This window comes from Cyclospora cayetanensis, unplaced genomic scaffold, assembly GCF_002999335.1.
Source record: "Cyclospora cayetanensis isolate NF1_C8 unplaced genomic scaffold, CcayRef3 CcayRef3_contig_111, whole genome shotgun sequence".
Lineage (NCBI taxonomy): Eukaryota > Apicomplexa > Conoidasida > Eucoccidiorida > Eimeriidae > Cyclospora > Cyclospora cayetanensis.
This window is the reverse complement of record NW_020312050.1, coordinates 1-134,558: the sequence shown is the minus strand read 5'-3', so window position 1 is coordinate 134,558 and position 134,558 is coordinate 1. Positions and strand designations below refer to the sequence as shown.

Sequence of the window (134,558 nt, the reverse complement as noted above, 5' to 3'; positions counted from 1 at the left end):
GAGGACGATTTTGCGAAATCTGCAAGACAAGAACTCGTCTTGCCTTTTTTATATTATTCGTAGGCATCGGGCAATGAGGGGTAGGAGCAGCGGCGCGGTATACATGGAGTGAGGGGCCCATTCCGATGTCCGTTTCGACATCTACCCATCCCTGCATTTCTGATTTTCGCAACTTCCACAGGGTGAAAAAGGACAGTGAGATTTCTAATGCAATGGAAGCTTGCGCCTTTGGCGCGCATTGTCCATCATCGTGGCCAAGAAAGCTGACTCATCAGAAAAGTAGGAATACCATAGGGTCATAACTACAAGGAACCTTGTGCCAAGGCCTATATACTCCAACTACCCTCACTTTGGAAGAAGCTCGACGTGCTGTGCTTAATCGCGTTTGCTACACTACTTGTGTTTAGCGAAGAGTTGGTAAAGAGCTGACTAATTGACTTGTGTGCTGAGGTATGTAGCTTTTTGTGAAGTACTGTTAGCCCAATACAGGAATACGCAGGTCTGCCCGTTGCGCACCCTCTAAGAGTATCGCACTTACAGCTAATTGCCTAGAGTCTATAGCTTGTACAAGCAACATTGCGTCTTGCTGTAGTGAGATCACCGCACTTTGCAATGAGTAGCATATATACAAACAACCAATTAGGCAATTCTCTACAAATTCGAAGTCTAGTTAGTAGTACAGACTGTTCGAATGTGACATTGCCTGATACAACAGTTAAAGCCTTGATGCACTCCGCAGCGCACCAGATTATGCCAAGGTCAGCTCACCGGAGAGCTCGGGAGGAATCGACAAAGCTGAAGTAAGGGCCATCAACCAGGAGATTGGTACATGGATAACTATGAAATTTTGACTCCCAAGAGCCACAACACATATGAGCAGGTGCTTTGTCAGTAGGCGTATCTCAGTTGTACCCGAAGTTTCATATCAGGCCGTAAGATCGCTAACAACTCAGCTATGAAACAAGCAACCAGTAGGGCTTCCATGAATGATGGGCTACTTAAGGCATTAGGAGGGAATGACAACAGATGCGTCTTTTTCTGTACTGGAGAAACTACATTGAGCCTCACAGCTTATTCATGCACGACGGTGCCAGAGTATAAGTGAAGCGAGAAAAAAACAAGCCAGAGGGAATGCTTGCTTCCAACAGCTCTTAAGGGGCCCTAGATAGCCCCCTCACTGCCTCACCTTTTTTATTGTAGGAAATTAGGTCGTGTATTCCGTAATCGCAAGCACACACAAGAGTAGGCAGACTGGAATGGGGCCGTACCGGATCGCTGCTTGACGAGCAAGCAAAGCGCATCTAAAATGCGGCAAGGACCCCTGCATGTTACAGCGCAGTGACGGGGGCAACAGAGGATAGAGCTGTAGTTAGGATCCGCCAAGGAGCAACTCTGCGTTGATGCAAGTGCCAGCTAATGACCAGGAATCGTCAGTGCTACTTGACATTGGGTGTCAAGTGGATATGCTAACCGAAGGAACACCATAGAATTGCAATCTGCCTGTTGACCTGTCAGAGTAATCCTCAAGCGCCAGGTTTGCTGACAGGGGGCAGGATGTAAGGATTGGCAGTAGTCCGACTGTTAGGTGCCGCTTTGAATCGCATCTGGCTTCTATGAACACGGTCCAAAAGACTTTTATGTTGGACTCGTACACCATGACGTAATCGTATCCATGCTACAGGCGACCCAGCGAAAGACGCTCATCCGGCCACAGCTGCGCGCCGCGTAAGTCAAGGCTTAGTCAAGGCTATGGGAACAGTAGAAAGAAACATCTCCTGGTCTCCCCAGCAACAGTCACTGCCTCAACAAGGTGAGGCAAAGTCTTCATGCGGGCGGCTCAGCAGCACAAGAGAAGGGGTCCTTGGCTTGCATCCAGCCTTTAGGACTCCCTAACTGTCTCTTTATTAGGAATTTTGGCTAGCATCCCAGTCAGGAAGCAGCGGGACCGCGCTGAGGTCAAAGGAAACTTCGTGGATGTGCTATACAATAACGAATCGTCGGCAGTTGGCCACCTCCTGATTGTAACTCCCACCGCATTGTGCTTATTCATGGGTGTACCCTAGAGTGTTTTCGGGGGCATCACAATTGTTTGACAGGGCGAAAAAAGATGATCAGTAGGTGGATATTTAGCTGAAACACAAAGTATATGATTGTGAGAACGCCTGAGGGCATGACTTAGTACTGGTGCCGTAAAAGGACAAAAGTTGGTGCATTTGCAAGACTTCTACAAAAACTATGGTATGATGGCGCCTTTGCATAAACTCAAAGCCCCTATGATGGTGTATTGTGATGCACATGCCTTTTAAGTCTCAGACTAGTGAAGAAGGTTTGTGACGCACTCCATGAGGCAACAGTCTATTCGCTATTTGAGTTCACAAGCAGATGACAGGCACAGAAACGCGTTCTACCTTCACACTCGTAAACTCTAGTCTGCCTCGGTACGTTTTGAAGTGCTAATACTCCAGTTGGACTGCGACGCTACTGTACTCATGAGCTGGATGAGCTCATCAAGGAAATATGTACTGGTTTCAGCGGAAACATTAAAGAGCACCTTCACCACTCACGACGTGAGCTCCATGGCAGCCGCTACCGGACAAGGAGTGGTATGAGCAGGCAAGCAAGTGTTTACTTTTCGTGAAAACAATTGTGTATCCAAGAACCGCGCTTACATGATCAATTTAAGCCTTACCTCGCTAGAATTGAAGCAATCAAGGCGTGGCACTTACCTTAACGCACCGGCAAGGGATTGTAGCTTTAGGATCTTGCAGATTGTTACCGTAGTCTCACTTTCAGATATGCTCGAATTCCCCTTCTTTTGGCGGCGGGATTTAGGTAATCAATATATGTCCTGGACACAGAAGGCTTATGCCGTAACAACGACTCTCATGGGCCGCCTTCCAAATTTTCCGGTACTGGCGTTGCCCAATCATGAGAGTCATTTCATTACAGCCAACGATAGTGACATTGCCGTGGGAGTTGCTCTTTCCTTAGCGGCTACAGACTTCGGAGAGCGTCGATGTATTGCTTCTTACTCCTATTGCTTTTCCGAAACCGAGCAGCGATAGCCAACGCGAGAAAGGCACCTCTGTGTTACGACGAAATGCCTCCACTATTTTACGGGTGTCGTTTTAGTGTGTTAGACAACCACCAGCTTTCACAGTACCTTTAAAAAGGTTTCAACAGGACTTGGTGACTCTAGAGTAGCTCGCTGGCGTGAGGGCTCCCTGCAGCACTGTTTAATAGTAAAGTATATTGATGGCATCGCACAGGTGGTCGCCGACGCGCTCTTGCGACGTCCCCGTAGCTGACTGTTGCGCATTACAGCACCTGTTGTCTGTAGCAACTTCAGTTTCAGTCAAAGTTTCTTGGGTCTCGTGAGTCTGGCCCCCGTGCGACGGCTATTGAACTCAAGATTCAGAATGGCAAACGAGTGCAGAACTATCATGTTGAGAATTATTTGGTGTGTTCAAACAAAACAGGGACTGCGTCGCATCCACCTTTTGACTTCTCTCTGTAACGTCATTCTACGCAAAGAGCGCAGCCACGCTCTCCCGATAATGGTGGGACTTCCACCACAGTGGGGGACCTCGCAGGGCTGTTCTGGCGGCCTGGCGTGCATTCCGCTGAAGGCGAGTGTACGCTGTGATGCGAAGATTATCAGCAGTGGAATGCATGCTTTTTCTCCCAACTCCATCCGTTTGAAAATGGTTTTAGTTATTCAAAGGATTGTTACAAATCTTCTCATCTATTCTGCTGGCGAAATACAAGATACCGTGTGTATCGCTGTCGAAAGCCTCGGCTATTTCACACCTCACAAAGGCGCTGCATTTTTATCAGCCGGAAATACTAAAGCATTTCAGATTGTCCAAGAGTATTATCATGGATAAGAAAGCATTGTTATGGATATGGATTCGAGTTTCGTTGGTGCACTCTGTCGTGGCTTTATGACCCACTTTTGCATTGACTAGGAGAATAACCACTGCGAGCCGCCTTGCGGCAAAGGGGCAGACCGACAGCACCACCCGCACTGTTCTTTGGTAGTTGCAACTCTATGCTCACAGCAATCCAGTTGTTTGGTTTAGGAATCTTCCTTTTGTTGAGTGTTTTTATTTTACAACAGCCAGCCCTGGACCGATTGGTCCTGAGTCTGCAGACACGCTTTAAAAGGGAGGAATCTAGAAATTGGCTAGCCAGTGCACGCAAATGGCAGCTCAATGGTCAAGGGACGAGCACTGAAGAATGATAAGGGACTGCCAGCTGTGTGTTACAAACCCGAAGACTTGGCTCTGGTGGCATGGCAAGATTCTTGTAATGCAACGAAAGGGGGGCATAAGAAGGCGCTTGCGGCTGGGTGGCTAAGGCCAATTGTAACTCCATCACAAAATTAATGTTCTCTCTGCTTTTTTTTTGAATTTCTACCCGTGGAGGTGCCTCTGCGCCAGTATATTCCTCAGGCTGATGCCTCCGTAGGAATGCACTGTATTTCCAGACTCAATACACACAAAGGACCACCTCCTTGATCTCGTCTAAATCCTAAATATTTTAATGCCGCGGTCTAGCTGGAGCATTAGCAGGTCCAAACCTGCACAGGTAGATCTGAGCATGTGAGGGAGTGTGGAACGCCTTTTTGTGCCTGTCATGGGCGAAAGGGGATTTGCAATAAGGTGTCTGAAGCCAAACGCTGAGTAGACTGTTGCCTCATAAAGTGCATCACGGAACTCGCTAGTTGGAGACAAAAAATGCATCTGCGTCATATTATACCTTTCAGAGGTTTTGAGCTATTGCAAATGCACCAACTTTTGTCCTTTTACGGCATCAGTACTAAGTCATGCCCTCAGGCGTTCTCACAATCATGTACTTTGTCTTTTAGCTAAATATCCACCTACTGATCATCTTTTTTCGCCCTGTCAAACAATTGCGATGCCCCCGAAAACGCTCTAGGGTACACCCATGGATAAGCACAGTGCGGTGGGAGTTACAATCAGGAGGTGGCCAACTGCCGACGATTCGTTGTTGTATAGCATATTCGCGAGGTTTCCTTTGACCTTAGCGCGGTCCTGCTGCTTCCTGACTGGGATGCTAGCCAAAATTCCTAATAAAGAGACAGTTAGGGAGTCCTGAAGGCTGGATGCAAGCCAAGGACCCCTTCTCTTGTGCTGCTGAGCCGCCCGCATGAAGACTTTGCCTCACCTCGTTGAGCCGAAGACTCTAGCCTGCTTACTATCGATAAAATGAGTTGTGCTGAGAAGACTAGGAGATGGCTCTTTCTAGTGCTTCTCGGCACCTTGATCTGTACAGAGGGTAGCGGTGGCGGCATACTCGGCCTTCATGGGTCTGCTGCGAACCTCCCGCCAAAAAAGGCAGAATTTTGCAGAAAAAAATCAACTAAAGGCCGTATGAAGTCAACTATACCAAATACATGTATCAATTACGGGATAAGAAGCTCCTTTTTTTCCCTTACTGCCGCCTTGCAGAGACAGGGAACCATCCCGATGGTCTATTATTAGAACGAGGCCTACTGGCGAAATTCGGTACTAACTTAAGCCTCGTTAAAATGATGGAGTAGCTAGGACCTTCAATGCGGTCTGGGCACTCACATGTGGAGATGACAAACTCAACGAGTACGCCACATAGGTGTCCAAAAGCCCGTATCAGCTCTATATCAAGAACAATTTAAATTTTTACTGCTTAGGAAATCACCACGAACACCTCACAATCACTCTTTTTAGGTTAGTGTGTGACCCCACGCTTTTGCTCTCACCAAGCCAGTTCCTGCAGGGCTTCACGTCTGATCCTCACACCAATACGATGTTCCCTTGTTTCTACGAACAACCCGACTCTAGAAGAAAGCAGGAGGCTCCGTGCTGAATCAATACATCAACACATTAAGGCCACAGAAGGTTGTCTGTACGCGCACCGTTGAGCTTGTGGCATGTTGAGGCTTGGCTGCTAGAGCTCTTCCATTTGCTCGTTGGGCGTCAGCACCGCTCTAGCCAACACAAGATAGCTAAAAAGAAATTTTCTGTTATTTTTTCGTTTGCTTGGCCTGCCTGCAGCTAGGCTTAATATTCTTGCTATGGTGAGAAATACATAATTACGACGAAGTCTGGAAAGTATTTTCCGTGCAAGTTTTTAAACGCATCATAAAATCCAATTCGCCGAATGGTATTGACGAACACGCACTCGCACTACCCTTCTTTTGGAGCTACTCTCCTTAAGCTTAGGGCTTGTCTTTGATTGCAGAAGACAGCTTGATGTGTGACTAGGATGCGGAATTACCACACTGAAATTGCGACCACAGCGGCAATGCACCGATTCAAGTCGCAGCTAAGCACTTTCCACTGGACCAGTCAAAAATACCAAAGAAGTGAAAAAGGGTGGACTCATTGGTTTGTATGACGGTACGCCTTCTTTATGTAAGGATACTGTGAAATTGGCTATACGATGACGAAACGGTGCATACTCACGCGCTACATGCTATGCGAACCTAGCTGTGAATGCTCTGAGTGCAAATAGAGTGCAGCTACATGCAACCGGGCTGTTCCTCCGTCCATATGTGGGAAACCATTAACAGTTACAGCAGGGGATGGCGGGAGCTCTTTCGAAACACGCAACAAGCTTTTATCAAGTTAGCCTTGAGTCTGGAGCTAAATGTCTGATTGCGGAGACCTTATGGAGCGAAAAAGGTGGTGGCATCGCGTGGGTCGGTGTTGCTGTTTCCCGCTCATCCGTTGGGTAGGGTGTCGGGCGCCCCTAAACAAGATGGATACTTACGACACAGGTATTTGGTATACCAATACCCTGATTTTAGTTGGCACCACTCTGTGAAAATCTCTGTGGCAGAAGAACTTGACGGTGGCGCAACGGCCGCACTGGCAACCGAGGCCGGCCTGCAGCTGATGTGGAGAAAGCATCTCGACAACTGGCTAAAAGGGTTCAAGCCTTAGCTGAGTAATAGCTTTTGGGTGCGTGGGTGAGGACATGGCTATCAGAAAAGAATGATTGCCGTAGGCATGGACAAGTACATGAAGATATCGTAGCCAGTTGAAAGCACTCCCTGCTTTGTATCCGGCAGATGAAGAGAGGAGAGTGCTTTCGCGGGAGGCCTATTGAATGGAAAAGGACCTCAAAGGTGGCTTTATTCATGAAGAGGAATTTTCTGGCCTGAGGGAGCCAGTACAGCACTCTATTGTGCTTGGTTAAGACCGCAAGACGCCATGGACGATATTCCTCGCATTTCTTTGTAGATGTCATCCTCCAGGTGAAAGTATGCCGGACACATCCATCATTCTGTATAGATATTGCTTGTATTCCTGTCTATTATCGTTCGCGTCTCCACACTCAAATATATTCGCAGGCAATTTTAGGTATAGTGTACCTACATTCTTTCTTATGCCTTTTCTATGTCGTTAATATTGGCACCTCTGAATGCGCCAGATGGATGTATTTGTATGTAGAGAGTCCTATTTGAAACGCACAGGCTTTGCTAAACTGGTGTGTATTTTCATTCCATCTACACGTTATATTTCTGTTTTTCGCAACAAGATTCGCAGATTTTAGTGATCCCGAAACATGAAGTCACCGCACCGCTGTAGACGCGTACCTTGGCTAGTTTTTGACTAGGGCACGCGTCTCGCTTTCCTTTGATCTCTCTTGACAGGTTGGTAGCCTTTGCTCTTCTCATTTGTACTCTTTTATCTGCCCGCTTAGAAAGTGATGATACTGCGCGAACTCTTCTGCTGTCCTGCATGCAATCGGTCTATACGGACATATACCTAACACTAAGGTCGCGTGCTTTGAATGCGGGAAAGATGTACCGGGCTAACCTAACATATACTTTGGGCTACACTAGTACTGTTGAACAACAAATTAGTATATATTTGACCAACTGCTTTCTCTGCTGGCATATATTATTTATTAAAGAGTACTGGTAGTTTCCCAGAAGACAAAACGCTGTGTACTTGTGTAGCAGACGCCATCTGGACTTAGCACACACAGGGTGCAGCTAAGCACAAACTTGCTACCCCTGTCCCCAACTGTCAACAACCCTTAGAGGTGCGAGCTGGGAAAGGCAGGAGTTCTTCTGTTGAACGCGTAACATTCTGAAAGGGAAGTTTGTATTTACTCTGAAGTACGTGTTTGCTCGCGGAGGTCTTTGGTGGTGCGCTACCACACAACATCGAGTCATCTTGTCTCGAGCCAACAGTGCTCTGCAGCAGATAAGATACCATTTCCTCATATTTGTTGGCTCCTTCCAGACATATGCCGCTTGTGGTTCGAAGGGTTCGTGGCTTCTGGGAAGGAGTTCTGGGCCCCAAGCCTGTTGCTTGCTTGGGATGGCTCACCGTTCGACTCCACGCGTTTGCTGCATCCTGTCTTTAAGAGTATTGAGGGATTCAAGCAAATTATCAATAACAAAAAGGTGATTTAATTCGCTAGATGATTGAATCAATAGGCTACTCATGGTTTAATTGTGAACAAGCAGCACCAGGCCACCGGTGTGCGTAGAAACGGGTATGTAAGGAAATTCCGGATGGAAAATGGAGACATGCAAAATAAAAAGGGATAATTAATGGGAGCTATATTAGTATTGTGTTTTTCATACACAATAAAATCAACACTCGCCATTCGAAGTTCTCGCATGCGCAGACCTGAGAAGCGAAGGCGGCGGCGGGGGTCCTCTGCAAAACGCGCACAAGCCCTTTACCATCGGCCCCAAATCCTATGTGCTTAATAATAGCGCCTCCTAAAGTCTATGTGTCTAAACTCTGCTTCTATAGGAGCTAGGCCGTATCCTGCCTTCTTTGATTCTTGCATCTCCCTAAGTTATACTAGTTTCCACACACTCGTTTGGGTCACGTTGGGCAAAGAGGGACCCTGGCGCTCGTCAGTGCAGTTGGAGACCGCACGCGGTATGCAACATTACCAGTTCCCCCATTTTCCCCTCCACTCCAGAATGCTCGTGCAAGCAGGAGCTGTTCCTCCGCCATAAACCCTAGACTGCATTCACCGGGGACCCCTCTCCGCCTTCTTGTGCCCCGGCGCTGTCGGCAACAGCCCTAATGGACGTACTATTCCCGCGTGTATCGGCTCCCCCACCAATGTGCGGGACCCCGCGTGGGGCCCTATGGAGCCCTTCCCTTCCCCGCGTGCTATGGTGGCTCTCTGCAATTTTCACATTGATTACACCTTGCACCGCGCATATCCCTTGGAATCCTGGTCCGCTTGAACATCCTCCTGTTGCAGCGGCCTTCGCTGCTGTGGAGGACGGCCTTAAGGGGTCCCCCTTAGGCTCCTCTTTTGTAGCAGCGGCGGCAGAAGCGCCTAGCAGCAACAGGGGAGGGAAGGTGCCACCTGTTCTGGACCGATATGCTGCAGTTGCTGTTCCATTAGGGTTTAGGGAGCCCTTGTCTCAGATCCCAAATATGTCAACATCTCTCTTTTATAGACTGGCGGATTGCGCTGATACTGACCCCAGGTACAAACACTGAACCACAGACCACAAGCCTTCCACTAAGAACCACAATACTGGATATGAAAGGGCGGATTTCCTCAGCTCACTACTGATGACACAAACATAAGGATAGCAGCCATATCTGTATACCTCATGGGCATGCGCAGTCCAGCTCTCAGGGCGTGTTGAACCCTCAAAAGCATCTCAGGCAGCCATTGTTTGTGACAACGTACGGTTTGGGGCTTCAATTTCAGAATCGGCGATTTGTAGCATAGATATTATCGACCTAGGTGGATCCCGTGTTTCTCATGCATATATTTGATAGCGGCCGCGGGTTTATTCCCCTTGTCTTGTGGCAATTCGTGGTTTGTCGTTTTGGATTTAGGTGCCAATACGACCTCTCTATATTTTACTTCCTGGGGCGTCCTCCCCTCCCCTTTCGGTGTCTTCTCTCCACCCTGCAACTGCTATGGTTGGCTGCCCGCGGGGGATCCGCGGAGGCTCAGTTCTTCCTTGGAGTCCTTCATCAGAACCTCTACCTCCTACCTCCTGAACCCCCACTCCAAGGCAAATCTTTTGCCCAAACACAAACCCTGAAACTGGGCATCCCATCCAAGCTACTCACCAATATCAGCCGCTTAGCATGCTATCCTGATCCCTAAGTGTTGCCCTATAATTAAGGCGCTAGACCGTATCGCACTGCGGCGTTCAAGGGCCGATGCCCTGCTCTGTGCTTTTACGCAGCTTGGGCTTTGTGAATTGTGCATGCAGAACTCGATCAGCCCTTGCGTGTACAAGTCAACTCCAACTTTTCTCTTTCTTTCTTCTCCGGAAGCCGCCCGGTAGCTGCCCCTTGGGGGCCGCTTACGCCCCTGAAGGTCTTCATAGGAGGGTTGCACCGTAGGGACGATTCTGGGAGTTCAGGGCGCAGGATCTGGGAGCGGCTTCAAGAGTCTGTGGCGTGGATTTCAGGAGGAGGGCCTTGGTCTGGAGCAGATTCTGGGGCCTCCCTACGCAACGTTGAGAGCGAGAAGCGTACAGGAAGCTCCGTGGTTCTTCCAGGGTCGGTCACAGGAGCGATTGAGTTGCTGCTCTCTGCTCCTGACTTTTCTGAGAATCCCCCTTTGCCTCTTATGTACCTTCATGCTGCTGCTGTTGCCACACATCCTGCTGCCGCCGCCGCTGTGGCGTGGCGGCACCAGTTTGCTGCTCTTGAAGGCTCAGTGGGACAGCAGCAACAAGCCTGCGCTGCTGCTGCCAACCATTATCTTCCTGTCGCGAAAGCTACCGCAGGGGTAATTCACAAACTCATTTTGTAAAAGGCAAACTAAATGCACAACGTAAATTCCCGCATCTCATCGCCCTTCAGTCAGTTACATGTAATGGTCGAGTCTGTGGATGTTTGCCTCGATTAAACAGCCTACGTTTCTTCCCATCTAGTCTTGGTGCTTACTGTTTCGCCAGCTGTGCATTATTCAAGATGGTCTGTGTTATCTCATTAATTTTGTGGCTTTTGTCGTAGGTGTACGCCTCTGGAATTCCCCAGGCCATCGAGGTTTTGCGGGTGGGCGGTGGTGGGCTGAACCCGACCGAGGCCTCGGAGGTGTACCGTCTGAGCACTGATCCTGAGCAGCTCACAATGCTGGTCCATGAAGCAAATGAAGGCAACCTGGCTGTACATTTAAATGGCCTATGCCCTGACTCAAATCACGCAAGGCGCATACCTGAAATGCAGACGCAGCCGATTTATAGAAGATGCACGATAGCAAACTATTGAAGTGCCACAAAGCACTGCGAAAAACTGATTACGGACTTGTAACTTTGCCGGCGATTGAACATATGGGGAATTCGCAGGTTCATGCGTTGCTGGGGAGGAAATACCTTTTCGGGGTTGACGGATTCCCCCAGGATTACGCGAAGGCCCGCTATCACCTTCTGGCAGCCAGCCGCAGCTCCAAGTAGGGATATATGATCTAGGAAGTGGAGCAAGCGTGTTATTGAGGAGGGTCGAAAGCCAGGAATCAGCAATAGCCGTTTTCGCTGTTTGTGTGTGCCTTGCCATAGGGGAGACTCCAAGGGTTTGCTGGGTTACATCTATGCACTGGGTTTGGGAGTTGAGGCAGATCTTGATGAGGCAGCAGAGTGGTTTTTCAGAGGCGCAAAGGAGAATCAGGATCCGATTGGTAAGGATTTGGGCATCTGGGTATCGATTATAGATGTTGGACGTCGCAGGCTGGTAAATTGCAACCCACGGGTTGTTGGCTAACGGCTTGTGGTTTGTGTGCGTGCAGCATACAACGGATTAGGTTTGGTGTACTTTTTTGGTACTCCCCTGATAGATTCTTCTCCTTCTCTAGCCTTCGAGATGTTCAACAAGAGCGCCACCCTTAACTCCCCAGACGGGCAGCTTAACGTCGCCTCCCTTTACCTCACTGGCACAGGTCTAACCACCAGGCGACAAACTTAAAGCCCAAAGGACAACTCACACTGTATCGTAAAAAAAGGGTGTCTCGCCTTCCGTAAAGAGTGCCTTTTAACTGCTCAAACACTGGCCGGGTCGTCGTTTTATCTCTTGATGATTCTGCACTTGGTTGTGTGTGATGTGTAACTTAGGTGTCTCCAAATCCTTTGTAGAGGCGCTGAAGTGGTACACCAAGGCAGTGCGGGGGGGCAGCACAGGGGCCGCGTACGCACTTGGTGTAATGCATCTCTCTGGCCTAGGGGCTGTGAGAGACTGCCCGCTTGCTGTCGGTCTCTTGAAGCTTGCAACAGAGAGATCTACTTACTTCGCACACATGCTCCAACGGGTAAGGCAGGATTTTTGGAATTTAGGAATTTTTAGTTTACACAGGAAATATCTAGGATATCTCAGTGCAGACCGCGGCTTACTAGTCGAGGCTAGGGGCGAGTTTCATCCTTCAGGCGTACTGCTGTAGCGAACGGCTCACCGCTTGCGTTCTCTTCCGAGTTCATGGTCAAAAGTATAAAATTGAACTCAAAGTTAACAACAACTTTAGGTTCTTTGATGAGTATGCAGGCTCACGGGGCGTACGAGCAGAATGCTTTTGATGAAGCAGCTTTCAACTTCCTCCTTCTCGCGGAGGCCGGCCACGAGGTAGGCATTCGAGGACAAACCGGCACAAACGATTTGGATGGTACACACTACAAGCCCTATATCAGGGCTAGATGAAGGGCTAAGCAGGGCTGTGGTGGACTCCACTGACTGATACTACTGGTCCTTGGAGCTACGAAGTGCCCCAGTGTAATGGCGCCTGTCGGGTTTAGTTACCTAGATCAGGGTGCGACCTCTGTGCTCTTTTGACTTGGCGAAACGAAAAGCTGTTATCTATGGTTATGGGCTATCTTTTGTAGGCATCCCAGAGCAACTTGGCGTTCTTGTTGGATGCAGGCCTGACGGATATCTTTTTTGACGGTCAGGGAATTTTTGCTGCTTAGGGTTAAACTCTTGACGATTGTGCCAACATCTGCTATTTATGAGTAAATATTATCAACAGTATTTTCTACCTATGCAGCCCGAATGGCTGCAACGTGTTGCACAAGTGCAGTTCCTTTTGCTGCTGCAGGGACCCTCCGGCGGAAGCGCTTACACGCACAGAGGTTTTACGAGATGGCAGCGGCCCAGGGGTCCATTTCTGCTCAACTTAGACTTGGTAATGCAGCTGCTGCGTCGTATCGTGCTGGTGCTACCGCCCCTTGTGCCCCCAACGCTACCGACTGATCGTTCAGTGATACATGCAAGCAGCAGCACCGGACGTGCTGTTCATGTTTGGCGTTTGGGATTTTGGATATGCAGGGGACTTTGCATTTTACGGATATGGAGTCCGTCGCCGCAGTAGCACTATGAGGTACCCCAGTGCATTCTTCGATGAGAAAGGTATCGATAAGATTCAAGGTCTTAATACGCAGGGCTCGACGGGTGGCTTGCGCCATTTCTGGGGGTTAAGCTTTAGGCCTCCATATCTTTGCTACAGAGCTGTTTTTAATGGTGGGCTTTTGTGTCTTTAGGTGCTTCTTTTGAGGGTTGGCTTTCCCAGCAGAAGTCATGGCTCGACGAGGGAGAACGCGATTTCTCTGAAGCAGCAGGTAAACATGATTCTAGGCTAGAACTCTACTCGGTTTGCTTGAATTCTTGCTCATGATACGTAATAAGAGATCCCATAAGAATTTTCACATCGGCGGCAGGGTTCGCGGTGTCCGTTTTGTTGTTCTCTCAGCATTTTATCGCAAGGTAGCGAACTCCTCTACCTGGAGCCCATCCCTGGCAGCCAAAGTAAGCTTCTTGTGGATTTATGATATTAAATTTGTGTGCATTTTTGTTGGCTCTGAACTTCGGGTTGGAATTTCCCACGAATAAACACTACAGGAGCACCAGAAAGGGACACCGAACAGCACAAGGAAAGATACAGGCAGGAACAGCAGCATCATTTGCCGATTGTTTTGCGATTTAGGCGCGGTATAATATGGGCACGATGCATCTCTTTGGCTTAGGAGTGCCACAGGTAGATCCTCAACTTTTCAAAGCAAACAATAATCCAGAAACCCAGTTCTATATATTCGAACCTTGTGCGCTGAGACAAGACTTCCAGCAATTTTTGTGGCTGTGTAATGCTGTCTTTATGTGGAAAGCCGACAGTTAGTATAAAATTGTGGCTTGAGCGGCTGGCTTTTCTCTTGCAGGATCTATATCTGGCCAGCAGCCATTTTAGAAGGCAAGCCATCCATGTCTTAGGCTTAGTCGCACCAGTAAACAGTACTTTTGAGTCGGACACTCAGGGATAAGCAATTACTGGTTATGGTTCAGCGTATGGGGATTGCTGGTGCAGAAGTCTAGAAGCCGACGAACATGCTCCAGCGGCCCCAGTATATGCGGGCCTTGTGGCGGTTTACCTCCTTGATTTTATTAATAGAGTGGGGCCTACCGAGGTAAATCCTCAGATTCAAACTGCCTAGGTAAAGTGTGGATTGCTTCTGGGACAAACGTGAAGACTAACAAATATCTTCGTATCATGTCAGCAGCGGGGCAAGTTTTTAGGGTGTGCGTTGCAGATCCTGGAATCCTTATTGGAGGAAACCCGTATTCTGTTTCTACTTTTGAACCTTGTGGCCATCGCTTTGCTGCTCGTTGTCCGCGCGTTTGTCCAGGTGAGATTTTCAGTTTGGGCCTTGGCGCTTCAATTTATTTGGGGGGGAAGCATAAATTAAACAGTTTTAAGAGGTGGTCGACCCATCAACCAGCGCTTCGGTGTCTTCTCGAAGTTGGTATGTGCATGTTGGTTCGATCCAGGGGTATGGTATGTGCTTTCCAGGCTCTGAGACAAGATATCGGGCTCTCAGATGAGGCCTTCAGGGCCGCTGTTGAGGGAGAACCCGGACTTGCAGCGGAAGTGAGGCAGGAGCGGCTGCTGCCGCATCAGCACAATGAGCAGCAGCCACTTAATACGGGAAGCCATGAAGGGTCAGGTGTACAGGGGCCCGTCGGACCCCAGGATGCGGCCGGGGGGTCGCCTCCATCACCCGCAGACACCTTGCCTAGCAATAAGAGTGGCGGCGACTGCAGGATCAGCAATGACCATGAGAGCACCATTAATACTTTAGCATCCCCTGACACCTTTCATGGGGTGGCAAGCAGCTTGGCGTTGGATGAAAGTAGGCGCCAACGAAGCAGCAAAAACTACGGTTGTGACGCAATCAGCAGTTGCAACAATGCCATCTCCGGCAGTGGAATAAGCACCAACGGCGAGGGCACTGCCCAAGTGGGCAGCAATATGGTTCAGGGGTACTTGAGTGCCAGACACACTGAAGCGGGTGCCTCCGGCCCCTCTGGTGCAGAAGAACAAGACGGTTGTTGCCTGAAACAAGGCATCTCACCCGCAAGCTAACTGTCGACAGCCTGCCATTCTGTTTGGTCGTATAGCGAACTAATTTAGTGGCTGTGTTTTTCTGTGCTTTTGCTACCCAAGTACTTAGCTGCCCTGATTTATAGGTAGCAAGCTAGCTGCTGGTTCCACAAGTGTACCCTCATTTGGTTGGAATGTGCTGGAGTTCTTAAGAAGGTTGAAGAATACAGAGCTTCAGGAAAGCCTCACAGTCATCATCGTCGCTATGTTACATCAGATGGTAGTGGTGTTGAACCTGTCCGCGGATCGAGTTGAAACACTGGGAGCAGGGATGGCTTAGCTCTTCGCCAACAGTGCCTTTCGAGCCCGCTGAATAGGGGTTTCCTCGCTGACACTTGTTGGGACCGTGTAAGGTGCAAGGGTTCCCATCTCGCCTACTCTCCTTCCTTCGCTAACGGTTGATAACAGAACGTCCGCCTGCGCCACAAAGGGGCAGCTAGAGTACAGTCCACGCTGATGAAACCGAAAAGGGATTCTCGAACAAGCGAAACAGAGATCAGGCTGTGCAAGAAAGATGGGGTCAACATGCTTGTTGGGCTTTTCGTATCCAGCAGCGCCCCACGAAGCAAGAGATGTGCCATCTTAGATTCTAGGGGACTGCCTGTGACCTGTGACACCCCAACCTCCACATTTACTTAACAAAAAATAAGGCACGACGATGATTCACAAATATGGAAGACAATCATAGGCTATAGGGAATCCCCATCTGAGAACATAGTAGTTTGGATACACCAAGGGGGAGCGCGGCGTTTCGTTCTGGCTGGTCCACGCTTGTTTCTTTGAGTCACGTGCCATGGTACCTTTGGCTTCCTGGTTCGCTACTAGGGATAGACAGGTGCAGGCACAACTAGGAGGTGGCGACTTATACTAGCAGGGCATTGGCGTAAATCCACTGGAAGTTGACGGGGCTTTTGCTGCTATTTTTCTTTTTTCTTATTTGTACATTAGGGTGGTGTGTGTCGCAGAGGACTCACAATTATCCTGGTTTGATGACATCACAAGGCCGCCTGAGTGCGATTGGCTAAAATGTGAGCACTGCGTGGCTCAGTTTGAAGCATCTATGGCTTGTATAAATCATGATTTCTGTTCATAACACGTTATGGAAGCGCAGCTTGCTGTTGTCACTTCTAGTTTTTGTCAGCTCCGTGGTACAGTGGCATGGTCTCTGAACTTATGCAGCTTGGAAACACAGAACAGTACTTCGGACTGTGGGCTTCGAAGTTCCAAACCTGGGCAGTTGTGAACACTTCGACCTCCAAAGAATTGACGGCCTTTTATCCAGTTGGATGAAAAAACACCAGAGCACAGTGCTTACTAAGTGCTAGCATGCCAGAACATCGTAGATGTCATGATGCTTTACGCCTTCATCAAACGCCCGAAGCGGAGCAGACGAAAGATGGAGGGGGCTGAATGGGATATTGTTCAAGTAAAAGGTGCTGCGAAAATAATAAAGACATATTTTGTAGCAATGCGCACGCACCCACCTCTAGGCTCCCAAATAAGATAAATTTACAGTTAAGGTAACCTTATAGAAACCAACTGCATGCTTTCCGAACGGACTCCCAACAGCCCTTGATAGTGTTCCGTTCAGTTCCAGACATGAGAGACAAGGGGCAGCTCGGCTGCTTGTAACTGCACCCTCTAAGCATTTTATGCATTTAGCGCAAGCTACAGATAGCACCTAGCGCACGCGCACACAACACCGATTCTTCTCGTATCGAACTCAGAGTACCCTAGAATAAAGAAGTTTTACCAGCCAACAAACCAATTATTCACTTCCTTAATATTCCTTTGCTAAACATAACTAGTATTAGAAAAAGTGTATGAGCGCACATTAGCCAGCTACATCTCTGGCGCTTTTTAAAACATTCTCTCGGGTTCACGTGGAGACCACCTGTGTGCAAGATCTGCAGTTCAGCACCTCTACTATTGCCGATCTGCAGACAAGTACAAACGCAAAGAACGAACTATGCAAACGAGATAAGCAAAGTGTTTATCAACCGGTTACGTGAAGTCGACGGAGGGAAAGAGACATATACTAACCAACAACGAACGAGGGACCAGACCAGCACGCCCGCAACGGCGTGATAGCTCGCTACTATTGTGACGGTGAGATGTGTGAGCCTACGGCACCGCGAAAATAGGATACAAGTGAAATGTGAAAAGGAAGTAATATTTTACGCTACGTTAGCTGTGCCTCCGTGCCTCATGGAGGGTGTGTACACGGAAATGCACGTCCATGCAGTACAGTCTACCGGAATCCCTTGACAAGACATAAGGGAGGATATTAATAAAGCATGCTCATGGTACCTGAGCATACATCAGAATATAGGAAGCACCTTTAAAGGAAATAACCGGCAATATTCCAAGAATGCTGACAGATGACCGTAGCTAGTTCAGTCACGGCATGAGCTGAACAACGTTATTACCAAGGAACGCAAGTACTTGTATTCATGGCGACTAGCATTGGGAATCCACCAGACATGCGAATTCTCTGGTTGGAATCAGACGCTGAAACTGTTCACTCTTCAATCACTAAGGTTAGCGTTCCCCACCTCGTTTCAATAGAAGCTCCTCTCGCGTGTGTGCTCGGCGCTATATACTCCAAAATGTCCAGCAGTTTTACGGCGTCCTTTGGAGCCCCCGCTCACGGCTTACCCGCTCGCTCGCTCGGCGAAGGCCGTAAGCAGCTTGAGAAGTCGTGTAGCTCTCTCAGATAGTCGAAATCATTAATATTTTTGCACCGCCAAGTTTTGGGGAGGTCGGTCGAACAGAAGCCGGGTTTTGATAAGTTAGAGAACCGCAGGGCGTCCTAGCTACTTAACAGCAAGCACCTTGGCTGGTCATCTGGCGCACTTCCTGCAGCCCGCCCATCCACCAGACCCGGCGCTCCAGGTTCGAAATGCACATTCTACCGCAGTCCCTCCATCAATTTATGTGGTCTCTCTTTAGCTTCGGACTTGGATTTGCGTTCATTACCCAGCTGTTCTCCGAACCTTTGTGCTCCAAAAAATGGCTGCTGAGCCCCTCCCACCAGCTGCAGGCCAACGGAAAGATGCTCCTTGTTGTAGACCAGAGATGCGGGAGAGCAAAGGGGAAGCACGTGTGTTCATTTAGTGTGAAACAAATAGCAAAAGGAAAATCCATGCCAAGCATCTGAAATTCCGTTAGCTTAAATTCGCAAATATTGCCGAGGAATGCGGGTGGTGCGTTCTTTGTGTCTACTTGCCTCAGGGTAGCTCGCAGTGATGGTATAATAGTCAGTGCCTAACCGACTCATAAAAAACTTTAAGACCCACTAACGAACGTTGGATACATGAATCCATCAAGACTGCTGATGGTTTCGTAACGCCTCCAGATATAAGTAGAACACACAAGTACACTTGACCTATTAATTGGCCTGTGACAGAGCTCGAGGATAGGGTGAAATGAATATCATTTCTGCCTATGTCTTACCCTGACCTTAGTGTCCTGCAGGACAAGAACGATGTCTATGCTCTAATCCATGTCCTTAAAAATGTAGAGGGCTTTGTAAGATACCAAATCTACAAATACTGCCCAGCTTTAGCCGCTGACAATCTGAACGTGGCAGTTCGTACGCCCTTGTCGCTGGGCGCGTCCCAGGAACCAACGGTGAGACTTTTTTTATTGTTTGGATAAATATGTACTGGATGCGCTGGAGTACCGAGTGAACGCACACAACTGGTTCTATGATTGCACGTATCATGCTCCTAAAATCACCTGCTTGAAGATGATGATTGTAAACCTGCAGCCAAAGCTCCGAAGTAAATGGTGCACACAGATTGTCAACACCCATAGTCGCAGATCCTTAGAAGAGGCTGGGTGCACTAGACATGATTTCGTAGATACTCTGTTCCGGAAAAAGGCACACTGATGCTGCCCAATACAGTGAAGATCGCATCACGATGGCACACGGAGGCCGACACCTTTGATCTGGTGGCCAACCAACTAGAATGTTAGCTGTTCTTGCCATAGACACAGGTTTGGCTGCACCAGAGCATGAGCAGGACTCCACCTATTCCTCGGCAAACCTGCGCACAGCACGCCAGTTGAACTGTTTGGAAACAATGACGCATGCCTTCCTGATAATTATATTCCCTGCCGTAGTATGTTGACGTGCTTGATCCAGCACATATTCACGACAGTGCTAGACTCTTGATGTCGTAAGTGAGCTGTGAAAGAGCTTGAGCTTACGTTGTCCCTCAAGGTTTGTCTTTATCATCTGCAGTTCTATACATTGTTTGCAGGGCGTTCGCAAAATGCGTGCACTCTGGTACCACTGTTAACACCATTTCCCTGCAATGCTTGTTTTCCAAAGGCAGTTGCTTTAAAGTCTGTAACGGTGTGAGGATCGATGTGTAATGTGTGGCAGGTTCCGCTTCATCTACTGTCCGAACCAGCATGCATTATCTTCGTAGTGCCTGCCTTGGCTCAGAAGCCTTGCTACTGATCAGTCTGTCAAACATAAGGCCATCGACATCGTGCATTGGCGGACACGTTGTCGCCACCATGTTTGTTATCAATGCATGGGTTCTAGAGGCCTATGAGGGGGTCGAGTCATCTAATTGTGCACCACACATATGCCTTGTTCATCTTACTTGAGTCAGGGCTGCAGCATCCGGCAAGGCATGTGAGCAGTATACGTTGCTACTAGTAGTGTTAATACTCTTCCAGACTTCATGAGATGGCTACTAGTTGTACTTTGTAGATTACATCGCCCTTCTCAGCATCAGACACACCTTCCTATCTATGAAGCCCAGCGACTTCCCAACATGCTCCACCACTCCGCTAAGTAAACGCTTTGCTATGCAAGTGTGCATAACATATGGCTTGGAGCACTAAGGAGTCTGGAAGATAGTGAAAAGGCTGATTCTGTGCTGTGAGAGTTTCATCCCTGCTGTAGGCTTCTCAGTTGACTACGCGACTCGCGTATGCTCATGTGGCCACTGTTCGCCTACATTGCAAAATACATTAAGAGCCTCACAGACAAACACAAAGCAAAGGAACTTCGCTTCTTGGATGTCGGTGTGCAGCTCCACTGGCCATGATGCGATTGCCTTGATCTTTGACGGACTGCGGGTAAGTTCGACTGCAGGCATGCTTTGACCGAGGGACACCATCGAAATGTTGCCTCAATAGCCTTTTAAGCTTGGGATACAGACTACTATCCTATAGAATTTCCAATAGTTTTCCGAACAACATGGAGTAAGAAATGTTATCCACCTTGATGGCCAGGGCGTCATCTACGGAATCGATATCTCCTCTGCCGAAGTGCAGTAGAACATTTGATTTCGTTTTATAAATTACTATTAAAATGTGCCTAGCATACCTCGTATGCCCAAGCACATGGTCGTGACGTCATATTGTTAAGTACAGCTGCGACGTGCAGTCCTTGACTGATTCTCCAGGTCCACGCGTATTGGTGAAATCCCCGCACCATGTCCATCGTCGTAGATATGGTGGCTTCAATGCTCGTGCTTTGCACCCCGTATCTTGTGCGTAGCTGGTATTCGGGTACATCACGACGCTAGGCTCTTTACAATTGAGTCAGCATTCGTTATCCATGCTTGCCAGGATTCTCATAATTTCTATTCACAGTCCTGGAAGGGGTGGCAAAAGGGAGCGACAGCAAAGTTCGTGCATTGTTTTCCCTTAAATTTTTGCAGGACTGCTCGTTACGCTTCAACATATTCCCGAATCAGACCACAGATGACCCCTTCTCTTTGCACTGGCCCGAAAACCAAGCAGGTTGAAAGGTAGTCACCCACATAAAGACAACAGTAAACTCATGACGGTAGTGTTACTGGTTGCAGACGGCCTCTCCCTCACGGAGTAGGCATTTTTCGAAAAGAAGATGGCTCGGCCCATGAACTGGCGGTACTGCGCAGAGATCTCTACTTCATGCTTTCTGAGTTTACTCGTCTACGTTGTCTTCGGGCGCAGGTTTTTTGTTGCATCTGTGCTTTTGTCGGCTGACTAGAAAAGCGCGTTTATTACTATCAGCCTGTGCAGTACATCCGTTCCCGACGGTGGTGACGAAGCAGACCCCTACTTGGGATTGTCGCCCTTGCCCATGCTACTAGAGCTGCAGCTCCACAGACATTTGTTCTCATGGCACGAGCTTTCCACGGTTCTCGAGGACCTTGTACCTCTTGGGTACCGGCCGTTCGAATACGGCTGCCATTTATGCACCTATGCGTTTTAGCTTCCTCCACTCTTTGGAGTTGTTCAGCAACTGCGGCGCTGTCGTCTCTTTCTGCTTTGTGTTGTGGAGGTGCTGCTGCGTTCTGGTCTCGCTGCAACCAAGCAATCTGCAGGCTAGCCAGTGGAGTGCCAGACTACCCTTGAGCTGGTGCGTCGGTTCCTTGAGGTTTCGGACACCTTATTTCTGCGATAGTCAACCAGCTTCAAGAGTCACTCTGTGCGGCATTTGAGTAGCCATAAAGCTGGCAAGGATGTAGAGCTCTTTTACTGAGAATGTTTAAGCCTTAGCCGCAGGGTGAACAAGAGAGCCCTCTTTAGAGGTGGCTCAAAAGTGAGTGTCGGAGTGGCGCTCGGTAAAACCTATGCCACACAGAGCTTGAACCCCTTATCTCTGCGCTTTAACGCGCAGCACGTAGTCGCTTATGGCGTTAGCCAAGCAACAGTTGCAAAGAAGGGTGATCATTTACCATTAATGTAGCGCCTCTCCACAGTGAGTGCGAGAGAAGGGAACCTTCTGTCTGCATCCTGATAACTCCACTCTTAAACCACACGCTTGCCGTTTCGGTAGTGCGCTGTTGCAGGTTGGCTGCTGTTATAAGTCTGGCAGAAGGCCTCCTATTCATGCACACTAGCTCGTCGTTCTTTTGTTGCTTGCTCTGCATCATCCTTTTCGTGCTAGCCTTGCTTGAACCAGGAGCCCTCATCTTGTGCATTTTTGCTCTATCTACGTCCAACTTCGCGGCCTGATTCCACCAGAAACACTCCTTCCTCCATGCACAGTCGTGTTCATTTGGTTGGCGTGCATCCACTGCTAATATATGCGCACATGATGCTTGAACCCCTTTTTTTCAAGAATGTAGTTCTATAGGTAAGCACGATCCTTCTCTGCTCATTCGAGGCCTTCTCAAGTCTAGGTTCTCCCCGTTTCTACTTCCGTAGAGATTCCTAAACTTTTTGCGCTGTGCTAGGATGTCACGCATGTACACAGGTTAATTCAATATTTCAAAGATGCAGGCGAGATGTGGCTTATGGTAACTTCTATAGGGGGCACCTCACTCTCAAATTAGAGCTGTTCCTTTTAGTCCATCTTTAGCGAACTCTGAAGTTGTGCACTTATCCACATGGCATAATTTAGCGAGCTGAAACTGTGAGTGCACTGCTGCGTTTTTTCCCCAGTTGAAGGTGGGTGACATGCACCAAAACCCGAAGAACTAGGTAGCCTGAATACTCACTGTCTGGTAGGGAACTTCACCCCTAATCAAGCTAGGTGCACAAGCATGACATTCTATTCATAGACTATACAGACTGAGGGTAATTACAGTAGTGTGTATAAGGATATTATTCTAGACTACGGTATGTTTTTGTCATATCCCACGTAGCCCAGTTCAGCACGGTGTCGAGTTGAATTACCAAATACCACAAACGTATTTTCTTGCTAGCTGCTTGTGGCTGAGGCAGCACCAAAGTTGACTTGCCCAACGGAAAAGCCACTACCCAGGAATCCCAACGTGGCTTGCACGCAAGAATGTACATAGAGACCGTGTTTGATGACCAGACAGTTGCTAAGCGGTGGTTTTGCTTTTAATAGCTGTTCCTCTAGAGCTTAAATCGTTATGTGCCAACGATCGATGCTTGCCTCTGACGCACAGGCGTGCAGCAGCCACCTCATTAAGCGTAGGCGCGGAAGAGCCAAGTTGAAACCCAATGACACCTTAAGAAAATGTGCGCATCGATTTCCAAAGCCGAACAGAGATGCTTGCTCGCCAAACATATTGAGGAGGCTTGGGACTGCACTAAACGCTATCGCTAAGCGTCGTTTTAAGGACAGGCCGTTCTTGGAGGCCTGAGTCCTTGGAGGGCTGCAGTTATATCAGAAGACAGCTGCCTAGGGTAGACGCTTCGCTCCTGTTTGAGAGCAGCCATGCCTCGTATGGCTTTCGAATTATCCTAGTGCCTAGATGCTGGTGACTATCTGGCAGAGTGTGCACAGCGGTAGCTTCGTGGAAGGCGAGTTGTGGTTGGGTGCTCGCGGGTTCAAAGGACCTGAGCGTGATGGTACTGCAGTGTGCCAGAAAGATGTATTTATCCTAGCTGGAGAGGAGTGGAGTATTGGAGAGCCTTTGTGATATTCTAAGTTATGACATTAAGTCAAATGGTGATTGATAATAGCATTACTAGTCGAAGTCTGAGCAGTTGAATAGTAGGGTCCAGCATCGTGTTGTGCCGCATCCCCGGTGAATACAAACAAGTGTCGTCCATATCCTGCGGACCAGACAACTATGAATGCAAAGCTGCCTAAATTGCTTCAATTTCGGTGGCTCTCAAAGATCATTTTTATTGAGAGTCCTCACTGGGCACAGTTGAAGACGCTACCTTGCACGATTTTTTTGTTCCCCTTAATCCCAAACGCTGGTCTTGCTCTTGACGTTCATGCTTCGCTTCATCGTTTAAATCCACAGATCCATTCACATCCACGGACAAAGCATAATTATTTGCTTCACAAACGCGGCCTGAGGGTGTGGCACGAAAGACGAATGGCTTATATCGCGAGCGGTTGCAAATATCAAGTGGCATTGCTGGGGGTGCCGAAAGGAAAAACACGCCCAGGAAGGACGACTCGTGCAATCTGCAGTATGCTTTGAATGCAAGTCCATAATTTGTGGTGTTTGGCTGCTGTGGATGATGGCCACAGAAAATGGCATAGCAGGCTGTTGCCTTGCTGAAAGCCTAACCCCTGCATCGGTGAGCGAAGGACTTGCAACCGATGTCAGTGAAAGGCTAACTAACGCTTGCTGACCTGCAGACGGCGTGTAACAATGGTCTTGAGCTTTACTTTGTGAATAACAAGCTATCTTGGTATCTAGGTAAGGTCGGTATTTCTGGGGGTGCTGGCCTTCCAGCAGCTGTCGCTGAATTGCCAACATTTTTCTTTGACTCTGGCTGCTTGCCAGTGGCGTAGAGCAAAGCCTCCGAAAGAAGCCGCCTGTGTTCTTCTTGTCTTTCTGCTTGCTCGAGGTTTAATACAGTCAAAGTAGTGGGGGCCTTTCGCGCTCTAGGGTGCACGCACGCTTGTACATATAAAGCCTTTTTTTGGTTACCCTTGGTATTACTTGGGTATGGGTGCATGCTGCTACTGCTGCCGAATTCAGCCCGTCGAGACGCTGGCTGAGCATGCGACGAGAAGAGAACATCCATCTTCTGCTTGTGTAGATGATATTTAGAGGCATTGGTGGCTACGTGGCCCAGCTCACGGATGGAGAAACGCGCCGCCGAATTACTACAGGTAATCACATGAGGGCTGATAAAGCCAGAATCTAGAGAATGTTTACGCACTGTATTTTTCCTGTCGAAGGAACCCTGCCGAGAGACTCTCACAATTGGAAGTACCTCAGTCTGGGATAAAGTGTCTGGAGAATTCCTTTCGGTTTTCATGTTTTTCAACTCCCTGGAGGCATACTGAGGATCGTCCAACGCAGGTCCTGCCATGGCTGTTGTAAGTGAACTGGGAATACTGGTGTGCTCATCACAGGGGTGCTCACTTGAGCATGAGCTTCGGAGCTGAATTGATGCCCATCGCGGAGAAACGGCGGATTCACGAGGGCTCTCTGTAGCTCGGCTCTCATGTGGATCTTGGACGGTTGTGGACAGTAATGACTCCTGGCTTTCTGGCTTGCCGATTATTGTTTCTGCCTGTAGTGTAAGTTCATTTGTCACCGCGGGTAAGATGCAGGTGCTGCGTAGACTTTTTCTTACCGGTGGCTGTGGTGTGGAAGCCGCGCTCACTGGCAGAGTAGCCCTTCGTGGGGTGTCTCGCCGCTCTTTCACAGTAACTCGCTGTTGGTGGTGCAACTTTAGATCCAGCTGCTTTTTCAACTGCGGGTTAGTCACTATAACTGAATTCTGTTGCTCCGTGGACCTTCGCCTCCAGTTTTTGTACCCTTTTTCTTCCCTAAGCGAAGGTGCCAGCAGTGTCGGGGGGGGCATTGAAAGCAACGCTTTCTGCCCTACAGAAGCCGTTCTTTGCTGTGGTCTTGCGTCATGAAGTTCTTTAGGTAGCGATGCGCTATTTAGATTGCTGTTAATGGCGCTGGAGAAGCGAGAGAGATTCTCCTTGGTCAGGTGCTTCCGGTTAGAAAGGAAGGCTTCGCGTGATGAAATACCATTGCCCCATGTCCTAGGGGCTAAGGGTAGGTTCCAAGGAGCACCCGAGAGGTGTTCTGTGGATGCCATTACGTTTTGTGTAGCGGCGGCAGCTGCTGTGTTTAATGCGATCCTTTCTGAGGGTTGCAGGAAAGTGGTGTTGTACTTTTTATCGGTCTGCCCTTCCTGCAGATGATGAAGAAGGGTCGAATCGGCCTGCATCTGTGAGTTCCACTGCTTCTGTATTAGGATTCCAGGTGAGATAACACTTCTTGCAGGAACGGTTGTACTGAATTTACATTCGGCACAGAGCGTGTTCGGGGTGGAAGCCGCGTTGGTGAGACAAATATTCTTAAGTCGTCGCAACAATGTTTCTGACTGGGTGTAGATTTCTTCTGGTAAGCAGGAGCCGTTACCTATATGCATAGGGCGAGATATAGGGGTACAAAAAATTTATTCGCTCTGGTCTCAGGCCAGATGGTGGCACTTTGGGAAAACCTCCCCAGACTGCCTGATTTAATTAGACTATGAGAACATTAGTACCGATAGGATGTAACCCGTTCCAGAGAAATATTATGCTTGGGAAAGCAGCAAGGGCGTCACATCACAAATGCAAGCAGAGAACAAGTATAGCTCTGGGGTGACATGCAAGATTAAATACAGCGGGATAGATTGAATGGACTAGACTCTACAGCTAGAGGTTTCATCGTAGTACTCATAGAAGAGAAGCAGAAACATCCAGGCTCAGTTTCTCAAACCAATTTTACATTACAGTGGACGAAGAAACTATGGATGGCGAATCTTCCGCCATGTATATACGATCAATTATGTAGATCTTGGTTCCACCTAAAACTATCGCTTCTCTGCTGATGACGCTGGGGCTCCAATTATCACCGCAGTTGCTGCCATGTGCACTGACCTTTGCCGTTGGTCTCTCCACAGGTTCGCTTTTCCTGTTGAAGAGAAATTGACTCCGACAGCACTAATGCAGCGAGTAGCTCCTCTGCAGTATGACTGCCTGCACGTATCTCCTGCGACATCTCTGAAGGGAGATGCTGTTGGATAGACTCTTCTCTAGCCCACGCTGGAAATTTTGCTGCGGCAGCCATGCCCCTTTCTTTCCACAAGGAGGCAAGTTTGATGCGCTGTCTTCTGGCGAGCAACGCTTCACGTTGCTCCATCAAATGTTGCAGATGCCGTTTTTTCGCTTCTTGCTGCCTTCGTTGCAAGCGCTGCCTGTTCTGCTGCCTAAGCTCCACCATCCGTCTCTCAATACACACCTGCTGCTCTGCCAGTGTCTGCTGGACGGCCAGAGGCCCGCAGATCAGTGAAGAGGCCCTCACGCGAGCCTGTTTAGGAGACTCTTTGACAATCCTAAGAGGCAGTCGCCGAGGGTTGAGAGAGAAAGTGCTAGCGCGCGTGCGAGCTACAGCTGATGACTGCTGCCTCAGATCCGTATTTATATCATGCTCCGTTTTGTAAATCCTGCTAGAGAGCTCATCTAGCCTCTCCGCTTTAGCTTGCACTGCTGGATGAGGGCAGCTGGCAATGTCGTCGGCTCGGTGAGCGGTACACTCACTCCGCCTACCTAAACTACTCGAGCTGACGGATTCGCGGCTAGATTGCGGGGCAGAGAAACAAGCTCGTGACTCTGGGAAGCCCCAGGCTTTGGCAGCAGCTACGCGAAACCGAAGCGACCCTAAGGCGGTGTTTTCCTCTCTAGTTGCTGGGCAATTTACGTCCACCCTGATTTGTGGAGAGCAGCTGACGGCTGCCATGGCCGAAGAACCACAGGTATTCAAAGCTTTTGAGGACTGCAGAGGTGTTCTCCTCCAGTGCTGATAAATGGAAGGGGAGGACAAAAGAGCGGTGTTGCCTAACACCGATGCTGCATCGACCGAGCGTCAGTCCAAAAGAAACTGGTGTACGTGCGCCATGAGCAGACGTTGCTTATATTCCATGCTGGAAGGTCGGTAAGTGCAGAGGCACTGCAAATTGAATTGGTCCCCCTCCGTTGGTTAGACTGCGCTCGCCCTCCTTGGTGTTTCAAAGCCAGCAATTGCTTCCCTTCAGAGCAGCCAGCCGGTGAGCCCGAAATAGCGCACAAAGGTGTGCGTGCATGAAAGCCTTTAGTAGCATAGGTTTAACCAAATAGATGAAGGCCACAAATATTCATGGTGGCCAGGATGCACTGCGTGGGAGTATGGGCATACCAAGCGGAGATGCTTATGTAAGACACAATCACATACACAAACACAGCAAAAAACCACAAACTATAATTTTTGGTGTGGGAAACAGCTATCGAGGCTGACAAAGAATACTGGGCGACGTAACATGGGTCGCATGGCGATTGGCAATCTGATACCAACAGAAAACTCGAACAAGTTAAACCCACAATTTTAGTGACACCAAACCAGAGCAGACTATGCCAATAATCAAAATTGGTGTTGTCTAACTCTATTCGGAAGTTTTAGCGAAAAAATGTAAAGCTTATATAAGAACGCAAGCAGAAAGACGCGAGGAGAGAGGCCGAATTCAAATAAAAATAACCGACGAAGAATTTTTACAGCTGTGCGCGCAGAACTTCTAGTTCACTATGCAACTACCAAGGCCAAGGCGGTTCTAAGTCTGTGATTCTAGACTAAATTATTTCCGCGAGTCGAAAGGTGGCTTGCTACTTTGGTTCGATAGCCCTTCGTTGTCCACCACCTAGGTTTGCGTTGTGTATAGCAATTTACCATCAGCTATGTGCCCTTCAAGAGGCGTCACTACATTGGAGCTAGCGACACTATGCATGAAAAGTGCGAAATACATGTCTGATTGATTTCAAGTTCCTGTATGGAGCTTGGAATGGAGATGCTCAAAGGCCTTGTGCCGTTATTGCGGTCTCTTTCCTTCTATGTTCGAGAGCTGCAAATTCACCCCCAATGGCGCTGCAGTCCTTCCGCAAATTCGGAACTAGGAAAACAAGACTAGTTTTATTATTTGAGCTGGACAGGAACCTCCATGTTTGTCGTTTCTCGTCAAGAAAACTTCGGAAAATCGAAGAACCTATATGGGACTAAATTTCCTGTGAGGTATGCTTCTCAAAAAACAGACAAGAAAACACGCGGTCTCAACCATAACTGTGATGAGACATCTGGACCTTACTAGATGTTAGACTCTAGCTGGTTACAATAGAACTACCCTGCGTAGAGATAGTGGGAGTTGGGGCCCCACATCATACATTTGAAAAGGAGCTCATACAGAAACACTGACGCCTAGTATGCTGATGGGATACGTAAAACAATCATTATGAGGCCCCGCTGCCAATGAAACTAGTCCTTTGGTGAATCAGCCCGTGCATGCACCTTGTGGGCAGTCCCATCACTGGCTTGAGAGGAATGTTAAGAACAAATGCCGGTACCGCAGCGGAGGTCGTCGATGTAAATTGGAATTACTGTATAAACTTGTTATAATCTATGCAAGAAGCATGCTTACATTTGAAGTTGAATACGCTTGCACTCCAAACAAAACATGCAGTGGACATCATCGGCAGGAACGTGCAATGCAACGAGCTTCACAGGTCGAAATTCAATGCCTAGTTTTCTCGTGAGAGATCTTAACAGGCGAATTAAGAGTGAGTTAATTAGTTTTAATGGAGCTAAAGCCCATACAATCGCGTGGTTATCATACGCTGTCACTCATGGCGCAGTCTTTACGCTTTATCTGAGGTCTTCGTAGGGGGTCACTTAACTCCAGACTGCATACAAAGTTGATGAAGAATTATGGAGTAAATTTGAAAGGAACTACCGCCTCCCCCAGCCCGTGCCACTCTAGGTTCCAAGCATGCGGAAAGGGGCAGCCAGGGTGCGATTTGCTGCACCCTGTAGGAACTTCGAGGATTTACGACTAGCTTGCATTCGGCATCCAGCGCACATGCGTGCAACAATGTGCGTTCTTATATACAGCTGGCAGTGCCCTGGGATTAACAAGATTAGCATACAGCCAAAAGAATTGGTCAATTCCCTTCCAAATCTCGACCTGAAAAAAACTGGCACTATAGAAGGTGTTTACGTGCAGCTTATCCCGTCACATCTTCCGCCCCTCCCTGCTTCCACCTGCTCAGCTTAAACACATGCACCCAGTAAGTGAAACCATCTGCACGCAGGGCAGTGGGAGAGTTTCCGCCCTCTCGTCACTCCCCAAGCAGGCAGAAGAGCGAAAGCAGTGCAAATGAGACGGCAGCTGTGTGCATCAACTGCTAAAGTAAGAGCAGTGGGAAGAAAGACACAGACATTAGCCGAAAATGAACGAGGGACCAAAGCAATACGCCTGCGAACGCTCGCTGTCGTCGGAACGCTGAAGTGCTAGCCTTCCGCTACGAGGCACCAGAAACCAAGTAGAATGTGTGAAGCTAGCTAAGGTATTAATGGATTTGTCAGTACGTCTACACCTCACAGAGCAATATCTGCATGCCAATACAGCGGGTGCATGCAGCATAGGTGTTTTTCAAAACCCACAAGAGGCTTCACGATGCATGTAGCGAAAACATATCTGAGGGTGCCTGAGCATAATTATGCGGATGGAAAATACCGTAAGAATAATATGGTGGACCTTTTCAAATATCATTCACGAACCAAGGCTGCTCATTCTGGCAAATGACGCGCTGGGCAAGGACAATTGCTGTAGCGGTCTAAACTGCACCAAAACGCGTCTACTAACAAGTAAGGAATTAACTAGTTGGTTTGGCTGTCCGCTTGACTTGTTTTTTCGGGGGTACTGTTGGCAGGATAGAAGAAGACGCATTGTTGTTTGCTCGCGCGCTAGATGCTTTGTACAGGTGGCTGTAATTTATCGAAGTGCTTACAGGGTGCAGCAGCTTCCGCAAGCTGCTCCTCTCCTCATGTCAGTGCCCTGAACGACACGGGCTGGGGGAGAAGATATTTCCTTTGTAGAGCCCCATAGCTCCTTATTAAGTGTATAGAGTCAGGATTAATTGTATCTGTACGATTTCATTACACCAGGCATTTATAAAACGAAGAACAGCGAGGATTACCGTTTCTGGCAACCACCGATGTGAGCCAAACCGAGCTGCCAGTTCTCCCGCAGGCCACGGAATCCATAATATACCCTTCTTCACCCAAATCATACACCATACACTCCCGTTTAGAGTGTTTACGTTTTTCCTTGGGTCCAACAATAACGTCCACATACAGATTAGTCCAGATCCCTTTAGGAACAGAAGAGCTTACCGAGAGTCCGAGTTCAGGAAACTGCGAGGATCTCGCTGGTGACAGTCTGAGTATGACAGGGCATACTCCTGTGGCGCGACATGCATTTCGGGGCACCAGGACTCACAGAATCTTTACTGTACTGTCAATCCGACCATGGCCTGATAGAACATCATCTTGCGCTTTGAACAAGCCGGCACTGTGAAGCACACTTAGGATCCACAAGGGATGGAGTCTCTGCGTTGTTTAAAAACACAGCAGGCCACCCTCAGCGCGCTTGCGCTTCACACTGTTGGCTCTCTGAATTTCGCTTTGATACCGGACTCATGGGCCCCACAATGATGAGGCTCATGCAATTTTGCTAGACAGTGTAAATAATCATAGAAAGGAGCTGGTGGGCACCACATGGCGGCGCGAAAGCACTTCGGCAATCACGTTAATGATGCCCCCAAAGTACTACACTGCAGAGTCTTACTATTGGAAGTAACAGAGCCAGAAAATAGACCTAGGATTGTCAAAGTCCTGGAATCCCTTTGTAAGGTGCAGCGAAGACTGCTGGTGTGTCTGGACAGCAAAGTGGCACCCATACAATAGTGCCGCCATTTTTAACGCCCCAACTGTACCTCAAAGGGCTCCTTTACACCGACTGGCATACAGTGCCAGGTTTCAGCAAAGAAGTACAGAGAACAAGAAATAATAGTGCCCGCCGCTCTGTCAGTAGCATCCGTTGGTAAGGCCATGACACCCATCAACCGACAGCACAATACCGGGGCCGTCTTCAAGCGGCCAATAAGAGTCCTTACGGCAGAATCAGCCTTTCCAATCCAGCTCAGTGTCTATTTTTGCTTAGGTAGGTCAGACCAGGGCGCAGCGATTGAGCAATCTCAGGAACAAACTTTCGGTGAGCGGCTGCAAGTCCATGGAGCAGCTCAACGTCTTTGCGGTTGTGTAAAGGTATGGGGCCCGCGCATTATTTGGCATACCTGGCTCAATTTATGTTAAAAGAAGGCTGAGTTTCACAGCAGTAACTGCCTCCAGAGAAACATGCAGCTTTTAGTTACCACTGTTTGTCCTGCTACAGCTGAAGCAAGTGGCGCAGGTGATATAGGTGCTTTTGAAAGTTTTAAGTAGGTACTACGATGCTGTCCATATAGACCTCGCCATCTTTGACAGGCCCGCCAACGCTCAAATCAGTTTGCTGCTGCAGTTCACAAAATCCCAACCAACACATGGGTATACTCCAGTCTGCGAGTCTACGGGTGGAAAGTGGTCGTGCGCATATCAACAGGTTGGGTGGAAAATTTGCAAGAATGCGCCGGCTTAGTGAAACGCTAAGTACACTATTGATTCGTCTAGTTGATGAAGCAATATCCCTGAATGTAGTGTCTGGATCTTTTGCTTACGGTGATCTTGTTCAGGGGACTAGAGTATCACAAGCCACCTTCCAGCTTTTAACATTATTCGAAACCGTGTTGTACCCAAATACGTTCATCGATGCCTGTACTTTAGCCAATCATCCGTCTGTCGCTCAATCTGCCCTTTATGCTGTGGATGGGGGCTTTCGACACCAGTGGAATGTAGCTTGGGGCTGACCCATGGATTAGCTTAATATGATGTGCAGGGCAACCAGCAGGAGGCCAGCTTACTGGCAGCTAATCTTCATTTTAAGTACATCCGCGACTTCCGTCTCGATACTAATCATTCCTGCGGTTTTCCCAGCCAAACAATCCGTCGAATCCCCCAATAAAGGTCTGGTTGCACAGCCAATAAGCGGGGATGCATGCTCCGAGCACTGTTCTCCCAGTGCGCTACTGAGTCCCACACACGGAGACTGTCTCTCACCTTGCTAAGTTGCTGACTCAAACCCCCGTCAATGTGGATGAATTGCGCGTTGATGAGGAGACCAGGAAGTGCTGCCTCCTGGAGCTTCTTTGCGAAAGTCACCACAACGCGCAGCTGTGGCAGTATGCGTGGCTTCCAGAGGAGTCACCCCTGATACACCTAGGACTATGTCATGGTGCGCTGGTTGATCATGAAATCCATGGACGATACTTATACAAGCCGATTCTGATCTGAAGTAGCATTTAGCCGCCGTAGATATTCCAGGCCTCGCATTCTGCCGCCCTCTAGCAAAGTGAGTCCTACAGACTCTGACTGGTCTCACTGCCGTTGTTTACGCATGGTCTGGTATGCGCTTGCAGTTTCGGATTAAAGGTCAGAATCCCTCACAATAGATGTATGTGCATTGTTGAGGGTTTTCTCGGGCTGCTTATGGTGCTACATGGTGTCAGGAAAGGGCGGGAGGTGGCGCACTTGCATACGGTGTAATTTTCTGAACGAGGTTGCAGTCAAGCAGAAATCTTGGATGGCTCATTGTTGATAGCCATCCACTTCTTTTCCATACCCTCATCAAAATCAAGAGTAAGGGGATGCTCAAGTCAATATGGGGCATTAACAAATCCAATCAGCACACAGGTATACTCGGGTTTGCCAGTGCGGGCGTGGCATGCTATTTTGTGCCTGCCAACTGGGTGATTATATTAACGTTAGACTGGAGGCTAGGGCAGACTTACAGATCCCCTTCATCCGTAGGCTCTGGAAGCAGGGCGACTCCGCTGCTCTTTCTAAGTTGAAGATGCAGGACCTGCTCTTCTTTTTACCTGGAATTCAAAGTAGTTCATGGTTTGTGCACGTTTCACCGATAGGTTGTTCAATCGTTGAGTGGCTGCCTTTACGGTGGCCACCTGACAAGATACTTCGAGTGGGCCTCAGACAAACCACGAATTAGATAGCTGTTGTCTACGGTGTGTCTTTCAAGCCAAGATTCCGAGATTCTAAACACGGTGATATATCGAAACGTCACCTGGCCTAAGTTTTCGGAGTTGTGCCAAAGCTTGATATCGAGTCTGATCTTGGTGTAAACCGATTAGTCAGGGGCTGTATTAGCGTATTAACTCCAGTAAGCTCTGCAGGTAGACTAATTTCTCTTAATATTCATCGAGCCACCGTCAAAACATTCTTATGACAGTAAATGTGCTGCAGAGCTATCGGCGGGTTACAAAAAGAGATAAATGTTCCATCGGCTAGTAAAATCGAATACCTGTCAGTCCTCACGACCTTCATACCTTTCTGATCTAAAAAATCCCATTAACGCATCCATAAAGAGTTTCTTGGCTTTCAAATTATGTCTCCCTACCAGCTCTAGTTCTGCTGCATCCAGATCGCATTGCAAGCTGGCCTGGGGCACCCCACCAGGCGTCGCGCCGTCAACTTTGTCGCCATAGGGTTTTCCGCGCACACTGTTGCCCAAACCATGATTGACTGAATAAATAAATAACTTTTTGAAAGCTAGACAGCCGCTGCAAGAAAACTTGCTATCCCACTGCAAAAACAGATAGTGGACGCTTGGGGAAAATGCTGCACCATCTGGAGTCATAAACTGTAATTCTCCACGTAAGTCCCCTTACGAAGAAACTTTATACCCGACTGGACAAAAAACTTGATAGCGTTTCATGAGCAGCGTTTTGATCATGCAGGCTTTTCTTGTAGCAGGCGTGGCTACACTTGAACATTTTCCACTACCTTAATTATTTTAAACAACGAAGTAGTCATGATTTGACTAGATGGTTCTCTGTTCGAATATCTTGCGTCCTCACGGTGCGACTGGATCAAAATAGCATACCACAGTGTTGTATGCATGCGTGCGCTACAAAGTATGTGCAAGTAGCTGTGAGTGCTCGGAGTACTTACGAGGTGCACCAACACACTTGCTGTCTGATCTGCTCCTGCGAGGCTCAGGAATGGAAAGCAGGGAGCTCTTCTACTATGCATTCATTAATTTTTAATAATTTTGTAGAGAGTTGGGTGTAACGCGTCTCCCTACCGAGGCGCTGCATGAAGAGCAAAGCTAGCCAGTTCGCATGGCTTCATGCAGCTGTTCACCACTCTTCCACTGCCTGTCAATGCATTGGGCTGTCAAGTTTCCCTGCAACTGTTGGCTACCTTTGCTCGACTTATTTTTCCATGTACTAATTGTATGCTCGCCAGCGGCACTGTGATAGAAAATACTATCTGTCGTTGGACGTTGACGGTGCTGCAATGCATTGTGCCGGCAAAGGCGGGCTTGGAGGCCGATGTGAGTGCAGTAAACTCACTAAGTGAAGAAGCAGACAATTTTTCAGCCGATCAATCGCTTATGGTTGCTTCGATGAGGCTACAGAAACCAGAACGATGCGACGGTCATACGGAGTGCTAGATACTTAGAGATTATGTAATCCGTTTGCATTGCACTGTGGCCCATTGACGTCTCCAGGCGTGTTTATTGGTAAAAACCTAATTTGATGCTAACTTCATTCATAGACATAAAGCTGGCTGATGCGACGTATTGCTACACACCAAGTCTTCGTACAGGTCTAGCTCATTAGCTGATGCCGAGGAGAAGCTGGTAAAGCTTAACCACAGGAATCTATCCGTGGATCAATTGATTAAAAAACTAGGAAATTTGGATCGCAACGCCACATTTAGGAAAAGCAACCACAACATAAAGTGATTCATTTAGTTCACTAACACTACAATGTACGTGCAGAAGTTGAAAGGCTCTCGCAGCACTCCTACAGAACTAGGTGCCCTGCACACCCACAGTCCGCCAAGGCTCTCAATCCCTAAAGAATGTAAGTGCCAATGTACTACAATCCCTACCAGAATACGCTAGAGATTTTGTATGACTCTAATGATATTGTGGAAGCTTGTTGCTCGATACTTGGATACAATTGGGTGCTACTCCCCCGTAGTAAAACTCAACAACCAAAATGAGCTCAATGATGGACAGAGTTGGAGACTGGCAAATGCCGAAACTTAGTTTTTGGATAGCAGCTTGAAGTTCAAATGGCACTGATGTTTACTGGGTCATTGTGGAATCTAATTCGCCGAAGCCCCGACCTGCTTTGCACGCAACAGTAAACGCCGAGAAAATCTTTCACTAACAAAGTTATTTCAGATATTGATTTGGCATAGAGCCGGCTGCTCCTGTAACACGTTGAATCGTACCTAGTAGCGAGGATTCTGCTTATTGGTGCTGGGGTCTGACTTGCATTTGTGCAGCAGGCCCAGTGAGCGTGGAAGTGTAGCAACATGCATTGAGGTCAGAGGCGTTTTATGGAATACTTACATCGTTTTCGGAGCGAAAAGCATATTCGCTTTTTAAATACAGTATTGAGGGCTATAGATAGATTGGGTTGAGTGGTCATCGAGTTTGAGATCGTCACGCAGGCGCATGCAACCTGCTTTTCTGATGAGTTCTAGTGTTGTGCCGAGCCCCCGCGACACTGGAACTCATCAGAAAGAGCCATTACTAAAGACGGCTTTTTATTGGGGTCCCAGTTCTGTGGAGGGAGGCAGTAGAATAGGTGAGGAGCTAGCTAGAGTATAGCTACAGTACGTATTCAGGGAGTAGTTTGGCCTCTTGGGGTTTCCTAACGATTCGAAGGGCTCTCTACGCTGGCCAACAGTGGTTATTAGGCGAGGGCCCTGCGTCCAAAGACCCTAGCGCTTCGAGTGAGTCTTCGGGAGCATGTCTTCAACTGCGACGAAAGCAGCGGGAAGCGCGATTGTAGTGTTCGTTCACTACAGGAATTAAAGCAGTACCCAGGCGCTTCAATAGTTTGAGATGTGACAGGCAAGCCAAAAACCGCCTAATAAAGCTGGAAGCATATACGATTGAATCACAATGCATCCAGCACTTCATATGATCTGAAAGCCTGTGGTGAGGCGTATCCCCAAACTCGATGACCACGACGGTGCTGATTTGCCCTCCACTTTCTTTCCCACAAGGGTACAAAGCCACTGATGTTTGCGGGGGGCTGCCTGATAAAAGATTCACGCAATCTTTTCTTTCACCCAACTGCTGTGGAATATCGTGCTCAAATGCTCTTTATGGGCCCGCTTTCTTCGCCAAGTTGAGGGATTCACGTCTTAAGACATGCAGCAGTGTCTGGGATGATTCAATAATCTGGCAATAGCAGAAGCAAGGTAAATGGTAAGAAAGATATGCCGCACCGCACCAAAAAAGAAGCTTGAGTTTTGAATAGCTGGGATCGTGGCATTGAATAGCCTCACCGACCTTGATATATGCAGCTTCCGTCTCTTGGATCGTCTTTTCATACTCATCGCGAGCCTGCATATTTCGGTCTTGATTCACTGCACAATCGATGCATTATATATTACAGTTTCTCACATCGGAAGGCCCAGCAAGGCCTTAGATCGTTGCTTGTTGGACCTAAGTGGCTTGCTGTACTACCCATTCCGCAGAGGCGGCTTTACGCCAGAGAGGATTGGTCTTTTTATACTTTTGGCTAATGGATGTGCTGGTCACGGCATTTCTACACTAATTATGCGAGGATATTTGGACAATCGACCTGTGATTTTTTGAAGCTTTTCAGTAAGCGTAGCAATGCCCCTTTGAATTTTCTCTTTCTCCTCAGCCTCCTGCAGAGACAGTGCCTAATTGGCTGTCCACTATCCAAAAGTCCAAATAATAAGGCCTCCGCTCACAAGAGTTACTAGCTTCCCCCTGAACTGTGACATCTGCAAGCTTTAGGGACGAGATAAAGACAATTATGTGATATTAGAGTCAACAACGTACAGCTTGGATGTTCCTGGCTAGATCATCGCGCTTCTTTTTGAGCTCCTCAATGCACCTGAGCAGCTCGCTGCCACAGGCTGAGAGATTCGCATTCTGGGGTTGGACTGACATTTCTCATACTCTTGAGTGAAGCTACGCTATTTAGTTCATTGATACTGGGGATAAGACCAGCGCAGAGAGGGGGCGATATTCCCTGGCATGCAACAGATACTGTAGAACGATTCCACTTTGAAAGAAGTATCCATAGATCTTGCCACAAATAGTTTGCTTCTACACGTTTCGCATTTAGATTTATAGTTTTGTGCGGCTTGTTTTCTACAAATTGCAATACAAGCCTATATAAGATGCGGCAGTAATCAGCCCCAGAGCTGGTGCATCCTGCGCAACCATTTGAGGTCACTTTTGAGGGAAAGAGTAGCAGCTGTCCCAGTATCCGGAGAAATATAGCCACATAATATACTTGATGAATTGAATCCTGTTGTTCACTTTCGCATTAGGCTCATTTAACGCATCCCTGCCTAGTGGCGCACCACTAGGAGGACCAACTTTCACCTCTAGGCTCTCGCAGCCGAACTGCCCCACAAGCAAAATTAGAAGCCTGGTGAGCCAAAAGAAGAAATTGCTTTGACTGTGACCCTTCCAGGCTTTCCACTTCATATTCTCAATGTAAGGCAAGATTTATCTCCACTTCAAAGCATTGGCTAAGTGTTACTTTATACCCTCTGTAAGGTACTCTCAAAGGCATTATCTCCAGCTAGTTACAGCGTTGTATTGTGAATGAGTTATGCAATAAGCAGAGCGAAGCACGATTTGACCAGGCCCATGGCTGGTTTGCCTTGGAATGTGAGATAGGAAGCCGTCCAAGCAGCTTCCCTTCTCGAAAAAGGCAACAAAACGGACGACCGAAAATAGAAGAAAGTTTCACACATCACAATTATTGCTAATAGTCTAAGTAGTTGCACGCTCTTTTGATTTGCCGTAAGTCTCCTTCGTGGACTGCGGGAGCCTTAGCTATCCAAGAGTATCTGGACTGTTGAGAAAATATTTCTAGGGAATTTAGACAAACACATCGTGAAAAAACTTGGCTGCGCACCGATGTTGATTCACAAATGATCCAGAGAGCGGCAACTTACAATGGACACTAAGCAGTGTGAGCTTCATCCTGAGCACCAAGCCAGGCTGAACAATGGCCAGAAGATATTTAGTTTCAGCTAGACAAACCTATTTGCCTTGTTGTAACGTCAATAGGCAATGTTTTGCCGTGTTTCAGTGTGTACGTGAGTACTGTTTTAATCTACCTAGCAGCGGACTCTTGAACAATATCTTCGTCTCTGCCCTCGTCTGTTTGCCGCTAGGTGTTACTTACAGCGACAGGTGAGCCGCGTGCTCTGCGGTGAGCAAGCCACATTTCAGAACCAAGAAAAAATGTGTGTAGTATGAGTTTTCGGTTTGGCTAATCACATGTAGTACAAGCTTCATGATAGATTGCTTGATTTCAGATGGACATACTTTTACGGGATATTACACCTGGGATGGATGGGCTACATCTCTCCACTTCGTTGAAAGCATCACAATTATTGCTAACAGCATGCAACGATAACCCATTGAAGTATCTGTGGGAGCAAGGAACTTTTTCTGCATACGCCCAAAGCTTATAGGAAAACAGCATCTCTGTAATATTTGGGCAAGAGAGGTCCCGTTGCTCGTGCAGCAAGCGGATCGTGGCTTGAAACGCTTCATACAGGGCGGTGGCCACATCTGAAACATCTCCGCCACTGCTTCATAAGAAAATGATACGCAGCTCATACTGCTCTGCAGCTGAAGGGAATGAGCGAGCCAAAACATTTGCTCGCCTGGCAATCTCCAGGTGGGTTGAGGAGAAATAAAAGCCATGGGGCTTCCCGTAGGCGCAGGAAGCTTAACTCGGAGCGAGAATACAGCGCGAAGGCAAAAAAGAATTAAACATCTTCTCACCGCACATCAAATTTGAAAAAAAAACGTAGGCGTATTAACTATAGGCGCAAGAGAGGACGTAGTGAGGCTGTGGCGCTGGAGTGGATCACAACGGTGGCCCAATTGGGTGCCTCCGCAGGTGCCAGTAAAAAAGCCTAAATGGCAAACAGTCACGGAGCCTCTCAGCCCTTCATCTAACTACTACAAACATGAATGTACTCATGAGAGCCTGATCCATTATCAATACAGTTATTGCTACATAGGGGAGAGCTGAGGACTTGTTCTTTTGCCAATCCAAGTCACTCGGCGTCTGCCCCCCACCCCACCACCCCTTGCTGATGCTAGCTCAGCCAATAAGCAGAGCTAATATACACAGGAGGGGACACTACAGAGCTATGCCCTAGCCCTATACGATGCCTTTCTTCTTCAGACAAACGAGCATAAATGGGCTGTTGGCTAACATCAGCTATACATTGATTAATTTTGCTAAATGAAATTTCATGCACAAGAGTACACATAAGTTCATATTTGCTAGCAAGCGGGTACACTAGTGCAGGTAGAGGGCGTAAAAGCAAGTGGATAGATGAAGAGATGAATGCATGGTGAATTGGCAGTCACATAAATTGCATCGGAATGTGCGCTTCTCCAGGCACGAATAACACAGTGAGACTTGAAAGCATTAGAGTTCTCGTTGAAAGCAGGGCAGGCTGGGTTTCTTGCGCAGCGAGTCCAATGCACACACAAGGACAAGCTCAGGAGGGACACTGCATTTGTTGGTGAAAGGAGGAATCACATTGTGAAATACCCGAAATCGTCTTCTATTCACATTAGCCTAAAAGTCAAAGCTTTGAAAGTAAGCCGATATTGAAGTCAAGGCGCTCCCGGACGGTACATTATTAGTATGGCAACTGACTCCTTGCACTTTGGAAAGAAGACATCAGGCAAACACATTTAACGAAATCGACAATAAAATTCGAATGCTATGGAGAAATAAATTGAACGATTGTTGACAATTTAAGAAGGCCATTTTGGGTAGGAAGGATACAAGTACAGGTTTCGGTTTTGCGCATCAGGCAAATTGACGTTCTTGGGCAGTACCAATATTTCCCCGTGCACAGCCTAATTCTCCGTAGATATGTTACACAGGCATCGAATTGTTTGATGGCAAAGACGGCTAGTTCTAGGTTGGTGCTGGATGATTATTGTCACTACCTAGACTACCCTTGGGGAGAAATGATGCATACTGGCGAGCATGGCAGATGCGCCAACTTATGATTTTGTGGTGGAGTTATCTGGTCTTCAGTTTTGTAGATAATAGACGAAATATGTACAATTCTAAAGCCGGTATTATTGGGGATATCCGTACAAACGCTTCCTCTCCAGTGGTGCAGCTGAGTGGAAGCGCCTTGGTACTGTGGTAGCGGCAGAGACCGCACGTATAAACGTTTGGGGATTACGCCTCCTAGTACACAGTATACGTTTTAACTTCATTATTTGTGCTTTATGAGTATTATAGGAAGACTCAACCACAATTATTTCGGAAAACACTTGCATCTATGCGGCTTCCGTTGCTTACTACTCTCGGCCACGCGGCAGCACACACACCAAAAGTCTCTGAGTATCTCTTAGTTTGCCTCCAGAGCGTCTGCACGAATATCTATGAATCAATTAAGACCCTCTCAGGTGTACTCTCTTGGGACGCAGCTCTGGGTATGCGCCCCTCCACTGGTCGGAACTGCCTCACTCGCACAATGGGCATTTATTGTTCCACCATATAGCACGTTGAGGGTAAAGGGTTGTGATAGTACTAATATTGCGGCTAATAGATAAGACTCATTGCACTTCACGCTGGGATGGATTGATTTGCGTTTACAAGAGTGGCCTGCGGGACAGATAGAACAAACCAAGGGCGAATCGCCGACAAATTTGAAGGGTTTCTCTCGGTTAAAGGCATTCGGAGAGCATGATGGATCCTGCAGATGGAAACTGGAGCGAATTTAACAAGTCCGCTAGTGTCTTGCGGGATACACCGTCTGACGGTCGCCCCTCCTTATCCCGTTTTCAGTATCCCAAGGTTAGAAGGCCTTGGCATTCGCAGAGCAAACCTAAAAATCTACAGAACCTCAAATGCTTTGGAGCAGTAGAATCAGAAAAACACGTTTATCAAACTGGGAAGGCTAAAGTAGAAATAGACCTCGCGTGTACCGACGAAGCAAAGCACGGCAAACCGGCGTATACACTTGAGAGTTGGCAATCATTGGCTTCTACAGTGCTGCAGCAAGCCAACACTCTCAAGGAAGATTCTAGCAACACTAAACGACACAAATGTCTGTCGATGCTGAAAGACATTTTTATCGAAGCCCCTGTACCTCGTGCCTTCTACAACCGGGCCTTTCCTTTGCTGATCGACTCTCTCCTGCTGTGCCTTTCGGATCCCACTGAGGCAGCACGACATACAGCTGCCTGCTTACTGTGCAAGTTTTTAAATGAGATTACAGATGTCGATAGCCACCTCAGAAATGTGCTCCGTGCTCTGGTCCCACGCTTTGGCTCTGAGGATATCGACGGTGTGGCACACCTTCCCCCCATTATGCGTCCTGCACCCGAATATAAGCCTCTCCAGTTGACGCCGGTGGAGAAGAGTGAGGACGTACGCCAGGAACTGTTGCAAGTACTGCTCGCCGTGCTCGATCGGAGCTCAGACGAATCTGCTTGGAACTATCTCGACATGGTGACAGGTCTGCTGCGCGCTGGAGCTATGGATTTGTGCCCCACCATAAAACTTGTGGCTTTACAAGCGATTGCAGAGTTTTGCGATCGTCACCAGCATATGCTACTCCATTTTACTGAGCCCTTGTCAAGATCGATTCTTTCGTGCCTTGTACATCAGCATGCAAAGATCAGGATGGGGGCGCTTCGGACGCTTACGCACGTGCTCCGTTGTGGCCTGTACAAGTATACCTGTGAAATTGTCCAAATGCTTTCTGGATGGCGTGATCCAAACTTTGTCCCCATCAAGGCCTTGTACGAAGTAACCACCATCCGTAATTACTTTGCTGAGCTGCTTTCGGATCATTCACCTGTGGTTCGAATGTTCTTTTTTGAAATTCTCACATGGTGGCTACTCGAGTTTGATGATAAGGCTGACTACGAAAGTTGGTTGTTCCCATACCTTCTTAGCGGACTCTTTGACCCATTCAGACCTATACAGCAGCTGGTCTTTGTCCTTCTAGAGAGGCTTGGAAGACACTACGAGGCTACTCATGAAAAGGAGCTTCGTGAGATAAAGCAGCTTGGGGCTCCTGAACCTTGGAGCTACGAAGGGAAAGTTTTGCTAGCATTTCCTCTGGGAGGCTATTTGGATACGGCGGAGGCCCGAGATAAGATGGAAGAGACAAATCAGTTTATATCTTTTGTTGGATCTTATTCTCAGCGCCTGCGTAAGCTAGGCTTCGAGGGGTATTCTCTCTCAAGTTCAGCAATTGAAAAATTCCTTGCGGCTGGGGAGGCACTTATAGGCAACCCCCCAAGGCCCTGCTTGGGGTCACGAATGATGGTAAGGACGTACTTCAGACGCTATGCCAAAGCCCTGTTCGAGCGTGTAGAGGACTTCAAAGAAGTCACCCATGCGATCTCAGCTCGCCTGCTCGTGGTGTCACTAGCGTACATAGAAGAGGCGGCTGTAGAGTGGCTAGATGACTGTCTACGGATCTGCTCTCATGTTTTGTCAGCACAGCACCGCCATTCCAAAGAGGCTGTGAAAACATATAGCATGGCAGTGCGCTTACTGGGAGTCTTTATAGACCCCGAAAACTACTGGGACATCGTGAAAGTTGCCCTTGAGGAACACAGCCTTGATGATCCGGGTCAGCAAATCGGTATGATAGGTTTGCTTGATTTGTTGCTAGAGGGCACCTTTATGGCGTTACAAAATGCCTACGATTCCACGCTCGGTTTGGGTCGCCTCGGTCCTATCGTGCCAAAGATTACTGACACCCTTGCGCGCACCTACCTCTTGCAAGAGCAATTTGCCAACTTCGCAGCAGAAAGTGTGAGAAAGGTTGTCAAGACACTGTTGTCTGGAATAGTGCGGCAAAAAGAAGCCATTCCTGAAGCGACATGGCAAAACATTTTCAGCACTGTTTGTTCTGTAACTGCTTTAACCAATGGGCTGGACGATGAAGAGCGTGCGATTATACCTGCAGACCTCCAGGAGTTACTGGAGAAGGTGGCTAAGTATAACTTGACTACAAGCAGTATTGTACCTGGTACACCGAATGAGAGAATAATATGGATCTACGCAGATGTATCTACGAGGCTGCCTCCTACAAATTTAGCCTCTCTCATCGCATATATCAAGTGCTTGCCAGACGAGCGCATTCTTGAAGAGGAATCCTTCTATATACTCCGTGAAAAGCTTCAACAACTTTCTGCGGCAACTCATTCAAAGGCAACACGCTGCCTTGCAATAAGAACAGCACTGAGGCTCGCTAGACGTTTGGTGCTAATGGCTCCTTCCAGCGGCAATATACTGCACAATCGTGACCAAAGTGTTGAAGTCCAAAGTAGTCTCCGAACTTCATCAATTGTGTGTGAACAACAGGAAAGTGGGTCACAACGAACCAAGGAGTTAGCTGAAATGCGTACGGTTGAACCCAACCAAGAGCAAAGCATGGAAAGCTCAGGACCTTTAGCGAGGCGGAAGACCCCAACACAAGCAGCAGCAGAGGTCCTCTCTTATATAGTACTCAGCCAGCTACGGGATAATCGTTCTGTAGAGGACCTTGGAGACACGCTACAAGCTATAACGGATTTCGTTACTCTGTTACAGTCAGAAACAAGTGCTACCTGCAGTGCGCTGCAAGAGACGCTGGCTAGATCCGGTCTTGCTGAAGATATGGGATGGCTTCTACAAGAAACTCGCCTGCACACAAAGCTCTTTTGTGTAGCCTCTGAGGCATATGCACACAAATGTGCCGCTACGTACCCAGGTAAAACACCTGCTATGATTTTGGAGGACATGCCGTTGGAAAAGAGGCGGGAACTGAGACTGTCTGCAATAAGCGCTGCATCAGCTCTTAAGGACCAAGCAGTGCTGCTACTGCGACTTTCTCTAGGAAGTGTAACAAAAGAGGTGGAAACCCTCAAGAGAATAATCAGCAATGCTATTGTCGCACTCCACCCTCCCGCCAAACTCCAAAGACTGTCAGCGGGGAAGGCCTATGAGTCATTGGATGAGTACGGCTCTCCTACTCGGCAGCTTACTGCTCACGACACTTTTGACCAGTTTGGCACACGTTTATCTGGTTTAAAGGAAAATAGACCTGGTGGAAGGAAGGATGCATCAGCAGCAGGAGGCGACTGCACTGACCTCCACTGTAGTTCGTGGTTGCCGTACCAGACACAAAGTCCCTGGTTTCTTTTCCAAATTGCCAGCTGTCTCGTCGATGCAGTAGTAGATGGGATCGCATCCAATATAGGTGTTTTCAGCGAAACGGAGCTTACTAACTCGGCAGACGAGCGCTCGCAGGATAGGCGTCTCCCGCTCCTGACAATGCCGAGGGCTTGGCGATTACCACTGTATAGCCACCTTCACTTACATGCAGCGCGAAACTTCTTGCTTGAAATCTTGACAGAGTCTGAAATCTTTCAGGCAGTTGACAGCTGCGTTAGGCATATAGTGGAAATGCAAAATACAACCTCGGAGGTTTCTCCATTTATGAACGAATCCGTCGAAGAGGGGTCAACGCTGCAGACAGAGGCGACTCAAAATCTGAAAGCAATACTGAAGATGGCACAAAAACAAATTATTAGTGTGCCTGCTGGAGTACAGAAGGAGCAAGCAAGGCACGCTCTAATTCACGTCATTCTACTGCTGAAGTGCCTCTGCCCCGCCGCTTTAGAGAAATGTTTGAGGGAGTATGAGGCTTCCAGACATTTCAGGCGTCATGAACTGTTGACTCAGCTCTTGCATGGCCCCAGTCCTGTTTTTTCTGGCTTTGTCAATGTGACACGAGATGCTAAAATATCGGGAGTCAATGAATAAGCAAACGAGAATCATAGGCAACCAGTTCGTGCCGTAGTAAAAGTACATGTTTTCTGTAGCCTTCGGCACTGCGTTTGTGTCTAATAGAAAGCACATACTATCCAGGAATTGGTTGAGGGGTTTCCTCGACAGATCATGAATGGAACGCTGCAGTAAGTGAACTGGTGGTGTGGGCTAAGCTAGACTTGAGCAGTTTCTACTAAACGCACCCAATATGAATTGAATATTGAGTATTGCTGTTCGTATATCTTATTTATTGCAGATTTGCGATAGGTTGCTTCAGGATGACGCCATGCGTGTGGTAAATTACGCGCGTTTTGTAGATAGCCGTGAATGCTTGGATTGATTAAAGAGTGCAGTAAGTTCAGTCCCATCTGCGCATCTCCTCTCATGCGCGATCCTGGAGGGGAGAGGGCAAGGAAAGGGTCGAGATGTTTTTGGAAGACAGTCAGTAACTTCGTATTGAGCTTTGAATTTTCTGAAGTTAAGTGTCAATTTACGGCGCCTTAAAATTGATCTTTACAGCTGGCCCCTGTAGTGCAACGAACAGCTTTCACCATGTAAGGAAGCGCAGGATAGCTAATGTTTGGCATACAGTATATGAGGGGTGCCGGCATGGGCTGCAGCCCTGCTTGGAAGCAAGCTATGCTATGCATGCAAGAGTTTGGGTAGTAACTTTTCCTCTAAGCACCACCGTTATTGCCCTTGGGAGCAGCAAGTCAACCGTCACATTAGCGCCTATATAGGAAGAGATACTTCTTTTTGGATATCAGGTGCTTATGCGCAAACTATGGTACGTTTTGGCCTAAATCCTACTTAACTCAATGGATTCCAAAGGCTTTGCAAGGACAAAATAATCGCAAATGAATCTATGCGTTAAAAACATGACTTGTGTCAAGGAGAGACATTTTCGTGGCTAGGATACGAAAGGATACAGAAAATTTAACACCTGTTGAAAACAAAAATACTTGTTGCCAATCCTGAAAGTTTGGAACAGAATGACTTAATTTGGTGATGCAATATCTTTTCAAAAACTGACATCTGGAAGGCAGAGTCGCTAAGAAGCGTCAGTTAGTCATGGACACTAGAGCTATGCGCGATCCCACTGTCCTTGGCAAAATTTTACGATCTGGACTGATACAATGATCATTCCAAATGCACTCAGCATGTCAAGAGCACATACCACTGTGTCTGAGGGTACGCAGTTCTGGAGAGAAAAAAAGCTCGAAGAAGCGCTTCTGGTTTGCCCTTAGGCAGCTGACATCCAAGAAAAGAACTCCTTTGTCTGCAGCCTTTTGAGCGTGCATACTGCACACTGGCGTTCTTTCAGATGCGACCTACCTCAGCGTAAGGAATTTGTATTGGCCATAAAGTCTTGAATATTCCACCCTACTACAATTGCCCGGCTGTCTTAGCTACTTGATTCTCTGGAGTGATCTAGAATCGACATTTATATTAAGAAGTTAGACCAAATCCATGGGATGGAGATCCTTGCCATGAGCAGTGCATGTATTCAAGAAAACCTCAATAACATGCTCAGCTCACCGAGTTCGTGCTTTAGCTAGAGAGAAGCAGCCATTCGAGATTGAGCTTGGCCGTAGTAAGCATCATGTAAATACGCGGAGACTTGATTTATAGGTCATTTTGATATTGAAAAAGACCAAACCTGGTTTCGCCGCAACTCCGGCTATGAACATGTCGAAAAATAAATACTCTTTCATTATCCATGGTTGTTCGAAAGTCATGGCGACCTAACTTGCTACTTTGCAAAAAGGATGGATAATGCTTCTCAAAAAAATTTTATTTTGATGATACATCATGGCCATACACCAATGAGGAATGTCGGCTTGATGCCAGAGCTGCCGTTCTTAAAGGGCTCAGTTTTCTATGGCCGTGGCAATGCACTCAGTTAACTTGCCTGAAGTCGAGCTTCTTCAAGCTTTACCATAGACAGATAGTTCGGCACCCCTTCATCTGTAAGCCAACATAATGGGGTGTTTCGGGAATTCACGCCACTTGGTCCTTTACCCACGAAAGGCTGGCTGCAAAATGGACATAAATGAAGGGAACCCCCCGGTCCCCACGCTGCAGTGGAGAGGCTGCAGGTACCGCATTCCTTGGGAACACAGGGTCCACCATATGGCCAGACCATTTCAGGGTCAGGTGGTTTGGGCCCTCCAGCGATGGTAGATGATGAGTCATCCATACGTAACGGTGGCGCCGAAAGGGTCTTATCCTTCTCGACTGTGTAGGCATCCCGGAGTAAGCAAGCAACGTAGCGTACGGGAAGCCCAGTAGCCGCACACCAAGGAAAATATAAGTCGCAATTAGGGCAGGAACATTCCCAGTAGTAGCTTAGTGACTTGCATCCGGGGCAGAGGAGCTTATCATAGGCCCTAAGAGGCTCGCGCTCACGACGCTCTGCAAAGAGTAAGATACTTGTGGTCTTCAGGTGCTGGCTCTCCCTTGATGATGCAGGAGAGCTCATCTCTAGCACATGCAGCGCTTGTGATGAGAGCTCCCATTCTTTTGCTTTGCAGGCGGAAACAAAGAGTAGGTGGGCTCGAACATGACGGGGAACCTCTTGCGAGCAGCACTCCCAAAGTCTCACAGCCGCACAAAGAGCCGCACGAAATCGTCGCTCAGAGTGATGAAGACAGCAAAGCAGGTACAGATGGTACTCTGCTGCCCCGAGCCACTGTTTCTCTTCTTCTAAATTGGGGGAGAAGTGCCCGGTGAGTGCTACAGATGGTGTGGCCCTATAAGGCCTGTCAGTGCTGCTGGGAATCTCATATGTCAAACAATATTGTTCGTTTGTACGAGCATTGGTCGAACAGCTCTGCCGAATCAACAGTGCAGCCATGACACGCATGTTGCGCTGTCTTTGGGGACTCCATGTGGATGACTCAAGTTGGCTTGTGAAGATGTCCAGTCCCTGCTCTGCTGCCTCGGGGTCGCCCAAAGAAATAGAGGTTTCATCTGCATGAAGGATACCGCCAACACCCTGCTGGTGCTGCACGGCTGCCTTATAAGTAGCAGAGATCGCTTGCAGCTTCGTGTTGTTGCAGTGCTCTCTGGCCAGTGAGATGGCCATTGTCCATTCTCCACTATGCAATGCTGCATTCAAGGCAAGCTCTGGCATCTCCGCCTTAAGGAAAGCCTCTGCGCTGGCTGATCCCTTCCCAATAGCAGCAAGTAAGTGAGCCGCACGCAATAAAACCTGTTGTTCTTCTTCATGAAGACCACTGGTAGTGCGTTCCAGCGACTCGTAGTCCTCGGAAAAGAAGTATGATTCAAAAAGTCCCTCTCGAGGCACAAGTGACCGATAGAGGTCGATTGCTCGTGACCACTGCCTTCGTTCTTTCCAGGCATCAGCCAAGGCCTCGCGAACATTATTCGTAACAGTTTGATCTCCACGACCTTTTGAGGACTCAGTCAGCCTCAGAGTATCTGATGCTTCCTCCCACATTCCGAAAGTAGCAAAAAGGTAAGCAGCTTGATCCCATTTTTGCAGACTCTCATAGAATACTCCCGCCCCCAAAATGTCCCCAGCTAAAGCCTTGAGTAGGGGCCTGCCTTCCCCTGTTTCGCCTAATCGGCGAGCCTGTTTGAGCACCTGGATGCAACAATAATCTTCACATCTGCGCACCCGCAAAAGTCTAGCGCTGTAGAATGTTTGTTTTCAGGACGCGTTCTCTATGAGCAGAACTTTGACTATATCTTTCAGTGATCCTGGTGTCATCTGAGCTCAGTATATATTGAAGGCTGTATGTCACTGCAGTACAGCATTAGAACCGGTATAGTAAAAGGCTATTCAAGTCATACACACCTCACTAACGCCTCTTCAATGGCGTCTACGTCTTCCATTAACAACGCGGCGTCTGCAATGAGCTTCCACAAGGTGGGATGGTTAAACCTTGCTGCCAGTGCAGTAGCCCGCCGTAGTCCCACTAGCGCTCCTGACTCATCTGTTCGTAATTGTTCCAGGCTGATCAATTGTCTCATTTGCACTAGTGGTTCTGCATCATACCGTATCAAGAAGTCATGTTCAGAAGCCGCTGCTTGCCCTTGTTGGAAACAGGAGAGGCACAAAGCTTTTGCACAGAGGTTTGACAGCTCAATCAGGTACATCGGCCCACATGGGGGCTTATCGTTTGCCTGAAGGCTCATGTTATATGGCTGATCAGCTTCTTGATGTGTAGTGCAGATTAGTATCATCCGAGACCCTTGCAATACTGCGATCATGTTGTCTTGATCAGATGCCCACAGGTAATCTAGAGCGTCCTCTATGGTGTCGCATAGCTTAGCACCAAAACCTGCTGATGGCCGTAGGACACATATGGGGAAAACCACTGGGGTAGTAACTTGGAAACCATGGCTACGTTACTGCACATACGGCGATATCTGTGATTGACTATACGTTGTATCATGCCGCAGTAGCATGGGGTGTATGTAATAATCAATCGTTACTGCTTTCTGAGCATTGTATGACTTACCGGTAGGTCCATGTGCAACTACAGCATTCAAGATATGCAAGAACCCCTGCTGGTCCGAGCCTGCCACTGCTGTGCATCCAGCGCTAAGCCTCAGATTTAGTAGTCCACTTGGTGCTAGACCGGAGGCCTCAAGTTTTACGTGTGGCACAGTAGGCGATAGCCGAAGGCGCAGCAGCTGACCTTCTGTTGTTCCCAACACTATGCAGTCTTCACGCCCACTTAAAGTGGATATCTCTCCTTTGCCTTTTTTGAATAAAGGTTCTTCTATGAGAGAGTCAAGGTCTAAAAGTAAAGCTAAGGGAGCCTCTTTGCTGTCATCCTTCCCGTCTAGACGGTAAAGCCAGAGATGTTGCGAGCTGCCAGCAATAACTAGCCACTGAGAAAGAAGTACTGCAAAGCGGGGCCCAAGCGGAGACACCACGGTCTCGATTGTGTTGCCAAAGATGTCGCAGAGTTCTACAGGAAAACCGTCGTATTTTCGTTCCTGCTGCGGCTTTTGCAAGCCAGGTTCACAAAATACATTTTCATCGAGGAGCCTGTACGGCCCTTCCTGGTGCTGCAGCTGATGCTGCCAAGCGCTACATGACTCTTCATCCCAGAAGATTCTTGGTGGCAACACGGGTGTGGCGTGTGCCATAACTGCACAGTGCCTCTCGCCTGAGACGAGGAGACGAGGGCCCGGAAACACCCGTATGCAGCGGCAACCACCTTGCTCGCCCGTAAAGGAAACCTCTGTTGCTAGCTGCTGGTGTATTACCGGACGAGCAATAGCTAGTGCATGATCCCCGAACGAACAGCATACAGCATCCTGACGCACTGACACTAGAAAAAGTCCTAGATCTGCGGCTGCTGCAAGCATTCCCCCTTCAAAGCCCCACGCGAGCGACCGAGGCTCGCCACTGACCAAATCTAGAGAAGCAACTACCTCACCGCTAGCCTGAATGAGCTGCAAGAGGCTCGTTCGGACAGCACTGTCCTGGCGTATGCTTTTTTCTGTTGTTTCTGGTGTTGCGCTGAAGGACCGGATGCGCGGCAAGACATCTGAAGTAGGCAGACCTAGCAAGGCAGCGTAGGTTCCGGCAGGGCTCCATTCTGCAGCCACGCATGAAGAAAGCCTGGTATCTATGTGATAGGGTTGGGAATCCCCGGCAGACTGCAACAACAGGGCGTGACCACTGCGATAGGCAACCAGTAACGGTTGAAGTGACCAAGATCCTGGTTGCCATGCCAGAGCTGCACGCAAAACAGATCAATAAATACCACTTCCGTGCTTGATAGGCACTAAAAAAACCAATTACATGTGAAATGCTTTCTACCAAGATTTGTGGCTGTGGTCTTCACCCGTGATCCTTTCTGTAGTGCTATCATGAGCTCTTGGAGCTCGCCTCTGAATGAGAAGACCCCGGGAATCGTAAAGAAGAATTTCGCCGTCATGCGTTGCCAGAGCAAATCCACTGCCGTCAGGGCGAGCACAAAAGCAAGAACAAGGCTTTTTCACATCGCGCGACCAGAGAACCACACCCTCAGACGTCCCCCTCAGCAGGCGGCCATCATCTAATGCGCAGATGTGCACTTGCGGCGCGAAATCAGCTGATGAGACACATGTGAGGCCCACCAATTCCCCAGAAGCCTCAAGGGAGAAGTACGAGTGACGTTGCCATTGTCCACCAGCCTCCTCCCAAACGCCGACGTAGCCATATGAATCTCCTGTCACTACTAATCCTTTTGCATCTGCACACACGTAGCACACTGGAGCCTGAAGCAACGTACACATGACACAAAAGCAGAAATAATAATCCGTATGAAGTGCCGTACGACGACAGAATGCGTTGCTTGTCTGGAAGTATGTAAAGAGAGGTTCTTTGCTTACTGTGTGCCCGGAGTAGCACTGAATGTGATGAGCTTCTCCAAGCTTCCTCTGAAAAGTGTTACTTTCTCCTGTAGTAGGAGTAGCAGTGATGGAGGATCGAGGGGTAACCCTCAGAGTGTTCAGGGTTCCGTCGTCGGTCCCGAGGAAAAGCCAGTCTCCGAGCCACGCAACGCTGCGAACCGAGCAACATGGCAATGTTCGATCCAGCCAGATCTGCATTATTCGGTCCCTGCAACATGAAGAACTAGCAAGTCATGAAATGTAAGCTAAGATGCTTATGCACTGGTTCGCAAAGCCACCAGTGGGAGTGACGGAATTTGGTGGGCCAATATGGCATTTATTGACGCGAAAACGACTAATAATAGTATATATGTGTGTATTTCAAGAATCCATTGACATTTCGGATAGCAGATAGCATGTTGTCCCTCCGCACCTGAAATTTTCAATCGCGAGCCTTGGGGCTGCAATTGTGCCACTGTTCGCGAACCTGGGCAGGACGCAACGGCAGCAGGAGCTCTACTGCATTGAAAAACCTTTGAAACGCCTTGAAGGTATCTCTTCGTTGGGTTCCATGCGCCCCTTCTGAGGAAATTAATGCTTGTTTCCACCGGGGTGAGCGGGGCTTGTTACTGAACTACTTCGATATCGTTTTACAATCGTGTTTAGAATACAGCGCCGTCGAGCGGTCCAGCAATGGGAGAGGCATTAAAAGCGGACCCAACTGGTGATTTTGCACCTCTTAGGCTCTTTTACTTGTTATATGCTTAAACCCTGTCGCACAGAGCCTTGCCTATGGTGTATTGCCGTAGAAACTCGGCACTGTATTGCTATCATTTTCCTTGTTAACTGCTCAAGGCGCATCCTTCCATTAGCCTAGCGCGAATGAGTGGCAGGTTTTTTTGGGATAACCCTAACTGCTTTGGGAAACGTCTGGCAGTTCCTGGGGTGACCCTATATGAGAGAGACCTACAATGCATACAGAAGCTTGCTTCGGGAGCTTTAACCGCCTTAGACCCCGGAACGAAGGAGCTGTTGCTTTACAGGACTGTAAATCAGAAAGGAACAGTTACAAAGGCCCTTAGTTGGCGAAATTCACCTTGCGGCACCAAGCAAAACAACCTTATTGTACGGCCACACCAACAAGAGCCCCGTAGCCCAGAGCCTTTCAGGCACGATGTGGAAGGGCCGGAAGAAAAGGAATTACTTGAAGATGTATCAGCTGAGCGAGACAAAGATTTGCCTCAGAGGAAGGATGAAAAATTTAGAGTTTTCATCCGGGCACTAATGATAGCTGACACAGTCGCTGGGCAAAAGGAACAGCAGAGATGGGCCCAAGAGAAGCGCGCTACAGAGAAATTGCGCCAGTCTTACTTCGATAGCAAGGAAGAGAGGAAAATGCAGCCGCTCGCTGCTGAGGAGCTGGATGGAAATGTAGTGCAGGCGGGGGTAATGCTAAAGCATCAAATTGAGGAAAGGGCTAAACAGAGAATGAGGGCATGTGAGGAGACAAGCGCTGCACTGGAAGCCATGAGGAAGCAGTTACAGGACTCTGAACAAGCAGAAATCGAGGGGAATAACGCGAAAAAGGAAAAGGTATGCTCCACAAAACCAAGGCCCGGGAACGCCGATCGCCTAAAACCTATAAAGCAAAGCGGTCTGAGTGGAGAAACGAGTTCCACGCAGTCAGTAGCTTACAGGAGGTGCGATCGGATTTGTCTTGCCTAAATTGATTAGTGGCACGGTAAAAGTCTTTCTGCTTGTGCTTTCTTATTAAGAAAACAGCTACCCTCCGCTTTCATTTGTGTGATTACTGCAGATTAGAAGTCTGCATAGGGATTTGATGCTGGAGAATGAAGCACTCCGACTAAGACGCAAAGCTGCACATGCCCAGAAGCAAGCTGATGAGGCTGCAGCCCTTGCCTGCGCGGCGAAAATCCAACAGCGCGAGGAGATGATAAGGAAGAGAAGAGACGAGATTAGGGCTTGTGCTCTTGATAGAAGTGAAAGACTTACGGCCCATGGAGCAGCCGCACTAACTGCAGCCCAGGTAAGGTCTGTATCTAGCTTCTGCTTTTCTCTGTGTTGAGGCTAGCTACAGCACGAAAGCTCGGAATATTGCGCTTCCTAACACCTACAAATTTAGGAGTTCAAGAAGGTATTGCTGACTTTGTCAGATACAGGAAAGTTTACGCCAGGAACGTCAGCAAGCTCAATGGGAGGCCAATGTGAACGACGCCGAAGAGAAGAAGCAGAAAAATAGGCAGTTCCGGGTCCGGCAGCTGATAGCAAGTAGAGAAGGGCAACTCGAAGAGAAGAGACGGGAGGAAGAGCGACGGAAAAGAGATGATTTGGAATATGCTGAATTTCTGCGAGCAGCGGCAGTCGCTGCTGATGCTAAGGAAGAGCAGCAGCGCCAGGAGCAGCGTAGGCGCTGTTGGCAGGTAAGGCTGGAGCAGGAAAGGCAAGCAAAAGAAAGAGAACAATTAAAGAAGCAGGAGCGCGAGCGGATGGTAGCAGACGAACAAAAGGCGGTTGCTTACATCGATGAAGAAGATCGCACATTCCAGCGATTCGCGGAGGACATTATAGAGGCAGCAAAGGAAGCTGGAGCAGAATGGCGCATATTGGAAGTTACCAAGCAGAGGCTGCTGAGCCGTAGCAGTATTAGTAGACCCAGACGCACAACTGAGGACGAAGACGAATAGATCATGTACTCACTTTCACCTTCATCTCTACACAGGCGAATGCTATCAAGGTTTAGGCCTTCTTCCATAATTTCGTCTTCTGTCGGCTTAAAGAGCTAAACTAGTGTTCGAAGCTGGATGCGCAGTTGTTCTAGCTGTTTCTTAGGGCCCTGGCAGCATACCAGGCACAGTCAAGCTACAGTCACTTGTATGGTTTTCCGTCTAGAACAGTTGGGCCACAGCCCGCACCCCTTAAGAGGGGTTTCGTCTCATATTACACAAGCACTGGAAAGCTTACACACCGGAAGCGATTTTAGGCTACTGAAAGCAGAATGGTAAAAGAGGAAAGCTGTGGATACGAGCAATGCCAGGTATTGTGGATGTCCTTGCAATTTACTTCTGGGTAAGAGTAAATCGATAATATCAGACAAAGGCACAAGACTAAGGGTTCGCTAGGGCATGGGCACAGCGAATTAAGCCTACACAATTAAATTCGCATCACATACTCCGACCTCGCAAAAATGAATGCTCAACTGTGAATCGCACTCCAGTAAGGCTCTCTCGGCTACTTGCTGTATTGTGTATTATTGGCACAACCATGATAAGCCGTTTCAGCCTGACTCCAGCTTACGTGCAGGGAGTGAGAGGGTTAACCCTCCTCATACTGCTGGTATCGTGCTGTGGTTGGCCGCACCTGCATCCCTACGTCTTAGAGGGCGCACGCCCGCTGTACGGACAGAACCAATTTGTCTCTCAGGACATTTAAGTGGCAACTCACTTGAGAGAGGTGCGCTTTATGATGTCTTGGCCTTATTAAATGCATAAATGAGCAGCCTGCAGGAACTCCGAGGGCTAGAAATCTCACGAAAACAACTTGCCGTTTACTTTTGCATTAGCAGCCTGCTGCACATTGTTCGGGTTTAATAAATGCGTGATCAGGTTTTAAAAAGTGAAATAAAATTGATAGCTTTTAAATTTGTACCGGATCAATGAAACCTTGGCAGCATTGCTGTACTCGTGTTGTACCCACCTCGGTCGGATGGCTGCTGGTGACCCGGAATCATTGTCCGAGTCTACACAGCCTTAACCACATCGATCCATTGCTTGGCTAGTAGCAGTATATGCGGAAGTCCATATGATCGACAGCGAATGTGAAAAAGAAGACTTGACCTTGTCTCCTTTCGCTATACCAATTAAGGGAGGCACCAGTATTTTCGTTGGGAGACGGGAAAGGTATGGGCTTGGTGGTGCCACTGACCGGGAAAATCTGGAGAGCAAGGAGTTCAAAGTGTCTCACCATAATTCAATTAATAAGTTTTGGCCTTTAAAACATAGGCTGATAGTTTGTATCTTGTTGTTTGGAGCATGGAAATAAGGCCTACGGGACCGGTCAACATACCACCGCCTGGGACAATGAAAGAGCCTCAGGTGATGCCCTTACCACTACATGGGCAGGCTCAGCAACAAGCGCTGGTTCACCGGCTTCGACGAGAGCTAAATAGGCTTGCAGACAGCAATAGGGGAACTCGGCTTCTCGGGGCCAAGTCCATCCTGTCCATCTACAGTGAAGAAGCCGTCAGGCGAAACTTACCATGCGACCATGTTTCCAACGCCAGTACTGGCCATATGGATAAGTCCAAGGACATTAATAGCCAGAATAATATCTTTTCTGGGGTTTTCATGAGTAGCGTGTATACCCCAGTATCGGGCTTATGCGCAGACGAGGCCTCAGAAGCCTGCAGGTCGACAGCGTTGGAGCTGTTGCAGCTGGCAGTAAAAACGTTCCTCTCACACGAGGAAGTGGTAGCCCTCTGCAGCGGTACGACGAACAGCAGCAGCGACTATCACACTCGGGGTTCCGTCTGGAGTTGCTCCTGTGGACCTAACTCCTGCAGTGGACATGACAGCTGTGGTGATAGTGGGGACATCAGAAGCGTCAGCTGGTATAAAGGCACACAAGATACAAAGCCACTGGTGGTGCTTCTTTCTGAAAGGCTAGTAGATGCTTCCGGGAGAGGGGAAAAAAGCGAGGAGCTGCGTTTTGTACTCTTACAGTTCCTGCGGCACCTCTTGCTAAAGCATGCCAAAGACCCGCCTCTGTCACCCAGAGGAGCAGGCAGGGATCAGCAGAAGACGTCATCAGAAGATTGCAAGGATGGGTGGGACGCAACAGCTTTTGCAGACTCGCTGCTAACAGGGATTGCAGGGGCCTTAAAGGACAAAAGCCCGTCCAACGCCATAGAGGCATGCCGACTGCTCACTGCACTGTCACCAAAGCTGCAAGTAACTGTCCTTTTGCAGGTAAGCCGTCATTATGGATAAAGGCTTATTGCACGTTGGTTTCCACAGTAATGGCAACTTCCAGACAAATCTTTTGGCTCACGATGAACGATGGATACCGGCCTTTGTAGCACCTCCAATCTTTTTGGATGTCTTTTTCAGAGCAGTAAAACACTGATAGAGCAGCTCACTTGCTGCCTGAGGAGACCCCAACGAGCTGTTCGATGGGTAAGCGGCAAGAGACTTGCTGATTTTCTCACTAGAAGCCCATTTGTTTTGACGCTCTCGGCGTTGCACCTACAGTGGACTTTGGAGGCATGCACGGAAACAAAATAGAGCACTAGCCAAATGAGAGAGATACATCGGTGGGAAGGAGCGCCAATTTTTCGGTCGTGCGCAAATTACTGCCTTTCGAAAGAACGGCGACATGTAGCTGCCTGCTTTGTATGCAGCACGCAATCGATGCCTTTGATGGGCTTTTGGTGACGATTTCGTCCGCTAGACCAGCCGAAAAGTCTGTTGCTGTTGCCGCTAGCCTAGTAAAAGCTGCAAGCACTGCATTGAGACCTATCCTTCAGCAGGAAGTAGCGGGACAGAACAAGTGAGTTAGCAGGATGTTTCTGGAAAGCAGCCAAGGCTGTCATCAAGTTTACCGGTAAATACGGACAGAACAGTGCCACTGAGTCAGTTCCTTCAGGTTAAGAACGTTACAGATGCTTCAGCGACTGCTAGAGGAGATGGCACCACGCATTTTACTGCGCTCCAACGTGATACCGCAGCTGCTGCAACTGGTACTGCTCGTACTCGGTGATACAGATAGGGAACTGGCAGAAGAGGCCGAAAAGCTCTTGCTGGTAAGGCCTAAATAGCTCTGCCCTTATGCTCTGAGGGATCTGGCGGTCCAAAAGGGGTTTTCCAAACAAAATGGTCAGACATGACTTACCTCTCACATGCGCTCTGCAGAGTGCTGCTCCTCGATGCGTCTACTTCTATCGGAGAAAGGATCACATACGTAAAGTGAAGATGAACCAATGCAAGTCATTAGCGCGAGGACAGGACGAAGGAGATACTAGTATTTCAAGTAGCGGGGCAAGTAGTACCGAAGGCTCTTCGAAGGTTTGTAGGGTCTTCATCTACGCGGTAGTGCCTGCTAGACACGTGTTTCACAATTGCTTGCTGACAACAGCATCTGTCCTTGGAGGTTGCCCTGGAGCGTCTACACTTCCGGGAGATGCTACTGCTGCTCTTAACTTTGCTGGCATCGGTTTGTGGCCGTTTCCATAAACTGTGTTGCTGTAGGAGGACGGCGAAGAAGATTTAGGAGGCTGTTCACGTCATGAGGCTACATATTGGGTCTCACGCTTGGAACAATTGAACCTCAAAGAGCAAGACCGATCACCGAAACAGCTGATTGTAGAGTTGGCTGGAATATACTTGAAGCAATTGATGGCCGACGTGAGAAATTCTGTTGCAACTGTTAGTGAAGTGCTCAGCTCATAGCAGGTTTCCACTGGCATTGGTGTAAGCCCATCCAAATCGATACTGATCAGCGATGGCTTCGGGTGCTCTGAAAAGCCTCACGAGAGTGTAAGTGCTCCTGTCATTGCAGCTGCTACCGCGCTTAACAAGTTGGTCGGCAGAAGACAGAATTGCTTCCTTACGCTCCCTTGTCGGCTTGCTTCGTATAAGCGGAGGCCACATTCTACAGGAGCTGCCGCAGCTTCTTCTGCAGCTTTATGGAGCTTGCGCTGCAGCCGATACTGGGTCCTCTGTGCCCAGGCAGCAGCAGCAAGGGTCTCCATTACTTCTTCTTGTACAGCACGCAATGGTGCGGGAACTAGACGACAAGAATTCGTCAGGACTTACATGCAACCGTAGCGACATCGAGCCATGGCACTGCGGAGGCTTACAGGACTTGGGAGTCTGCAGCTCCATGCGCATTGCGCTCGAAGCTGTCGAGCTTTCTTTGCAGTGCGCAGGGCAGATAGCAATACAGCTGCCTCCATGTACCTGGCTGCCTCTTATTGTCACTCATTTGGGACTGCAGGAGGATGCTCAGCTGTACATCTGCCGCAAACAGAAGACGCTGGAGTCTTCTACTGTAGAGTCCACGAATCAGCAAAGTACTGACAGGCCAAGTGCTACCACAGAAGTGGAGCTTTCATTTGTAAGAAAATTTTCTGGAGGCTACCCGCAAATTGTGGAAATGATGGGTCTGGGGACGTCTGGGCTCCGCAAGAGGGCGCAAAGAACGGCCAGCACGTCTGCTTGTGGGAGCCGCGTATTAGCGAAGGGACATCTGTGCTCTATTGAAATGAAGAAACAAGCGTGGCTGCTGCTGGCACGTCTTCTTCGGGGTTTAAAGCTGCAACAGAAAATTCAAGGTTGTCAAACGAGCCAGCAGGCAGGGCAACACATAACGGATGCCCGTGGGGCGTATACACTGGGAGAGGACGAGCTCTGGCTACTCATGCAAACTATCGAGCATTCTCAGTCTTTTGAAGCAAGCCGAGGTGCTTCAAACATACCGGCAGTATCCGGTGAAACAGAAAACAATGAGGCGATTCTGCCGTATGTTGCGGCTCCCCTGTTAGAGCTTCTGCGTGTAGCTGGAGATTCTTGCAGATCCGAAGCCAAGCGGCTCTTTGCAGCCGCACTGCTGCAACAGGTTTACTCTCAGAGTCAAGTAGACATAGCAAGAGCAACGGTGCGCCTCACTAGCGTCAAAGGTACAACCAACGCCTTGCCATTGCAAGGACAATCAGTTGGGGGGATGTCATGACAAATGAGGAAATTTGCTTTGGCTTCGGCCCATCACTCCCTCACCATAGGGTTACGGTTTCTGGTGATTGCTTCTACCTGTTCTGCTAGCAGAATCATATGTACTGTCTGTTCTGCTTCCTATGGCAGGTCCAACGTGTCTGCGATTGTACGGGCTTAAGTCGGCTAACGCTATATCTAGATTTTATCGACGATTTTATTCGTGCGAACGTGAAGACTTCTGTGTTTCGAGGGGATTCAAGCAGTACTGATGCCCCCACAGAGGGGCACAAAATGTCCGAACTCACAAAGGAGAAAGAGGAACTTCAGTCTCTATGGAGTAGCCGAGACCCTCGACGGATGTTGCTGCTGCATGCCCTTTATGGTGCACAGGAAGCAGCAGACGCATATGAGGAGATATCCGAGGCACATAAATGTGTGTGGATTGAAGATCTTTTAAAGGTATTGTAGATGATGACTCCATGAGCTGTTCAGGAAGCCCTACACTTCGATGGCTAGAATATATATATAAATTTGAAGTGTTGCGTGTATTACTTATGCAGGTATTACAACTACAGGGTGCCTCCCTAAATTCTGCCGCTACAGTGCGCGCCGACATGCTATCAGCCTGTCTGGCACTGTTTTCTCTCCCCCTTTTCATCCCTCTCGCACGGTGAGTTGCCCACGCTTATCTGTATGCTAGTAGAAGGAGCGAAAATTTGTTGGAAGTGTCCAGAAATCGTTTTATGAATTTTTTCTCCTTCAGGCCGTATGGATGCTGGGTACTGGAGCACCTCTTGGCCCCTAACCTCCGCTGGCGCCCGGGCGAAGCAAATGCGAAGTTGCGCAAGGTACGCTTACACACGAGGAAGCGAATGAGCACACACACACAAATACCTTCTGGACCACAGTAAACAAATCGAATTTGTATCAGCTTTGGAATGGCTCAGGTGGCATTGCTGTGCGTGTCTCAACTAATTCCCACACTGTCCTTGAAATGTGGGCCTACAAACTTGGAAATGGAAAATGGGATACACGATTCGACAGCTCAGTTGGTGGAGATAGGCTGCATGGAAAATAATGTCGCAACAGGGGCTTTGCAACGGGACCAAGCTAACAACGATAGGCAGCAACGGCTTAATCCAGAATCAGCAGAGCAACTTGAGGAAGAAACCAGAGCTGGGTCAGTTGCACAGGCCGTGTCATTGCTCTCCCCTCTATTGGTTACATGCATGGATGACGACTGGAACGCCGATGTGCGCGCGCTAGCAGTTCAAGTTGTCCGTCAGGTATTCCTAGACCTCCATGTGAGCGAGCCGAATTTGGCTATTTCAATATTACGGATGCGGCACGCCGCTACTCCACGTGACTGTCATCAGTGACTACACTTCTTTTGATTTAGTACTCCCTATCGTCCCACGACTAGCATCTTTAGAATTCCACCTGAGCATAACCATATCTTGTGCTCTGTGTCTCCGCCACTGTTTAGGGGACAGGATATCAAAATGATGCAGTACGGGAGCTAGCTGCGGCAACTGTATACCCGTTGCAGCAGCGACTTGATGACGCTCGAGACGACATCCGCCTTTCTGCCGCGGCTGCACTGGAGGCACTGCTGATGCAGAGGCCCTTTCTGCTCCACCGTGGCATTGCTGCCGAAGTATACAAACGACTGAGCATCTGTTTGGATGACCGCAGCGAGAATCTGGCAAAAGCAGCAGAAGCAGCTCTTGTGGCTGGCGCTGGCGTTATGAAGGATACCTTACTTGAGGTCACATAGCCACGTTTCTTTGCCAACAAATGAAGTGGATGATGCACTTATCTAGGCGCCCAATTATGAGCCTAGGCTGGTTGAACTCCCGAATCCCATATTTGCTTTTTAAAAAGTTGAACACTCCAGCACGCGGCATGCCTTGGAGGAAGGCTGGGAGAAAGTGGCGTGGTTGCATTTTTTGTCGCAGGAGCTTCAAGAATCAGAGTCCAACTGCCTTTACCCTGAGCGGTACAGACAACTTATGCAAAAGTTGCAGGTATTGCAGGAGCCGAGGCCTGACAGTGGTGATTGACCTTCTACACTTGAGGTGAATAGAGTGTCGGTTTCAAGTCGATAAAGGAGAGTGAAGAGGGCAGAACCTACGGATTTGTAGGGATGGACATTTTTGGCACGTATGTTTTTGCTTTCCGTCTATTGTGGAGTGCATCATTTCAAACTATAATCTATGTGGGTCGTGAAGGCACAAAATATTACTTACTTCAATGCAACACAAGACTAGCCCGGACAGAGGAAACTTAACTTGGCCCTGTAGGTACCTCAGCCCACTGAATTACATACTTCAATGTAGCAGGAGTACTGCATAACGAGAAGTACAGCAAGGAAGCTGCTTTCTCTATCCGCTTCCACCACAATACTCCTTTTTCGTCAGTTGCTGCCAAGGCTTGCTCTCAATATAAAGAACAGCTAAGCCGTCGGCAGCATGCATGAAACTCCGATTTCGGGGAAGCAGAGAAGAGCATATACCATGGAACCTTTGAGCGAAAGGTAGTTTTCTATTTTGGGGCTTCCACTGATATCGTTATGACGCATTGAATGGGAGTGGACATGTCCAATATTTGGACTTCCGACGCATTCTCTTCGTGGCCTTTCACGAATAAAATGACACTGAGGCGTTTCAAAAGTTGCCACTTAAGAAGTGAGCAAACTCCGTATGCTCGAACACGCCATCTGCAACTGGTGCTGCCTCAAAGGATATTTCAGACGGCCTCCATGCTGGCATGACAACGGCAGGAAAGTAGTCGATAGAAGGAATAATTTGACTAACGTATCTTGTTGGCCCAGTATTCTGCTACTTGCAAATTCACCATTTCGACAGTAGTGTGTCTCAGGGGAGGTGGTCTTTTTTGCAGTTCCCGCGTGGCCCTGGGATACCGCTTATTGCGAACTCCCTACCTTTCGGACGCCAAATATTTTCTATGCAATTCCTACACGGCTTGTACTGAACGTCCGATAAAACCAAGTTTTAAGGATGAAATGTAGCAGTTCTTATTAGAATGCATGAGTTCTTAGAAAGCTGCTTCCATATTTGCTCCCACTAATCGCCATGTCTCGCAGAAGAAGGTCTGTCGAGCTAGATAAAACCAAGTAATTGTAAGCGCTTCTTCTTAATTTTACTTAAAGAGCGCACGATTCAGCCGTAGAATGCACGAAGAGCCCAGGCTGAGCGTGGGGTGAGCAGGGTAAGGCAAAAAGTGCACTCGCTTGCTAAAATGTAGGAGAGCGGTTTGTACTGTCTTGTGCGATTACAAGGCATGTCCCGCACCTTGTCCAAGATCACTGCCAATCTGTACTTGGTGTTTTACTGATGACAACGTTGATTCTGAACGAATGCACACAGTTCTTTAGAAAAGTGGTGAATCTCGATCCTCTTGTAGGCGTATAAGAGCAAATTTTGATTCTCTATCGCTTTTCTGTAAAAGCTCAGAGCCGAAATGTATGCTGCCGTACAAAATCAACTGGTCCAACGAGAACTTGACTTATTGAATGTAGTGTCCATCTGAAGCACTCGGCTGGTGAAAAGGTCCGCTGTTATGCTGCTTCGTTTGCATAAAGAAGCAAGAGAGGCCTCTCCAGTCAGTACCTATTATATAGTGTACATGTGATACAATAAGGTTTCAGGAGATAAGGTTTGCAATCAGCAGTTCTCACCATGTATCCAGTGACTACTGTATCCGTATACTAATGCTTTAGGTACTGAACAAAACAGTTACATGTAGCAGCAACGCTCTGCGCAGCAGATGACACAGCCGAGCAGCTCTCTAAATTTCAGCTACGAACCTCAAGGCAATGACTCAATTCAGCCTCTGTCATCACCTCCCCTTTCTGCAGATTCGCACATGAAATGAGTCTGAGATTACATATGCACCTAGGACAATACAAATGGCTTACGCATCTGAGAATGCGCAAGTATACAGTGAATCCAGCGTGCTGTTCATGGCAATCCTATTAATGCCGTACTGTCAGTAGCAGCCTCGTTAGCTCTTCGGGAGATATTTCGTTTGTGTCACTGCCTTTGCTTAGCTGCTTAAATGCGTCGATAATGTCAGAATGGTGGAAAGCTTTAGATGCCCGTTGATTAAGGTAGAGCTCCAGGAAGCGCTCAAAAGCGACACTGTGTGACTTCGAGGGGGTATCATGCGCAGCCCCTATCTGGCCCTCTGCTCTTTGTCGGTGCAGTACGCCGGATGCACCTCTGCATTCACTCATAACATTGCCAAGCTCCAATAGAGTTGGTGCTTCACCAAGGGCACAAAGGAGATTTGGGATCTCTTCAATGGGCACGTCCTCTCCAAGCCTCCTCCGACGTGTCGTGTGCTCTCCCTGGCTTCGCAGCTGTGCGTAGTAGAAGAATTCCTTGGCTATACGATACAAGTCACCCTGTGTTGCAAGAGCTCCACAAGCATCGAGGTTCGTTCCTTGATCCATAAAAGTGTTCCGACTACTTCCGTAAACTAGCCGGGTAAGTGTGGGGCGATTCACTCTTCCTTATCTACGCAAAACAGGGGTTTCTGTTGTGTATAAAGGTGCTTTAAGCGGACTAGGGCCTTACAGTCACTCCACCAGGAAGCCGCTCCACGATTGACGCCGTTCCAGATGGTCCTGTGGGGGCATGTACATGCAAGAAGTGGGCAATCAGGAGGAAAATCTCCTGCAGATGAAAAGGCTGACAATTCTCTCTAAAAATCTATCGTTTGTTGCTCAGAGGGCATCCGCACTTCGAAGAAACTCCCTTTTTGCTGCAGCATGGTTCGCCGTCCACTGCAGGACTGTCAAGTCGCTTCCTCCGCACGTAAAGACGGAAGTGCACCCAGCGTGAGGAGCTGAGGCAGCTAATGCGATGATTGGGCCAGCGTGTGCAGCCACATTGAAGTTTTTAAAGGGGTCCCTACAGATTGAAAGGGGTTAACACAGCACCGCACCATCGTGTGTGCATATCAAACTACCTGGGTAATGGAGGGCTACGATGGTGCAACAGGAAAAAACACATCATTTATCGACAATTTATACCAGAACCATGGAAAGCTGCCCTACATACCCGTCAAGCGGGAGCTGGTAGACCCCGAGTAGCTGTTCCTTGCACGCTCCAATGAGGATCGGACTATACAGAAACCCATTGAGCCACGTAAGTTACCACAAAGAGTGCGTTGTCAGCTGCGATAGTAATCAAGCGTCTATTCATACATGCACGAAATAGACTTTCAGACCCTGTGGAGGGCTTCGTGGAGTGCTTGCAAGCCAGGTCACCTGAACGTCGCCGGAGATTCGGCTTCGGTCCACTCTTGCATCACCGCTAACTGCAGTATACCATTGTGCCCCATGGCAGCAGAGGCCGTCTAAAGTCCGACAGACAGCAAACTGGAATCTTTCATTTCAAACTGTGTATCTAGTGGACTTCAGCTTGACATGATCAATCGAGGCATAATCCAGTGGTCTTTTCCGAGTCTTGCGGCAATGAGCGTACATTCGAGGCGCGGAATTTACCGCCTGCGTTTGAGGCAGTTACTCACCTTGACGCATGACATTGAATTTGCGCTCCAAATCTTTGCCTTTGCGTCACTAGAATATACTAGGACCTCGGTGTCTGTATTCCCAACCTATAGCCAACACACCCAATGCCCCAACTCTTAAAGGTTGAAGGTTCTAGTCACTGTGAGGGCAGGAAAGCTGCCGTACCACCGTTATAGAAACACCGAGAAAAGCTAGACTATATCGAGTAACCAGTAACCCAATGCTTTTGCCTAGCTTACAGGGGAAGGCAAGGCTAGACAACCAGAAGGTATGGCGCGTTGCTCGATAATGCACGATTGCCGCTGCATAAGCCCTACGGGCATAAGGTAAGGCCTAGTCTCGCATTATAAGCTTACAAAAAATGCTGCCAGGGAGTAAAAGGAAATGCCTGTGCTCTTCTTGAGGCAGGCTTAGCAGAGAGGGTATTTTCATTATTTCTCAAGTGAAAGCCATGCCAATCAAACTCACTGACAAGTGCAGAATATCATTTTTGACGCGTCACCCACCTGTGTGCTCAAATGAATTGGGAACGTCGTACTCAACAAGTTTTCGATCTTCACCAACGCTGAAGAGGCGGGGGTATCCTCCGCTGTATAAGTGAGGCGATGCGACAGGAAGCAGCTGCTGTGTCGGTCGCCATAAAGAAGGTTGCACTGCTGCTGCTCCAGTGACTGGAGTGTGTCCATTGACAACCGACGGCAAGCTGTGAGGGGGAGGAAATTCTCCATGGACATGACCGAAGGTCAGACCACAAATGCTCTTGTAGTGCGACCGACGCTTCCCTAAATAGACAAACCAAGGGCAGCTGATATACACATGAGGAAGCTTCTCTGGGGTTACCCCTGGAACACAGCGGAGGCCTAAGGGATTTGCAATGCTCATCAAAATAAATAGCACTGACCAGCAAAGGCCCACTCCTCCGGTAGCTGCGAGTTCCCCATACGATGGTCGAAACTAAATACACACAAAATATTCGAGAATCTGAAAAAATCAATTACCGTTGGAACGTGCAACATTTAGTAGGTTTACTCATTGCTCGCAGAAAGGGATCCGATTAGGTGCACACGTCATGGGTGTCACCGGAAAAGGCAGACGACATTGTCTGCATGGGCGACCGCCAGGTGCGCGGAATCGTGGCTGAATGCGCACTTTGTATATGACAACACAACACAAGAGGGAAGCACAAGACTGGAATGCTCCAAATGTTGCTTGAGGGCGTCTGATGAGTACCTAACCTCCACAAGTTGTCACAATGAACTGAAAGGGTGCATTGGGTAAATGGCTCACGTGTGTGACTCCATCGCGGCTTTCTCGTACTCCAATGAGCTCCACCAGATTCCCCCATTCGCCAACAGTAGTTGCTAGCGGATCCAAGCTCTCTGAGTTTCTTAATTCGCAAATCTTCAGCGTGCCGTTGCTAAATCCAATAGCTAGATATCTACCAGATGGGCTGAACGCCGCAGCCTGTAGTCACATTTGTCTTGGGTGGAATTTTCCGATATGAACATCTGCAAGATCCTATTTTTACAGCAGTTGTAAGCCGCAAACAAGCTTTGCAGGGTTGCTCTAGACAATCATATTGTGTATGGCCTCAATCCTACGGTTGGAGACAGCTTGTCGAAGCAGATGCTGCTCAGCATTGTATGACTCTCCGTATTCCATAGCTTCAAGTAACCTAAACATCTGGCAAGCAGCAAACCTTTGTTTACATGCATAAAAAAAGGCAGATTGCATTGACATAGCCGATGGGGCTACCAGAAAGCAGGTGAGAGAGATCGAAATGTGTGAACTATGGAGAGATTTGTGGGACACTATGCAACTTGCCTGTAACCCCTGCAATTGCGAGAATTGGGCCGTGCGGGTGACATACAATTGCTGTTGGCAGTGCATCAAGCCCATCAAATACACGGACCACCCTGCACCATGAAACGTGCGCGCTACAAGTGGTTTTGAGTGTCGACTAGTGGGAATAAGCAGCGCTTGTATGGCAGTATCGACTAAGCGCATCTTTATACAATTGTACCGCATGCTCACTCTTCCTTCGTGGTATGCTCGCGTGCATGAGCAAAGTTATTTGGGAAAACCTCAAGGATCCACGCCTTTGATGTCGAAAGCACGAAATTTGGCAGTCGGCTGGCATCATGTAGCCATTGACGGTGAGCGCTGGAGGTGGGCTTCGCCAACGAGCAAAATTCGTGGGCTTCGTGTGAAGATGCAGGATCTGAGCGTAGTATGTCAACAGGCTAAAAACGCAAGCAATCAAAAGGTTCTTGCTTAATCTAAGGAGCACTGAGAGCTGGAATCTGACTGAAGAATAACAAGTACAGAGAATAATGGGTGTCATACTGCTTTAGGTCGCCGACACGAACTAAACAGCTGATGTTAGCACGCCAAATGCGTCTATGTACGGAAAAGCGCCAGCGTACCCAAGCCAAATTCCATTGTTTCGTCGAAAGAAAGGCACTTTATTTGACCCTAAGGTAGCAAACTGAAAGGACCAGCTTGAAGGGATGCATAAAATCGTATACTGGTGCTCCAGTAGCGTTCAAACTAGATCCAGCGAGTACTGAAAAAATGCTAATAGGCACTTGCCAAAGGTTCCATCAAACTACCGATTCACATCTGACCGCATTTAGGTCTTCGAAACATCGAACAAGACGCAGCTGTGGGTCGTAGAAACTGTGCAGACGCAGTGCACACGGGTGGTAGGCACGTCCACCCTGTCTGCGCCAGCCATTCAGGATGTGGTATCTCATATGAAAAAAAAGTGGACACGTTCCACATTCGTAGACAGATTGACACGTGGCCTACCAAACAGCTCCATCTGAAAAGCCTGAAACAATCCAACGAGCTTGGAATGTCTTGAGACATGTGACGCATGCGTTTCGCAGTTTGAGGATAGACACAGCTCGCCGTTCATCTGGCCTACTCAGCCTACGAATGACCATGCGTAGCAGCAAATGCTCGATCGCTCCCCTAATTAGCTAGGATGAAAACTATGGCAACCGCCTGGCCCCCGCTTTTGTGGCTTGGCGTGCAACCACTTTGTATGTTCGCCATAGCATAGCGGCATGCCCCAGCACTTTTGCGGACCCGTCAAGAATAAGGCTAAGATTCCACACTACCACGTCTCCGTCGGTGGTACCTGAGAAAGACAACATGATCATCATTGCAAAGCGTTCTGCACTGATTCATAGTAGGGGAGGAATCCTTGTAGTTCAGTGTTCTTAGGTAACTTGGGAGTCGATGAGAATTCTTGGGTCATAAGTTGATAGAAGCCTACCAGAAAGCGCTTTCGTAGACTGCGGTATAAAGACGGATGTAGTTATATCCCCCACCTTCTGTTGAAAAGTTTTAGACTGTAGCGCTGGGGAGTAGAAGTGAAAGGACACGTCATCCCAGTGCCAATACCAGAACAATATGCGTCGGCGACCGCTTGTCAAAAGCTCGTTTACATCCCATTGATTAAAACGGATCTCGTGCTGCAGAAAACCCAGCAAAAAATGTTGATACGTCCTCGTTGCGCTACAAACGATGCATGATCTAATTACGTACTTTCAACCATCAAGGACAATATGTGCTGCACGCAAAAATAGCTATTGGCGCATAGCATAGCTGGAGCAGGAGGGCATTTTGAACACATCTGTGCTTTGCATTACGGGATGATGAACAGGGAGTACCTGGATATCTGGGATTGCAATAACCGCCATCCTCAAAGGAGCATTCCTGCGTTTCACGTAAAGAGACTCCCACTTAATGTGACTTCAACAGCTAGTCATTACTGAACTTTCCAAGCGTCCGTCTAACAGAATAGACGTAAGTAAAATCAACGGCCTACCCAAATTCCTTCCAATTCCAAATAGCCACTCCCTGATACATATCTGAAGTAGCGGTGGCCAAAATGCCAGGGGAGGAGTCACGGTAGCCTGAAGCTTGACATGCGGATTTGCTTGGTATGTCTTCGGATTCAGCTATCTGATGATTTGTTTCCCGCAAAATGCATTTTTCGGACATAGGAGACGATAGCGTGGCGAGGAGAGTTGCATCTGGTGTGAAGTCCACAGAAGTTATTCCTGGCAAAATAAAACAGCGTGGTCAACCGGTGTTACAACAACACATTCGAAAGCTCTGTTTTAGCAATCGGTATAAACGGAAAGCGCACAGTCAGTGATGATAGCCTACCCAATGGATGAGGATTCATATAAATCTTAACCTGTTTTGCTTCTGCTGCATTCCAAATAACTAGGAGGCTCTCCTGTACATGCAAAAGTGAACAGGCTTGCACAGCACAAAATTCGTAGCCTCGGCACTTCAAATGAAGAGCTAAATAGAGTCCAATCAAGCACGATGTTTCTTTAATATACCATATGGGGCTGATAATTAGTGTTTTGTCGGAAGATCGGTCCATAAGTGCAAGACAGACTCAGTGCACGCTACCTTTCCAATGTCACCAGTTGCAATCCACTTTCTATCTTGGGAGACAGCAACAGCTGATATGCGGTTGGTGTGACCGCGCAAGAGCACTTGAGAAGCGAATCTGGTAGGGTCCCCCCCTTCATCCGCGTAAAAATGTACTACTCCCGTGTTGGAGGCGGGAAAGAATACGGCCTTTCTTCCCCCGTTGCTTCTACCGAGACTATGCACTCCATTCTGAATTCCACTGTCGTAGCCATATACCCACTCGAGCTTCTGTCCGCAATCACAGATATGAGTGGTAGGTACATGACTAGCTGTGGCAGTCAAAATGGATAGCGGGCCAGCTGGCCAAAGCCGGTGGGGACGACGGGGCGACTGACGTTGGCTTGCTGCCTTTAAAGCTTACTATTGGACTGCCGAGGTCACTGCTACTTGAATGGTCACATTCGATAGGTGCAGAGGGCTCTTGGTGACGTGAACCTGCTGGGTTATTTGTGCTGTGCTCATTTAAATGCTGTCGCTCAGGGGAGATAATTTCATCACCATGGGGGGAGACGTCTTTCATTGTTGTTGCACCTGTGGAGAGTACAGTTGAGCACTGCCCATGAGTAAATCTGTAACAAGTAGGTGGTTGGCAGTTTTTGGCCCCATATACTGGGCAAAAATCTTGTCTGTGCATGTGCCATCCAGAGTTACTACACTCATCTGCATAATTCCCGACGGCGAGAAGCGACTAATTGGGAATACCAAGATATGATATTGACAAGAGAATTGACAGCGTAATGCAGTCAGCATTATCTCACTTTCATTTTTAACCGACCGCAGGGGTCAAGTCCCAGGATCACCTTTCTCGTATCAATGCCCATGTGTTAAAACGGCCATCTCAGGAAGTGGCTATAAGATGCCATCTCTTAGGATGCATAAGAAACCTAATAATCTCTAAGGATCCGAACTTTATTCACTAAAAACGACGTGTTTCGCAGGCAAGTTAGTGCGGTGCTCACAGGGGAGGCCACCATGACAGCATCGGCACGCGCTTGTTAATCTTGTCGTTAGCTGTGCAGTAGCAGCGCTGACTGCAGCTATATATCAAGAAATCAATGTTGATTGCATACATTCTTGAAGATTGAACATATGCAGGGGTTAGATAACTCTAACTAGGCATGCGGGTGCATGGGGAGGCAGCCCCATAAAAAGTGAAAAAAACAATATCTCTGCGTCATCTGTATGCGCTCTGATTCATGAGATAATTCTAAATGATCTCATCAACTATTAAATGTATCGATTAGAATCATTCGTGGGGAATATCTGGAAGCCGACACGACCTTACATCGTCTTCTCAAGCCTAAATAGTAACCAATTGGCCACGGAGCAATTACGACAGACACTTCCTCTTTCCAGATAGCTTTCGATTTTACTCATCCAAATGCCTCAGAGCAAGCGTTTTACCTAGCCTGCGAACTGCAGTAGCATGAACAGCAGCCAGATGCACGCGTGTTTTGGTGTACGCTTAGAAAACCTCCAGCCACCCCGTTCCATACAGGATTCGCTACACAAAGGAATGCCTCTTGTAAATAAAATATATCTTTGTATCTTTCTACATGGGTCGGACTCTCCGTAAGAGAAGATTGATGCAGGCAATGCTCTGCCCCGTCCTTATTTGTCACCTACTGGGTCACCTGTAAAGTGTTAGGGGTCTTCTTGGCAGATAAGAGAAAGCCAGGCTGGACTACCTACGCTCTGTATTAATTAAGCAAGATATGTCTGCTCAGCTTACTTCACTGGCTTTTCAGGCCAACAAATGCTGAGGAGTTAGCTGGACCACTGGTTTCATGGCTGAGCTGGCTTGCTGCCATTGCCGTGCATAGAGAAGATCGATGAAAGAATTAATTTCTCAGGAGTACCAACGCCCCCATGATTGTCCGAAAAGAGCGAGACGTGGATGTCTCACAGGAGACTGCCGGATCTGGCACCTCTCCAGAAGAGGCTGAAGAAAATAAATCCAGTAACACCAGAGGACTAGTCCAAAGTTCCATGCTATTTTCTCCAACTGCCAATCAGCGCTACATCCATCCTCTTCCCGGGGGACCGCAAGGGTTCATGCACTCCCCCACCGAGTCGGAAGAACTTGAGTCATCTAGAAAACAGATAGTGGATCTGTCGACCCCGCTAGCAGAGGACCTGTTCGAATGGGAGACACGTACGTGTGATCCACCATATTACCTGCAAGGTGAGCAGGAATCCACCGCTCTACAAAGATAAGACTTCTCGTTGTGCAGTAAACAGAGCCTAAGTACTCTAGTTGTAGGATTCAGGGATACAAAATAAGCGTACACCAGTCAATAGGACGTGATACCCGTGAGGCAACCACTTTGCAGTATGCTGTAATGCTCAGTGGGCATATTTTGTTTTTCTTGGGTAGTGCCTGTGCCATCTGACACATAGCTAATGAATTATTCGAGACTGCTGAAAAGCAAGCAGAGCGACAAGCACTCAAAACCCACCCCGAAGTCGTATCAGCCTTAGAGGACACTTGGAGCCTTTTTTCTAAGGATGATCAAAATCGTGTTCCTCAGGCGGAATACACTCGGGTAAGAGAAGAGTCCCAAGTTGCATGCACTCCTCACCGGTAGCACTTGTATTCCCGCAGTGGTAGCAGTCACCATGCTTTCCTGGGACGCTTCACCCTAGTGCCTCCGTGTAGGATGCTGCAGAGCTTTTGTCTCGTATTATGTATGCTCAAAAGCGATTAGTTGTAACGGCTTGATTGCTCAAAGGTAAAGTCTGAGCCAAGCTTTGGCTGTCCATCTGAAATCGCGAATATTTCTGGCTTGGGTTCCCAGGTTCTCCTTAGACTGTGCCTGGTTCTAGTTCCTGAGCTAAGGGGTCGTCAAGTGGTGGACTTGATAGAGACCGAATGGCAACACGATTCGAAGGGGGAAGACGCCCTTTCTCGTGAGGCATTCTTTGAATCATTTTTCGAGCTGGCTGATATCTGGACGCCAGGGATAGAGGGCCATGCATATGCTGACTTCCTACGAAGGCTCTTCCGCCGTATCACCGTTAAAAGGAATGGCCAACGAGATGGTGCCAAAGAACCCAAGTTAGTGCCAAAGATAGTGGTTAAGGTCCTTAACAAGGGCGTAACGGTACGTTATTCCTGCTCTATTGTTCTGCCTGTTCCCAAAGCTGGAAAAACATATATGCTCAAGGGTGCAGTAAGAAAAGGCCAGCAGGATGTGATTTTGTGAAATGAGAGTACAGAAGCCAGAAAACCAAGACCATGAGCAAGATGACATTCAGCAAGTAAAGCTTGTTGTTGGTTCGGCTGCCGATGGTACATGCATAGCCGAATGGAGCAAGGCGGAGCACAAGGCACTCGAGGCACTGGTAGTCGCACATATTAACGGTGAGGAAGACCTTGAGAGCATTGAGTTGAAGGAAGAAGTATCGTACAGGTGTGTGGAATCCTCTGCTAGCGAACCTCTATGTACTGAGTGGGCGGACCCGGCAAATATCGCGCCCATCGGCGCCGCAGCGCGGGCATTCCTGGCGAGCGTCTTTTCTATAGCTCTGAAAGCAGTTATCCAAGCAAAACAGCAGCAGCCCAATAACTGCATTGCCTCGTCTAGTTCCCATGCAAACCACGCGTCAGCCCGCCATCAGGAAGAGAGCCTGCAAGAAACAAAGGAGTTAGTTACTGCTGAGCCATCGTCTCCCCCACTACTGCAGTCGCCTCGCATTCGCCAACATTTTGCATACTACAATAGCAAAAGTGACTTGCCCCTACGAATTTCTGGGGTTTCGCAAGAAGAACTTAGAAAGTTCAACTCAATTGGATTGCCAGTACAAATGGAAGGTGTAAAGAGGCTTGTCCTACTCTCGGGAGTACCGCAGCTGCTAGTGGAAGAGCAGCTAACGAAGCAGGAGCAGCCACAGCAGCAGCAGACGCCGCTAGATGAGCATGGAAAGGTGTTAAATTCCGAAGAGAGCATGATGACCTATCACGTAGAGGACAGTCAATCCGTGTTGTTCCAAGATCTCAGATCGTTCAGCGGAAAAGAGATCTCTATTGACGAAATTAAAAAGATGCTTACATCCAGTGAGGAAACGAAACCGCCTCAACTAGCTGCCTCTGTAGATTCAGGACTGGAGCGTGAAACAGTTTCTGAACTACAGTCTAAGCAGGAATCCGTGCTTAAGGCAGAAGCAGAGCCGGAGGTAGAGCAAGAACCAGGGTCTCACTCACAGCCACATGAGCAACGCGACAAGACACTAGATGTGGATTCAGACTCGGAAATTAATCATGAAGCTCGTATCCAGAAGGATATACATATTAGTGCTGAAAGCACCACGGTACAAGAGCCTCCAGGCGCTGCCACAGGAGAGGGAACATTGGTGGAGAAGTCACCGATAGTGACAGAAGACGCAACGTCTGTTCAGTTGCGGAAGGCCGATGCCAACCATCGTTCGCGGCCACTGCGACACGGAGGACTCTCCAGGGCTCGTATCTTTCACAGTTCCTTTGACGACTCACTTCAGAAAATCCAGAACAAGACATTTCGAAGATCTATACTGATAAACGGAGTCGGCGGCGTCGTTGCTTGCCCCCAACCTAAAACAAAAGGTTTTTCTTTTTTACGTGGCCCTCTAGAATCAAGGACGAAGGGTATGCGAAATAAACATGAGATAGGATTCCTACGTGGAAGCTAGGTCAATTATCGTTTGCCCAACTCTCAGAGGACAAACCACATGTATTCAAATCCAAAATGGCAGCATATAAGGCCGGCGTCTGTTTCTAATACTGTTTTTAGTTAGTTCCCACCGATGCGTGCATCCAGTACTTTTGTCGTTGTTGTTTTCCCAGCTTCAGCGCCCCAGAGTTCGAAGGTGCCAAGCTGCGGGGAAGCACAGGGTCCCGTTCAAATGGAGTTTGAAAATAATGGTTAGCTTTTCCCTGTAGCAGATGAAGCTCACTATGCAGAACAAGGTGCTCTGCTTGGCTGGTGACGCTTGCTGAAAATATGCGGATGCCCGACGGTGACTCACAGCCCTCTGCACAGGCCTGTCCCACGAATGGATCTGCAGAACTTGTAAGCAGTGAGGGCTTGGTTAAAGATCCATGGCCAAAAGATTACCTTCAGCCCGAGACAACACTGGAATACAAGCCCGCAGTGGAGCAGGAAGAGCTGGCTTTTGCGTATGAGCCCAAACAGGCTATCCTCCTTATAGGCCCAAACACCCCGGGTAAGTTGCTGCTGGGAAATCTGCACTTTTCACATGGAATTGTCCCTGTAGTTACGTTCCCTGCTTGAGCCGGTCCGACAGATGCAGTGCTGACGTCAAATGAGGTGGACGTGTTGATGGTTTTGGGGAAGAGGCAGACCAACATGCCCTAGCTTGTCCAGGTGCATGCGCCCTGTACGCTGATAGAGACGAGCCGCATGGCTTACAAGCTGGCGACGAACCTAGGGCTGGAGTGGCTTCAGGCAGAATATCTACTCTCGGCGCTCTGCAAGATCAGTCGTTCTTTACTCACGCCTTTGGCCAGGCGGTGAGCTTTCCTTTGCCCCGGGCACACACCCCATGTTCGGCACTGCTTAGCACTGAAGATGGCACTGCAAAGCCCTAATTCTTAGCAATGTGGCCGTCGGTTTTACTTGAGCTGTCCAATGTTTTTTCTGTACTGCGCAGCTTAACACGCATGTTGCAGCGAGGAGCACGAGTGCCCATATTGGAGGCCCTTCTGCTTACTTTGGAGTTTATGGCGAGCAAGCGTTCGCGCACTGCTGGGTATGTCTTGGAGCTGCCTTCTGGATTCGAGCAGGTAAAGAAAACGACGAAACATGCCGCTTAATATACAGTGCTAAAGAGTGACACACATCTCGCCAAACATGCTGGACCAAGAAATGCAGCAATTGGTCTCACCCCTTTACAGCTCACAAGAAGGCCATCATGATAATGGCGTTATTCAAGGCGTTTTGGGGTTGTGCAAGAAGTTGGAAGAGCCATTCTAAGTTACACGCTAGCAGCCTGTCGTAGTTTAGTACACTGTTGGAAGGGTATCACAGAAGATGTCATGTTTACTGGACTTCTCAGGATATCAACTTTTTTTTAAGACATCTCAGAGACTTGAGTGGGCGGCGGCGGCTCAACTGGCCAGCGTTGCTCTTGCGTCACGCTCACATTTGTGAACAGCGAAAAGGGTGCCTCACAGGTGATGTGCATCCTGCTGCACATCAGAGTCGGCCTAGCCAAAGAAATTTCACAGCACCACCAAACGGAGTGTTCTCTCAAGATTCATCCGTTGAATCGAATAAAGCCAAACCTGGCAGCGAGACTCAACATTCTGTCAGTGAAACAGCGGAAGGAATCGTCTCTTCTCTTGGGATATCCTCGGATTCTGGGCCTTTGCAAATAGCTGGGGGTACTAGCATAGAAGTCTCGAGTCTAGATAATATCCAAGTCAATGGAATGGAACATGGTAAAGGCTTACACAGACTACGACAAACGCATCGTTTATGCTGCTAGACAATCCCTAAGTTTTTGAGGGTCGATCCAGTTACACTGCGCTAGCCTGCCTGCGTGGCTAAGTGCTTGTGGTGCAGCTGTCGATGGCTCAATAGATGATAGGCAGCATACAGATTCTGACACGCGATATCCGCCGCTGGTGCCAAAGGAAGCACGGATTGTGGAGAAAGGGCGTATTGAGGACAAACTCAGCGAATGCTGTTTGGACTTGGAGCACCTACCTGCAGAGCATTCTGCAGTCCCAGTCAATGCGAAAGGCCACAAGGAGAGAGAGCAGGCTGGCGGAATACTTAACAGAAACTGTGACATGCAGGATGCCAGTACTGAGAACTTCCCTGGTGCTGGGACAGATAAGAGCAAGATTGCACAACCAAAGGAAACTACTGCGGACGTGGCAAGACACGTAGAGAACCCGCTTAGTGCAGATGCAGAGCCCTACGTGGAAGCCGCTGAGTTTCCGCCCCGAAGTAGCAAACAAGTGCACAATGCAGGTATGCAAGAGCGGCTGTTCAGTGCTTAGACTGGAAAAATTTTATGCTGTCCTACCGCCAGAAGGCAGAAAACATGAGAACACGAGACTATCGCAAACGGCTTGAACTGCTCAGGAAAATATTCCCGCACCGGCTAAGCTGACGATAAAACTGACTCCCACGATACTTCCACTGCTCCTGATTATGCTGGAACATTGGCTTCAGGTGCAAATAATTCGTCAGATAAGATCAATGCACGCAGCTGGCCCCTCCATGCCGGCTCTATTGTAAATGAAACCAATGGGGGAGCCGGCTCTGATGAACGTTCCGACCACCTGGCGTTGCTGACTGAATATGGTGGCTCCGGTGCTTGCTCCTCTAGCTCCTGCGACTGGGATGCAGAAGCTGACAGTGTGATGAAAGCCGCCGCCAAGGGTCCCATGCAGCCACAGCCAAATCCCCTGGTCGATGCCTTTCCTGGACGTGCAGTGTTCCTGCATATAAACCCAGGAGACAAATCCTTCACTTCGATGTCAGTCAAGCAGTTATTAGGCTATAGGCCACTTGACTGCTCAAAGATATCAAAAACTACTGCGCCGCAAACACACTGCTATTAAAAAACTAACTAAACGCTTTGCCCTTTCTGCACGCACTACTAGGAGCTCAATTTTGTGGTGTGAACCACGGCTGATTTTGCGTGCATTAAAAGGTGCTATCCGGCTTTAGAAAATGTGTACTCTGTCACAGGGTGGACACAAGCAATGGCATTGTGCCCGACGAATTTCGAACTGATGGCACTGTAGGTAAGGGCTTCCTCGCCTTTTGTGATACAACCACGTTGAGCGGAGCTCTTGTGGGTGTCTGTTCTTTGCGACAAGCAAACATGTCCTTCTCCAGTAGAGCTTCTGCCTCTGTCAGGAGGATAGTCAGATAACTGTCCGGTGTCTTGGAGACACTTCTCTACTTCGCAACAATTGGGGGGCGAAGCCGCCATGATGAGCTTGCAAAGCCCCAACAAATAGTCAGTGAGAACCCCTGTTAAGTCTGTTGAGCTCGATTATATGCTTGTTTGCAGAAGGCACTGCGGATATTGAAAATGATGAAAGTATGGACTTCAGCGATAGGAAGGATCTATTAGAGGTACGGCCACTCAAAGCTTTTGGCCAGTTTAACGCTCTTAGGCAACTATCCTGGCGTTGATACCTTCAAGGTCATGCCACTCTTAGTGAATGAATTTCTTGGCTGAATCCACATTTGCCGCGTACTATTTAAGCACATGGCTTCAAATAAATCCTGCCAGACGATGCACTATGTCTCACCAACATTGATTTTTTATCATCTATCTAATACATTGTAAACTCTGCAGGAGCTCAGAAAAACATGGCCACCCGATTTTGATGGATTGTCCAACCCAAGCCAGGCTGCCTCTGAGTTAGCAGACAGCAGTGAATATGAATTGTTGACGTCTTCTTTGCTGCTCCAAAATATGTTGCAGCTGCTAGGCCCAGAGCGCGTAGTCTTCTTTCCACTTGGAGAGGGTCAGCCGCATCGAATTTCCTTCTTCAGTTCTAACAGAAATCCCGCAAAGTTTTCTCTCATCGGCTAGTGGTGTCTGACCTACGCATTTAAATTGTTGTATAGTCTTTGATGCGTGTAATTTAGACCATGGACAAGACGGCACCGCTTCACTGGAGCAGCAAGTGATAATGGCGGGGCCTCGAGACTCTGCCGCTTTGGAATTTTTAAAAGTCCGCCTCATTGGTGAAGTTGCTTCCCCTGTGCCAGGTGCGGCAGATGTTCAAAATTTAAGTGAGCTTCTGGAGCGAAGCGACTCATCTCAGGATCGAGTAGGTGATGAAGATAACGAGGAAAATGAATTGAGAGGTGGTCAGGTGCCGGAAGGGGATACAGATGTGATCAATTCTACCAACGAGAGCGCAACGAATGCCGACGAAATCGACACAGAGAGCCTTTCAGAAGCTGACGCCACCGCAGTCAAAAGTTCGAAGGTGATAGTCTCTTCCAAGAGAGGTCCAATGGTGGATGACATTTGGGGGCAGCCTCAGCTCGACTCGCAAGCCTGCTCACAGAATGTACTCTTGAAAGATGCTAATGCATCTGAAAACACATTTTCAGACTTGGTAAACACTGATGATTACTCAAAAGGACAAGACCAACAGGAGGGACTTCATTCTACGGAACCGCTGGCAGACTTCAGTCAGTTACTCCAGCGGCGGTGGACATCGTGGGGTCGTTGTTGCCCTGTAACCCTACAGGAGGAGGGTAAGGCAGTTGAAGGACAAACGCGCTATGCGGTGGAGTTTTCTGGGAGGCTCTTTCTCACGGCAGATGAAGAAAAATATGAAAAGTTTCTGCGTGACCCTAAGCGATACGTTGGCAGCCCTCCTTCGCTTCCCCCAACTACATGCGTATATCTCTTCGGACCATCCTATGCTGGAGCTTCAAAGCAGGCAAAAATGCTTAGTCAGACTTACGGATTTGTTGCCGTGGATGTCAGCAAAGAATTGGAGGAGGGATATCGCCGGGTTGTAAAGGAAAGACAGGACCCTCTGCAAAAACAGGAGCATGAGAGTGAAGAGCAGGTGCCCGCCAATCCACTAGAAAAACAATGCCTGGCAGAACAAGAAGCAACAATTCATATGCACGTAGAGTACAGCCATGAAAGGCTGGCTACCGACCTAGAAGCACTGAAAGCACTTCAAAATGCTGACAAGCCCATTGACGGAGGCACAGTAGCGACACAGGGCCCGCGAAGTCCTGCAAATAGCTCGCAGCACTCATTTTCGAGTGCAGGAGCCTCTACCTCGGGACATGCCAATAGCTTCAGAGAGCAGCAAACCCCAAGGGGGTTCACCGAGACTGAAGAATCTCCTTTCAGTCACCAATCTAGCGGTACTAGGGAAACCTTTTTTACGCTTTCTGAAAATGAGGTGCAACAACTGCAAGAAGGCCAAGCCTTAGGTACTAGGAACACACAGTCATATGAATGAGCCCCGGTTGCACAGATCAAGTGTTCATGTTCGAATATTGTTTAGGGGACTCTGATATGCGTAGCTATCTCTTGCTGCTCTTCCGCATGTGGCAGGAGACGACACGGTAGCAAGGCTTATTGTGCACCTCCTTGGTGTGGAGGAAAATCTAAAACGGGCCGATGCAATCGACAAATATAGAGCCGACACGGAAGAATATGAATCAGTAAGTCAATGCATCTGTACGAAGGCCGTCTCTCTAATTCTGTGTGCCTTCACTCTCAATGCAAGAGGCCAACTGTAGGCAGCATGCTCTTGAAATTGATTCTTCTCACCCACAGAGTGCACAGCTGGTATTGCTTCAGACAGAAAACTGCTTTGGGTGACCCGTGGTGGCTGGCGCAGCATTACGGGCAACCAAGCTCCAGTGCAAAGGATGAAGTTGACCTGACAGACGAAATGAATGAAGAGAAGGCAGATGCTGATACCTCTGCAGAGGGTACTGGATATATCAAGGAGGTGCCTCCACCCCCGCCTACCGCTCCTCCGCCATTACTGAAGTTAACAAAGGGCTGTGTGCTCGTACACCTCCCTCCTACGCAAACATTTCTTGAGCAAATGGCTAGATTAGGCATTGTCTTCGATCATCTAATTCATTTGACGAACAACCCACAAGACGTGGCAGAGGCGGAGACCGCAGGGGCGACCCAGTATGCTTTCACAAACTTTGATACCACCTTTGAAGATGACATGGAGCATCCAGAAGTCAATCTTGCGGAGCACGAGTTAGAAAAGGAGGCTGATGAAGCCCTTGTTCTTGATATCGATATGCGCCCAAGTATGCGATCCCTGTCAGAAACCAAGGTTCTAGGGCATGCAAGCATTAAGGTAGAAATATGCGAATTTCGACGCTCTCTGCGATTATGGTGTAATGGCATTCTCTCATACGAATAGCGGGCAAACTTCAGGGTGGTGATGAAGGCCATTGCCCAATCCTTTAGTGCTGCGGTGGAGTTCAGGGAAAATTGAGGCATTACTCTCAGACTCGCTGAAGCATCGCCGAATCCGGCAGCTGGTGGACCCGTTTTTACTAAAACCAGATCCACCCGAGTGTGTGACTGATCCCCCATACCTTGCAGAGGTGGGCCTGGCATTTTGAGCAAACGCTAGCGTCAAGCAGCTTCCCTTGATCAAACGTCTTTCCAAATATTGAAGCCCTTAGGCTTGGCCTTAAATCCAGATGCGTTTGGAATGTAGATATACTCTCGTATAGAGCAAATAACTTCTTTCGAGCACCCTCCAGAAGGCGAGGAGTGGGAAACTGCTTCCAAGAGTTTTCCATTCCTTCCGCCCCTGCCACTGGTACTTTACGGTGAGTTCTGTACCAGGTCGCTGTTCCTAATCTTCCCATGTGGCACATGGCGTTGTCATTGCTTGACCATTCTATCAATTTCTTCCTGAATTTTGTCAGCTTAGCATGCATCTGCACAGCAAGGCGAGGAGGGAGGTGCGCGGTTTTGGACTGTTTGTGCGCCCACTGCGCAGGGGACTTTGGGGAGTACTGCCCTGTTGCACTTCGTGATGAGCGCTGGCTGCTACCAGGGAAGCCCCAGCTCAGCCTGCAGGTACGGCAGCGGGTGTATAATTTTTTTGACGAGGAAAAGAAGTACAGGTTTGCTGCAGACACCCCGCGTTACCTGCCATTATTCGGCAAGTGTAACGATACATGTGAAACAGGCAACGTTGAGGTGCCTCCCCCCCGGTGAGTTGACATCGCTACTTATTCCTTCCTAAAATTTTTGAACAAGCGAGAAACGCGCTTACTTGGATAATGGCATGTGCAAAGGAAACTCCTTTCTTGTGGGATGGCATTTCAGCATCGCGTTCTTGGGATCGCCAGGTTCGGAGGTGGAGAAGCACTTGGTGCACTTGAGCAAACTGTACGCTGTGCCTATCCTCGATTTGCCATCGGCTTTTTCTAAGGCTTTCAAATCAGAGCTGTTGGTGCGCTGGAGGCAGGCAAAACAAAAAGCTCTGGAGGCCCCTGAAAGCCTACTTGGAAACGGCCAGCGCACAGACGATAAAAATGAACACGCCCTGAGGCAGCTATCTTCGTTAACTCGGAGCAATGTGTTTGATGCCGATGATGATGAATTAAAGCAAGCATGGCTTTCTATGCAGCAAGAAACGCAGCAAACAATATATCTGGAAGCCCTTAGAAGTGTCCTTCACACCGAAATAGGGCCTACCTTCATACACGGTCAGATGTTTAAGCACATACACTGTGAACCCCAACAAGGAGCAGGTTTCCCTCACAGTGCTGGATATTCATATACACTGTGAAAGTGTAGGGCATATTGAGAGGAGGGCGCTGCCGCCAACACTTAAGGAAGCACAGGCTCCTATGGCTTGTGGTCTGCCACTGTCACTGGCAAGACACTGCCACACTGTAGTGCGTATCAGTTTTGCCATATGGGTGGGGTTTCATCAGCTGGCGTCGCTGAAAATCCTCTATTTCCTCATGAAGGAGCAGCACTAGGTGTAGATGAGACCGAGTCCTCAATAAACATTGGCGACGTGATGGACAAGGCAGGGAGACTCCCAGACTGCGTTGTCATATTCTTGTGTGCCACCCATCACTTATGTACCCTGAAAAGCAGCCGTAGTAGTAGCTCTTTGGAGCCCTTGATTCCTCATAACACCGCAGTAATTTTTATTTTGGCGATGCAGATGCACAGACGAAGTAGCACTTTCTCGTTGCTTGGATCTCAAAAAATTCAGTAGTGAAGCTGAGAGTGCGGAGCAAAGACAGAATTCGACAAGGAAACAGGTCTGCGATAGCACCATGACGCGAGCTGTTCTATCCACGATTGAGCTTCAGCAGCTACTTCACTACCGACACTGGCAGGAAACGAACTGTGGGTTCAAGCTGATCTGAGTCTGCAGAGCCAAACAAATGGAGAGAACGCTTTTTCCGCTGGTCCTTTTGCTTATGAAAGCAGCGGTAGCGAGGCATCTGATTTCGGCGACGGAGAGGAAGGGCCCACGTCGGTCTTGTCATCATTAACAAAAGCTCGCAAGGCGTTTCTCGAAGAAAAAGCCGCGCGCGATGCAGTCCTTTTGCAGAGTGCAAAGTCTTTCGCCATGGCGAGGGTGCCCATTCTCACTGTTCGATCGGAGCTCTGCGAAGGCACGCTTTTCGCTGCCGTCACGCATTTCTTGGAGCGATTCATGAACCATAGAAAGAGTCTTATCCTTAGTTCTCAGTGCATACCACTTCCCAAGGTAAGAAGCACTGCAATACATTGGGTCAAAGAAAATGGTCCAAAGATTGGCTTGCTTTTTTGTGGAGGCTCCTGCCCAGCTTCACTGCGATAAGACCTTTCCTGCGTTAAGTGGCTCGATGCATCGCCTTCTCACGCCGAGTGCGTGAAAGTGATTTAATAGTTTTTGAAAGTAGCATCCTGACCAAACCGCCTTAGTCCCGAGAAACACGAAGCAGACCGTGTGTGCGGTGCCGCAATGAGCCTGCAGTCCTTCTACCAGAAACTCCTCCATGCTCGGGTAGCAAGGCTCTCCAAGTACCAAATTTGCTCGCCGATGGATGTTGATGCAATGGTGCGCTAAAACCGTTCGCTCAGGTGGCACAGATCTATAACCTAGGACCTAGTCACTCTCTGGAGCCATCACTGCGCCTGGTAGAATATGGCCTACCCGTTTCTCTAGTTTCAGTGTCGTTCTCTCGCTTTTTCTCTCGTTCAGAGACTCACAGACTGTGCAAAATACCCTGTCCTCCTTCGAGACAGCATTTACTTCCCCGCTGATAACGAGCAAGGTCGTCGCCTCTTCTGCCAGATTCCCTCAAAATTCTTGAATGGCACGAATCCACCACCAAGGCAATACGTCCCTGCATGTGTTTTCCTTGGCCCACAAAACAGCAATTGCAGCCAGGTCAGCCGAAAAACAAGTGGGCGCCCTGTATGCAACTGCCATATTCTTGCCGATTAACCGTCATAGACAAAAGTACACCAATAGGAGCCTTGCTAGAAGTGAGTTTGCCCGTTCCGGCCACAGTTTCGCGTAAGAGCTCCACAGCAGCGAGAAACGGCCCTTCAAGATATGTGCAAGAGATTTTTAACAGGTAGCAAGGGAAGTTGCAGAGTGGTGTGGAGCGCTTCACGTTAGTCTACCCCAGCTGATACAGGAAACGGTAACGTCTTCTGTTCTGTCCAGCCTCGGAAGGCGTATTGTAGAAGATCTGCAGCAGTAAGCCAATGGGTAGAGGCCCTTTACAAAGTTGGAGCGGTTGCATTCTCTTCTATGCAGTGCCTGGGACAAGAAAGTAGCACATTTCTTTCTCATGTCCCTACTCTTCGTTTCTCTTATGTTCAGAGGCAAGGCTGCAGCCGCATGCTGCTTATGCCGCCTCATGGCAGCTCGTCTCCGCTCTCAAACGGCCAGGCAAAGGGGTTTTCTACTTGATGGACGGGGTTCTGAGGGCGTAAGGGTTTGTCAACTGATGGAACTGCTGCAAGCGGGTTCACGGAAACTCACAAGTCTTGCGCGGAGACACCTCCGAGAGCACGATCGTGGAACTGCTTCAAGCCTCACAGAAAGGATGATCTCAACAGGAGATAGCCATCCACTATGCGATAAAGAACTGGGGGACGAAATCTCGTCCTTGGAGCTTGCGCAGTCTCAAGAGAATTGGACAGACTACAACGAGGCTGACTCGAAAGGGGCAGGTAACCCAATTCCAAATTTCTGAACAGACATGGGGACGTCTTCAGGAGTATTCAGTAACCTTTCACCCTGTCACAGCTTACCAAATCAGGACCAGCCCCTTCTGACCCTCAGGTGCAATATTCAGGTCTGACAGGTGTCAGAGCTGGCGAAATATCTACCAGTTCTCCTTCCGCAGGGGCTTGTCAAGGAATGCATGAGTCTCCCCCACATAGAGGGAAGCATGATTGCCCACCAAAGAAAAGCGTAAGCCCTCCAGCTGAAGCGCTCGAGGGTATACGGCAGCAAATTGATATTGTCTTCGTGTTCGAACCCACACAAGACGATCCACTTGTGGAGGGCCGGGCAACCCATGACGGTGGTCCCCAGTTGCCGAAGTGCAGCGCAGCAACTGCGCGTAAGTCTTGCTGCCTGGCACACCAAAAATAGGGACTATTTTGAGGGTGTTTGCAAAAGATCAAGCAAGCGATGCAGAACCGCAGTGGGGGCCGCTGCGTAGCAAAGAAGCTACGAGTTGTTGAAGCGTGCTGCAGGGCTATTTCACCTCCATGGAGACGATCGCGATATTATTTTGCACCCAGAACTAGCTGCCGAAAGGCGCCTGCGTCAAGAAGAGGCAGTGAAGCAACAGGTGGAAGAATTTCGCTCCCTCGGTGTTCGAATAGTGTAAGCGAGCGTGTACACCAGTTGCTCAACTAGTTGAAGGATAAAGGTGGCTGAGCGCTCCTGAAATACAGGACTTTGCCGTCTTAAACCGCACATTAACACACGCGCCGAGCACCAGGTGCCAGCTAGCATTGATGAGCTTCACTATGGACGTCACGAGCGCCTCATGGGCTATCCTGGCTTTTTAGGTGCTGCAATGCGCCTTTCCGGTGAATGCTCACAGGACTGTTCCTGCTGGAAAATCCGCATGGATGCAATTTGATGTCGTACAGCGAGAGATCGAGGTTAGACTCGCTCTACAGGCCTTCGAAAAGTCTCAAATGTTTCCTAGAACGCATTTCGTGGGCTGTGCCGGAAGCGAGCGGCGATAAGTGCTTGCCACGTGTGCCTTCCATTGCGCTGCAAAGGGAATGCTCCGTCGGCGGCACAGCTACGAACGCCTGAAGGCCCAAGGACTGGCAGCTCGGTGCCCAATTGAGAGCAAAGTGCTTGAAGCCAGCACAGGTCTCCTTTCTACGTACTGTCCAGTTTGCTGGACTATCAATGTGAGGCAACTATAATCTTGAGGCTCCTGGTTAAGGGCATAGATCTATAAAACAGTGCCTGCTGCATCTGTTGTTTTTCTCCGAGCGGAAGTATAGAGCTAGTTACCCATCCGTCAACATTGTTTGCATCCTTAGTTTTGGGTGATAGACGGTGCACATAGTACTTCCGAGCCACGAACACAGAGTGCTTGGCTATTGGCTACTCCTGAAGTGCTGTATCACTTTTTTGAGGTGTGCGCGGATCCGTAGAACGCACTGAGAAATTGCAGAGATACTCCGCAGTTCCAGGTTGAGTTCAGGGCCACGCGGTACTTTTGTTGTTCCGAGGTACATCAAGAGGTGCGTCATTATTTTGGCAGCAGGCGAGTCGCAGTGACACATAACCGTCATATTGCTTCTCCTGTCATTAAAAGCAGCAGACATTTATGCGTAGACCGTTGACTGTAGCAAGATTGTTGCAGGTGGGAGCAATCGACCGAAGGACGTGTTCTAAAAATATATGGTCTGCTGCAGCACTTTATTTGCAAGCCTGGGGATTACCTGCAGCAACGCCTTCCGGATTTGCTTCCACGCCGACTCAGGCCCGACGAAGTAGAGGACAGCAACGCCCTCGCTGCACTGGAACTGAGAGGCTATTGCCCTGTCACTCTGGGTAAGATGAGAGCTCCTTTGCCGCTCGGCACGCAAAGGCTCACATATGCTCCGGTAAATACCTTCAATGAAGCACAGGCCTTGAACGTGCCCCTAATGCGTCATTAAGCCTGGTAAATAACATCTACCGCAGGCCCGTCAGCTGTAGGCTTCAGCAGGAAAGGCAAAGAAATTTTACACCGGACAGCACATTGTGTGCAGTTAATTGCGGGAACCTTGTACAAGGAGACCGGCGTCTGCTCATTAAATACGGAGATCAAACTTTTTGCTTCGCAAATGAAGACGCTTTGGGGCTCTTCTTGCTCTACCCTTCCGGTTACGCATCCCGTGCTCAGCTGCCTTCGAAGCTTACTCCTGTCCAGAGGCTAGGCCATCCCCCAAGAACCCTTGCCAGCATAGCCCAGGCTGCACGTGAACGGTGCATGCAGCAAGCAAGGGCTCACGGGTACCCTGATAACCCACTGATGGCTGAAGAGGGTATCGCTGAACTTCGTGACCAGCTAAAGGATGCTCAGACGTACATAGAGGTGGGGAAAACGATCACAAGCGTAGATGGCTAGTAACGCCTATGAGAATGACGAAATCATTATTTGGCGCACTCTGGAGCTGCTGCAAAGCCCTCTCGTGCCATTATTTTGCCGCCTTCCAAGGCTTGGCGACTTATTCTATCGAGGGCTGAAGGACAGAGAGAAATGACGTGGTACCACCAAGCAAAAAGACACTGTAGCAAATGCTACATTATATGGGCTCGTAGGTCTCAAGTTTGGATGTCATAATACAAGCACTTTCTTTCGCCGGTGAAAAACGCCTGTTACATCCCCAGTACAACCAAATCTCCAGTACAGTACGGCTAGTCGCACATTTCATCCGAGCAAAGAACCCTTTGATTGACGGTAAAGCCAAGACGGAGTCAGAGGTTGCTCTTGACGCCTTTGTCAAAGGTATGAATTTTCAGTGAATGCATTTGCTTATTTGCGGTAGCTGCATTTTAGGTAATGTGATCTGCGAAACCTGCGTAGCCTGACCGTCTGAAAACTGTGGAGACGAGGATTCGCTTCCAAAGAAATGAGCATAAGCTTTAACAGTGTTCCTTCTCGGGATATCCTCACAACATGCTCTTTTGCGACGTTTTGAAATCCTAAAGTGCTGTTTGAAGGCAAAAATGTGAATTGGTGACGGGTGAAGTAGTCTTGAAAAGGGGGACAGTGCGGATACCGTTGATTAAATTTCGCTGTTGACAGATTGTGGGGCTCTCGGTTTCTGGACCTCAGACTGTGAAACTCCTCTTCAAGCCCGTAGAGCCATCCTGCACCTGCACTGTCACAAGGCAGAGAAAGGAGAGTGCTACCTCCCGCCTGAGGAGCTCAAGGTCTACAGCGCGGAGACAGAGGAGACACGCGGAAAGCAGTGGACGTATCTCAGCGAACAAATGTATTCCAGGTTAACCAAAAGACTAGATCACCTCCTTTGTCTGGATTAGCAGTGAAGCCATGTGGGCAAAGTGCTACGGAAACGAGAGCTGATATTGATGGTGTCACACATCCAAAGTGCTTTGCAGTGTGTTTCAAGTCAAATAAATAGACGCTGGTTTTCCGCAAAAAGCTAGTCCCGCATATGCTTGTCGTTGGAAACAATCGTTGCCTGCCTGATTGGCATGTGACCCCAAGGAAATTAAGGAATACCGACCCTTGCACAGTCACCAAGCAGCGATTCCGACGTGCCGCGGCTCAAATATCGCTAGACATGCCTCTACAAGCTAAAAGTATCCAGGATCTCACGAGAAACTGCCCGGGATTGGCACCGAACACCTCTATAGAAAGGTGCTATCCGTAGCCAAGCTTTTTAGTTCGGTGTAAAGTGTGCGGCAATACGAATAAAAGTACGGTCCTTTGACCAGAAATAGTGTCAAAACCTTCAAAAATAGCTCGTCGGTAGTAGGATATGCGATCCCTTGCACTGGGGTTGCATAGATGTCCTCCATGTGCTCCAGCAGTAGAAGGCCCAATAGCGGCTAGCCATAGAGACCGAGTCTCGATTACTCTTCTGAGGTTCTAGTAGCTACGGGGATAGTATCACATCTATGGACGGAAGATTGTGAATGATACTCCTTTGTATAGCTGTTGAGGCCACCTCAAGAGGGTACACTTTAGAGGAAATCCACTTGCAAGAAGAGAGAATGGACACATTACCTAAACGGTTAAGAGAGCTTCAACCATGGAGCACCGACTTGCCGTGCATGCCTTTGCATGGCATATTTCTCTCACTAACTGACCACCACTCAGGAAGCACGACGTTTGACAGCGTCTGTGCGTGCAATAACGGAGGACCCGGTGTTCGACGGAATAGTACATCTCCGTGCACCAAGCCATCAGCGTGGCTGTGCACTACCAGATGCGCTTTGCATCTGTATTATGTATGGTCTTCTCAGTGCACTAGAATGTGTTAAAAGGTTTTGGGGGCTCGTTCATGTTATAGGGGCAGGGACAGAGAAATTGAGTACACCACTGCCAGGCGCAGCGGGCTGACCACACTAGGTTGGGGAACGGCTGTGGATCTGGGCCGACAGTTCTCCAGTGGTCTCTTTCAATGAAAGCTTTTAGGCAAAACCACGCTCTTTTAAATTCAACTTAAGCATTATTCTGAGGATCCTGTACTGTTGCACGAGTTTGAGCAGCTTTTACGCGAATTCTGGTCCTGTCACGAGGCACGAAGCTGCGTCCTCTCGGCTGTCGGGTTTGACCCCGATGCTCCACGCGCGCAGCAGCTTCACCCTCCACGGTCCAAGTTGTGCCGCCCCCTTTGGTTTCACCTTAAGCATGGAACACCGAATCTGGAGTTTCGACTCTTACGCAGAGTGAAATTCGTTAGCAGTAGGCCCTGGAATCCCAACAACAGCCCTGGGGAAGTCAGTAGCGGCATCACAACTCACTCGGGTGTGCCCCCACGGCCACGTCGGTCTTCCATCGACGAACATTAGAACCACCTGCTTTTTTCCTTTCCCTCAAATTCGCTTTAGCATCTCATTTCTTCGTCTAGCCTACGCTGCCCAGCAACTCACTCTGCCTCGCGGCTTGAGACCGCCATCGCCTCGCTGCTCCACCGCATCATTACCCAAGGCTTCACGAACAAACAGCCAACAAACCGGGGACCTGGCAGTGCGAGAAGATGGGTTACACACGGGAAGCCTCTGGCTACCAGCGGATGCGTCTCACTGCGATGGCAGCTCTCTACGTCGCTGGCTCTATCGCAGTTCAGGCCGAAGAAAACCCCTGGGGCGACTCTATGCAGAAATTTAACATTCCTTATGCTCACGGTGAGCTAGATTTTCTTTGCCTGTTTGATAAGGTACAATGCAACGTAGGTGCAACCGAGGTAGTTGGTGGCAAGCGGTTCCATACGATCCCTAGAGCATTCGTTGAAGTATCCCCACGAGCCCGCGTGACCCCTCGACAGTTTGATATGCGTTCTGCACCACAATTTCGCAGGCAGCGGCGTGTATGTAGATTTGGGCAACTCGAAAACCGTGAACAATAAGTGGTACAGGGAGCCAGCCGGTCGCTGTCCAGTGATGGGGAAGGTGATTAATCTGCTGCAACCGACAACTGATAAAAATATCTGGCCCCGTGACTATTTGGAGCGCGTTCCAACGAAAGGTAGTCAGCAGGACACCACGCCCTTAGGGGGTGGCTTTGCTATGTGGGAAACGACCCCAACCAACATTAGCCCGTTGACGCTGGAGGAGCTGCAGAGTATGGCCGAACGGCAGCGTGCAAAGAACACTCCAAACGAACTTGCCACTAAGATGCTAGAGAGTGTTGTCGATAACCACGGTCTCTGTGCTTGGTGGTCCTGGGTGACTTTTGCTTCAAACTCAAGCAACAATCTAGATGACAAATACCGCTATCCCTTCGTGTGGCAAGAAGACAAACAGACATGCACCCTTCTTGCCGTGGCAATGCAGCTCCTGGAAGGCAATGGGACCTATTGCACCGCTGGAGATGAATCCCCTCAGCTGACTTGGTACTGCTTCCATCCAGAAAAAAGCAGCAGTGCTGTGTCCTACAACTCCCCCTATGTCCGAACAGACCACGCAACTGCATGTCCTGAGAAGCCCATCAATGGTGCGCACTTTGGAGTTTGGAATGGCAGTTCCTGCGCGCGCATCATTCCACGACTGAGAAAGAAAGTCAGTGAACCATCTGAGTGCGGGAAGGCCGTCTTCATAGCTTCGCCTTCCGACAATCCTACCAAGTACACGCAAGGACCAGACACTCAGGGTGTCAGAGAAGAATACCAGTCAGGGGTAGTCACTACTTGGCCCGTGGGATCACCCTCAGCGGATCAGCCACGCAGCCGCGGTGTGGGTATCAACTACGCCAACTGGTACTCCGACGGCTACTGCGAGCTGTATGACGCAGTCCCCAACTGCTTTACGAAGGCCAATGGCCAGCTTTCTTTCACTTCTCTCGGATCAATCGATCCTGAAACCGCAGAGCTTCCCCCTTGCACCGCTGCTTCTGAAGGATGGGAGCTTTCGGTCTACTGCTCGTGCGGAAATGGGGAAGTCATCCCATGGAAATGTGAAAATGGAGAATGGGTTGGAGGAAGCAATGAATGCACCTGTACGCCATCGCCAAACATGGTTCTCTGCTCATTCCAGCCTAACAGCGGACCTGTATTCCCCAGGACCACTTCATGTCACAGGGCCAGCAGCGTTAGCCCTGGGTAGCATTTGCTATAGAGCTTCGCGGAGCGTGGTTGCTGGGCTCTTTGCTTGTGTCTTCAGGCAAAAACGTCTTAGGAGCCGCCCTAGGTATAGGCATTGGCGTGCTTATTCCCATTCTAGCCATCTCGGGATATTTCCTGTATAAACGGTAGGTGTCAGCACATGGCTGCAACGCTAGCCACCCCACCGGCTGAGAGAACCCAGCTACACATCACAAGGGGGAGGCTAATTTGTAAATAGAGCTCGCAGATTGAGGTGAATTGATCTGTGTAGCATCATTGTTCACGTGCTAGTTCTGTACGTTACTTTGGAGAGTCGGCAGCCACGCATTTGGCTTTGATGAGTATAAATGTCTGCTCATGTGCACCGTCTGCTCAGTAGCCAGAATAAGAATCAGCAAACCCCGGAGAAGAAGCGTCTGCTTTCTACCGATAGTGATAAGAACGAAGAATTCATGAAGTCAGGGCAACGTGAAAAGCATAAGCAAAGTGACCTGGTGCAAGAGGCAGAACAGTCTTTCTGGGGAGGTGGGCTCAATACTCAACCGCTGCTAACTCCCCTAATATGTAGCTCCGGAGCGGTCATTAATTCAAGTAAAGCGTATCACTCAGCCATAGTAGCCACCAGAGATGACATTTCCGTAAACTGTTTGCTGTGCTTTGGCCTCTGGCGTGATGATCCTTTTTGCAGAGACTGGGCAGGATCAAACAAATGTAGTGGTTGATGGAGCCCCCCAAGAAGCATTCTACTAAGCGTACAGCAGCTTGAACGCAAAGGGGCAGAAGCATACCATCCCTAGAACGCTCTCTACGCGAAGGCCGCAATACGTGGCCTAATGGACACTGTCGGTGTCCGCATGCGGTGCAAAGGTTCGCTGAATCCTGCCGCGCGTATTAAGGTTTATTTGGATCAAAATATGAAAAAAATCTATGGAAGGTTTTCCTGCACTCCGACATTCTGTACAGAATTAGCTCCAAGCTATTGTTCAAGCTGTTTTCTGCGAATACGGGCAACGGTTGGAGCCAGTGGAAATAGCGGGATACGACTGTTTGGGTATTAAACCGCACTGAACGAAGCCTGCGGTTAGGAGGGCTCTCAACTAAGCAGTGTGATCGCGGTACACACACAGAGAGAAAACATACATTCGGTTTGGACAAAGTGCCTATTTGCGAAGCGGTTAGATGCATGGGTGAACATTTTGCAAGCGAGTAGCTGCCTAGCATTAGGCTGTGGTTGCCTCACAGCCTGGGAGGATAGATAGGCACACAGATTTGCAGTAGATAACTAATATTTTACAAGTATCATGGAGCGGGATACTCGCAGCATAAGGACGTTTAAAGCGTATTCATTAGTGGTGCTTGCGGTGGACAGTGCACTTCGATTTCTGTCCAGAGCGACGACTCTAAAAGTCAACTTGGTGGGGGAGCCTGCCGACTCGATTTCGAGACGAAAGACTGTTCCAAGCGCTCTTGCTGCTCCTGATGAGAGTAGACAGGTACTTCTTCCTCCTGCACGCTAAGAAGTGTGAGGCAGCCCTGGTCGTCTCCAACCACAACCACTGTCGTTGTTGTTGCATACCTGAGGAGAAAGCCCACCGTATTCTAGGGAATAACCGCATGCATTCGCTCCCTGCTTTTGACACCGTAGTGGTAAGAGTGTCTAAACGCCAAAAGTGGTTATTGATGAGGACGAGGCGCCGCGCGCTTCCAACCTGAGTTGCGTTAGACGCCGTTCTATGCGTTGGCCTCCAACAGAAGGATAAAGAACGGCTACAGGATCAGATATCTGCTCCCTGCAGTTCCAGAGCTCCACCCTCCCATCGTCAAAGGTACAACAGAACGCAGTTGAGTCGTAGGGGCTCCTGAGCCACAAAGCATGCCACAACGCAATGCCTGCCAGGTAGAATGTTGGTGTAAACCTTCAAAAGACGAGGTGTGTGGTGAGCCAGGCTACAGAAAAGGGCGCTTCTAAACGTAGTTAGACGAACCAACGAACATCCGTCACTGCGCTAGGCTCTTCGGTTGACTTGTATACAGCCGCTTCCACAAGGTTTCGCGAGATCGACCATAGCCGGACTGTCCAGTCCGAGGAACAGCTCAACAAGAAGTGGGGGGAGAAAGGACTGATTCGCACCTGAAATATTTAGTGACAGCGCATTGTGGAAGCGTTGAGCACGCACTATTTGTTCCCTTCGCCGTCCAAACAACAAAATGCTCTGCAGACCCTATAGAACACCAGAAGTCTTCGTGGCTTCACCACGGAGCTTCCTTTGGCCGCTCGAACAAGTCAATACGAAACTGTGATTCTTTAGCTGAGGACACTTAGTCTTCTGCAGCTAGGGGTAGCACTTCTAGACAGCTTGGCGACACGTTGCAGCACATCAGCGCCTGAGGGCCGCCCCCCCACCCCCTAGCATTTTTCGGGTGGTCAAATAAAATCAAGCACGGAGTTCTCTGCCATCTCAGCATACTCTAGATAATAGGAAAGCCGTAACATTAAGAGAAGTGCACATGAGGCGAAGGCAGGTAGATTCAGGGTCTAGCGCCGTACAGAAGTAACAGGACCCTTGTGGCCGTAGTACGTGTCCAGAAACTGCTCATTGTACGCTAACGAGCACTTGTGTATAACGCCTTCGTCTGTTGAGACGAAATATGTGTTATTGTCAACTTTGTCTACTTCCAAAGACAGTCCAGCTGCGTAGTGGAAGAAACGGTTTCGCTGTGCCTCCTTGGATACCGCGAGCTGCATGTTGCAGGGGTTTTGCGTTCGTCTTATGGTCAGAGCCAATGAGTGCACAAGGCCTGCAACAGAAAGCACTGCATAGGCCCTGGAGTAGAAGTGAAGAGATTCTGAGCGTTCGTCTCGCCTTTGTGTTGTAAGGCCTTACTAGAAGGGGTCTTTAACTGAACTGCGCATTGCAGGAAGCGGTAACTGTGTGTTTTGTTGCATAGACGGTCAATATACTGGCTCTTCGCTAAGGGTTATCAAGTGTGGATGAACAGCGAAAGAGCTGGCGCCTCTGGAGAGCCGCAGGATGCGAATGCCGGCCATTTTATGAGTCATCAAGGGCTCTTGCCTTTCTGCAAACTCCACTGGAGTACGTGCCCGTCCCCTCCAGTAGTCAAGAGGCCTTCATTGCCATCTTTGTAGAGCCACTTCAAGTCCCACACTGTATCTGAGTGCTGACAGCCCTAGAGGACACCACATCATTGTGTGCGCAGGGAGCAGCAGGGGGTGAAGTGGCTGCAGGCACCCCAGTGGTTCACCATCTGCTACCCCAAGGGAACCTTTGGTTTGTTCTTTCTGTGTGCAGTTAGTCGGGCTTGAATGGCGTAGGGACAGAGCTATTTTTACACTGAGCAGGCAGGGGCCTGCAAGAGTGGGCAGCCCACCAGGGGCCCCTCCGTAGTGGCGCTGTGGAGGACGGGCTGTTCAGGGGAGCAACGAAGGTCCCACACGCACACCCCGCCATCAAGCAAACCCCCTGAAAAGTTCCGCAACGCGAATTTTGTCTTCTTTGAATGGGGCCGCAGGCGCTGAGTTCTCGGTACTCCAGGCAAAAGTAATGAATGGGGAGTGAGTGCGTATGAGAGGGAAGCATAGGAAAAGGGGGAAAGGCATCACAGCCACCGTTGGGATTTGTTCACCAGCTAGGAGGTTCGGCTGAAGAGAGCTGAAGTCCAAGCTGGTAACTCCACACTTGCAGCCAATGGCTCGTACGGGGCGCAGAGGGTTAACGATTGACCACAACAAAATTTTCCCTAAAAGAGACCAGCAGTGCATTTCTTGGGCAACCTTGGTTCATAGCGAAGCTTAAAGTGGCTCTCTTACACCTACAGGAGGCGCTCTTGTAGACCTATTTGACTGAGGTAAGGAAATCTTTGCTTGTGCGAATGAAAGAGGCTCCCCACTTGTGCGCCGCGCACGCCTCTCGTGTACCTTTACTGGGGGAGTCTCTTTTATTTGCATACGCGTGCCCTTGTGTTGCACTTTTCTGGGATAGAGTAAGTCGCCCTTTATGGTCTCTTGTCCGCACCAGATCTTGCCGAGTTGAGGTTGCAAGGCGAGCTGCTGTACGCAGCGCAGAGTGTGTCTTTGTGAAGTGGGTGGTATGCTATGGCGCGCACGCCATGGCCCCCAGCTATCAGGCGAGCGTCGAAGTCCATCAGCTCTTTCAATTGCTTTCTGTTTCCCCCGCCACCTAGTGGGAAAGTACAGCAGTGGCACCAAATGCAGTAGCAGCTGCTGCCCGAAGTCACCAGTAAGGGGTGCTGTCAAAGGGAGGAAGAAGAGAGGCAAGGTAAGCGCTGTTCACGAAATTTGTGCAAGAGCAGCTCGAATTATAGCGGTTATTACAAGCATTTCACCGACTAAACATACAGCTAGCCGGGAAGCCACTGATACACAAAACCATGAAGGGTAAAGAATCACAAATAATCCGCGAGGAGCGAACTGTGAGAAGGGCACGGATGGCTTTGTTGCATGTGGCAGCTACTCGCTGCACATCGGTCTCACTTGGTTCCTCGTCATCGGAGTCAGACAGGATTTGCGGCTCCACGAGGACCTCCCCTAGCCCAGACATAGCTACAGCAGCAAAGGGTTGCAGAACAAGACAAGTAGTGGCCGCAACAAAGCACGATGACGCCAAGTGAGCTAGTGAAACTGCGTCCTCTAGTTCCCAACTGGCCACCACATTTAAGTTAGCGCTTTTTATAATGCCGTAAGCGCTTATATATTTTTTTCTGTATGGCGGCACGTAAAGGCCACAGGGTCTTTGTACAAGAAATATGCTCGTAGGCAGAAAGACAGCAAGGCATAAAATGGGCCTGGCGTATTTCAAAACGGAGGAGCCGGAGAAGAAGGCAGCGTAGGGCAGCGAGGGAGGGAAGAGACGATAAGTAGGAAATACGATGTGAATGCGAATAAGAAGGAAAGGGACAGAGGCAGGCAGCGCTAAAGGGAGGCCCTGACTGGCAACAGAGTATATTTGCAACACTCTGGCCCCTCCTCGAGGTTGTCTCGCGTCAACTGTACCCCTGTCTGCTAAAGCACGGGAGTAGGGCAGAGAGTCCAGCGGCACCTTCTCATCAAGCAACAAACCAAAAGTAAGCCGTAAGCAGCAAGCAGGGGCAAGGCCGTGTATTATTTGTTCTCTGCCCTGTTGACTCACGACTCGATGCGAGCTCAGCTACAACAGAGCCAGTCGTTTCTCCGTAAAGGGGGTCTTGGAGCAACCTCTGCGGTTTGAAGTTTCTATATGCCATTTGTTGACGGTGAAACTGCTTCTGACAAAGGGCCCTTTCGACCCGTAGCGCCGCCACATCCAAGGATTTGGGCAACGGCCCTTCAGTGGCTGTCTGCGCCAGTCGTACAAACAAAGCCGGCGCCAGCAAGTGCCGCAGCTAAGCCCAATAAGTGTTGCATTAGCTCGACGCTGCATGTGTCTTAGTGACGGGATTTTCCTGCAGCAGCAGCAATGTATGTGTCCGACTAGCGGGTGCAGTTAAGGAGCTGCCGCAGCAATAGTGCGCACCTGCCAAATAGAGTTCAGGCTCGTAGGCTGAACGGACACATCTTGAGAGACGCTCTCGGAACCCTTTGCAGCAGAGGTAGTCTGATCGTTATCGCTCAAAGAAGGCCGGTGGGGCTTGCGAGGTAAGGAACGCAGTGTAGGGGGGTCTGTGAGTCCAGCAATAGCAGCATGAAACAGCTCAAAAAGAAGGCGCAACAGCAACAGCAATGACAGCACTTGCAGAGCGACACCCAAGGATCGGGGTAATAGTCCACAAGAGGGCTTAGCAGATGAACATGCCCGTACGGTACTAAATGCAAGAGCTGTACGACTGCCTACTTTTTCTCGCTTCGCCCCGGTGCCCATCCTGATGGGGAGGCTGCTTTTGGCTCGAAAAGACAATGCCCCCTGTCATTCTGCCAGTATCGCGCGTCCTGACTCGTTGCGAGGCCTGTGAGGGAACAAGGGAGTTGTCGAGCTTGCGGGAGACTGAGGCTTGTGGAGATTTGAGGGAGGGCCCCTGGACGCCATCAAATTCAGTGGCAGCCAGGATCCTGTCTCGCGGAGCACAGACTTTCCAATCAACCGAGAGCAGAGTGCCATGTGCTAGCAGGCCTTCCTGGGTAAATTCCTCAGCTGTGCGTCTCCAAGTATCTCTGAAGTCATCCATTCTAAGAAGTGCTCGCCAAACACCGAACGCCAAAAAGGCCGTAGCTAAAATGGGGATCTAAACAGCTCGCTTTTCACGACGTCAGCGTAGGAGCAATGCCAGGAGCATCAGCGCGAGCAGCAGGGAAGTGGTGAGAGAAAGAGGGCTTTGCTGGTGCTGCAACCTCACAGAGTGCGTGGCTTAGCAGCTAATGCGTCATGTATGGCCGCTGGTGAGGCCTCCACTCCTTGCGATATCGGTTCTTGTGAGCCTGTACCAACAGCCTGAAGTTTCTGCTGAGGGTTGAGGGTTTGGGTGTGAGCGACCTTAAATCTGCCTGGGATGCTGTGTCTAGAGGACTTCAGCTCGGCGTATACTTTGTTTCTCTGGCATATTTGCCTGTGCTCTTCAGTTCCAGGAACTGTACAGGTTGAGGGCCGCACAAACAAAAATTGAGTCGCTGTCTCTTCCAGCTCTATCCTGACGCTTCGCGGGGGCGTCAGCGCGGGAGCAGTCTTTTGGGTAGCGTAGTGGGCAAGCTCTGAGTAGAAACAAGGGCTGGAATCGAAACGAATATCAGGCAAGAGTACGGCGGGTATATGCATTGGGACTTAAAGCGCAAAAGAGTCACGACAGTGCAAAGACAGGTTGGTCCAAGGCATCCGCCGGAAAAAGGAAGGTGAATTGAAAAATTTTGTAGTGGTTCATCCACAGCCACATTCGCCTTTGTGTTGGCATACGGATATATGTGCATGTGCATCTTGCCTTTGGGGTTGAGGCCGCGTTGGGAGGAAGGTGTTGCTGCTGCGTCATCCTGCGCTGCTTCTCCGGGCAGCTGCAGAGCTGCGAGAGTACGCAAGGCACTGCGCGTTCTCGCATGGACGCAACCTACAGGGTGAGTGCACTGGAAGGGCATTACTGGCTGGGTTTGTAGAGCTAGGGGCCTTGCAAGTGTCAGTTAGGCCGTGCCTGCCTCTAGGTCGTCAGCTGAGCAGTTGCACGGCTCTGGAGCAACGGTAAAAAGCCGCCTTGGCGTTACGTTTTTCCCATTCAGCAGCACCTGGTAACCCCATGTACCTGCAAGGACAGCAGGGAATAAGTGTGGGAGCGTCTAATGCCTGAAAAGCAACTCGCTCCGTCAGACTGAAGGGGCCGCACCCAAGAAGAGGAACAAATGAGGATTACGGGCCCTAGCTAAGTACGAAGTGACTTGAACTTCCTGAAATCCTGTTGCTCTACCCATGCACAAGCCACTTCTAGCTGATGCTCTTCTGTTCTAGTTTCCCCCAACATCAAAGCCACAGCAGCAGCAGCTGTTCTCTTAGGTGTGGACTGCGCTACTAGGTCTTCGAGGTGAATTCTCAGGTTGAACATGGACGAGTACCCCAAACATCGGTTAGCAGCAACAGCCCTCTCTGCAACTCGTGCACTCCCACCAACTTTAGCAGAGCGCACAGGCACTTCTTGTCAGAACTGCCGTATGGGAAAAGTAAATCCTTCTTTGAAATACTACACTACCGCCCTCTAAGGCTGCAATCGTCGTGTATTCTTAAAAGTTGTTCCTTTGCCTATGCCCTGAAGTCCTTTGCTTTCCATCACCAAAGTCGCCGATTTTTATGTCGAGCGTTAGCAGGTGCATACACGTTGCGTGGGTCAGATGCTCAAGCCCATGTGCCTATGCTGCGAAGTGGAGTGTCAGCAGCCGCTATGGAGCCACACACCTCAGTCACAAGTGCCAAGCTTCCACCCGAGACCGCTTAATGCAAAACTAAGTGCTATGCAGCTAGCCCATACCCTCCCCCAAGAATCTACCCGGCGACGCTGGAACTAAACGACGGCCGCAGAGCACACGCAGTGGAGCTAAGCACGAAGTACCGAGGCTTTCAGTGACTTTGGAAGTTCTGAAGGCTGGGGTGTCTCTTGAGATGGAAGCTCTCCGAGTTGTGGTGCGTTGTTTCTGGTCAGACGAGCGGCGGGAGACTTGAGAGGCCCTAGCGGTTGCACCGCTGGGTTGCACCACGTTGAGGCTCAGTCTCTTTGAAGCCATTATGAGGCTGCCTGCACGATTCGCGAAAGTTTGAACTCTAGTGACCCTATACTAGCTGAGAAATAGATTGCAACATGCGAAGGGCTGCACACCAAAGACGCGCTCACGCCGACGTCTCCTGAGTGCCCTCCACGCGCACTGCGTTTCCTAGGAAAAAGGATTATATTGACGAAGTTTTGAATGCAATAGCTCAAATGCTCCTGATCAACACGCCTCCTACGCATGCTTTTGGCAGCAGCCCTTGCAGCGACCGCAGCCGCTGGAGCAGCGGAGCTTCACGAAGCACCGCAGAAACAGTTGAAGGCGACGCTGACGGTTAGAGGACCGTGTGAACATTCTCAGTTTGCCTCTCTCTGTGTGCTTATACAGCTGTGGAAGCTCCACAGGAGGCGCCACGCCAGCTGCAACTGCACGACTTCGACAGTACATAGCCCACCAACGCCAGCCGCTGCAGCAGCTCTTTCACGAGCAGCAACAATCTCCGCCTCCAGTCGTGTCGGTGCTGCAGTGTCAGTACACTTGCACAGTCGTGCCAGCAGGGATACGGGTGTGGCTGGCGGTGCTGCCGCTTGCGCCGCACTGACTTCTACCCCAACTCTCGAAGCTCTAGGGATGTACAGTGGGGTATCCAAGGTCTAAGCTGTGGCTGCTGCTTCCTGGCAGCCACAGCTGGCGTGTCTTTAGCGGCAGCAGCATCGACAACACCAGCAGCAGCAGCATCGACAACACTAGCAGCAGCAGCAGCAGCAACGACAACACCAGCAACAGCAGAAGCAGCAACGACAACACCAGCAACAGCAGAAGCAGCAACGACAACACCAGCAACAGCAGAAGCAGCAACGACAACACCAGCAGAAGCAGCAGCAACTTCGATTGTGGCTTTCGGAGCAGCATCAGGTGCATCAAACACAACGCAATCTATCTCACCCCTCGCAGCAGCAGAAGCAGCACGAGCAGCAACAACAGCGTAAAATCAGCTGAATTTTTTTTCGAGAAATGACGCCTAAAGAGTTTGTGGGCCCTCCGGCTTCTACTCAAAATGTGCTTCGCCTTTCCCAAGCTGCAGCGCAAGTGGAATGGATGCAGCAGCAGCAACAACAGCAGCCGACGCAGCATCCCGTGCAGCCCCAGCAGCAGCAACAGCAGCAGCATTCGTCGCATGAGCAGCACGAACACCATCAGCACGAACACCATCAGCAGCAACAGCCACAGCAGCAACAGCAGCTCAAGCAGCAGCAGCCGACGGAGGTTGATGCCGATGATGTTGAACTTCAGCGCGCATTAGAAGCGTCTCTTCGAGAAGGTGAGTAGGGTGTCATCGTAGAGGTGATGCCTGACGAGTGGACGGGTGACTGCCGTCGAGCCGAAGTGAATGATGGCTCCACAGGGTTGCTTCAGAGGCATGCGGAGCTGCACAGTAGCGTGCTGGGAAGGCGATGCAAGTACTCCGAGTCGTGGCAGCGCTACTGCCTGTGCAGAGGGAGCGCTAATGCAGCTGCTGTGTGTCGTGTTTCTTGCCTGCATCTCCAGCGGCAGCTTCCCCAGAGGCGCTCTCTGCTGCTGCGCCTCCCTCACCGAGACAGCTCTCGGAAGCTGATTTTTTGTCGTTATTGCCAGAGGGAGACGATTTGACTGACTGGTTGGCTCCTCCGCCTCCTCGGAGCAGCTGCAGCAACTCCTTTCCGCTGAGCAGCAGCAGCAGCCACGACACTGCCAGCAGCAAGAAGCTTCCAGAGGATCGCTTCGTGGTGCCTCCAGAGTGGATCTCAGAGGAGGAACGGAGAGGCTGCTGCTGCTGCTGCAGGCTACCCGACAGCTGCAGCAGCACTCCGAGCAGTCCCTCTGCTTCCCCGAAAGATTTTCCAAACCGAGCAGCCGCTTTTCCCCTCGAGAGGCAGCAGCAGCAGCAGCAGCAGCAGCAGCAGCAGCGATGGAAGTGCTGTGCCTGCATAGATGGATCCTTGCAGACGGGAAGCCTTACGCAGGAAGAACAACTCGCCAGTCTGGAGGCGTCAACGCAGCCTCTCGAACCGCAGCGACTGCGAGAACTCTTGCTGCTGCTCGTTGGGGAAGGCAGCGAGAGACAAATTGCAGCAGAAGACTTCAGCAGATGGTATGTGCGCGTCAACGCAGCGGCTCGCATTGCGCACAGCTGCCGTTTCTACGGGCCCTGCCAGTGCCGCCTCCTACACACATACGCATGCATGCACATACATATACACATACGTGCACATACACATACATTCATACACACATACAGTGTACGCATACATACATACATACATATATGCACGCATGTATGCACACCTACACGTACATACATGCACATCCACATAAATACATGCATATATACACATACATATCTGCACATAGACACACGTATACATGCACATCCATAGACATACGCATACATGCACATCCACATACACGTACATACATGCATGCATACGCACAGTACACATTCATGCACACATCCACATACATACCTGCATTCATGCATACGCACAGCACACATACATACATACATACCTGCATTCATGCATACGCACAGCACACATACATACATACATACCTGCATTCATGCACACGCACAGCACACATACATACATACATACATACATACATGCATACACACAGTACGCGTACAGCCACACTTCCTCTGTGCATTGCTCGTGCCGCTGCAGGATGGATCATCCGATAGCTTTCGTTGCCGAGTGGCCAAAGGCTTTGCGTAGCTGCACCGCGTTGACAGGTAGTGGCGCATGGGGATGCAGGGAGTGGGGGCTTGCTCAAGTGCATGGGGGTCCTTGCGGTGTCTTGGCTGCACTGCAGTGTTTTGTTCTGCGATCGCTTCTTTTTTCTAGCGCTCGAGCTCGTCGGTGTCAGCGGCATCTCCACCAGCCGAAGCAACGCGCGCGGCAGGGGCTGAGAGGGCTCTACCCCTGCGCGTTGCTGCGCCAGCACGCGCTGGCTGAGGCAGTTTCTGCCGTCTTGTTCCAGTGTACAGACACCTCCGTGTACACCGTAGCCGTAGTCTCGTGCGGGCCGTCCCCCGCAACTCGGTCGGCGGCGTCAGCAGCAGACATGGATGCAATGCAGTGCTACACCCGCGAGATCGTTGGCGTTGAAGAGGTCATGCGCTTCTACGCAGCCCACTACCGAGTGCTGCTTTCTGCTCCAGGTGCAGCACTCAGCCTTCTGGCTTCAGTGGTCCTCACGAGGGGGCCAAGAAAGGTATTTTTCCTCTTGAAAGAGGCTTTTGAGGTCTCTTTTCTGCAGGGTTCCTGGAGCCGCTTGGACTGGTGCAAACGCTGCATTCGGATGGGGGGGAAGGGGGAGAGGGAAGGGAGGCTGTGCCTTCGGCTCTTCTTGATGGTCTTTTTTCGCATGCGCTGATGAGTCGAGGGAGTCGCTGCAGAGTGGTGCTGCTGTTCTCGCGTCATCGCCAGAATTTGTTCTGCTTCCTGCGAGCTGCTGCTGCCGCTGGCTCGACAGGTTCGGAATGACATGGACCCGCCTGCGCGTCCGCTGCTTGGGGTGTATGGACACTGCGCCCAAGAGGCGCTGAACCTGCTGCTGCAGGGAGCAGCCAGCAGCAATGTTTGTGATGGCTCAGCGCTGCTTGGAGAGGCCTCTCTCGGAGGGGCCCTCAAGAGGCCGGTTGTAGGCTTTCTCTCGGAGATGGAAGTGCTCCGGTAAGGGGGGCAGAGTAGTTCCCGTGCAGCCACGACGCATTTTGTAAGGCCGTGTCTCGGCGTGTGTGATGAAAATAAACGCAGGAAAAGCCTCTGCCGTCTCCGCTGTAGGGGTGTTGCGTTTCTGCAGCTACTGCGAAGTCGGCAGCCGCTTCAAGAGTCCCCGTCTTCCTCTATGGGTGATCGGTAGCGGCAACCACTACACAGCGCTTTTTGCCACGGATCCTGCTGCTGCAGAATTACCTTCAGACGCTCTGACTGAGGCGGTGAGCTGAAACTTCCCACTGCTGTGTAGGTACGATGGCCCCTGTAGCTGTGGGTGCGTTTTTGCTGCTGTCAATGATGGCCGTTGCTTGCAGAGCCTCTGCTGTACAGACGCCAGCGTTGGTACAGACACCTGAACTGCTGCTGCTGATGATGAAAGGGGTGATGCTGGTGCCGATGATGGAATCAATGGTGCTGCTGCTTGTGCAGGAAGCGCGCTGGGCCTTTGAGCTCGCAGATCCAGGGAGATCTTTGCTCTTGCAGCGAGGAGATATCCCTCAGGTGTTGAGGGCTCTGGGTATGGTTTACTTTCGTATTCTTTCCCCGCTAACCCTTCGTCTGTTTGCTTCCCTGCTTGCTGTCTGTTCTTAAATATTTTTTCTCTCTACCTCCCAATAGTTGGTGTTTCAGTTTCGCGTCGTTCGTTCCTACTTCTATGGCTGCGCGTGCCTGCTTGCGTCCACTTGCGTCTCAGTCTTTCTCCATGTACATATGCACACATATGTATATATATATGCATATATATATACATACATATGTATATCTATACATGTCTATGTGTGTTGCTGCCATGCATGTAGGCTTGTCGGAATCTTACGAATCGCGAATACCGAGTGCGGACGAGGTCGTCCTCTATACCGACTGGCTGCATTGGTACAAGGGATATAAAGCAAATCAAGCCATTACCAACTGTGCGAGGACACCTTCTCCCTTGCTCTCGTGCACTGCAGCTCCGAATTTTCGCAGCTCCCATTTCTTGCGTGCCGTGTTGCGTTGCCCCTCTTCCTGCCGCCTTCTGTGTCAAGCAGTCCCTCACGACTCGAGTTCCCACTGTGCGTCCCCTTTCATGGCATGCATGCATGCATGCTCGCTCGCCCCCCGCGTTGCCTTGTTTCTGCAGCGACGAGCCCCGTCGAGCCGCCAGAAGCCTTCCACGTCTTCCTGTACGACGGGCAGATACCCCCAGGTAGGCTGCAGCACTCCGCGCTCCGAGAGGCGCCCAGCAGAAGGTGCTCGCGCAAGCCTGCCAGAACAAGCCAGTCCGCAGCAAGGCGTGTCATTGGGAGTGTGCAGCGATTGTCTTCAGGCCCTGGTGTCTCCGCCTTCCTCGTCAACACGAAAGGGACGGGTGCTGAGGGGCCCCAGGCGGGAAGCCTGGGGCCCCTCCTCCGCACACGCTGGCCTGCCGCTTCCGTGCGCAGTGTTGCCTTGTAGCTGCTGCCGTCGGAGCGCTGGCGTGTGCCAGCGTCGCTCGGGCGGCGCGAAGGTGCTTGTGGGAAACGGCTGCGCAAGCCCTTGCCGCCTGCGGCAGCCGTTGCTGCGGCGAGCGAGGCTGGCTGGCTCGCTTCGTCGAAAAAAAGCTGCGTTGGGAGGCCTCTGGCCCCTTTTTTCCCTTTTCGGGATAGGGGCCCCCCGCCTCTGGGGGCCCCTTTCCCCGTGCACGCGCTGGGCCTCATGTTGCGCTTCCTTGGGTCGTGCGAGCCTTACAGAGCTCGCTTCGTCCTTTTGTGTTTGCTCATTACCACGACTTGAGCACGGAGGTTCTGGGGAGATATCCCGCAGCATTGCGTGCCTCTCAGAGGTTCCGTCTCGCTGCGTTTCCCTCGATGGGGGCAGCTCGTAGCACGTCGTGGCTAGCTAGCTGTGTAGGCGGCTAGAGGGTGCGAGAGAGGCACTCGCGTGAGCCAGGCAGAATCTAGAAGCCCTTCCTAAAGGCGGCTTCGCGTTGTCTAAAAGAGCACTGGTTGAGTGTCACGAAGGAACGCCGAGGGCGGCCCCTGGAGCCGATAGCAGTAGGGGCAAGCCGCCTCAGCAGCTAGCGTCGATCGACACGGAAATATCTTTTTCTATCTATCTCAGGGGCGCCTGGAGATTGCAGGCAGCCGCAGTTCTGCGCGCGCTTGTAGTCCGCAGCGATTAACAGCGCGCCGTAGGAAGTAGCTAGCTAGTTGCAGCGTAGCGCCTCCAGCTGCTCTAACAGCTGAGCTGTGGTGGCTCTTGGTGTTGAGCCTTCCCTGCATGCCGACGTGGCTGCTCACTGGCAGCGTCTAAAGGCCCCTTCCCCTCTTTCTGCGGGAAATCTCTCCCTCGCCAAAAGTGCGCCGCGGCTATTGCAAGGGTCCCACCTCAAGCGGGGTGTAGAGCACGTCTTTTGAGCCCTCCCTTCTCCCCCTTCCCTCCTCCTTCCCTAGGGGCCTACTCTTAGCTCTCAGCAGTATTGGCGCGATGCCCGAGGCTCAAGCAAAGGGGCCCATGAAGGGTTTGCTGTTTTGTATTGCATTTACAGCTGCGGAACCGCCAGACACACGCACCCCGAGTTCGCCAGATCTTTCTGAAGCACTGAAAAACGTCCACTCCAGGCAGAGAAAAAGAGCAGCAGCAGCCCTATCGAGACGAGCCAGCAGGAGTGACAGCGACTCATACAGCAACACCAGCCAGCGAGGCAGTCGTTGGTGCTGCACGTGCTCACTGTCGCGTTCCTCGAAAGTCAACCGCCTGATGAGTTTTCTGTTGAAATCCCCGCTTTGCGTGGCTAAACGGAGATGCCGCTGCCTTCGCGCCGATCGTAGTATGCTCAACAGATTAGGATATGGCCATTCATGCTCTGGCAAGCTGCACAAAAAAACATCGGTGTCAGGTGGGAGGATGACGATGCAGTCGACTTCAGGAACGCAGCTGCGAGCAGGGGCAGGCAGGAGCCGCGAAAGGCTGCTGCCTCAGCAGCAGCAGCACACGCGGAGGCGTGGCAGGAGTGCCAGCAGGCGGATGGCAGCTCACAGCTTGCACAGTTCCTCTCCAAGCTCGAAGTAGAAGAGTGAGTGCCTCGCGAGATCCACTCCGAGGGGATCCTTGAGCAAGGCGTCCACTATTGCGGGGCCGTATGACGGGGGAAAGGAGAGACGAATTTTGCCGGCAGAGAGCAAACTGCGCGCTTGGAAGAGCAAGAGCTGCAGGTTGTCGGAAGGCAGCAGCTGCGCGAATCGACAGACACACACTGGCACGAGAAGAGGAAGCTCAGGGAAAGCTTGGGAGAGCGCGCGAAGGAGCAACAAGACAGCCCTGCACACGGAGAGGAAGAAAAAGAGGCGCTACGCAGGAAGGCGCAGAGAGACATTCTGCCTGGAGGAGCGAGATCTGCAGGGCTCTCTGTGAAGGTGTCGGGGAGGGAGTAGAAAACAAAGGGGGAACCGCCACGGCGAGAGGCTCGACACGCGCGCAGGCGGCTAGCGGCGCTGCGACTGCGGAGGTTTGGTCAAAATGCGTTGAAAGAAGGCCAGGCTGCGCGAATGGGAGTGAGGCTTTGCTTGCGTGAGGAGTGGGGTGCGGGGTATGTGTGTGTGTGTGTGGTGAGGCGTTACAACGTCTAGCCGAAGTTTCTTCTTAAATTCCTCCTTCGCCGTGGCAGAAAGGAAGGAGAGACCCTTCAGTTCCATCAACGGCGAGCAGGGCACCAGCTGCGCGCACATTCGACGCGCTTATCTTCTCCTTCCCGTCGATACACATACAAATTTTTATATATGCACATATATATACACATATATATACATATACATACATATATGTGCAACAATGGGCCAGAGGGTACGCGAAGCTATGCTAGTTGTTGCCCGTCATGGGGGCAAGCCTAGAGCGGCTTGAACTCTCTTCGAGCAAAAAAGGCGAGCGCTTCCCGACCTCATGATCGATATGCAGGAAGTCTTCGGCGAGAGCCTTGGCTTCAAGCGTCCTGAACCACGACCCCTGAGAGGCTGGGAAAAGCGGCTCTTCCTGGCTATTGAATGGGTGGTTATTCGAGAGGGAGAAGTCGTTAAAGGCGCTCGCGGGTGCAGCGGATTGCAGAGAGTCCTCTCCCTCGGGGGCAAGCATGGTCTGCGCAGCACTCTCTTATGCAACCTGCGGAGCAGCGGAAGGACAGAAGTTGCTGTCGAAGAACATGAGGCAAAAGACCACAGCAAGGAAGAAAAGCCGTGAGAAAGGAGAGTTCAACTTCATCACTTTCCTTCTCGTGCAGAACCCGCTCTCACGCACGCACACCAGCAGCCTCTGTAATCAGCTCTCGGCGCAAGACGTGGACATACACTGCGATTTTCTCAGCTCAGCTCGCCCCTGCCTTCCGTGGCACTCCCAGCAGCCTATCGCACTAATTTCCAGCATTTAAGTCCAGTTATTCATGCGCTTTCAGGAATTCTCCCTAGTGAAAGGGCCTTCAACGCCAGCGCTCCCGCCGCCGCCGACGGTACAACAACCCCACCGGCTGCTCCCCGTCCAATGGGGGCCCCCGCTATTCCATCGTATCCGCGCTCGCGCTTCCGTGGGTCACCCCCCCCTTTCCTCTTTAAAAGCGTCCGTGATAATGCATGCAAATGCTTCTGCATCTCTGAAACGGGAGCAACACTTCTGGGGAACCTCTCGTAGACAAGGGGGGCCTATGGAAAGCAACACTCTGCTGCTTTCCCGCACCTCTTTGTGCGTTCGAAGAAGCGCGGAAATTCTTGTCACTAGAAACTCTTGACGCTAACACTGCGCTGCGCTGCCTGCGACTGCATCTGCCGTAAACAAATACCTCCGCTACTGTCCGCTACTGCTACGGGTGCTGCAAACCCCCCTACACGTTGGGTCGTTCTGCCTCCTCGCCGCAAAAGAGCAAAGGTACAACTCAAAAAAGCACATGTGTCCTCCTGTTTCTCCCCAAGTTCTGACTACAGCCGATGCAGCACCGGATACAGTAGCCACGTGGACAGACGGCAAAGGCGTCTGCATCCGACGGCGCATGCACAGCGCCGTGGAGTGCGCTGCCTTTCTCGCTGGCGGCAATGCAAAGCAATGCGCGCTAAAGACTCGGCTGTATAGCTAGCTGGTTGTACAGATATTCAGCTAGCTGGGGTGTGCGCGTGGCACGACCAGCTGCCTGTTTTGGGGGCTGTCTTGCTAGTGTTTGACTACCTGAGCGACCTTGTGCTTAGCCCGTCTTGTGAGTGTCTCGTCTACAGCCATCTCTTCGAGCTCTTCTTCTTCTGCTTCTTCCTGCTGCTGAAGTTCTTCTTCGATTTCGTCCTCTTCCTCTTCTTCGGCATCCTCTAATTGCTGCTTGGCAGACTCCCTGAGCGTCTGTGGCTTTTGCTTCTGTTCAATGCGGTCCATCTCCTTCAGGAGATGCTTGTGCTTTTTCATCAGCTTGTCTGCTTGGGCTTCCTGCTGCTGCTGCTTAAGGGCATTCAGCATTCTATTTCTGTAAAAGACTGCCGCGCGCCGCTGCCGTATTGCGTCCAGCCGACGCATAGTCTGCACAGTCCGCTGCACCAAATCTCTGTCGTAACGTACAGGGCAGTTCCGGCGCTGCTCGAATTCGAAGGAAGGATCCTCGCTCAACTCTTTGCCTAAAAACAAAGACGCGCATCCCAGCCAAATCACATAGCCACAGCGGGTGGCGATTCGTGTTCAACGCCTCCAGAGAGGCCTGGAGCGCAAGCCGCGTCAAAATGGGAGAAACTTGAAGAGGAGATAAAAGAGCCTGCACTAAACACCCCATATCTGCACGAAACACACCCCTCGTTTTCCTGTACGCCTTTGTCCACTTAAACTTCTTGGGGTTACCCTTCGCCTTGAAGTGCTTGTGGCACTTGGAGCGGCAGAAACGGAAGATCTTTGCATCGTTGCGCACAAAGACGATCCCATGCCCTGCGTCATCAAGCACGGGGAGAGACAGTGCGAGAAGTCTGCTGGCTTTCAGGCAAGTCGTCGAGAGGCCCTCCAGAGGCAAGAGCGAGAACTCAAAGGCAGACGCAGGGAGAAGCGGGGAGGGAAGGTGGGTGCGCAAAGGAAGGGGGCGACGGGGGGAGAAAGCAGACGGAGCAATGGAGCGAAACACCGAGAAACGGAAACGCCATAACATGGCGGGAGCGCTAGAGAGGGAAAAACAGAAAGGTCAAGAAGAGGGCCCTCGGAAACCACGAGAGATGCGGGGATGAAAGAAACGGAAAAAGCCGCAAAATGCTGGGAATTGTAGCCATTTCAAACTTGCCGTACCGGGGTAGACGTTGCTCGAGCAAAACCAACACCTCTCGATCCTCATCTTTCAGCCTCTCAGTCGACACTGCCCCTACCGCTGTGGCTTCTGTTGCCTTTGTCTTCCACGGAGCTGCTGCTGATCGTCGCGTTGCTGCGTATTCTGTTAAGAACAGCTGCAGTTCATGGGATCCAGCTCCGCCGCAGGAGGGTAGAGCACCGCGGAGGCTAAGCGCCTCTGCTTCTGCTTGTTTGAAGCCTTCCAGTCGACCTCGTCGGGCAGAACTGAAAATAGCGAGCTCCTCCTCTCAGAGGCGGCAATCTGTGCAGCGGAAGACGCCGCACGACTTCGGCGCCGCAGCAAGGAGGTACCGACGATGTGCCTCCTCAGCCTCGCGAACGAGAGAACACTACGCCGAGCTGAATCTCCACTTCAAGCCACAATTCCACAGCTTTTATAGTGTAAATATTCTCGGGGAGAGCCGCGTTGGAAGCCGAGTGGTGGTGTGGGGCCGCACGCAAGCCCCGACTGCATGCAGCAGCAGCGTCCGTCCGTCGATACTCCTGAGATTCAAAAAAAAATTTTCATGCTGGACTTTTATGATTTATATTTGTGTAATAGTGAAGGATTTAGGTTCTCGGGCGCGCTGTTGAGCGACCATTCAAGCAGCTGCAGCAGATCCAGCACGGCGCCTTGCTCCTGTTGGCGCGCACTGTGTAGCTGCTGCTGCAGCTCTTGCACCAGGCGGGAGAGGCCTAGCCCCTCCTTCGCACTAACGGGTATGACTTGCACTGAGCGCTGCAGCTGCTGCCGTTGCGCCTCCCCCTCCTGCAGTTCGCGATCCTGCAGGGTGAAGAGGTCCTCAAAGTGCTGCTGCAGCAGCCCCTTGATGTGAGCGGCGTGCTGCTGCTGCTGCTGCTGAAGCAGCCGCCACAGCTTGTCGACTTCGCACAAGCTCAGCTGAGGCTTCAAGTCACATTTCGTTGCGACTACCACTAGAGGCCTCGCTGCTAGTATTGGTGAATGCAGAAGCAGCTCCTTTTGCAGCAACCGCACGGTGTGCAGCATGCTGCAAAAGGAGCTACTGCTACTGTTGCTACTGCTACTGCTACTGCTACTGTTGCCGCTGCTAGTGTCATGATACGCAGCGGCAGCAGCGTCCACGACGAGAACAACCATTCGCGTGCCTTCTGCATGTCGTGGAGCACAGCTGGCAATGGCGTTAGTTGCCTCGGGGAGAAGCCCTGGGAGATCTGCCATCGAAAGGCTCCATAAATGCTGCTGCTGCTGCTGCATAATATGCTGCTGCTGCAGCATAATGTGTCCGACCTTTGGTTTGGTGGTGCTATGTGGCCAAGGAGCAGCAAGCGAGGCGCAGCGCGTGAGGGCTGACAGCAGCAGCGACTTCCCCGCATTGGGGAGACCTATGAGAGCGCAGTCTGAGAGGAACCTGAGCTGCAGCAGCAGCAGCTGCTCCTGCCCTTCGCTCCCCTCCTCTGCGGTGTATGGACACCTCCGACAGTTTCCTCGCCCCCCCCTCCCCCCTTGAGCCAGCAGCATCTCCCTCCCTAAAACTCTCGGGCCCAATAGCTGCAATAACTGGGTAGCAAGATCTTGAAGGCTGTTGTTATTGCTATTGCTGTTGTTATTGCTGTAATTGCTCATGCTGTTGTTCTTGCTGTTGTTATTGTTATTGCTATTGCTTTCGTTATTGCTATTGTAATTGTTATTGCTGTTGTTATAGTTATTGCTGATGCTTTCGTTATTGCTATTGCTTTCATTATTGCTATTGCTGTTGTAATTGCTGTTGCTTCTGGAAGCAGAGGCGACGGCGGCAGCAGCAGCGGCGGAAGGATCGAGCAGTCCGAGAAATCGCATGCGGCGCTTTAGGCGTGTTGCATGCATTTGAGGTACTTCCAGCCCCTCCGTCGGCGTATCCTGGGAATGTTGAAGCGCGCTGCCTTCGATTTTCAGTCCCTCAGAGAAAAACTTCTCCTCAACTCTCCACACTACGCAGCTGCCTGGCACCTCAATCACAGCGTCTCGACCGCGCCTCCCTGGCAAGCCGTGTCGACCCCCATGACACCCAGGGGCCCCCCAAACGAAGCCTTTAACTGCACTGAGATCCTGCGCACCGACAGGGGGGCCCCCCCCAAGGCCGCCCCCCTCCAGGGGGCCCCCCAGGGGGCCCCTCAAGGGGCCCCCTTCCCCCCCCCCCTGGCATCGCGCCAGGCGAAGCAGTACGTCGCCTCCGTCTCCTCCACGCCCTCCAGAAGGCTCTCCAGGCCCCATTAGAAAATGCTGGATGTGCTTGACGAAAGAAACTGCACCAGAACCTCCCGATCCCCCCTTGACACGCACCAGCTTGCTGTCGCAAAAGCGCTTCCCGCTCGCCTCTCTGCTGGAGGGACGCTGCGTTGGCGCGTGCTGCTGCTGCGCTGGCGCGTGCTGCTGCTGCGCTGGCGCGTGCTGCTGCTGCTGCTGCTGCTGCTTGCACTCCTCTTGCCGAAAAGCAGACTGGGGCGGCTTCCCAGTAGAGGGGGAACGGATGCCACCCCACTGGGAGTGCGTATGAAGAGCCGTGCGCAGTGCGAAATCGCCTAAAACGCAACACGTCCTGAAAGAGACGTTCCTGCAGAGACTGGCGCTGCCGCCTCCTCCACCGCGCCGCATGCTGCATAGCATGCAGGTTCCCATGTCGACAGCTCGCGCTGCTGCTGCGGGAGGAAGGATGGCCTTGTGTGCTCAGAGGATCTCTGAAAAGCCGCGGAGAAGCGTTCCGTGTTCGCAGCTTTGCATTTACAGGGGTAGGTGTGCGTGTCGCTTCCCCTACCCCGTGACATGAGCGCGTCAAGACAGCAGGGGGAGGAAGGAGGAGAAGCCTCCCTCCGAGGGATTCCTCGATGCACAACAGGGGAGAAAACCTTTAAAAAACTTCAAAGCGCTCATTGGGCGGTAGTAGTGGCGTCAGCGTCCGGGTATTTATTGCATGCGATGGGGGCTGAAACGACGGTACCCTAGGGGGCCCCCCTGGGGGGCCCCCCAGGGTACCCGCAGAGGGGGCCCCTCCATCCCAGAGCGCTTCAACAAGTTCAAATCGAAGTTCAGTTCTCTTAAAGGCGTTCTTGTTGGGCGATTGGGTGTCTTTGCTCGCGGCATTGAGGCATTGCCTCCAGTTTCCTCACAGAACTGCGGGGGAGAGACACCCCGTGTAGACGCAGCTGCTGCAGCGGCCCCTCTGTGTGCTGTGGCTTCTCCCCAACGGGAAGGAGAAACAGAGAGGGAAGGGAGAGTGTCGAGGGAAGCTCGGAGGGTGTGTGTGCTTTTTCCGAGCTCTGAGCGTGACGCCAGCCAGAGAGTGCCTGGATACGATCTTGGAGAGGGTTCCCCAAGTCTTTTGGCTGAAGCCTATCCTCTCATCAGCAAGCGCTCATGCTGCGCAGGGGGTGGGGAGTGGGGGTCGTAGTATGACGTCTGCCACTGGTCGTGGCTATGGAGTTTCCACTGCACAGACAACAGCAGCAGCGGCAGCAGCAGCAGTGCGTGTTTTTCCTGCTCCTCCTGGCAGTGCTGCTGCTGCTGCTGCACGAGGTCGTCGCCGAGCATGCTGCCGCCTCGTTGCAGCGACTGCGTTGCAGCTTTCTCGTTGCTCAGCACGCCAGCAGCAACGCAAGCAGCGGGGGGGGAGCTCCAGCGAAGCCTCCTGCTAGGGGCAGTGTCTCCCACCGCTGGAGGGTGTCGTGGAGCTCTGCAGCAGCGGCAGAGAGTAGTCTGCCGCACTCTTCTCGTCGTTTTTCAGGGCAGTCTGAAAGACACAATGATGAAGGGCGTGGCAGGGAAGCCGCCTGCGACGCGGATGCGCTGGTGGCTTCAAACTCTCTTCCAGAGAGGCCCCATACGGCGCAGCCATCCCCCCAATCCCAGCAGCAGAAGCGCACGAAAAAGCGCCTTGTAGTGGACAGGGAGAAGCTTTCAGCCGCTTCGGAGGCGTTGGATGAGGAGAGCGATCCTTGGGGTGTTCAGCCAGAAGACTTGGTACCCTCTGGTGTACGTTCGAGTTCATATTCCGCTTTAGCGCGACGCACTGCGTCGCTCTCAAGTCGCTAGAGGCTTAGAGACGCGTCTGTTCAAACCCTCGACTCTCGAGTCTTTATTTTCCCCTTCTCTCTTGCTTTCTCCGGCGGCTTCAGCGTAGGCCTCTAGCCGCTTGCTTTTGCGTGAACGCTCCACTTAGGGCATGAAACTCAGAATTTCTGGGGTGGGGTGTACAGGCAGCCACTCAAAAGCTCCTGGCGACAGCAAGCCGGCTGGCGCTGCAGAGACACACCAAGGATACTGGCAGCAGCGAGGCTCAAGTTGGAATTCTGACTGCAAGGCACGTCCAACGCCCAAAGGCGCAACCTCCAAGCTCGAAATATCTCATGAGCACACAGGCGTCAATTCTACGCTCAGGGGAAAACACACTTACGGGGGGATGCGGGGAGAGGGAAGGAGGGGGCTCAAGGGCACTCAATGCGCAGTTCAAATCTTGCTTTTCGATCGCAAGTGTGTATATGTATACATGTATATACATACATATGTACATGTATATATATGTATATGTATGTGTGTGTGTTTCTACGTGTGTGTATACGTGTGTGTGTGCGTGTTTCTACGTGTGTGTATATACGTGTGTGTGTGCGTGTTTCTACGTGTGTGTATACGTGTGTGTGTGTGTGTTTCTACGTGTGTGTATACGTGTGTGTGTGCGTGTTTTTACGTGTGTGTATACGTGTGTGTGTGTGTTTCTACGTGTGTGTATACGTGTGTGTGTGTGTGTGTCTCTACGTGTGCGTATACGTGTCTTTCTTGACTTAGGATCGCACACCTTACACGCCACATGCTGCAGCACCGCAAGGATTTTGCAAGCCTCAGAGGTCTTAAAGCCCTAGTAGTTCGCCGACGGAAGTCAGTTGTTTCTTCTGCTGTTGGTACACTGCAGCAGGTGCTGTTGTGGCGTTTGCACGGTTTTTTGGTGCAGGTGTGCTGAGCTGCTAGTTTTTCGCTGCGACTGCTGGTGAAAGTGCAGACTGTTGCAATACTTGGGAGTGCGCGACTTTGAGCGGTACGCTCAAATCCTTCGCATCTTGAACATCAAGCCCGTCAACCTGCCTGGTAAGGCCTGAAGAGCGTTTTCTGGACGCCGCTGGCTCAGACTCTCCTTGGAATGCAAAAAGCTGCTTCGCTTCGGGAGCGCGGCGCAGCAGCGCATGCGCCTTGATGGCGCACTCCGCCAGCAAGCGCGTAGTCGCGCATGCTGGAGCTGCTTCTGCCGTCTGCGTCGCTGTGCAGGCAGCATGGACGGCCTGTTGCGCGAAAATCGATACATGGGGAGAACCCAGACAGACCAGGATAAGAAGCGTTGCGCTGTCGCCTTGCGGAAGGCCAAGGCTGGCGAAGCATTTCATGAGAGACAAAGGAGGAGGTTGGCTTTCTGTTGCCTCTGGCTGCTGGGGGTGCTGTTTCTGCGGCTGCGTGTTTGTTGTCGCCTTCGCACACCTTGCACTAGGACGCAGCCTCCAGCCTCACAAGAGTTGTGAGAGAGGGGTCTCGCCTGATCCACGCGCGAACGTGCCTGCGAGCTGGTTCTGCAGGGAGGCTGAGGAGCGCAAGCGAGTTCAGCAGCTGCGGGTTAAACCCTCGTTGCTTCGGAGAAGTCTCGCTGCGGAAGAGACGCCTCCTGCTTCAAAAAAATCCCCCGCGGTGCACCAGGAGCTTCCTTTAGACAACAGTGCTGCCACCCCTTAGCTTAGCTGCGCTAAATACGGACGAGGGATCGCCACGTGGATGTTGAGGGGCTTCTCCTCCTAAGTCCTCCTCTCCCTGAGCACGCCTCGCGAGATCACCAAGTGGCGTCGGGTTAATAGCGTTGCTGCAGAGCTACTTAAACCCCCTAAAAGGGGCAGTTTGGTTGGGGGTCTCTAGAAGAAGCATCTAGAATAGTATTGTTGGGGGAAACCTGTAGAGAGAACTATCTAGAATAGGGTTGTTTCGGGAGTCGGTAGAGAGAGAGATAGACATAGATAGATAGATAGATAGATAGATAGATAGATAGATAGATAGATAGATAGAGAGAGAGAGAGAGAGAGAGAGAGAGAGAGAGAGAGAGAGAGAGAGAACCATCTGCAATTGAATTTTGGGGAGAGGGGGGGAGCCTGTAGAGAGAACTCATGGGTTATTAGAACACGGTGTATATTGGGGGCCATGGGCATAGTCCGTGCCGAAGTAAAGGTTAAATATCGTTTGATGCAACGGGCTTAGCGCGCTCTAGAAGGTTTATGCACAGGAAGCTGTAGAGGGGCTGTAGACTCGTGCATAGTTGAACAGTTCAGATGTCTAACACCCCTCGATTCAAAACACCGCAGGACGTCTAGGGGGCCGCTTCGGCCGAGGCTTATGCGCACTACACTAAGATCAACACTCCGAAGGGAGCCGACGGAAAGGAGTTTTCCACGCAGCTGTTCGCGGTGAAAACCACCCCCGGCGGGACTCGAACCCGCAACCTTTGGATTAGAAGTCCAACGCGCTATCCATTGCGCCACAAGGGCGACGCGCGTGCTCGCAGACTCCCAGAAAATTTTCCTCCCTACGCAGGTGTGGCGATTTGCCAATACAGCTGCAGGGACCCTATTCTACGGTGTATCACGGGGTGGACAAGGCTATCTGAAGAAGACAATCGTTCCGTGGGAGGTGAAATCGCGTCGGGGGCACCTAAGGGTGCTGAAGTCGTCGTCAGTTCTGATCTTTAGGGATCATTTCGGGCCCTTCGCGAAAACCAACTCCCCCTACACCCTCCTGCAATCGTGGAGCCGTCCTTGACTCACTTGAACGCGTGGCCACGTCCTGGGCGAAGGATGCGTCAGCGAGGCATTTCACCTTTGATGGGCACAACAACAGAGAGAACTCCGTCTATTTCAAGTGAACATGGTGTTAAACGCAGAAAAACTCCGCGTGGTTTCTCGCCGCACTCTCCCCTGCGCGGGCAGGCGGAATGCATGCGCGTATATCGCTGTTAGAGTTGTCAGGAGAGAGAGCGAGACGCGCCAAGAGTTGAAACGGACTACGTGTGGGTGAGAAACGTGCCAGACACCATCTTTCCAGGGGAGAGAAAGTAAAGCAGGGAAGAGCTTTACAAAAAGCAGAGCACCCCCGGCGGGACTCGAACCCGCAACCTTTGGATTAGAAGTCCAACGCGCTATCCGATTGCGCCACAAGGGCCTAGGGGTCGCCTGCTGCTTCCGTGCAGCAAACCATGGCTGCACCTTGAACTCTAAATCGGTGTATATAATTATGAATAGATCCTTAGAAAACTGCTGTAGATGATAGCTGCAAGGCCGTAATATGCTTTTTGCATAGGAAATCGCACATTTGGAGGCAGCCTATACTTGCAAGCAACTGGCTGCTAGAATCCGAAGGAGGGAGGGGCCTCCCAGAGATCGTCACAGTCCTTCCTCTGGAGACTCCTCTTTCTTGTGCTACGCCTTCCGGCTAAAAAAGACAAAGACATCCAGTTGCTCGCCGACGTTGAGGGCTTAGCGGCTTCTTGATTGTAGAGCGGCACAACTCCCACTATGGACAGCCTCTTGCTCCGTGGAGTTTTCAGAAAGAGGCCTGCTGCGTAGCGGCGCCCACTGCTGCTACGCCTGCTGTTAGCGCTCGTTTCTGCGCTGCCGTCGCAGCTGCTGAACAGGTGCATATACGGCGCCTCCACAAATTGGGAGCGTTCGACCCCGTTCACATAGAGCCTCAATGTTTGGGCAGGAGATGCTGCCACGGTTGTTGCGGATCGGACTCGCTGAAAAAATCAACGCTGCCGCTACAGTCGGACCGTGGAGATTTCCGCTTAGATGGAGGGGCCACAGGAGGATCGGGGGGCCTCTAACTTCGGGGTTACGTTGCATGCAAACTCGAGGCGTGGCAGCTCTAGCGGCGACAGCACCAGTGGCTGGTTCTGCCTCGCCAGTCGCTGCGGAGGAAGCAGCGCCGAATGCTTCTTCTTCCGTTCTGAGTGGGGGTGCAGAAACTGTCGGTGATGCCCGCGCCAACAGCCGAACTCACTCCAGCAGTCACAGCACCAGCGATGGGTGCAGCAGTAACTTTGACATGCAAACACTGTACAGACACCACTGGGCAGTGCCAGTTGTTGGCTTCAACACACGTTTGGTGTTGCCAGTTCACTCTTTTGAAGCCTGGGAAGGCGAAGAAAGGCAGCCCCCTGAATTGATCGGTGTGCCTTCATAATCACCTCCTTTTGTCATTTGTTTTTCCCTCCCCCTCCCTGCCCCGCCTACATTCATATACATACACACACACATATACATACACACACACATATGCATACACTTACACAACTTATCTCTGACTGCAGCTCATGGCGCAGTTTCTCCTGTCTCTCCTGCTGCTTTTGGCGATAGCGTTCCTGCTCCTGCTCCCCCTTCTCTGCGCGTTCTGCTTTCCTCAGAGGTTCCCTCAGAAGTGTTTGGTCAGCCCTTACGTCCAGACATTTTGCACCAGGTCGGTGTGAACTTTGAGCCTCAGCGGAGCAGTGAGGCAGGCAGACGCGTTCTCGTCCTGCGGCATCTGCTGCTGCGTGCCCCTTCCGCATGCCGTACTTTTTATCGCGTCTAACGTGCGCCGCAGCTAGGCGCTTCTTGAGACTGCCTGCTAGGATTTTGGATCCGAGGAGTGGATGCTTTAGAAAAAGCGGGTGGCACGCCGGGTGCGGGCGCGACCGCGTAGCGAGAATTCGAGCACGCGCTGCTCAAGACATTGCGTCGCGCGTGTTTTTCGACGCCTTCAGGTGTACTGGCATACGCGGCGAGCGATTGCGGGATGGACTGAACGCATGCAATTATACAAGTGGGAGTGGCCAGGGAGCAGCCGCAAGGTTCGTCCCCAGACGGTCAAGACGGGGATGGCGAGGATGGGCTGGCGCAAGGCTTGCGGCAAGTACTTGGGTGTACAGACACACCCGCTAAGACCTCATGATCAGCGCAACAAGTGCAACAAGCGACGTAGGAGGCACACGCGAACGTCTCCCTTCGCCTCCGCACTCCGAACAAACTCCGCGGAGGCTGCCGAGAAAGGCTCCTTCAGTCGATTCTCGAACAGCGCAGCAGTCGCTCCAGAAATGCAGCAGTCGCTCCAGAAATGCAGCAGTCGCTCCAGAAAGCTGTCTCAGGCGGGCTCGTGACGGCTTCGCGATCCAAGGCTCACAAAGTGTATGCATGTGCACACACATGTGTGTGTGTGTGTGTGTTCATGCCTCACGCTCAGTGCTGTGGCGAGGAGTGGAGCAGGCGCTGTCTGCGAAATTCGCGCAAGAACAACTCGTTCTTGTGCAAAACCTCTGCCTCACCTCCCACAAGACGAAGCACTGCGTCAAGCACCTCAGGAGGCTGCTAGGTGACTCGCTGGAATGGCGAGGCTTGCTTCTTCTTCTTCTCATTGCCTGCCTTCTGCCACGCGTCTCGTACGTGCAGAGGCTTTATCTGGGGGCTGCTGCGTGTGTTTCCCGCTGCCTCCGCGGCTCCCCTGCGGCGCCGCGTTCTGCTCCTGCCTCCGCAGTGCGACGAGCCACAGCGCTGTCTCGTTGCGCCAGCTCCTTCGCGAGCGCTGGCTCTGATCTCCGCCTCGAGGCTGTGCGTCTCCCATCGCCGTGCTCAGGCACTCGATGTCATAGCGCTCTGCTGATTCACGAAGGTCATGAAGACGTCAACGAGAATTTTCGCTGGGCGACTGCGCATATTACAGGCGTCAAACGCACTGACGTCGCCGTAAGCCTCCTCTTCCCCCTCCCCCGTCTGGAAATTCCTCTGTGCCTGCCTGTCTGGCATCCTCGACTTCTACGTCCTTCCAAAACCTTCCTCTCCCTCTCAAGGCGCATCCTCCGTCGCAGGCTCCTGCGTCTGCACACAGCTGCGCAAGGAGGAGCTCTCTGTGCCGCCTCTGCTGCCAGGCGCGGCGCGCAGACTCCTTTCTCTGGTCGCTGCTCCTTGCTACTTGCTTGTTCACCGTTCGCTGCTGCGCATCTTTTGCCAGCTGGGCGCTCGCTGCTTGCTGTAAACTGCTTTCCTGAAATGCGGTTTTCAGGGAGTCAACGCATACACTTTGCTGAAGCATCGCATGGTTATCATCACGCTCAAGGCTCTGAAGCAGCTGCTCTTCGAGCTGCACCAGCAGCAGCAACAACGGCTGCCTCGCTACGCTACTCCCGACGGGCGACCTGCCCCTCCGCCTTCGCCTGTTCCTGGCTGGGCGGATGAATGGATTGAAATCAAGACAAAGGAGCGAGAAGCAAAGTTCGACAGAGTGCGCTGCTGCGTGGCATCAGGAGCTGCCAGCTACGCCGCAGGGGAGGGTGGGAAAAGGGGAGGGAAAAGGGGGAAAGGGGGCACGGGTTTGAGGGAAGCATCTTCTTGCATGTGCATGCATTTGGATGGATGTGTCGCTGCGGAATTCTCTTTTTCCTTCGCAGCAAAGGATTCGTGAACTGGCGACGAAGTGGACGTGGTCAAGTGAACCGAAGGGCCTCTTGGTACGCAGCGCAGGCTTCTTGTAGGGGTGAAAGGCTTTCAAATGCATGACGAACTCAAGAGGAGAATGGCCTTTTATGTGGAGTGATGCTCCGGGAAGTATAGGAGTGGTTTGCATCGCACGCCCGCTTCAGGGGGCTGTCTGCGGATTGCGGAAAAAGCTGCAGTGACAGTGTGTGGACGTGTTTTTAATTGGCGTTGTTTCTTCAGAAAGTGCCGCGGTTCGATCCTCTGCGCGGCTTTCGAGTCGGACGATTTTCTTCCGAAGAGGTGCCCGAAGCAGGCAGCAAATATGATGATCTCTATGCAGTAAGCCGCCTCGGCTGGAGTTAAGGCTAAATAAGGCTTTTCAGACTTTTGCCGCAAGCACCTCTCCCCTGTTCAGATTGAAACGGTGATGTGGGTTCCGGAGTGTCTGAATCTGTCTGCAGGATGAGGAGCCGCTCGATGAAGACGGCGAGGATATGGAAAGGCTCGCAGCCGCGTTGGAGGTGGGCAGTACTGTCTCTCTGCTCTCCCCGTGCGACGCTTTCGACTGGAGGTTCAGCGGTAATTTACACAACACAACACAGAGAGAGCACCCAATGTATACTCGCGCTTTCCTGGGGTGTATGTGCAGCTTCGAGAGCGCGAGGAAGCCTTGGATCTCACCGAGTCAATCACCACTGACTTCCCATTCAGAGACTCCAGGAACGCCACTGCTGCGACTGTGGGGGATCAGCAACCCTAGACAGCTTCTCGGCAGTGCGCGGCTATTTGCAGTCTTGACTCTTGAGAATGGATCTGATTCTGTGGCATAGAGTGGTGTTTTCCCCTGGTTGGAGAGCACACTTGAAGGCGAGCACTTTGCAGTTACAAGACCATCCCCCCTCCTTGGCCCCTCCCCGCGCCGCATTTGCTGAATCGAATGGCATCCCGTGGATGTTTCCTCAAGGCTTGCTTGTGAGAATTGTATCTTTCAAGATACCACCTTGAGCCCTTTTGCCTGCATCCAGCGCCCTTGTCTCCCCTCGGGAAGCATGCGAAACTGAAAAGTTTGTAAGGACGCAATCCCCGAACTGTAGGCTAGCGGCTTTGCATAGCAGAAAGGGTCTTTGCTGTCACTCACACCCGTGATAGATGAGGCTTCTGCGGCATTTGCTTCCAAGATTTTCAGGCGTAGACCTTTGCCACAAGTGTTTTTTGCCAGAGCACAAAGCCTGTTACGGCTGCAGGCTCTGGTTCTGTGCCATAGCAGTTTCCGACTGGCAAACGAAAGCCCCCACATGCCTTGAAGGGAATGAGGGTAGTTAGGGGGTATGGAGCAGCTCCAATGCCGCTAGCAATTCATCTAGTTCACTTCAGCATAAACACCCTGCTATCATCGGTGGGCGTAACGGTCCCTTCAGAGCCACAGCCGTGCTTTTTCCGTTCCCAGTCGCTGAATTTCCTCGGTATGAAGCATGGAGGTCCTCCAGCCGTAGTAGCATGGAATATCTTAAAACGCGGAAATCCGAGAATGCTGGGATTTAGGGTCTTGTAATAGCGCTTGTAATCTTGCCTGAGTTTACGAATAGGTCCAGTGGTGCTGCAACTGCAAGAGCCTTCTGTAAAAGTTTTATGTCCCCGTCAGTCCCCCCTCTGTGTCTCTCACGCCGAGCTGAATCCGGTATTTTGCCATTAGCTTTTCTTCGTAGCTCCAACGAAGAGGCCGCTAAGTGGACGTCGCTTACTATCACGTAGCGTTGTTGGCTTTAGGGATCTTTTAATCGACCAGAACGCCAAAAAGAGGTTCCCGCGCATTCGACGCTCTTTCCAGCTTTGCAAGCCCGACGTATCATTGCAAGGCCCTACGTGGCTTCACTGCACTTTTAGAAAACGGCAGCGCTCTGCTACAGCTAGCTGCCCACCTGCCGCAGTGCGTCTTTCAATAGATCTCGACCCCCACTGACAACAGGTCCTTGTGAGGCCGACTGGTGATGAATTCGAGTGCTGTCTCGAGCCTCGACAGCACTGTGAAGCAGCAGGGGCTTCTTACGCAAACCGCTTTTTGCGCGTGTGTGAAAGTGCCTAACGTAAGGATCACTCAGCTCGAACTCCGTGGAAGTCCTTTGTAATCTCGATCTCGAGAAGGGAATAACATTCCCCAAGTACTTTTGGATCAGTGCGCATCGCTCATAAAGACGCCCTTGAAATGAATTGCTTCCGCTGTCTTCGCGCGTTTGCAGTCTTTGTCAGGCCGCAGTACTAGGAAAGATATCTTCGCTACTGGACACGATTAAATAATGCCCTAAAGAGATAGTGCATTCGGTACAGCGAATTAACACTGCAATTACGTCTTCTGCTGATATCTTCGCAATCTATGGCGCACGCTAAGCACTAACTCCTGAATAACCATGGGCTGCTAAAGAACGAATGGCCTTGCACGCATGCACTCTGTGAAGGCCCTCCAGCCTCCAAAACCATTGCTGCAGATGCATGACAGTCTCTTGAGTAAGTGAATCATGAATCTGCGTGACTATGCTTACAGCGGGCGGCAATATTGTTCTGAGACTTAGTTGTAATTGCGTGCTATTCTCATGCTCAAGGTTAACCGGAAACTCGTGCTAGCCTTTGGGCAGAATCGAATGAAGAAGGACAAACTAGGAAAAGCTGGTTTCTCGACCAGTTAGTGGTGGCGGAAGGGCCAATGATGCCCGCTAGGGGATACCTTTCGGGAGAACACTCAATATTTTCAAGTAAGTTTGTATGGACTCTAGACCTGAGTGTCTCCGTACCGAGAGACCTTAGTCAGGGGGTAACAGCAATGCAGTCATAGCAAAGATAAGCTAGCATTTCTCTTACCCTGTAAATCTTACAGGGTTCCTTATCGAAGGGCCAAATGGAACACTGGGCCCAAGCAGCTACACTTTCTGAGCAGTAGGGCTATTTACGCATACGGCTTTACGTACATATAGCCGTACTGCGCAGCCGAATACGCAATATGTGACTAGGTAGTACAGCATCTAACCCAAGACGCAGCATAGAAAATAAAAAGAATCTCCAGATTATACAATTAACGCTTCACAGAGTGGTGACTCAAAGTAGCTCGTTAGTAGAAAAATGCCGACGTGCCGCTTGCTTGTTCCGCTGCTTTTGCTAAGGTGCCCTCCAAAATAAAAAGCCTACGAAGGCTGCTCCTTGGCCAAGGTGTTCCCTTCTTAATGCAGGCGAGCGACATAAGCTTCTTGCAGTATTAAGCATATGCCTCTCTCCTTTCGATGAATTACGGGGTAGAGGAGCTCGTGTTGCTGCATGGTTGTCGGTCGTCGGCCATCTGCCGATGGCAAGGTACCCGATATTGTCGCTAATATGTGCAAACCGCAGCAAGTGTGCCCTCCGCTTGAGACTAAAAGCCTATTTGCTGTGCCCACTGGAGCCGACAACGTCTCCCTGTACTTACGCTTCGCGGTTGGTTCTCCTTTTGTGTGGCTCTCGCCTGTCTATCTCGCTCTCTAGCTAAAAGGAAATAAGCGCCAAAGAAGAGCTAGACGGCCAGGGTACGGAGTTAAAATGAAAATTCCAGTCACTGTACATATAAGTAAGGGGATAGACAAATGGATCAGGCGTAAAGTAGCAGCAGAGACTATCCAAACCTCAGGAGGGCTTCATGGCCGCGTGCGACTGCTGTGGCTCTCTTCGGCGAGGCAAGCGGCTATGGAGACTCTGCTACTAGTCCGTTGTTCGTGTCTATTACGAGGTTTTCGGGGTTTTTTTGGAAAACGCAGTTGCTGCTTGCAATAAATAGTGTAGTTCCTTTCAGGATCTCGTCTGCTCGTTGCTGCGGCGGCTCTCTTCTGCGTCCGTGTTGGACCGAGAGCAGCGTCTCACTTTGCGTGACTGCGCCCCTCAGCCTTTGTTTCTCTGCCTTTTAATTTCAACAGCAACAGAGAAATGCCTCTTTGGGGCACTCTTTTGGCAAATCTAGAGTCCCCTTCCAGCAGGCATCTTCGCCCTCTCACCCAGCAGCAGCAACGCCAGCAGGAGCAGCAGCAACTGTCACAGCGCCCCCTGCAGCCAAAGGCTGCGTAATTCGGAGTAAAGGCTTCTAGAGTCCGAGTATTTACGCCTAGTCGCGTCAGCAATATCCTCCCTTTCTCGTGGCGCCTCCCGCCAGCGCTTGCATTTGTGCAAGATTTCCCAAAGCCCCGCCTGTGCCGTTTTCGAGCGAAACAGGCAGCCAAAATGACGTACAAGTTCGTCATAAATTCGGAGGGCATCTTGCACCGCATGCCGCCGGATGGAATAACAACGTACCCCTCCCAGTCTGTCCTCATTTTGGACAAGATGTTCCCCATACTCAAGCCTCTGTACTTCGATTTGTAAGTTGCAAGCCAGAGCTTTCCCTCGACTTGAAGGGCGTCACCGCCTCTCCTTGCTCCCCGCTGCTTCCTTGGCAGATTGCCTTCCAATCGAGCTGCATGCCTTTGAGTAGAATGCTCGACGCACCGCATTGGGCTCCACAGCTCTTGTCGCCGTCAGAACGCTGTCTCTGTTCATAAGCAAGCTGTTGGCTACCACTTATTTTGAACCCTTGTGGTGTGCTCTCTCCTCATGAATGTTCAGCAGCAGCTGCTGAATGTTCCCCAGCACCTGCGTTCCTCTGTGTCGCTCCCGTGTTGTGTCGCGACACTCTGTGGTGTTTAGGGAGGGGTATCCCGATGCTATCCCGCTGTCTCCCCCCCAATCTCCATTTTTTTCCCCGCGGCTGTCTCATCCTACCCTAGAGGCCTCTTACTCATGACGCTTCAACGAAAGACGCCTTGCAGTGCCGCCGTCTATCTCCCCACGAGAGGCTGCCGTCCAGATCTCGCATGGCAGTTTGCACGCGCTTCCTTCCAGCCTGAGAATGCCTTCTCTGCATGTGCGCTGTGTGTCTGTGTGGGTGTATGTATATGCCCTTCAGCGAACGTCGATTCAGTGCAGCGTCAGCCTTGAGTTGGAATACAGAGAACTACTATGCAGCCCCCTTGGCGGCAACTCTCTATCTTCTTTTTTGTTATTTTGGAAAAAAGTGGATGCAGGATAGGCCAGCTTACGACCTCCGGACACCCCTCAAGTACTGGAACCTCGTTTTGGCTATCTTCAGCTTCATTGGCATGGTCGGTGAAGTTATCTCCCTCCCTCACAAGCATGCATGCATGCTTGCCCCTTAAATTCTGCACATGGGCGGTGTTAGCCTCTCTCTCCCGTGTGCTTCAATCGCGAGGTCGGGGTGTAGTCCACACACAGGTGGTTCACTTTTGCGCATGCCCACTGGATGTGGCAAGGAATTTGCATGCCAGATTCTTAGCCGTAAAATTCGAGCATGCGTACGTCCCTCATCAGATGCGCTTCACGGTGATGAAGGCGCTATGTGCACCGATACGCATGTATTTCAAGGGTGAAGAATCTGCCCATGGGGGCTGATGCGCGTTAGAGTTCAAGTTTTCGTGGCGGGCATGTGTTTCACATGTGTTTTATTATTGCATTCTAGGGGTTCCTGCAGAGTGCAACTTTTCTAATACATGAATAGAAAGCCGTTCCGGCTCTCCCGTGCAGCAAATGCTCCTTCCTTCCTTCCCTTTTCTTTCCAGTATCGCATTCGAGCACGTTGTGTGGAGTGTCGTACTGTGCTCCAACTGTGCATCGTCGTTGCAACATTTCTGTAGTTGCCATGCAGCCACGTGCCATGTCTCATGCATGCATGCACGCCACATGGCGTGTGGCTGCTTGGCGGCATGGGCTCGTGTGGGTGTACGCCAGTGTTGGGGTGTCTGAACTGTTCAACAGCAGTCTAGAAGTAACAGAGATCTTCATGTAGCTAACTGCCTGCCCGCCTGCCTGCCCGCCTGCCTGCCCGCCTGTTCATACTCTGGCCCTGCTTGACGTGTTCAAAGTCGTTTTCCCCGATGTTTGTGCTGATTCTTGTTTTCACAGATCCGCATAGTTCCCCAACTGGCGATTTTGATATGGAATTGGGGATTTGAATCATCGGTTGCGGGGCCCCCGGTGTATGCATACGGCCACGGAGCTGCAGGTCTATGGACTCTGCTATTTATCTACTCCAAGTTTTTCGAGCTTCTGGATACGGTCTTTATTATTCTGAGAAAGCGTCCCTTGTCTTTCTTGCACTGGTACCACCACGCGACGGTGCTCCTGTACACTTGGGATGCGTACACCTGGGAGCAGCCGGCGGGGATCTACTTCGTCGCCATGAATTACAGCGTCCACGCAGTCATGTACTTTTACTATTTCCTCGCTGCTCAGCTGCAGAGGCCGCTTTCCTGGGGCATCTTTGTAACAATCGCGCAGATTTCCCAGATGTTTGTGGGGGTGGGGGTGACCGTTGTTTCCATGTACTACGCCTTCACGTACCCGTACAAAGCCATGTGGAGGGCTGATCAGCTGGCGGATTCTCTGGCGCACGGCCAGTACATCACGGTAAAAAACCTGTACTGGGCCTGCCTCATGTATTCCACGTACTTCTACCTCTTCGCTGAATATTTCGTCAAGCGATACGTAAGGGGCCGAGAGCAGCGCGCTCAGAAGAAACTGACTGACAAGAAGCTCGAATGATGCAACCTGCCCTGAAGTAAACACCCGCCGCGGTGCTCTCGAAGCATGCCACGCTTCCCAGCGCTCTCTCGCGCCGCACTCATGGCCCCTCTCCCGCCACTACTGGATCCTGGCAGCAAAGTCGCAAGAGCCAGCCGTCTCTGCTCGGGCCGAGCAGATGTCTCCACGCTTCTTTCTCCCTCTTCTTTCCTCCTGTCTCCTGATCTCTGCCGGGGATCCCGTCGAAAAGCCGCTTTCCTGGGATGTCATCCACTGCATCTGTAGGGGCCCCCGTCATCAGGGGCCCCCCCTTGCTCTTCGTCGTCACTCGTGGCATTCGGCAGAACCGCAATTCCGAGGAGTTTTGGTGGCAGGATCGCCTCTCCAGGGTGTCTGGGGAGGCCTGCCTGCACGCGACCCCCCTTCTTGTGCATGCGCCTTCTTGGAGACGCTCAGGAAGGCACAAGGGGGGCCCCTTATGTACCAGTTACCCGACAAACAAACACCCCGCGTCAGCAGCAGCCGATAGCCGAAAACGGCACGCAACTTCTTATGTTGGGGGCCTCCACCGGCGCGTGGACTGATCGCAGGTGGGGCCTAGGGGGCCCCCATGAGGCTGGGCAGGAGGAGCCGCAACAACATTTGCAGCAACTGTTGCAGCAACTGTTGCCCTTGTGCTTGTGGGGTTCCCCGCTTTCGTGTGTGCACTTCGATGCCTCCAATGTGCGCCCAAGCTGTCGTTGACTTCGAAGGGGGATGCCTCCTCAGTTAGGGAAGAGCTTCTTTGTAGCTCCTGCCTATGTTAGGGTGGGGGCCCCTAGGGACAGACGCCAGCAGCTGCTGCACTCGAAAACCCCCGTTTGCCTTAGTCACTAGACAAGAAGGCTCACAGCTCATAAACAATTGTAAACACCGCCAGAGGGCGTGTGTGTATATATGCGCACTTGTTAGCGAAATTTCGCTCTCCAGGGGTGGGTCGATCATGGGGGCAGCTAGCGCATGCGTAGTCTCTAGAGCGCGTCTGAGCCTTTCAAAAAGCTCTCGTCCTCCGGGGATAAAGACTCCCATGCGGGCACGTGTAAAGTAACTTGTACGACTTAGTTGCCGCAGCGAGGCTCTCGCATCTACTGAGAGGCTGCTGACGCAGTGCGCATGTCCATGTCTAAGCTCGTGCAGAGAGACATGGCGCTCCTCGCTGTTGCTTGCTGCCCTGCGCATGTGTTGCATGAGTTTTTCGCCTCTCGATTCTGAAGCGGCAGGCCCCTGTGGAGTGCATTCAAATTTCGGTTGGGGAGACGGATTAGGGGGCCTGCGAGGCAGCGGCGTGGGGGTAGTCTGTGGGAATGAAGTAGGATTTTTTTCTACACTGACTGAGCGGTATGCGTGGAATAGCCGGGAAGAGGCGCTGCGGCTCTCGAAGTTGGGCAGCTTAGCTCGAGATCGTGAAGGGATTTCGCAAAGAAGGCTTGGGTGACCCCGTGCAGGCTTGCGTTCGCGGGTGTCAGCTTTCGTTCGAGACTTGTGTAAAGTGGCTGTCCGATTGCAGTGGCTACGTCTATATGTGCTTCCTAGCCTCGCTGAAGGCTTTCCACGTTTTTAAGGACACACAGAGGGGGAGGGCACACGCGAGGAGGTAAGGCGAGTGCAAGAGAGCAAAAGGGAGGACCGAGAGGGTGTAACGAGGGCGAGCGGGGGGCGAATCGAGGTGTTAGGCCGATACAACGTGGAGCGCTGCGCAAAGGGGTCTGTCTACTGGTGTGCGGCGAGCGAGCCGGGAAGGGGAGGAGTTGGCACGACATCTGCGTTTCTCTCTTCTTGATAGACAATTAGCCTCGCTCATCGATAAGGCTCTTATCCTCCCCAGCGCGCCCTCGGACTGAAGGCAAGGATGTGCGCGTACATGCATATGTGTATGTTTTTCTACCTCGTTCTTGCAGTCCCCACGCGGAGGAGGCGACAGCGTGCACCTCTTCCCTCCGTGTGGCCGCTTGCAGTCGTCTTGTCCGCCGGCAAGTCAGGGTGTACGTACACCCCAATTCTTGAAGATTTTGTTTGCACCGCACCACACGCTTTCGCGGACGCATCCATTGCAGATTGCCGCGGCGCATCTCGGGACTGCGGCGCCTCGGAAAGAAAGCGATGCCGACAGCTGGGGGCCCCTTGAAACAAAGGCAAGAAGAAACTCACGAAACGTGCATTCTGCCGCAGTTTTTTGTTTTTTCCGACGTAAATACGCGCCGAGAGGATAGCGACTCCCCAAGCAGCCATCCAGAGCGCGACGGATCGCCGCTGCAGGAGTCTCGTCCAACCGATCGTTGGGGGGCCCCTTCCAGGGGCCCCCCAACGACGCATCCATCCCGAAGTGCTTTCCTCCGCCAAACCACCCTGCATGCAGAGGCAGGGGAGGCTCACTTGGGTGCATCAGGGGCCGATGTTTCAGTGCCTGTGCTCTCCTGGGGGCACTCGAAGGCGTCGCCTGCCGTTTCGGTTGTCTTCGCCGAAGTCTGCGTCTCGTCTTCGGGAGTCTCGTTCGCACGAGACCACCCAAATCGGCTCTGGCTGGCTGCCCTTTTGAGCGCTCTAGGCGCGCGGTCTAAAGCGTCAGATCCGCGTGAAAAGTCGCCCTCGGCAGACGGCTGCTCGCCACGCAGGCATCTTGTGAGAGGCGTCTCCGCGCCTCGCCATCGTGGCTGGAAGGCGGAGCAGCGACGCGTCTCAGGCAGCGAGTAGGGGCCTTAGTTCGCCAGGGGGAACCCCCCCCAAGAAACACCCCCACTCAGCACCTCGCTCAGCACTGCTGGCAGCGTCGCGAACTGTGCCTTGGAGGAGTTGTGAGTCTGTGTGACGCAGAGGAAGCCTCGAGCCAAGACGAGGGGGGAAAAGGAAGGGATTCTCCAGATGGCTGCTCTCCAGCAAGGGGGGGGGCCCCCTCGTGCGCGACCTTCTGCCCCAGGGGGCCCCCCTAAGTCTCCTGGCGTGCAGGAGGCGCAGAGACTTCCCGCAAAAAAGAACGCGGGAGAGTCTTTTGCGGAGAGCAACTCCCCCTCCGTCGCAGGAGCTTCTCTAGGGGATCTCTCCGCAGGAGAAGGCATTTCCAGCAGCTGCTGCCGCTATCTTCGGGTGTCTTTGAGTCGCATTCTGAAGATAATTCCAGCAGGTCGTAAGGGGCGAGCCTTGAGGGAGGCAGTGCTGGCGGCGGATGTGCGTCTCGCCGAGCTTCTCGCGCAGCAGCAGCACCAGCAACAAGCGCAACGAGAGCACCAACATGCAGCCGCTGCAGAGAGCGCTGCAACAGACGGCGGAAGTGTGCCTCTTACCCCCTCGAAGCAAGGCAAAGAAGGATGCAGGAAGGAGGCGTCTCTCAGTGAGGCTCCTAGAGAGGCGTCGTCTTCTTCGGCAACGCCCAGTAGCACTGCGTGCGTGAGAGATCTGCTCGTCGCGGCGCTCACGCAGTGTCTAGACTTCGACATGCCCAAGCTGCATCTCTTAGCTCTCGATGCTTCCAATCTCCTGCTCTCTGTAGGGGCCCTCCGATCGCTGATGGGGGGCCCCCCCCGTCTCACCGTGAGCGTTGAAGGAACCTCAAGGCTCAACAGCTCGATTGCTGCTCCTCCCGTGCAGCTTTCTACGGGGGGGGAGGCAGTTGCCGAGGCTGCAACTGCCCCCGCACCAGAAACGCAGCAGCAACGCGAGGCTCTCGCCGTCAGCGAAGACTCTGCGGGAGCGGGAGCAGGAGCTGCAGACAGACAGACCCCTCCAAAGATGGCTTCTGCAGAGACAGGCAGAGCGCAGGAAGCCACGAAAAATGCCACCTCTGTGGAGTCGCTCACAGAACGAATATGTTCGCTAGCTACGGCAGCCGATGAGGCAGTAGTTTTGCAAGTTGTGCGGTGTCTGTTGACTGCACTCACTGCGGCGAGACTCCCCCTGCATGGAGGGACCCTCCTGGAAGCTTTTGCTACCCTTTTCTCCGTATGCGTATCCTCGTCTGCCGAGGAAAACAGACGGACTGCTCACGCAGCGTTGCTGCAAGCGATTTCTGGCCTTGTTCTCCGAGCAGAAGCAGCAGCAGAAGCAGAAGCAGAAACAGGAGCAGAAACAGGAGCAGAAACAGGAGCAGAAACAGGAGCAGAAACAGCAGCAGCAGAAACAGCAGAAACAGAAGCAAAAACAGGAGCAGAAACAGCAGAAACAGAAGCAGAAACAGGAGCAGAAGCAGCAACTGCAGTATCACCAGTGTCTACTGGGGCAGAAGCAGCAGCAGAAGCAGCAGCAGAAGCAGCACCAACGTCAACTACTGCAGTATCACCAGTGCCTACTGAGGCAGCAGCAGATTCTGTGCAAGATGCAGCAGTCGAACTGCCAGCGTCGCTCGCTATGGCCTCTAGTACACCTTGTTTTGAGAAGCGTGAGAGCGGCTGCGAAGAGGCTGCAGCAGGTGATGAAATTAGGGAATTCGCTTCTGCAGAAGCGGCTACAGGAATTAGGAATGCATGCGCAGATGCACAGACGCCATTAACAGAGTCTGCGGGAGCAACAGCAGAAGACTTGGCAGCAACATCACCATCACCATCATCACCATCGTCATCACCATCATCATCATCATCATCGTCATCACCATCATCATCATCGTCATCGTCATCATCATCATCATCATCATCGTCATCATCATCATCATCGTCATCATCATCATCATCATCGTCATCATCATCGTCATCGTCATCGTCATCGTCATCGTCATCGTCATCAGCCTCAGCTGCACCAGCTATGGCAGACACCTCAGGAGGAGTGGCAGCAGCAGCAGCAGCAGCAGCCCACTGTGCAGACAGCTGTTCGTCGAGCTTGACACCATGCGCAAGCTCCCAGCCGTGCAGCCATAGAAGCAGCCGCAGTAGGAGAAACAGCAGCAGCGCATGCACCAGCAGCTCCTCGACCCCAGTGGTGTGTCGTGAGATGCGCGACTTGCTCGTAACTTTGCAAGCATTCTGCCGCATTGTTGATGGGCAAGGCTCGCTTTGCAGTCGTCTAGGAGACACCGAAGGAGCTTTATTGGGGGGTTTGGAGGGATCCTCTGCGAGAAAAAGCAGGCGTCTTGCCTTGGAAATGATCCATGCTGTTGCTCAGGCAAGCTGTTTTCATGGGGGATTATTGGACGTTGTTAGGCTGCTGCTGCTCTGCCTGCCTGCCACGGAGCTGGCTTGTGCGCTGTATCCAGCTGCTCTGCAAGTATTGCTCACACCGTTGCTTTTGATGCTTTTGGGAGTAGCAGCGTGACACTTGACGCACGGAGCGTGCAGCATGCAGCACACGCACCTCTTTTATTTTGACTGCCCTGCGCGATCACAGCGACTTGCTGCATTCAGAGAGGCTGCTGATGATAGCATCTACTCGCTATTTTCTCTTTGGGGGTGCTACTTGTGCTGCTGCTGATGCTACTGATGCTGATGCTAGTGATGCTGATGCTAGTGATGCTGATGCCATCTACTGCTACTTCTGCTACTGCTACTGATGTCATCTACTGCTACTTTTGCTACTGCTACTGATGCCATCTACTGCTACTTCTGCTACTGCTACTGCTACTTCTGCTACTGCTACTGATGCCATCTACTGCTACTTTTGCTACTGCTACTGATGCCATCTACTGCTGCTACTTTTGCTACTGCTACTGATGCCATCTACTGCTACTTCTGCTACTGCTACTGCTACTTCTGCTACTGCTCCTGATGCCATCTACTGCTACTTCTGCTACTGCTACTGATGCCATCTACTGCTGCTTTTGCTGCTGCTGCTAATGCCATCTATGCTGCTGCTCTCCTCTCTGTTAAACTGCAGAGTATGTCGAAGCGTCTATGGAGGAGTTCTCCGCTCGTTTTGCTCGTTCGCCAGCAAATGTTTCCAGCGTTGAGCCGCTGTATCAGCAATCCTGCTATGTGTCGTATTGCTCTGCAGACGGTTTGTTGCGCAGCAGAGGCAGCAGAAGTAAGTTCACACCCTCATCTGCCCCCTGCTGCTCCTACCTGGCAGCGATTACTTCACAGCGCTAAGCGACGTGCTCTTTCGCACTGCCTGCTGCTGCTCCTACTGCTGCTGCTGCATGCGTCGAACGGTTCTGAGGCTGCGTCTGCACTGCAGAGAAGCCTCCTCATGTGGACGGGAGGCTTTCACGCCGCAACTGCTCACGCCTCTTAGCTGCACAGCGCTTGCCTCCTTCTTCTGCTTTCTTTCTTTCTTTCTCCTTCCCTCCCTCCCTATCTCTCTCCTTCTTCTTCTGCTTGCTTTCTTTCTTTCGCCTTCCTTCCCTCCCTATCTCTCTCCCTATCTCTCTCCTTCTTCTTCTGCTTTCTTTCTTTCTCCTTCCTTCCCTGCCTATCTCTCTCCCTATCTCTCTCCCTCTTCTTCTGCTTTCTTTCTTTCTTTCTTTCTCCTTCCCTCCCTCTCTCTTCTCCTCCTTCTGCTTTCTTTCTTTCTTTCTTTCTCCTTCCCTCCCTATCTCTCTCCCTCCCTCTCTCCTTCCTCTTCTGCTTTCTTTCTTTCTTTCTCCTTCCTTCCCTGCCTATCTCTCTCCCTGCCTCTCTCTTCTCCTTCTTCTGCTTTCTTTCGCCTTCCTTCCCTCCCTATCTCTCTCCCTATCTCTCTCCTTCTTCTGACAGTCTCTGGAGGGATGTATGTGACTGTGCATGTCTTCTGTGTAGGGTGCACTGGCACACGAGGTGTGCCTCTTCGTAGGCGACTTTGCCTTTCCCCTGCTTCTTTCGGCAGATCAGTTGCAGGCTGGGCATCAGCTGTGCTTGCTCGAGTTTTGCCATCGCTTCTTCCTCTTGAAGCCTCCGCTTTTCCTCGGCGTGTTCGCGGCGTTCGACCTGTGGATGTATGCTGAAGACATTCTGCTGCAGGCTATTCAAGCGCTGCAAGCGATCGCGTCAAGGGGTAGGCTGGCTTCCTGCTACTCGCGCCAAGTTGGTTTTCTTTTGCCGTGCTTTCTGCTTGCACTGGCTGGCTCGCCGTGTGTAGTCTGTCTCTTCCCTCCTCCTCCCGTCTTGCATGTTGTGCTGCGTTTGCGAATGCACGCTTTGCGCCAGGGAACGGGATTGTAGGGCAGCAGCAGCAGCAGCAAGAGCTGCGCATTGCTGCAGTGTCTGCCTTATGGTCTCTTACCACCACCTTAAAGACTTGGCATTCCCCTGCAGAACGGAGACGTTCGGGGGGAGAGACGTCAGAGGCGGCTGTCAACGAAGGCAGTGCCTCCTCAGATCCTAAGGAGTACGAAGAATTCGCGCTCGAGTCGTCTCTGACACCTGAGCACCCAACGGACCCACATCACGACGCGCATCAGCAGCAGTATCAGCAGATGGCGCCGCCGTCGAGATCTTTGGGGAGTGGAGGAAGTACAAGACTGAGTGCCTTGGAAGTGCAGCAGCGAAGAGAGCTGAAGCTTCAGCTGCGTGGTGCGGTTGCTTTGTTCAATAAGAAGCCAACAGAGGGCATTGCTAAGCTCCTCGCTCTGCAGGGGTTCTCCGTGAGTTGCTTTCGCCATCCAGCTTTTTTGCCTGCCAGACACTGTGGCAGATTTGCGTATCGCCTCTCCCTGAGCGCTCACGCTTCTGGCGAAGCAGCGATTTTTTCAGAGAGCAGCGTAAATGAGGGGGAGGGGTCTCTGAGAGGCGCTGGATTCCCTTTCCCTCCCACCTCGCTGCTGCTGCTTTCTTCAAAAAAGCGGCTGGAGAAGTCTGCTTGCTAAGTGCGCTGTGCTGTGCCGCGTTTCCACAGAATAGCCCCGAAGAAGCTGCGCGGTTGTTGTTGCAGCAGAGAGGTCTCCAGAAGACGGCAGTAGGGGAATTTTTAGGCGGAGAATCGGAGGCTTCTCGGGCGGTGCTTAGTGCCTTTGTTGAGCAGCTGAACTTTTCGGTGAGGCTGGGAGGCAGCGGGGAGGGAGAAAGAAGGCTGAGAGGCAGCGGGGAGGGAGAAAGAAGGCTGAGAGGCAGCGGGGAGGGAGAAAGAAGGCTTAGAGGCAGCAGGGAGGGAGAAAGAAGGCTGAGAGGCAGCGGGGAGGGAGAAAGAAGGCTGAGAGGCAGCGGGGAGGGAGAAAGAAGGCTTAGAGGCAGCAGGGAGGGAGAAAGAAGGCTTAGAGGCAGCAGGGAGGGAGAAAGAAGGCTGAGAGGCAGCGGGGAGGGAGAAAGAAGGCTGAGAGGCAGCGGGGAGGGAGGCATACGGCGGAGCGGCAGTAGTGAGGGTGATGCGATGTGTGAGGGGATGCGCAGACAGGCTGAGACGGGGC

The 134,558-nt window shown here is 50.7% G+C and overlaps 16 protein-coding genes and 2 non-coding genes across 18 annotated transcripts; 9 read left to right on the top strand and 9 right to left on the bottom strand.

The window, feature by feature from the left end:
* The first annotated feature begins 9,062 nt into the window (after positions 1-9,062).
* LOC34618797 (protein sel-1 homolog 1) lies at positions 9,063-15,354 on the top strand. The gene is made up of 19 exons (XM_026335158.1): positions 9,063-9,478; positions 9,840-10,021; positions 10,226-10,749; positions 10,977-11,129; positions 11,309-11,412; positions 11,519-11,637; positions 11,746-11,895; positions 12,068-12,261; positions 12,492-12,569; positions 12,827-12,887; positions 13,039-13,125; positions 13,269-13,349; positions 13,481-13,558; positions 13,690-13,745; positions 13,924-13,974; positions 14,153-14,184; positions 14,299-14,383; positions 14,522-14,617; positions 14,782-15,354. Exons 1-19 carry the CDS (start codon positions 9,063-9,065, stop codon positions 15,352-15,354), a joined length of 3,120 nt encoding a protein of 1,039 aa, XP_026190943.1.
* A 21,525-nt stretch (positions 15,355-36,879) lies between these two features.
* On the bottom strand, positions 36,880-37,701 carry LOC113146782 (Sjoegren syndrome nuclear autoantigen 1-like). The gene is made up of 4 exons (XM_026335151.1): positions 37,591-37,701; positions 37,364-37,433; positions 37,069-37,145; positions 36,880-36,957 (listed from the first exon to the last, which is right to left on the bottom strand). The coding sequence occupies exons 1-4, from the start codon at positions 37,699-37,701 to the stop codon at positions 36,880-36,882; spliced, it is 336 nt and encodes a 111-aa protein (XP_026190936.1).
* Positions 37,702-41,779: 4,078 nt separating this feature from the next.
* On the top strand, positions 41,780-45,589 carry LOC34618800. The gene has a single exon (XM_022732118.2). It carries the CDS (start codon positions 41,879-41,881, stop codon positions 45,587-45,589), a length of 3,711 nt encoding a protein of 1,236 aa, XP_022590878.2. The 5' UTR covers positions 41,780-41,878.
* Positions 45,590-47,498: 1,909 nt separating this feature from the next.
* Positions 47,499-52,174, bottom strand: LOC34618801. Its single transcript, XM_026335133.1, has 5 exons — positions 51,701-52,174; positions 51,427-51,607; positions 50,493-51,318; positions 49,419-49,847; positions 47,499-49,230 (listed from the first exon to the last, which is right to left on the bottom strand). Exons 1-5 carry the CDS (start codon positions 52,172-52,174, stop codon positions 47,499-47,501), a joined length of 3,642 nt encoding a protein of 1,213 aa, XP_026190918.1.
* Positions 52,175-52,837: 663 nt separating this feature from the next.
* LOC34618802 (calponin homology domain-containing protein DDB_G0272472) lies at positions 52,838-54,660 on the top strand. The gene is made up of 3 exons (XM_022732120.1): positions 52,838-53,548; positions 53,772-54,002; positions 54,130-54,660. The coding sequence occupies exons 1-3, from the start codon at positions 52,838-52,840 to the stop codon at positions 54,658-54,660; spliced, it is 1,473 nt and encodes a 490-aa protein (XP_022590880.1).
* A 1,392-nt stretch (positions 54,661-56,052) lies between these two features.
* On the top strand, positions 56,053-61,745 carry LOC34618803. The gene is made up of 14 exons (XM_026335114.1): positions 56,053-56,940; positions 57,082-57,147; positions 57,372-57,520; positions 57,617-57,773; positions 57,958-58,035; positions 58,219-58,374; positions 58,529-59,432; positions 59,469-59,626; positions 59,830-60,141; positions 60,243-60,352; positions 60,446-60,530; positions 60,630-60,986; positions 61,169-61,450; positions 61,641-61,745. Exons 1-14 carry the CDS (start codon positions 56,053-56,055, stop codon positions 61,743-61,745), a joined length of 3,807 nt encoding a protein of 1,268 aa, XP_026190899.1.
* A 1,440-nt stretch (positions 61,746-63,185) lies between these two features.
* On the bottom strand, positions 63,186-70,467 carry LOC34618804 (cilia- and flagella-associated protein 251). The gene is made up of 21 exons (XM_026335102.1): positions 70,462-70,467; positions 70,065-70,391; positions 69,680-69,928; positions 69,081-69,217; positions 68,923-68,968; positions 68,526-68,724; positions 68,336-68,387; positions 68,054-68,176; positions 67,863-67,921; positions 66,844-66,941; positions 66,501-66,706; positions 66,144-66,196; positions 65,482-65,555; positions 65,242-65,328; positions 64,979-65,067; positions 64,770-64,832; positions 64,502-64,619; positions 64,284-64,379; positions 63,692-64,111; positions 63,512-63,556; positions 63,186-63,314 (listed from the first exon to the last, which is right to left on the bottom strand). Exons 1-21 carry the CDS (start codon positions 70,465-70,467, stop codon positions 63,186-63,188), a joined length of 2,676 nt encoding a protein of 891 aa, XP_026190887.1.
* Positions 70,468-71,572: 1,105 nt separating this feature from the next.
* LOC34618805 lies at positions 71,573-91,704 on the top strand. The gene is given in 39 exon segments (XM_026335092.1): positions 71,573-71,888; positions 72,104-72,249; positions 72,502-72,807; positions 72,923-74,327; positions 74,372-74,442; positions 74,710-74,905; positions 74,975-74,977; positions 75,152-75,212; positions 75,353-75,485; positions 75,758-76,142; positions 76,210-76,680; positions 76,819-77,257; positions 77,407-77,555; positions 77,735-77,799; positions 78,026-78,197; positions 78,322-79,610; positions 79,735-79,875; positions 79,941-80,487; positions 80,669-80,790; positions 80,907-81,021; positions 81,195-81,411; positions 81,458-81,988; positions 82,043-82,392; positions 82,534-82,856; positions 83,184-83,267; positions 83,791-83,915; positions 84,042-84,394; positions 84,484-84,789; positions 84,926-85,058; positions 85,282-85,342; positions 85,466-85,603; positions 86,117-86,255; positions 86,456-86,781; positions 86,928-87,195; positions 87,526-87,694; positions 89,371-89,567; positions 89,740-90,876; positions 91,041-91,128; positions 91,362-91,704. Coding segments are annotated over 39 exon segments (11,820 nt in total).
* Positions 91,705-92,389: 685 nt separating this feature from the next.
* Positions 92,390-97,746, bottom strand: LOC34618806. Its single transcript, XM_026335084.1, has 11 exons — positions 97,331-97,746; positions 96,842-97,163; positions 96,081-96,382; positions 95,348-95,686; positions 95,017-95,165; positions 94,373-94,464; positions 94,057-94,171; positions 93,531-93,781; positions 92,968-93,113; positions 92,692-92,841; positions 92,390-92,558 (listed from the first exon to the last, which is right to left on the bottom strand). The coding sequence occupies exons 1-11, from the start codon at positions 97,744-97,746 to the stop codon at positions 92,390-92,392; spliced, it is 2,451 nt and encodes an 816-aa protein (XP_026190869.1).
* Positions 97,747-100,184: 2,438 nt separating this feature from the next.
* LOC34623829 (ubiquitin carboxyl-terminal hydrolase MINDY-3) lies at positions 100,185-104,362 on the top strand. Its single transcript, XM_026335017.1, has 10 exons — positions 100,185-100,307; positions 100,389-100,491; positions 100,719-101,301; positions 101,873-102,422; positions 102,684-102,883; positions 103,014-103,149; positions 103,358-103,445; positions 103,729-103,839; positions 104,049-104,114; positions 104,235-104,362. The coding sequence occupies exons 1-10, from the start codon at positions 100,185-100,187 to the stop codon at positions 104,360-104,362; spliced, it is 2,088 nt and encodes a 695-aa protein (XP_026190802.1).
* Positions 104,363-105,384: 1,022 nt separating this feature from the next.
* Positions 105,385-107,014, bottom strand: LOC34623828. The gene is made up of 5 exons (XM_026335075.1): positions 106,823-107,014; positions 106,507-106,602; positions 105,926-106,119; positions 105,618-105,760; positions 105,385-105,434 (listed from the first exon to the last, which is right to left on the bottom strand). The coding sequence occupies exons 1-5, from the start codon at positions 107,012-107,014 to the stop codon at positions 105,385-105,387; spliced, it is 675 nt and encodes a 224-aa protein (XP_026190860.1).
* Positions 107,015-108,076: 1,062 nt separating this feature from the next.
* Positions 108,077-109,220, bottom strand: LOC113146760 (probable ribosome biogenesis protein RLP24). The gene is made up of 3 exons (XM_026335064.1): positions 109,175-109,220; positions 108,695-108,826; positions 108,077-108,525 (listed from the first exon to the last, which is right to left on the bottom strand). The coding sequence occupies exons 1-3, from the start codon at positions 109,218-109,220 to the stop codon at positions 108,077-108,079; spliced, it is 627 nt and encodes a 208-aa protein (XP_026190849.1).
* Positions 109,221-109,540: 320 nt separating this feature from the next.
* Positions 109,541-111,997, bottom strand: LOC113146754. The gene is made up of 6 exons (XM_026335054.1): positions 111,791-111,997; positions 111,621-111,754; positions 110,910-111,552; positions 110,211-110,777; positions 109,896-110,120; positions 109,541-109,714 (listed from the first exon to the last, which is right to left on the bottom strand). The coding sequence occupies exons 1-6, from the start codon at positions 111,995-111,997 to the stop codon at positions 109,541-109,543; spliced, it is 1,950 nt and encodes a 649-aa protein (XP_026190839.1).
* Positions 111,998-115,668: 3,671 nt separating this feature from the next.
* On the bottom strand, positions 115,669-115,741 carry Trnar-ucu. Its single transcript has one exon. It is a non-coding gene; the product is annotated as a tRNA-Arg (tRNA).
* Positions 115,742-116,337: 596 nt separating this feature from the next.
* On the bottom strand, positions 116,338-116,411 carry Trnar-ucu. Its single transcript has one exon. It is a non-coding gene; the product is annotated as a tRNA-Arg (tRNA).
* Positions 116,412-117,092: 681 nt separating this feature from the next.
* LOC34622056 lies at positions 117,093-120,458 on the top strand. The gene is made up of 10 exons (XM_026335045.1): positions 117,093-117,420; positions 117,655-117,707; positions 117,994-118,207; positions 118,470-118,598; positions 118,860-118,969; positions 119,286-119,504; positions 119,671-119,730; positions 119,939-120,037; positions 120,160-120,219; positions 120,348-120,458. The coding sequence occupies exons 1-10, from the start codon at positions 117,093-117,095 to the stop codon at positions 120,456-120,458; spliced, it is 1,383 nt and encodes a 460-aa protein (XP_026190830.1).
* Positions 120,459-125,402: 4,944 nt separating this feature from the next.
* Positions 125,403-126,304, top strand: LOC113146748. The gene is made up of 3 exons (XM_026335036.1): positions 125,403-125,528; positions 125,666-125,761; positions 125,996-126,304. Exons 1-3 carry the CDS (start codon positions 125,403-125,405, stop codon positions 126,302-126,304), a joined length of 531 nt encoding a protein of 176 aa, XP_026190821.1.
* Positions 126,305-129,181: 2,877 nt separating this feature from the next.
* LOC113146746 lies at positions 129,182-133,944 on the top strand (the record flags this gene model as incomplete). Its single annotated transcript, XM_026335027.1, has 6 exons — positions 129,182-129,484; positions 129,977-130,357; positions 130,607-130,778; positions 131,058-131,407; positions 132,116-132,262; positions 133,452-133,944. Coding segments are annotated over exons 1-6 (1,846 nt in total), but the record flags the coding sequence as incomplete, so codon positions are not given.
* Positions 133,945-134,558: the final 614 nt, after the last annotated feature.

Excerpts from the sequence above, each read along its gene's own strand:
- LOC34618801 (XM_026335133.1), bottom strand. The coding sequence starts at position 52,174 with ATGCAGATCTGGCTGGATCGAACATTGCCATGTTGCTCGGTTCGCAGC. Across the intron at positions 51,608-51,700 it reads TTGAGGCTTCTGGGGAATTG|GGTGTGGTTCTCTGGTCGCG; the intron begins GTGGGCCTCACA and ends GGGACGTCTGAG. Across the intron at positions 49,848-50,492 it reads GAGACCGTGGTGTCTCCGCT|TGATCAAGACAACATGATCG; the intron begins TGGGCCCCGCTT and ends CCTGTGGGCATC.
- LOC113146760 (XM_026335064.1), bottom strand. The coding sequence starts at position 109,220 with ATGAGGATCGAGAGGTGTTGGTTTTGCTCGAGCAACGTCTACCCCG. Across the intron at positions 108,827-109,174 it reads CTCGAGCAACGTCTACCCCG|GGCATGGGATCGTCTTTGTG; the intron begins GTACGGCAAGTT and ends TTGATGACGCAG. Across the intron at positions 108,526-108,694 it reads GGCGTACAGGAAAACGAGGG|GCAAAGAGTTGAGCGAGGAT; the intron begins GTGTGTTTCGTG and ends CTTTGTTTTTAG.
- LOC113146748 (XM_026335036.1), top strand. The coding sequence starts at position 125,403 with ATGCAGCCACGTGCCATGTCTCATGCATGCATGCACGCCACATGGCGT. Across the intron at positions 125,529-125,665 it reads TGTTCAACAGCAGTCTAGAA|ATCCGCATAGTTCCCCAACT; the intron begins GTAACAGAGATC and ends TTGTTTTCACAG. Across the intron at positions 125,762-125,995 it reads ATGCATACGGCCACGGAGCT|CTGCAGAGGCCGCTTTCCTG; the intron begins GCAGGTCTATGG and ends CTCGCTGCTCAG.
- LOC34618804 (XM_026335102.1), bottom strand. Across the intron at positions 68,969-69,080 it reads TGGAATTGGAAGGAATTTGG|GAATGCTCCTTTGAGGATGG; the intron begins GTAGGCCGTTGA and ends CGTGAAACGCAG. Across the intron at positions 67,922-68,053 it reads TTTTCAGATGGAGCTGTTTG|TTTCTACGACCCACAGCTGC; the intron begins GTAGGCCACGTG and ends GCGTCTGCACAG.
- LOC34623828 (XM_026335075.1), bottom strand. The coding sequence starts at position 107,014 with ATGCTTGCCCCCGAGGGAGAGGACTCTCTGCAATCCGCTGCACCCGCG. Across the intron at positions 106,603-106,822 it reads TCCTGCATATCGATCATGAG|CTGGTGCCCTGCTCGCCGTT; the intron begins GTCGGGAAGCGC and ends ATGTGCGCGCAG. Across the intron at positions 105,761-105,925 it reads GGAGAGGAACTGTGCAAGCT|CTTGCCAGAGCATGAATGGC; the intron begins GTGAGCTGCCAT and ends TTTTTTGTGCAG.
- LOC34622056 (XM_026335045.1), top strand. The coding sequence starts at position 117,093 with ATGCAAACTCGAGGCGTGGCAGCTCTAGCGGCGACAGCACCAGTGGCT. Across the intron at positions 117,421-117,654 it reads GCAGCCCCCTGAATTGATCG|AGGTTCCCTCAGAAGTGTTT; the intron begins GTGTGCCTTCAT and ends TGCTTTCCTCAG. Across the intron at positions 117,708-117,993 it reads GTCCAGACATTTTGCACCAG|GTGTACTGGCATACGCGGCG; the intron begins GTCGGTGTGAAC and ends CGACGCCTTCAG.
- LOC34618800 (XM_022732118.2), top strand. The coding sequence starts at position 41,879 with ATGCTGAAAGACATTTTTATCGAAGCCCCTGTACCTCGTGCCTTCTAC.
- LOC34618803 (XM_026335114.1), top strand. The coding sequence starts at position 56,053 with ATGAAAGAGCCTCAGGTGATGCCCTTACCACTACATGGGCAGGCTCAG. Across the intron at positions 59,627-59,829 it reads TAGACATAGCAAGAGCAACG|GTCCAACGTGTCTGCGATTG; the intron begins GTGCGCCTCACT and ends TTCCTATGGCAG. Across the intron at positions 60,987-61,168 it reads AGGTATTCCTAGACCTCCAT|GGGACAGGATATCAAAATGA; the intron begins GTGAGCGAGCCG and ends GCCACTGTTTAG.
- LOC113146782 (XM_026335151.1), bottom strand. The coding sequence starts at position 37,701 with ATGTCAGTCCAACCCCAGAATGCGAATCTCTCAGCCTGTGGCAGCGAG. Across the intron at positions 37,434-37,590 it reads TAGCCAGGAACATCCAAGCT|GAGGCTGAGGAGAAAGAGAA; the intron begins GTACGTTGTTGA and ends CTGTCTCTGCAG. Across the intron at positions 36,958-37,068 it reads CGGAAGCTGCATATATCAAG|ATTATTGAATCATCCCAGAC; the intron begins GTCGGTGAGGCT and ends TGCTATTGCCAG.
- LOC34618806 (XM_026335084.1), bottom strand. The coding sequence starts at position 97,746 with ATGCATATACCCGCCGTACTCTTGCCTGATATTCGTTTCGATTCCAGC. Across the intron at positions 96,383-96,841 it reads AGGATGGGCACCGGGGCGAA|CTGCGGCACTTGCTGGCGCC; the intron begins GCGAGAAAAAGT and ends TATTGGGCTTAG. Across the intron at positions 95,166-95,347 it reads GCTAGCTGTATGTTTAGTCG|AAAGCAATTGAAAGAGCTGA; the intron begins GTGAAATGCTTG and ends CGGGGGAAACAG.
- LOC34623829 (XM_026335017.1), top strand. The coding sequence starts at position 100,185 with ATGACGCCTAAAGAGTTTGTGGGCCCTCCGGCTTCTACTCAAAATGTG. Across the intron at positions 100,492-100,718 it reads AGAAGCGTCTCTTCGAGAAG|CGGCAGCTTCCCCAGAGGCG; the intron begins GTGAGTAGGGTG and ends CTGCATCTCCAG. Across the intron at positions 104,115-104,234 it reads CGACGGGCAGATACCCCCAG|GCCCTGGTGTCTCCGCCTTC; the intron begins GTAGGCTGCAGC and ends GATTGTCTTCAG.
- LOC113146754 (XM_026335054.1), bottom strand. The coding sequence starts at position 111,997 with ATGTCACGGGGTAGGGGAAGCGACACGCACACCTACCCCTGTAAATGC. Across the intron at positions 110,778-110,909 it reads GCAATAGCAATAACGAAAGC|AGCCTTCAAGATCTTGCTAC; the intron begins ATCAGCAATAAC and ends AGCAATAACAAC. Across the intron at positions 109,715-109,895 it reads GGCTAGGCCTCTCCCGCCTG|TATCGACGGACGGACGCTGC; the intron begins GTGCAAGAGCTG and ends GAATCTCAGGAG.
- LOC34618797 (XM_026335158.1), top strand. The coding sequence starts at position 9,063 with ATGGACGTACTATTCCCGCGTGTATCGGCTCCCCCACCAATGTGCGGG. Across the intron at positions 11,413-11,518 it reads GCAGCCAGCCGCAGCTCCAA|GGGAGACTCCAAGGGTTTGC; the intron begins GTAGGGATATAT and ends GCCTTGCCATAG. Across the intron at positions 14,384-14,521 it reads TCCTTGATTTTATTAATAGA|ATCCTGGAATCCTTATTGGA; the intron begins GTGGGGCCTACC and ends TGTGCGTTGCAG.
- LOC34618802 (XM_022732120.1), top strand. The coding sequence starts at position 52,838 with ATGAGTGGCAGGTTTTTTTGGGATAACCCTAACTGCTTTGGGAAACGT. Across the intron at positions 53,549-53,771 it reads ATAACGCGAAAAAGGAAAAG|ATTAGAAGTCTGCATAGGGA; the intron begins GTATGCTCCACA and ends TGATTACTGCAG. Across the intron at positions 54,003-54,129 it reads CCGCACTAACTGCAGCCCAG|ATACAGGAAAGTTTACGCCA; the intron begins GTAAGGTCTGTA and ends TGACTTTGTCAG.